The sequence below is a fragment of the Phaseolus vulgaris genome, chromosome 4, assembly GCF_051622355.1.
Source record: "Phaseolus vulgaris cultivar YP4 chromosome 4, ASM5162235v1, whole genome shotgun sequence".
NCBI classification, from domain to species: domain Eukaryota; kingdom Viridiplantae; phylum Streptophyta; class Magnoliopsida; order Fabales; family Fabaceae; genus Phaseolus; species Phaseolus vulgaris.
This window is the reverse complement of record NC_143501.1, coordinates 48621604-48765782: the sequence shown is the minus strand read 5'-3', so window position 1 is coordinate 48765782 and position 144179 is coordinate 48621604. Positions and strand designations below refer to the sequence as shown.

Below are 144179 nucleotides of genomic sequence, written 5' to 3'. Positions count from 1 at the left end.
TTTTTGTTTGTGTCATAACCCGTGACAAGTGAGAGATTCTTTGTTTTTACAATTGTGGTACAATATTTTGCATCATTGTCATTACATTTTATGTTGGATGAATAAGGAGCACACATGATTGTCTTTTATTCAACTTTTGTCTTATACCATCACCAATGAATGATTATTAAAATAATAACTAGTTTGATTGATAATTTATTAATAAATACTATTTTCAGTTTAAGATTCTCACGTTCAACTCTCTTGATTTCATTCATGCACTAATTCTGTTTGCACTCAAATAGAGAGAGAAAAAAAGAAAGAGCAAAACTATATAAAAAATTAAAAATATTCTCTCGTTTAATATAATAGTCAAAATCAATAAATTTAAAAGCTCTTGTGTAACTTTGAACATTCATATAATCATTATAAAAGGAATAAATATTATGCTCGTCAAAATGAAACTCATTTTTTATAATAGAAAAATAAGTAATCATTCCAATCACACATGATTGATATATTTAGCTGAATAACACATTTTACTGTTCCTGGTGAGAAATGGGTTAAGAAACCTACACTAGTGGAGAAAATGTCACTTACGTTTGACCTCCCTAACCATAACATTAAAAAAGCTCGATGACAATTTTGAAAATAGATCAAAGTATTTTATGGCCGATCACATAGGGTCCAACTTTCATCATCCACAATATTGACCCTCTCTATCTAATCTCACAATTTTCACCTCTCTGTCTAAATGTCTTCCTAGTTTATTTATATAAATTTCTAAGGCATGGAATGCTTGAAATTTCTCATGTAGTAAATAGACATACCCATATCATGAAAAATTATTATTAAAGGTGATAAAATACATTTCTTTATTAAAAGAATTTCAAGAAGTTGAATGCTTCATGTGGCAACTTTCTTTGTGTGTTTTGTTGGTTTTCCTTTAGTACAATCTACACCTATATTCAAATAAGTAAAATCCAAATTCAAAATGATTTCATTCTTTACTAATCTTTGCATAATTTCTTTGGAAATATATTTCAAACACTTATGCCACAATTAAGCAGAACATTCATTTCACTAAACTACTTTTAGTGATAACATTATGACGTGAGGTCATAAGAGTTTTAACATATAAATCATCATAAAGTGTACTAGATCCTATCATACAAGTACACTTATACAAACTTAAACAACCCTTCCCAAACCTATAAGAGTATCCAACAACATCAATTTTAGACAAAGAAACTAAGTTCCAAGAAATGCTAGGTACATAAAAAGTATAAAACAAATCTATATAAAATACAATGTTAAGGATTAAACGATAAGTCCTGATAGCTTCAACTAGAACTTTCACTCTATTTCCCATGAAGACAAACTTCTCATTTGGGTTTATGGTTCGGATTCAAAGTAATTCATGCATCATATTAGAAAGATGAGCTATACATATCCATAATCAATCCACCAAATATTATAGCAAACTTTAGTTAACTTTGATTCAAAATATACATAAACATTATGCTCACCTTTATTTTTGAATCAAACTTTACATTTGGGGCAAACCATTTGGAAATGTCTAGACTCCCCACAAAAATGAAATTTGTCATTCCTTAATTGGAATTCAAAAGCAATAAGATGCTCCAACTAAAGGAGGTCACAAAATTCAAAGCAACATCAGATCGGTCGGGATTTGACTTCTTTCCTTGGAATGAGTAAAAGCACAAAATTGCAAGGTGAGATTTGGGTGTTAGCATTTCAATTTAATTAAAGCATTAAAAAATGCAAAATAAATGTAGAAAAGTCCTCGAGTCCTTTCTGCAAAAATGCAGGCACTGTAAAGGGCCACTTTGAATTGGAATTTGTCTTATATCTTTAGAGGGTTGAAAGACTGATACATGTGTAAAACCAATGCAATTCCTACCAAAAAAACGTTTATGCAGAAATGTAGGCCCTGTAAAGGGTCACTTTGAATTGAAATTTGTTTTATATTTTTAGATGACCGAGAGGCTATACATGTGTAGAGCCAATGCAATTCTTACCAAAGAAATTAGTTGATTACTCACACAGATTCACATGATCATTCAACTAACAGAATGAGACTTGTGCACTCGTGCTCCTTGAGGTGCCATAAAATTTATGGTAATTTAATTATAAAAAATTCTTCTTTTCACAAATTCATATTTTTTTTAAAAATTATGGTAAAAAAACATTATCCATGGATAATCATAAATTTGGACATCCTGATTCCCACACTACATGTAGATTCTGATGTATATTATAAGAATCTTAGAGTCTATGATTATCACATACATTATAATAATGATAAACATTTATCTTGATTAATCCATAAGAGACTTACTATGAGTAATTTCTTTAATCATATTTTCTTAATCTGTCTTTTTGTAATTTATTTTCTCATCACACTCTTTCTTGATGATCAATGGTAAACAACCTTTGTTACATAAGGAAAAACTCTTTTTTTTTTCTTTCTCAACTCCCATCAAATTGTTATCATCTACTTTTCAAAATGAAAAAAAAAATGTTAGTAATAGTGATATTAGACTTTTGTCTTTTAAATACACAAAAACTACATCAATAGAAATATGAAAGTATTTGTCAACACTATAAACTTTGTTTTCTGATTATTTTTTTTAGGCTACCAATTTGCTTTTATATTTGGTTATCTAAGTACTTGGGTTAGTTAAACTCAAATAATATTAGGTATGATATTAATGCACTCTTTTAGTTGTAAAAAGGTTTTGGCACGCATTTCCATCTTTTATAATATAATATCATAAGTAAAGAAAAATCGTCTATGACTTTGATTTTAAGTCATATATATTAAAAAACTATTTAAAATTAAAATAGTTTCGTATCATGTATTAAAAGATATATTGTCTGCATAGATCCATGTGCCTCTAATCTAGAAGACAAGGTCTTCGTCGTTATTGGCTTATTATTTTATTGAAGATCACAATACGAATAAACTCTACCCCATGTCTATATATTATTGATTTTGGTCGAGTTTATCATTGAATTACCATAAATAAATAAAGACTAAAATAGAATAAATTCATATATATTAAAAAATATTTTTAAAAATGATTTGATATAAAAATTTAATTTTTAAAAATAAAAATTAGAATTAAACTAAGATATAATGAACAGTCTAAATAACAAGACAAAAAAAGAGGTAGCAAACAAGGAGGTACCAACCATGACAGTGTGTAAGGGAAAAAGCACTGCGACCAAAACATTTTTAAATGCTCTCTTTAACTTATTTCTATTATAAATTGGCTCTCTTCCAGTATGCTCTCTTTTTATATATATATATATGTTGGTACGAAGCCAGGACCAATTGGGTTGGGCTGACAAGACACATGTTTAGTGAGTGAGCTTAATTGTTATGTCCCTTTATTATCTCTATTTATCTCTATTTAAAGAGATTATTGTACTTGTAATTGGTGTGTAACAGGATATAATGTAAACCTAATAGTTGTTCGGGTGGATGTAGGTTGCAGTTGGCGACCGAACCACGTTAAATCTTGTGTCGTTTATTTTTCTGCAGTTGATTTCGTGATTATGTGTTTTGTTTCCGCGCGCGTTTTTCCCATCAATATCTACCTATATATCTATATACACACAGTATACTATATATTAAGGTCTATAAATAACCTAAACTCACCTCTTAATTCTCACAAAGCAAATAAACAATTTAGAAATGTTGTTTCAAGCACTAGCTATCCCTATAACACTTCTCTTAATATCATTCATTGTTTTTTTGTTCCAAAAGAAACATGATTGGAAAACTGCACCAGGTCCCAAACCCTTGCCAATTATTGGAAACCTTCACATGTTAGGAAAACTCCCACATCGAACCCTTCAATCCCTTGCCACAAAATATGGTCCCATAATGTCCTTAAATCTGGGGCAGGTCCCAGCCATAGTGGTCTCTTCCCCAGAAACTGCAGAACTGTTCCTCAAAACCCATGACACTGTTTTTGCCAGCAGACCCAAAATCCAAGTCTCTGAAACCCTTTCACATGGCAGCAAGGGTTTGGTTTTTTCTGAGTACAGTGCATACTGGCGCAACGTGAGAAAAGTGTGCACTGTGCAGCTTCTGAGTGCCTCAAAGGTTGAGATGTTTGGTCCTCTGAGGAGAGAGGAGTTGGGAGTGTTGGTGGAGTCTCTGAAAAATTCTGCTGCGTTAGGTGAGGTTGTGGATCTGAGTGAGTTGGTGGCAGAGGTGGTGGAGAAGATGGTGTTTAGAATGGTGTTGGGGCGTGTGAAAGATGATAAATTGGAGCTGAAAAGGCTTATTCAAGAAGCGTTGAACTTGGTTGGAGCTTTTAATCTTGCAGATTACATGCCCTGGCTAGGGCTGTTTGATTTTCAGGTATTGTATATGTTGCCACTAAAACTTGTTAGCATATGCACTTAAAAATGACTAAGAAACAATATTTTAGAAAAATATATATATAAAAAATAATGATAGAAGGAAAGTAGAAGTCTTGATTCACATAATTTTTTTTATCAAAAATAAAATGAAACTAAATTCAGAGGAATACAAAAAGTTATCTCAACCCTTTAATACTTGTTCACATGATTTATCTAAATTTTTTTTAACATTTATCTATTTTTTATCAATAATAAATAATATATATATCTGAACCATTTTTAGATGATTCAACTCATAAAAAAAGAATAGTGATAATTTGACACCTAGTGCTCCAAATTACACCCACCTTATGTTTATTATTTTACAAAAATACCCCTATCACATAAGTAATTCAAATGTGTAATTTGGAGCAAAAGAAAAATGGGGTGTCAAAAAATCATTTTTCTAAAAAAAAAAAAAAGTGTAACAACACTAAACTTTCCCGACAAACTACTAAAAACAAACCCTACCAATTTCCATATATTGCAAAAAAATCCAGATAACTTGTGAACCATTTAAAAAAAAAAAAAAAAAAACACAAAACATGCCAAGAGGTACATTTTACACACCAAAGTATAAAAGATATTAAAAGCATGCCTATTGTAATGGCACGATTTTATTGAAAATAAAAATGTGCCATTAAACACAATTTTAACAAAAAAAGTTAAACAATTAAAATAAACGTACCAGCATGAATTTATTAAAATATGTTATAAAGTGCGACTGTAGAAATATATAAAAAAATTATTTTAAAATAAAAATCGTACTCTTAAACATGATTTTTATATTTTTAAAATCGTGCATCCAAATATAATATATTGGTACTTATATTTTTTTTTTTAAATCTATGTATTTGCATGAATAGAGTTTTTTAGTATATTTTATTTTATTTTTAATGTCATTTTTACGTATTCTAAACGATTTAGATTTCTTTTGTTTCTTTATACTTTTATTTAATTTTCAAGTTTTAATAATACCTTTATGTGTATTTGTTATTTTTTGACTTTGATTGGATATGATTTTTCAATTTTAATTATTTAAATTTCTTATAAAAATTATTGAATATAATATTGTAAATTTAGAAAATTTAATTAGTTAATGAAATGCAGTACATTTAATGGAATGCAATTTGAAAAAAAATAAATAAAGCACCAATAGTCAAATATAAAATAAATTCAATTAATTATGGCAAAATATTTTAATAAATTGTACAATTTTTAGTAAATTGGTCACTTATTAATGCTAGTGTTTATCAATGTTGTTATATACATATGAAAGAATATGATGGAATTATATGTGATGTTATTTTTTAATACATGAAGAATTTATGCATGCAACCATTGTAGGGAATAACAAAAAGATTAAAGAAAACAAGCAAGTCAATTGACGAAAGGTTAGAGCAGATAATCCAAGACCACGAAAATAATTCATATGACAAAGAGAAAAAATACAACATAGATTTTGTGGAGATTTTGCTCTCACTCATGCATCAACCAGATGATGTTCACAACCACCAAAATGTCATTGATAGGACAAACATCAAAGCTATCATATTAGACATGATCGCTGGAGCATTAGAAACGTCTTCCACAACGTTAGAATGGGCCATGTCAGAACTCTTGAGGCACCCAAGTGTGATGAAAAGACTTCAACACGAGCTAGAACATGTGGTTGGAATGAACAAACACGTGGAGGAAAATGACTTACAAAAGTTATCTTATTTGAACATGGTGGTGAAGGAAACACTAAGGTTGCACCCAGTTGGACCTTTACTAGTACCTCGCGAGTGTAGAGAAGATGTTATCATTGATGGTTATTTAATAAAGAAAAAATCAAGAATTATAGTAAATGCATGGGCTATAGGGCGAGATCCTAATGTTTGGGACAATGCCGAGATTTTTGATCCTACAAGGTTTGAGAATGACAATGTAGACATTCGTGGAAAGGACTTTCGAATTTTACCATTTGGTTCGGGTCGAAGAGGGTGCCCCGGGATTCATTTGGGTCTAACCACAGTTAGTCTTGTTTTGGCTCAATTGGTGCATTGTTTTGATTGGATGCTTCCATTGGGCATGTCTTGTGATGAGTTAGACATGCAAGAGATATTTGGACTTAGCATACCTAGAAAGAATCATTTGTTAACTAGACCAGTTTACCGACTAGCTAGTTAGGTTAAGAGAGAGGATAATAATATAAAGCAAGGTCGATCTAGATATGTTTGTGGTTGATTTCAATTCCAGTTTGAGAAATGTGTCACATTTACACATGTGATCAAATAATTTGAATAAGTGATCAAGTGTTTTTATCAATTCAATGTTTAAGTATAACTATTTTTTTTTATCATAACCTGTGCCAAGTGAGAGAGTCTTTGTTTTTCAATTGTGGTACCATATTTTGCTTCGTTGTCATTACATTTTATGTTGGGTGAGTGAAAAGCACTCATGATTGTTTGTTATTCAACTTTTGTCTTATACCATCACTAATGAATAGTTCTTAAAATAATAACTAGTTTTATTGATAATTTATTAATAAAGACTATTTTCGATTTAAGATTCTCACGTTCAACTATATTATTTGATTTCAGTCAGATTTGTTTGCACACAAATAGAGGGAAAAAAAGAAATAGCAAAACAATATGTTAGAGATCCCACATCGACTAGAGATGAGAATATTTCATTGTATATAAGTGGGTGCAAACCTCACCCCATGAGCCGGTTTTATGAGGTTGAGTTAGGCTTAAAATCCACTTCTTAATACTATAAAAAAAAACATTCCCTCGTTTAGTGTAATAGTCAAAATCAATAAATTTAAAAGCTCTTATGTAAATCAAAAAATTCATATAATCGTTATAAAAGGAATAAATATCATGCTTGTCAAAATTTTTATAATAGAAAAGTAAGTAATTATTCCAATAACACGTGATTGATTTATTTAGCCGAGTAACACATTTTACTATTTCTGGTGAGAAATGAGTTGAGAAACCTACACTAGTGGAGAAAATGTCACTGACGCCTGGGTTCCCTAACCACAACAATAAAAAAACTTAGTGACAATTTTGAAAATAAAACAAAGTATTTTATGGACAGTTTTCATCATATTTTCCACAATATTCATCATTTCTATCTAACCTGACAGTTTTCACCTCTATATCTAATTGTCTTTCTAGTTCATTTATATAATTTCTAAGACATGAATGCTTGATATTTCTCATGTAGTAAATAGGCATACCCATATTGTGAGAAATCATTAAAAATGTGATAGAGCACATTTTTTATTGAAAGAATTTCAAGAAGTTGAATGTTTCATGTGGCTTCTTTCTTTGTGTGTTTTGTTGGTTTTCCTTTTGTATGATCTACACATACATTTAAATCACTAAAATCTAAATTCAGAAAGATTTCATTATTTACCAATATTTGCATAATTTCTTTGGAAATATATCCCAAACACTTATGCCACAATTAAGCTAAACATTCATTAACTAAACTATTTTTAGTGTCAACATTATGATGTGAGGTCATAAGAGTTTTAACATATAAATCATCATAAAGTGCACTAGATCCTATACAAGTATGCTTATACAAACTGAAACAACCCTTCCCAAACCTATAAGAGTATCAACAACATCAATTTTAGACAAAGAAACTAAATTCAAAAAATGCTAGGTACAAAGTATAAAACAATTCTAAATAAAATACAGTGTTAAAGATTAAACGATAAGTCCTGATAGCTTCAACTAAAACATTCACTCTATTTCCCATGAAGACAAACTTCTCATTTGGGTTTGTGGTTCGAGTTCAAAGGAATTCATGCATCATATTAGAAAGATGAGCTATACATCCATAATCAATCCACCAATACATAAACATTATGCTCACCTTTATTTAGGTCAATTTTTCTCAGGAAATGTCAAGACTTCCTGCAAAAATGAATTTTTTCATTTCTTAATTATAATTCAAAATCAATAAGATGCTCCCACTGAAGGAGGGGGACACACGATTCAAAGCAACATCAAATTGGTCGTGAATTGGCTTAAAAGCACAAAATTGCATGGTGGGATTTGGGTGTTAGCATTTCAATTCAAAGCATTCAAAAATGCAGAATAAATGTAGGAAAGTCCCCGAGCCCTTTCTGCAGAAATACGGGTCCTGTAAAGGGTCACTATGAATTGGAATTTATCTTACATTTTTAGAGGACCGTGAGGTTGTTACACGTGTAGAGCCAATGCAATTCTTAACAAAGAAACATTTCTACATAAATGCAGGCCCAATAAAGGGTCACTTTGAATTGGAATGTCTTATATCTTTAGAGGACCGAAAGGCTATACATATGTAGAGCCAATGCAATTCCTACCAAAGAATTTGGCTAATAACTCACAATTATTCACATGGTCATTCAACTGACAGAACAAGACTTACACTCTCGTGCTCTTATGGTGCGATAAAATTTTATGGTAATTTAATTATCACAAATTCATATTTTTTTTTTAAAAATTAAGGTGAAAAATATTTGTCCATGGATAATCATAAATTTTGAACATCCTGACTCTCACACTACATGTAGATTCAGATACATTTTATAAAAATCTTACAATCTATGATTCTCATAGGCATTATAATAGTGAGAAACACTTATCTTGATCCATAAGAGACTTACTGTGAATAATTTCTTCAATCTCACTTTCTTAATCTGTATTTTTGTAGTTTCTTTCTTATCACACTCTTTATTGATGATCAATAGTGAATCACTTTTCTTAATGATCAATAGTTACTAAAAAAATCATTAAATAAAAACTAATTTTAAAAATCAAAATAATTAGTTACTATTTGATGAAATTAGAGATCATTTTATAAACTAAAAAACTATAGTATCTAAAGTAGTTTTTATTATTAAATAATTTTTAAATTTGTATCTGACCATTAGCTACCAAGATTTTAGCTACGTACTACTTTATATTATAAATTAGTCTCTATTATTTTAAATTAGTCTTTTAAAGACTAATTTATAATCTAAAATATTAATCGCTAAAGTTAGATAACTAATTTAGATACAAATTTAAAAATTATTTTATAAATTTTTATTAATAATAAAAATAATTTTAAATATAAATAATTATTTAATTTTTAAATTAGTATCCAATTTAACTAACTAATTTAATTTAAGTAACGTGTTTAAATACATAATCAAAACTCCTATTAAAAAATTGTCATGACTTTGATTTTAAGTTATATATATTAAAAAACTATTTAAAATGAAAATATTTTCTTATGTATTAAAATATATATTGTCTGCCATGTGCCTCTGATCTCAGTCAAGGCACAGTGCTAGAAGACATTTTCGTCATTATTTTATTGAAGATTACAACTAAGAATAAATTCTAACCCATGTCTATATTATTGATTTTGGTAGGGTTTATCATTGAATTATATAAATAAATAAAAAGTAAAATAGATAATAACAATCAGTTTTAGATAGGAGACTAAAATTTTATAGGTATCTCAAGCAATTTTGAAAATAATATTTTAATATTTATAAATTTGTAAGTATATTTTAAATTTTAAATTTAATAGTAAACCATATACTCACTTAATAAACACAAAGAAAAATATCCTCCTAAATATAACAACCCAATTATTTTAGCTAAACTTGTAAAAATGTGGGTCATCTCATAATTCAACATGAAATCATGTTTATGAGACATTTCAAATGGTAGATACAATGCATTCATATCTAATAAATCATTTCATCACTTCTTCTATTTTCTCAACACATAATTGAATAAATACCGAATTCACATTCACATGTGAAAAATCTAAGAAATTATTGAAATGAGAGAAACTAAGTATAAAAATTAAGTTATTTAAATTAAGAAAAAAAAGAGTTAAAAGTGAATAAAAATAAGAAAAAGGTTATATTAAATCGAATCTCTCGTACTTAACCTATACAACTTTATTTTTATTTTATATTAAATTGAAGTCATACTTATTATCTAATTATATAAAATTTCATGTAAATGGAAGTATGTACAACTTGTTTAATTTTAGATTTTTTATCTATTTTAAGAAATATAAAATGAAATTATATTGTTTTTGAAAAAAAAGGTTGAATTAAGTTGGAATGCTTTGGGTGTAATAATTAATTAAAGAGAATTTGCAATGTGAAATTAGTACAATTGAAATTGACTTTGAAATTCTGACACCACGTGAAGCATAGATAGAGAGAGAGAAAGATGCCTTTGATTCAAAGAGGGATAACATATTTCACTATCACACAACATTCTCTTCATTTAAAAATAATTATAATTTTTTAAATATCTTTTACATAAAAGATAAAAACATATTTCTTTATTATATAGATTTAAAACATAAATTAAGATATTGTTAATATTTAATATTTTTTTACATTTTTTCTATATGCGAAGTACATGAATAAAATAAATAACAAACTCTTTACTTATTATTGAGCTTTGGGCTTTTTCAGTTGTACTATTGTATTTTGTTTTAATAAATTTTTGTTTATTGAACATATACTGGAATGATTGAAATTAGTTTTTTTTTTATATAAATTTTTTATGTTAGCCATTATTATGTAAATAAAAATTAATTTGAAATTATTACAGTTTTCATGCTAGATTGTTACGATGCAATTAATTTGAAGAAATTGTTGTTTAATTCAAAATTTATGATTCAGTGCATAAACAGAATTCCTTTGAACCAACTGTGAACATGAGTTTTGTTGGTGCAAAAAGCAAATTTAGTTGAAATTGGAGGAATTTGGAAGATGCACATTCTTACATTTGAGAAATTTTGATAAGGGAACCAAGTTTTGAATTTGGTTTTTATTGCAAAATGGCGTAATTTTATTTCATATTTTTTGAATTGTGAAGAAAAATTATTCTAAAATTGGGTAATTGTTATATATGATTTTATCTTCATTTTATATTAAACTGACGTTTGTTATATTTATAACTTAATTATATCTATTTCCACTTAAATCTTAATATGTATGACTTGTGCAATTTTAGAATATTTTTTTTTATTTTAAGAAATAACAAATGTAATTAAATCGTTTTAAGAAATAAATAGTTAAATTCAATTTGAATGTTTTGGATGTAATTTTTTTTTATAAAAACTATCTGGATATTAATAACTATCTGGATATTAATATAAAACTTTACACCTCCAGAAACAACAATTATTTATTATTATATAAAAAATATTATTAAAAAAATATAAGAAAATAAAAAAATTAAACCAAAATATATTAAAAAAATAATATATAAATAATTTATACTTATTAATAAAAAAATTAAAAAAAAACTAAATGGAAGTTAATTTGCATTTTAAAATTAGTATAATTGAATTTGACTTTGAATTTTGACACCACGTGAAGTAGAGACAGAAACATGCCTTTGATTTTTTGGATGAAGTGGCCTCCACGTTTCCATGTTTCCATTTTAATATGACTTTGAGGAATTCAAATATGTGGCTGCAAAACTCACACAAGATTTCAAAGGATTGTCTAAGATTTTTCTCATTCACTTTGTTCTATTTTTTTTAGTTATGAGATTTAGTCTTGAATTAAATTATTAGAAAAATCTTGTTTATTGAAGATTAATTGTTAGCTTATTTAATTTGTTTTATATTTCTAGTGGTAATTCTAAATATATTATTTAGATTATCTTGTCTTTCAAAAGTGTTTTTCTCTTTGTCATATTTACATTCTTGTCACATTTTTACTTTCTTTGATTTAACCTATTCTTTTATTTTGCTTTTCTAATTTGTCTTTAAACTTTTTAAATTTTTTTAAGAATTTTATTTTCTTAACCTCTTGAATTGAGTATAAATATTTAATAAGTGGTGAGGTCCATTTTATATATATTTTTTAATTTTTTTTTTAAATTACTTGTGTGTTAACTGTTGCTTGCACCAAAACAATTGGAGTCTTGTTAAGAAGAGCATTCACTGCATATTAAACTGTCGGCAACATTCTTTTCATTCAAAACAATTATAATTTTTTAAATATCTTTTACATAAAACATAAAAATATATTTATTTATTATATAGATTTAAAAAATAAGATTAAAATATTGTTAATATTTAATATTTGTTACATTTTTTTCTATGACGTACATGAATAAAATAAATAACAAACTCTTTCATAATATATTCCTTATATTTTCAAAATATATTCCCAAACCTCAACTAGGAAAAAGGTCATGACCTAACAACTAGTTTATGGTAAAACAAATCAATGAGAAAGGTACTAATCAAATGCCATATTGAAATAATTGTGTGTTTGTACTAATATCATTCTTATTTATAATGAAGAAAATATCTAACAATAAGAAAAAATTATATTTAATAATAAATAATGTTTGATAAAATATATTTCTATCAAATCATATAATATCTTTTATTTAAGATAATATTTAAACTATATCTTTAACAAATATATATATATATATATATATTTTTTTTTTAAATACAATAAAAATGAATATTATTTTATTATAATAACTTAAATGATATCGAAATTAAATCATATCTAAATTTAAAAGTTTATATAATATATAAGAAATCATTGTTTTACAATTTTAAATACAACACAGTTAACATCACACAACCAACTGAAATATCATGAAACAATTTAGAAATCATCATTAATAGCACAACTTTTAAATGAGTATGGAGTTTGTGATCTAAAAATACTTGTCCTCATATTTGTGGACAGAATCAAAATAAACAAACATCATCCCCTCCAGAGGACACCTTTTTATTATAATTGTTGGTATAGAAGTTGGTCTCTTTGTATAAGACATTAGCATGTGTGGCTTCTAGCTATCCATTTATATAAAGTTAGATAGGTGATTAGGGTAATTTCATAGGTAATTATTGAAATAGGTAAAAATTTGAAAAAAAAATCAAAATAGATAAGTGAGTTCTAGTTTACCCAAGATAATATATGACTTATTCACAATGAAATTGTGTCAGATTAAATACACTGAAATCGTATCATTTTGATATAATTTATTCACAATGAATTCGTGTTTCGTGTCAATTTGACCAGACTTATCTATTTGAATAATTTTTTTATATTTTATTCATTTTGATAATTAATTTATAAAATTATACTATTTTAGTAAAAGAAAATCCCCATATTTATATATTTTTTTAATAAAACAAAAATATAGAAAGTAGTTAAAAATAAGGAGGCATTAAGGGAGATATGAAGTAGAAAGTGGCATTGGTGTTCCAAGGGTAAGAATGTGCAACACAAAGTCAATCTTTCCATTTATCCATATAAAGTAAATTCCAAAATCAATTCACTTTCATGCACACCAAACAACCACTTGTTTCTTTCTTTCTTTCTTTAATGTTATTCTGCTTTACTTGTTTCACCTTCTAACGTTTCTTTTCCTCAGATCTTCTTTATCTGCACTCTCTCTGCAGAAGTTTCCAACACAACTCATTTCTCTTCATTGGATCCACACCATCACAAACTAAGGTACCTCTCTCTCATTCTATTTTTATTTTCATCTTTTGAGTATTGCTGTTGTTGTCTCAAAAGTTTGTTATGTTGTCTTGTTCTATGTGTTTATGGAATTTGGGAGACTCTAAAGTCTTAATTTTACACCTGATTTCTTGAATCACTGTAACTTCAAAAACTGTGTTGTTTATTCATACTTTTATTTTTCTCTTTTGGGTAATGAGATAAAGCATACTAAACCTTTGAGTATTGTTGTTGTTGTCTCAAAAGTTTCCTATGTTGTCTTATTCAAGGTTTTATTTATGGAATTTGGGAGACTCTAAAGTCTTAATTTTACACCTGATTTCTTGAATCATGTCACTGTAACTTCAGAAACTGTGTTGTTTACTATACTGTGTTGTTTCAGAACCAGTTTTTCTTATGAACAGTTCTACCTACACCAGATAAAGAAAAAAGTAAGTTGTAGACATGTGTATCTATTCTTCAACAATAGTATAAAAGAAAATTATAGTTTATTCTGCAACTACCAAATCCCACTAAATAAGTAACTGCCCTAATCTTTTATCCCATTAATTACTAAAATAGTAAAAATTATAAAAATTGGTAAGTGGGTCAAGTGAGACAACTTATTGTAAAAAATTATACGATTTATCTATTTTGTTCATTATTTTTTATAAGATCTCTTAATATTTTTAATTATGTTAGAGATTATAGTAATAATAGTTTTAACTTAAAATTGTTAGTAATTATATCAAGAGTTTCAGAAAGCTAGTAATACTCTTACACTATTAGAATCATTAAATTAAATAGACCCAAAAAAATAATTAATTGCTATATTGACTAAATTAGATATTATTTAGATGTTAAAAAAGTTATTAGTTTTTAAATTTGTTTTTATAATTGATAAATTGTTTTAGAATTGGTATTTAATTAGTTATCAAAAATTTTGTTATCGATTAAGAAGTGGGTTTTAAGCCTAACTCAACCTCATAAAACCGTTTCAATAAAGTGAGGTTTGCACCCACTTATATACTATGGAAAACTCTAATATCTAGTCGATGTGAAATTTCCAACATTATCAAATTTTAAATTTTAAATTAGTAGTTAAAACCTTAATAACAAACTAGATATCAATTTAAAAATTATTTATTAATAATAGAAATTAATTTAAAAATTAATAATTTTTTAATTTTTAAAATAATATTTAATTTAGTTAATATAGTAACTAATTATTTTTTAATTTAAAAAGTTAATTTTTGTTTAATGATTTGTTAGTAGGTTTATTTTAGAATAAAAATGTTTGTGTAGGATCACTTTTTGGCTGCCAGCACAAGAATCTGGTTCCCAACCCAAGTGATATTGATTTTAATTTGTCATTTGTCAAGCTATTTAATTCTTTATGGAAAGAAAGGTGTTTTCATGTTTGGGTTGAGATGTTTAATCTCTTTAGCAAATTTTCTCTTTCTACATTTGATTTCTATATTTGATATAACCTTTTAAAATATGCACATTACAAAACAATAAACATTCTAAGGAACCAATAAATTTCCATATTAAAAAAAATTGAAAATAACAATGAGTTGTTTTTTAGAAGATCATTGAAATAATGTTTGTTCCAAGCATAAAAAGACAATGATATGTCCTTTTTTATCATCTAGATCACCTGCTAAGTCATAATCAAATCAATCTTTTTGTCTTTTTGTAAAATATCCCATACCGTAAGATACACTTAAAAATAACCTCCTCAAGCATGTGTGAGTAGAGTACAAATATATTTAAGTTCAAACTAATTCGTGTGATATTATATATATATGTTTATTTTTGTAATATTCAGTCTATTTAAGCTTACATTTAAATAATTATATCAAAATACATTAAATTGATACATGTTATGATTAGATTGGATTATTTGAGACCTCATAGGTGAGATGATATATTGAATTTGTAATAATAAGTAAACAAATCTATGTTTGAAAAGAAAAGAGATACATTTGTTTCACTGATAAAGTCAAATTATGTAAATTAAGACACTAAGTAGTGAGAAATTGAAGAATTTTTTTTGTATGAGACACATTTGTAAACATAGGGTGATTTATACAATAAACTTACTCTAACTTTTGAAGTTGAGACTTGCGTGTAGATAAAAAATGTTTGGTACGAATCATATGTTAGTCTTTCTAGTACATACTTAAACAAGTTTTCCTAGACTTCAGTTTGTTATTCTTTATCTTTCATCCATTTAAACTTAGGAGTACATATTGATCTAAAGTTTTGAAATGGATTGGATAGAGTTTCAAAAAATAATGATGCATTAATATATGCTTGAATTGTACATTTATCTTAATTTCAATAACAAAACGTGAATCAATTCAAGACCTGAATCATCAAATTTTCGTTTAACAAGTATGATTTATTGATTACATGAAGTATAATTTTGCTTTCTATTTTATTTTAATGTTCTAAGCCATCATTCACTCTGCAATCACCCATATCTTTTTTGTAGCAGGAAATTATGTCCATGACATGACAAAGCCTTGGTTACCTTAAGATCATATAAGGAATACTCCAAACATTCTCCATTTTTAATCAAGAAAAATCAGAAATGTTACCTCAAACATTAGCTATTCCTGCAATACTCCTTGTGATATTTATATTTATTTTATCAATTGTTGTGTTAAAACCAAAACAAGGTCAAGAAAATGGAAAACATCCACCTGGTCCCAAGACCCTACCAATTATTGGTCATCTCCACATGCTAGGGAAACTACCACACCGCACCCTTCAATCCCTTGCAGCATTTTATGGACCTATAATGTCCTTAAAGCTAGGACAAGTTCCAACCATTGTGATATCCTCACCTGAAATAGTCGAACTATTCCTCAAGACCCATGACATTACTTTTGCTTCTAGGCCTAAAAGCATCTCATCCAACTATATTTCCTATGGTGGCAAGGGCTTAGTATTTTCTGAGTATGGTCCCTACTGGCGCAACATGAGGAAACTGTGCACAGTACAACTTCTGATTGCATCAAAAGTTGAGATGTTTTCTCCTTTGAGAAGTGAGCAGTTGGCAGAGTGTGTCAGGTTTCTCCAGAAAACAGCATCATCGCGTGAGGTTATAGATCTTAGTGATACTGCAGGCAATATCATCGAGAATGTCACCTTTAAAATGATCTTTGGTTGCAGTAAGGACGATAGATTTGATGTAAAGAACCTTGTTCGTGAAGTATTGGACTTGGCAGGAACTTTCAATGTTGCAGATTATTTACCTTGGCTACGTATGTTTGATCTTCAGGTATGAAATGCTACTAGATATTGTAAACACTTGGCATATCCCGTATCATATTACTTTTGATTCTGAACATGTAGTTGTGTTGCATATTTTGTTAATGATCTTTCATAGTTTAGATTTTATTGTTATTTAGATGGTTAAATTATGTTGTCCTTAGAATTAAACAATTCAAGCTTTTTCTACCATCACAGTGTAACATAATTGACATATAACCTTGTTCTTTAATCATGAGGTAAGAAATTTTATCTTGAGGTCTATCATCTATGAATATGAAAAAACATTGGTTAAAAGAGATTAATCCCTTAAGTAGTAATGTCCTAAAGAAGATTGTTTTGAATGACAAAATATGTGTTGAATAAATATTCATACTAGGAAGTTCGTCAAAACTAACAATTTGATTTAATTTTCTGATGTAACTTTCATTTCATTATTCACTTATTTATTTATGACTTATGATTTTATCCTTAAACAATGAGATATTAATTCAATCATTGTTATATTAGGGACTAGTAAGACGATTAAAGAAAGTGAGCAAATCATTTGACGTAGTCCTGGAGCAGATTATCAGAGACCATGAACAATATTCTGATAAAGAAGAAAAAGGCCAAAAGGACTTTGTGGACATATTCCTTGCACTTATGCATCAACCCCTGGATCCTCACGATGAACATGGTCCTGTGGTTGAAAGAACGCATATCAAGGCTGTCGTGATGACTATGATTATTGCAGGAATTGACACATCTTCCACATCGGTTGAGTGGGCCATGTCTGAACTCTTAAAGCATCCAAGGGTGATGAAGAAACTTCAAGATGAGTTGGAAAGTGTAGTGGGAATGAAAAGAAAGGTGGAGGAGACTGATATGGAAAAATTGCTTTATTTGGACTTAGTGGTGAAGGAGACACTAAGATTGTACCCTGTTGTACCTTTGCTAGTACCTCGTGAGTGTAGAGAAGATGTTACTATAGATGGTTATTTCATAAAGAAAAATTCAAGGGTGATAGTGAATGCATGGGCTGTGGGGAGAGATCCTAAAGTTTGGTCAGATAATGCTGAAATGTTTTATCCTGAAAGATTTACCAACAACAATGTGGACATCAAAGGATTTGACTTTAGACTCATACCATTTGGTTCTGGTCGTAGAGGGTGTCCTGGGATTCATTTGGGTCTAACCACTGTTAAGATTGTTCTTTCTCAATTGGTTCATTGCTTCAACTGGGAACTTCCATCAGGCATGTCCCCTGATGAGTTGGACATGACTGAGAAATTTGGTCTCACAATGCCAAGAAGTAAGCATTTGCTAGCTGTGCCAACTTATCGCCTAACAGGTGAAGTTGGAATGGATTAAACCCGGAAAATGATACTTTGACGATCCTTAGAGTTATATACAACTCTTGATGTGATAGATTTAGAAAGAAATATATAAATAAAGAGTAAGTTTGGAATTAAATGATATGAAAAAGTATTAAAATAATAGTATTGAGAGTTGTAATGTGATTGTATAAAAAATATGAGTAGTCAACGTATCATTACCCATAAAACCCAATGCTCTGATTGTTGTGGTGTTAATTGTATAATACAAAAAGACAACATGAAAAGTACTTCTACTATTTTTGTACTTCTTTTACAATATTTTATAATATTCCTGCACTAGCTTGAAAGATACACAATATGGTTCAATAACAAAAACAAAAGACAAAATAGTTCCCCACGCAACTACCTTATCTTCTTAATATTACTATAAAGATAGGATTGCTTAATTATTAGCCCGAGCAAAACAAAAGCAAGATTTTGGCTATAGGTGCACGAAACATTCAATATTCTAATATTCGAAATTGGACTAGAAAATCAACATTGCAAAACAAAACATGGAAAAGAAATAACATAATGCAGAAAATGGATTCGATCGAAAATGAAGGATGAGATTCAATTGATGTTATTGAAGATTTTTTTAAAACACGTAATTCATTAATTCTTATCATCAAAGATAGTGGATGTAATTCTTAATTTAACCATGAGAGTCAACACATTCGGTCGAATCTTCTAGTTATGGGTTTGCATTCAGATTTATCTTATAAGGTAATGAACTTTCTCTTAATCTAAAACATTTTCTCCACCAAAACAATAAAGAAATTCTTAATTTTGACAACAAAAAAGCAACTGAAAACATTTTTTTCATGTTCAATGATTGTCATTTTCTAGGGATATGTTTTGATATCTTTATCCTGCAAATTTTTTAATCATACACAAAACAACGACCCGATCATTGCTAATTTTAGTTATCAATGCTTACTTTGGTGGTCAAATAGATTTGAATGAATCCTTCAGGATTTTTCTTCAATCATCACAAAATCCATTATCTGATTTCATGAGTAAAAATCTATAATCATCAACAAAAACAATTAGAGGTATCTAAAGTAGAATCGTCCCAAATCGTAAAGAGACGTTAATCTTCTTTACTATTTTTCAAGCGTTACATATACACATTCTTATCACTTAAACAATACATGTATACTTCGTCAGAGTTTGAAAGATTGATTTGAAAAATGCTAATAATGTTACTTAACGTTGTTTTATTCAAAAACTCAAACTCAAATTTCTTTAGGTGAAAATTTATTAAAAATCACATTTGTCTTTTATCACCCAACATGAATTCATTCATGCAAGAGAAAGATATAAATACAGGTTACAATCAATTCTTTTTGCCATCTCCAAAGCTTCACACACAAAGAATAAACTAAAGAAACTATGTTTCCTCTAACACAACTCATTCTCCTAGCTCCCCCTAGTCTCATTAATCTACGTCCTACACACCACCTTAATGATTTCATTAACACACTACTTTGGTTGAAAAACCAACCAATACATCCACATGTTGAAGATGCACTATAATTGATAAAACAAACATAAAGGGTATTGTGTTTGACATAGCAACGTGATTGAATGGACCATTTCAGAACTTGTGTGACATCTAAGAGTGATGGAAAGTGTTGAAGAGGAGCTAAAACATGTGGTTGGAATGAACAAGATGGTGGAGGAGCTTGATTTACCAAAACTAAGATATTTGACTATGGTCGTGAAGGAGATGAATATAAATTAGATATAATTATTGATATATGACCAAATTAATCAGTGTCAAAAATAAAAATTGAAAATTCAACATTCTAAGTTTTCACATAATTTTTCTTTACCTCAACTACACCTTAAATAGTTCTATAGAACTTCGTACTTGCATTTAGTAATTCTTAATAAGTCTGAAAAATACATTTTTACTTACTTATCCTCCTTTATATTGCTTTATAATATAAATAGAATTACACAGTTCCCTTTTCTAAAAGAAAAACGTAATCATTCAAAAAAACATAATTAAATATCTAGCAAAGAAATAATACATTGACACAATTAAGTCTTAGTCCTTAACTATACTAAGTTTTGCTTAATCATCTTCAATAAATTTAGAGAACGTTTAAAATTGATTGAGAAAATCATTTTAGTGATAAAATTTGTTTAATTTTCTTAAATACGATTCTTCCTAATGTGTACAATTTCCTTTAAGATAATGTCTTTAATATAACATAATCTAATACTTTTGTGTTTTGTTCTTTTATAATAAATGTTATTTTTAGACCTCTTTGATTATCACAAAATACATTGATATTATATAACACTCTTAAGTTACAAAACTTGTGGACATGATTTAAAATGTTGTATAGTAAACTAGTCTTAGCCACTCCATTCTAAATGAATGAGTCTTATTGCTGAGAATTTTACTCATTCACCTTATATTCTGCTACATATATGGATGACGATCAATTTCCTCAGATAAAAGGTGTTGTTATAATCTCCCTCCCACCACCAGATAACCCTTCTTTGGGCAAAACCATCACTGCTTTTACTTTCTCTGACCCTTCTTCTCCTCAACCCTCACTACTTCTTCAACAATCCCACCAACACCAAACAAACATCAATGAATACAACAACACTGATCCTCCCCTTCACTCCTACCCATCTAATGCTCAGCTTGGTTTTTCACTCAGAAGACTCTTCCATAGAACCCCAGTGAACTTTAGTTATTGTTTTCATCACAGTGTCCAAACTTTTTTTTTATTCTTCTCTGTTTAGTCTTTGGTAATGATAAAATTGTGGAATTGAGTTATTCTTAATTAAAACTTTAATCAACGCCAAGTAATGCAGATTTTTAAGCCACTGTTGTTTTTTATAATTTTAGACATTTGAGAGATTAATTTGGTAATACATTTCTAATTTCATTTTATTTTATTTTAATTTCAAATTTTATATATTGTAACAAATATCTACATTACCTATAAATATTTATACTTATAAAATGTATGTAGGTTCATATACTCACTTAATAAACACAAGAAAAATATCCTCCTAAATATAACAATCCAATTATTTTAGCTAAACTTGTAAAAATGTGGTTAATCTCATAATTCAACATGGAGTCATGTTTATGAATCATTTCAAATGGTAGGTACAATGCATTCATATCTAATAAATCATCTTCATCACTTCTTCTATCTTCTCAACACATAATTGAATAAATACTAAAATTCACTTTCACATGTAAAAGCGATGGGGTATTGTCGAGTTTGTACAACTTTTTTTTGGAGCATTAAGGCTTTGCCTACGACCCAGGTTTTGACATGGATGGTGCTGGAAAACAAGATTGCTACTAAAGTTAATTTGACACAACGCGGTGTGGTGGTTGATGGTATTGTTTTTTGTTTAGTCATTTACTTTTTGACTGTAGAATTGTTTGACTTATTTGGGTTCAATGTTTCTCATGGTTAGGAGTGTCGTCGGTTGCTCCCATTGATCCTATTGCTCATTTCATGCAGTTTTGTAATGCACCTAAGCCTTTCAACTCTGTTCTGCAAAGTGTGTGGATCTCGATGGTTAGAGAGATTTGGAGTCATAAGAACAATGTCATATTTAAAGGTGGTGTGGTGATCATTATGAATTTTCATTTTGACTCAATTGAAAGCTTGATCTTCGATAACTTCTAAAATCTCCTCTGCTTGCTTCTCTTTCTCTGATTGATGTCTTGCCCCTTTATCTTGTTTGAATTCTATATAAGTTGTCTGTTTTTATTTAGGTTGGTAGGTATCTTTATTTTGTTGGATGGTGGTTTTGTGGGATGGTGGGTTGGTTGTTGATATAGGTGGTTAAGGTTTGTTGTTTTGATGTTCCTTGATAAGTTTGGAGTATGTTTCTACTGGGTTTGTAGTGTTATATTAGTTTTGATTTTTGTCCCGTGTTAGTTGGGTGTCTGAGAAGATGTACTATATTTTATAAGTATGTATAAGGGTTGAACCATCCCTAAAGTGATTCTAGTTATTAAATTTTTATTGCTGATAAAAAAAACATTCACATGTGAAAAGATTAAAGAAATGATGAGATAAACTAAATATAAAAATTAAGTTATTTGAATTAAGAAAAAAAAGTTAAAAGTGAATGAAAATAAGAAAAAGGTTATTAAATTGAATCATATTACTTAATCTATACAACTTTATTTTTATTTTATATTAAATTGAAATCATACTTATTATCTAATTATATAAAATTTCATTTAAATGGAAGTATGTACAACTTAATTTTAGATTTTTTTTCATTTTAAAAAATATCAAATGAAATTATATCGTTTTTGATAAAAAAAAGGTTGAATTCAGTTGGAATGCTTTGGGTGTAATAATTAATTAAAGAGAATTTGCATTGTGAAATTAGTGCAATTGAAATTGACTTTGAAATTCTGACACCACGTGGTGAAGCATAGATAGAGAGAAAGATGCCTTTGATTCAAACAGGGATCTGAGTGAAAAGACTGATAACATATTTCACTATCACACAACACTCTTCATTTTAAAAAATTATAATTTTTTAAATATCTTTTACATAAAAGATAAAAATATATTTATTTATTATATAGATTTAAAAAATAAAATTAAGATATTGTTAATACTTAATATTTTTTATATTTTTCTATATGTGAAATACATGAATAAAATAAATAACAAACTCTTTAATTATTATTGAGCTTTGAGCTTTTTCAGCTGTACTTATTGTATTTTGTTTTAATAAATTTTTGTTTATTGAACTGGAATGATTGAAATTAGTTTTTCTTTTTATAAAAATATTTATGTTAGATATTATTATGCAAATAAAAATTAATTTGAAATTATTTGATTGTTTATGCAATTAATTTGAAAAAATTGTTGTTTAATTCAAAATTTAGGATTCAGTGCATAAACAGAATTCCTTTGAACCAATTGGTGAGCATGAGTTTTGTTGGTGCAAAAAGCAAATTTAGTTGAAATTGGAGGAAGGAAAATGCACATCCTTACATTTGAGAAATTTTGATAAGGGAACCAAGTTTTGAATTAGGTTTTTATTGCAAAATGGCGTAATTTTATTTCATATTTTCTTAATTGTGAAGAAAAATTATTCTAAAATTGGGTAAGTTGTTATATATGATTTTATCTTTATTTTATATTAAACTGAAGTCTTCTTATATATATAACTTGAATTATATCAATTTCCACTTAAATCTTAATTTTTAGTATGTTTGCAATTTTAAATTTTTTTTTATTTTAAGAAATAACAAATGTAATTACACCGTTTTAAGAAATAAATAGTTGAATTCAATTGCAATGCTAATTTTTTTTATAAAAACTCTGATCTTGGGTATTACCGGTATTTCTATGAACATGACTACTATCACATAAAAAAATATTATTAAAAAATTAAACTAAAATATATTAAAATATATATATATATAAATAATTTATATTATTAATAAAAAATTCAAAAAAATTAAAATGGATGTTAATTTGCATTTTAAAATTCGTACAATTGAAATAGACTTTGAATTCTGACACCACGTGAAGTAGAGACAGAAACATGCCTTTGATTTTTGGAATTCAAATATGTGGCTGCAAAACTCACACAAGATTTCAGAGGATCGTGTAAGATTTCTCTCATTCACTTTGTTCTATTTTTTATTTTAGTTATGAGATTTAGTCTTGAATTAAATTATCAGAAAATTATTGTTTATTGAAGATTAATTGTTAGCTTATTTACTTTGTTTTATATTTCTAGTGGTAATTCTAAATATATTATTTAGATTATCTTGTCTTTCAAAAGTGTTTTTCTCTTTGTCATATTTACATTCTTGTCACATTTTTACTTTCTTTGATTTAACCTATTCTTTTATTTTGCTTTTCTAATTTGTCTTTAAACTTTTTAAATTTTTTTAAGAATTTTATTTTCTTAACCTCTTGAGTTGAGTTTAGATTGGTTACAAGTGAATGTAAAATTCTTAATGAATTCATTGAGAGTTTTTTTAACAATCAAAGAGGAATCGGAGTGAAAGTACTTAATCTTTCAAGAATAGATAGTGAATTGAGTATAAATATTTAATAAGTGGCGAGGTCCATTTTATATATATTTTTAAAATTTTTTTATTTTTAAAATTTTGTGTGTGTTAATATTGCTTGCACCAAAACAATTGGAGTCTTGTTAAGAAGAGCATTCACTGCATATTAAACTGTCGGCAACATTCTTTTCATTCTTATTTATAATGAAGAAAATATCTAACAATAAGAAAAGAATTATATTTAATAATAAATAATGTTTGATAAAATATATTTCTATCAAATCATATAATATCTTTTATTTAAGATAATATTTAAACTATATCTCTAAATAAATAAATAAATAAATATATATAATACAAAAATGAATGAATATTATTTGATTATAACTAAAATGATACCGAAATTAAATCATATCTAAATTTAAAATTTTATATAATATATAAGAAATCGTTGTTTTACAAATTTAAATACAACACAGTTAACATCACACAACCAACTGAAATATCATGAAACAATTTAGAAATCATCATTAATAGCACAACTTTTAAATGAGTATGGAGTTTGTGATCTAAAGATACTTGTCCTCATATTTGTAGACAGAATCCAAATACACAAATATCCAAAGTATAATTGTTGGCATAGAAGTTGGTCTCTTTGTATAAGACATTAGAAAGATAAAGAAGCATTAAGGGAGATATGAAGTACAAAGTCAATCTTTCCATTTATCCATAAAAACTAAATTCCAAAATCACTTCACTTTCATGCACACCAAACAAGTACTTCTTTCTTTCTTTCATTCAACCACACATTAATGTACTTCTGCTTTACTTGTTTCATCTTCTAACTTTTCTTTTCCTCAGATCTTCTTTATCTGCATTCTCTCTGCAGAAGTTTCCAACACAACTCATTTCTCTTCATTGGATCCACACCATCACAAACTAAGGTACCTCTCTCTCATTCTATTTTTATTTTTCATCTTTTGAGTATTGCTGTTGTTGTCTCAAAAGTTTGTTATGTTGTCTTGTTCAATGTGTTTATGGAATATGGGAGACTCTAAAGTCTTAATTTTACACCTGATTTCTTGAATCACTGTAACTTCAAAAACTGTGTTGTTTATTCATACTCTATTTCAGAACCAGTTTTTCTTATGAACAGTTCTACCTACACCAGATAAAGAAAAAGCAAGTTGCAGACATGTGAATTTATAAATCTATCAAAAAAATATGACCAGAATATTCATTTTGTATCTATTCTTCAACAATAGTATAAAAGAAAATTATAGTTTATTCTGCAGCTACCAAATCCCACTAAGTAAGTAACTGCCCTAATCTTTTATCGCATTTTCTACAGATTTTTTAGGTGTACACATTAATTACTAAGATAGTTAAAATTATAAGATCTCTTAATCTTTTTAATTCTGTTAGAGATTATAGTAATAATAGTTTTAACTTAAAATTGTTAGTAATTATATCAAGAGTTTCAGAAAGTTAGTATGTTTAAATAAAAACAAAAAAAAATAATTAGTTATTATATTTACTGTTTATTAGATATTATTTTAGAAATTAAAAAAGTTATTAATTTTTAAATTAATTTTTATTATTTATAAATTATTTTTAAATTAGTATCAAAGTTTTTTTTATTAAATTTAAAATTAATAATTAAAACTTGATAACTAATTAGATATCAATTTAAAAATTATTTATTAATAATAGAAATTAATTTAAAAAATAATAATTTTTTAATTTTAAAATTATTATCTAATTTATTTAATATAATAACTAATTATTTTTAATTTATAAAATTAATTTTTATTTAATAATTTTTTTTAGTGTTATTTTAAAATAAAAATGTTTGTGTAGGATCACTTTTTGGCTGGCAGCACAAGAATCTGGCCCCAACCCATGTGATATTGATTTTAATCTGTCATTTGTCAAGCTATTTAATTTTTTATGGAAAGAAAGGTGTTTTCATGTTTGGGTTGAGATATTTAATCTCTTTAGCAAATTTTCTCTTTCTACATTTGATTTCTATATTTGGTATAACCTTTTAAAATATGCACATTACAAAACAATAAGCATCCTTAGAAGATCATGAAATAATAATGATACGTGTTTGTTTATCATCTAGATCACCTGCAAAATTGTCGATAAATCCAATCAAATGAATATTTTTGTCTTTTTTTTTGTAAAATACCCCAAAATTACGAGTTTCTTGAAAATAGAAAAAAAAATCTTTCAACAAAGGTAACTTAATAGGGTTTTTCATGTACTTGCTAATCAGACTCAGAGAATAATGATGTCTTACAGTAAGATACAATTAAAAATAACTTGCTCAATCATGTGTGAATAGAGTAAAAAGTATATTTAAGTTCAAATTGATTTGTGTGACATTATATATATATATATATGTGTTTTTATTTTTGTAATATTTAGTCTATTTAAGCTTGCATTTAAATAATTATATGAAAATACATTAAATTGATACATGTTATGATTAGATTGGATGATTTGAGACCACATAGGTGAGATGATATATTGATTTTGTAATAATAAGTAAACAAATTTATGTTTGAAAAGAAAAGAGATACATTTGTTTCACTGATAAAGTCAAATTATGTAAATTAAGATATTAAGTAGTAAAAAATTGAAGAAAAGTTTTTGTATGAGACACATTTGTAAGCATAAGGTGATTTATACAATAAACTTACTTTAACTTTTGAAGTTGAGACTTGAGTGTAGATAAAAAAATGTTTGGTACGAGTCATATGTTAGTCTTTCTAGTACATACTTAAACAAGTTTTCCTAGACTTCAGTTTGTTATTCTTTATTTTGCATCCATTTGAACTTAGGTGTACATGTTGATCTAAAGTTTTGAAATGGATTAGATAGAGTTTCAAAAAATAATGCTGCATTAATATATGCTTGAATTGTACATTTATCATAATTTCAATAACTTATCTTTCTATATGTTTATAATGTAAAATATATATGTTTATAATTTGGTTGTATGGGTTGTTGCATAAATTCTACAAAACGTGAATCAATTCAAGACCTGAATCATCGAATTTTCGTTTAACAAGTATGATTTATTGATTGCATGAAGTATAAATTTGCTTTCTATTCTATTTTAACGTTCCAAGCCATCATTCACTCTGCAATCACCCATATCTCTTTTGTAGCAGGAAATTATGTCCATGACTTGACAAAGCCTTGATTACCTTAAGATCATATAAGGAATACTCCAAACATTCTCCATTTTTAATAAAGAAAAATTAGAAATGTTACCTCAAGCATTAACTATTCCTACAATACTCTTTGTGATATTCATATTTATCTTATCAATTGTTGTGTTAAAACCAAAACAAGGCCAAGATCATGGAAAACATCCACCAGGTCCCAACACCCTACCAATTATTGGTCATCTCCACATGCTAGGGAAACTACCACACCACACCCTTCAATCCCTTGCAGCATTTTATGGACCTATAATGTCCTTAAAGCTAGGACAAGTTCCAACCATTGTGATATCCTCACCTGAAATAGCCGAACTATTCCTCAAGACCCATGACATTACTTTTGCTTTTAGGTCTAAAAGCATCTCATCCAACTCTATTTCCTATGGTGGCAAGGGCTTAATATTCTCTGAGAATGGTCCCTACTGGCGCATCATGAGGAAACTGTGCACAGTACAACTTCTGATTGCATCAAAAGTTGAGATGTTTTCTCCTTTGAGAAATGAGCAGTTGGCAGAGTTTGTTAGGTTTCTCCAGAAAATAGCATCATCGCGTGAGGTTATAGATCTTAGTGATACTGCAGGGAATATCATCGAGAATGTCACATTTAAAATGATCTTTGGTTGCAGTAAGGACGATAGATTTGATGTAAAGAACCTTGTTCGTGAACTATTGGACTTGGTAGGAACTTTCAATGTTGCAGATTATTTACCTTGGCTACGTATGTTTGATCTTCAGGTATGAAATGCTACTAGATATTGTAAACACTTGGCATGTCCTGTATCATATTACTTTTTATTCTGAACATGTAGTCGTGTTGCATATTTTGTTAATGATCTTTCATAGTTTAGATTTTATTGTTATTTTGATGGTTAAATTATATTGTCCTTAGAATTAAACAATTCAAGCTTCTTCTACCAGCACAGTGTAACATAATTGACATATAACATTGTTCTTTAATCATGTGGTAAGAAATTTGATCTTGAGGTCTATCATCTATGAATATGAAAAAACATTGGTTAAAAGATATTAATTCCTTAAGTAGTAGTGTCCTAAACAAGATTGTCTTTGAAGGACAAAACCTATGCTGAATAAAAATTCATACTAGGAAGTTCGTCCAAACTAACAATTTGATTTAATTTTCGGATGTAACTTTCATTTCATTCACTTATTTATTTATGACTTATGATTTTACCCTTAAACCATGAGATATTAATTCAATCATTGTTATATCAGGGACTAGTAAGACGATTAAAGAAAGTGAGCAAATCATTTGACGTAGTCTTGGAGCAAATTATCAGAGACCATGAACAATATTCTGATAAAGAAGATAAAGGCCAAAAGGACTTTGTGGACATACTCCTTGCACTTATACATCAACCCATGGATCCTCACGATGAACATGGTCCTGTGGTTGAAAGAACGCATATCAAGGCTGTCGTGATGACTATGATTATTACAGGAATTAACACATCTTCCATAACGGTTGAGTGGGCGATGTCAGAACTCTTAAAGCATCCAAGGGTGATGAAGAAAGTTCAAGATGAGTTGGAAAGTGTAGTGGGAATGAAAAGAAAGGTGGAAGAGACTGATATGGAAAAATTGCCTTATTTGGACTTAGTGGTGAAGGAGACACTAAGATTGTACCCTGTTGTACCTTTGCTAGTACCTCGTGAGTGTAGAGAAGATGTTACTATAGATGGTTATTTTATAAAGAAAAATTCAAGGTTGATAGTGAATGCATGGGCTCTGGGGAGAGATCCTAAAGTTTGGTCAGATAATGCTGAAATGTTTTATCCTGAAAGATTTACCAACAACAATGTGGACATAAAAGGATTTGACTTTAGACTCATACCATTTGGTTCTGGTCGTAGAGGGTGTCCTGGGATTCATTTGGGTCTAGCCACTGTTAAGATTGTTCTTGCTCAATTGGTTCATTGCTTCAATTGGGAACTTCCATCAGGCATGTCCCCTGATGAGTTGGACATGACTGAGAAATTTGGTCTCACAATGCCAAGGAGTAAGCATTTGCTAGCTGTGCCAACTTATCGCCTAACAGGTGAAGTTGGAATGGATTAAACCCGGAAAATGATACTTTGACAATCGTTAGAGTTGTATACAACTCTTGATGTGATAGATTTAGAAATAAATATATATGTATATAATAAAGGGTAAGTTTGGAATTAAATGATATGAAAAAGTATTAAAATAATAGTATTGAGAGTTGTAATGTGATTATATAAAAAATGTGAGTTGCCAACGTATCATTACAAACTAAACCCATTGCTCTAATTGTTGTGGTGTTAATGGTACAAAAAGACAACACGTTCGTCACTGTGTCTGTTGAGTTTTGGCTGAGATTTGAGCCCCAAATTCGTCTCACAAGATTTGCAATAAATTTTTTATTCATCACTGTCAGGGCTGAAAGGAAGATTCGTTTGTCTGCGAAACTGTTTGATTTTTTTCGTTGGTGAATACTCATTCGTTTCACCTGAAATTTGTCGCCTTTTGTCAAAAATTCAGTGGAGATTCTTACGTGGAATTTTAGGAAAAAACTATTTCGGGAGGATTTTTCAGGAATTTTGTGCAAACCAAGGCTATCCTCTACCAAAATTTGTGAAATTTCGCCCTACTTTCTGCAATTTTATTCCGGGTTCCCTATGGCGCTAAAAAAATTCACACAAGTACTTCCATATGTTGTTTGCACCCAAGTAAGGAGGCACGTCCATAAACAAAACCCAAAAAGAAGATACGGGGAAGAAAAGCCAGAACGTTTTGTTTACGAAAAACCAGTTTTTTTCACTCTCAGTCTGAGACTTACTACGCCTTACTCCTTGGGTATTTTTGTCTGAAATTATTACCAGACGTTCGTCACTGTGTTTGTTGAGTTTTGGCTGAGATTTGAGCCCCAAATTCATCCCACAAGATTCGCAATAAATTTTTTATTCATCACTGCTAGGGCTGAAAGGAAGGTTTGTTTGTGTGCGAAACTGTTTGATTTTTTTCGTGGGTGAATACTCATCCGTTTGGCCTTAAATTTGTCGCGTTTTTTCCCAAATTCAGTGGAGATTCTTATGTAGAATGTTAGGAAAAAAAATTTCTGGAGGATTTTTCAGAAATTTTGTGCAAACCAAGGCTATCCTCTACCAAAACTTGTGAAATTTCGCCCTACTTTCTGCAATTTTATTCCGAGTCCGTATTGCGCTTATAATATTCACACAAGCACTTTCATATGTTACTTGCACCCAGATAAGGAGGCACGTCAATAAACAATTCACAAAAAGAACATACGGGGAAGAAAAGCCAAGACGTTTTGTTTTAGGGAAAACCAGATTTGTTCATTCTCGATCTGGGACTTACTACGCCTTAATCCTTGGGTATTTTGGTCTGAAATTTTTACCAGACGTTCGTCACTGTGTCTATTGAGTTTTGGCTGATATTTCACCACCAGATTTGTCCCACAAGATTGGCAATAAATATTTTATTCATCACTGCCAGGGCTGAAAGGAAGGTTCGTTTGTGTGCGAAACTGTTTGATTTTTTTCGTGGGTGAATACTCATCCGTTTGACCTTAAATTTGTCGCGTTTTGACCCAAATTCAGTGAATATTTTTACGTTGAATTTCAGGAGGAAACTATTTCGGGAGGATTTTTCAGAAATTTTGTGCAAACCAAGGCTCTCCTCTACCAAAACTTGTGAAATTTCGCCCTACTTTCTGCAATTTTATTCCGTGTTCGTATTGCGCTGAAAAAATTCACACAAGTACTTCCATATGTTGTTTGCACCCAAGTAAGGAGGAACGTCCATAAAAAAATCACAAAAAGAAGATACGGGAAAGAAAAACCAGGACGTTTTGTTTTCGGAAAACCAGTTTTGTTCACTCTCGGTTTGGGACTTTCTACGCGTTATTCCTTGGGTATTCCAGGTAAGTCCCAGACCGAGAGTGAACAAAACTTGTTTTCCGAAAACAAAAGTTCCTCGCTTTTTTTCTCCGTATCTTCTTTTTGTGATTTGTTTATGGATGTACATACAAACCTGGGTGCAAAAAACATATGAAAGTAGTTGTGTGAATTTTTTCAGCACAATACGGACCCGAATCAAAATTGCAGAAAGGAGGGCGAAATTTCACTACTTTTGGTAGAGGATAGCCTTGGTTTGAACAAAATTTATGAAAAATCCTCCAGAAATAGTTTTTTTTTTCTGAAATTCCACGTAAGAATCTCCACTGAATTTGGGACTAAACGCGAAAATTTTTAGATCTAACAGATGAGTATTCACCCATAAAAAAAATTAAACAGTTTTGCAAACAAACGAACCTTCCTTTCAGCCTTGACAGTGATGAATAAAATATGTATTGACAATCTTGTGGGACGAATATGGGGCTCAAATCACAGCCAAAACTCAACAGTCAGAGTGACGAACGTCTGGAAAAAATTTCAGACCAAAATACCCAAGGAGTAAAGCGTAGTAAGTCCCAGACCGAGACTGAACAAAACTGGTTTTCCGAAAACAAAACATTTTGGCTTTTCTACCACGTATCTTCATTTTGTGATTTGTTGATGGACATGCCTCCTCACCTGGGTGCAAACAACATATAAAAGTAGTTGTGTGAATTTTTTCAGCGCAATACGTACCCGGAATAAAATTGCAGAAAGTAGGGCAAAATTTCACAAGTTTTTGTACAGGATAGCCTTGGGTTGCACAAAATTTCTGAAAAATCCTCCCGAAATAGTTTTTCCTGAAATTCCACGTAAGAATCTGAACTGAATTTGGGAGAAAACGCGACAAATTTCAGGTCAAACGGATGAGTATTCAGTGACGAAAAAAATCAACCACTTTCACACAAAAACTAACCTTCCTTTCAGCACTGACAGTGATGAATAAAAAATTTATTCCTAATCTTGTGGGACGAATCTGGGGCTCAAATCTCAGCCCCAACTCAACGGAAACAGTGACGAACGTCTGGTACAAATTTCAGACCAAAATACCCAAGGAGTAAGGCGTAGTAAGTCGTGAACAAAACTTGTTTTCCGAAAACAAAACTCCTGGCGTTTTTCCCCCGTACCTTCTTTTTGTGATTTTTTAATGGACGTGCCTCCTTACCTGGGCGCAAACAACATATGAAAGTACTTGTGTGAATTTTTTTCAGCGCAATACGGACCCAGAATAAAATTTCAGAAAGTAGGGTGAAATTTGACAAATTTCAGGTCAAACGGATGAGTATTCGTCCACGAAAAAAATTAAACATTTTCACACACAAACGAACCTTCCTTTCAGTCCTGTCAGGGATGAATGAAAAATTTATTTCCAATCCTGTGGGACAAATCTAGGGCTCAAATCTCAGCCAAAATTCGGTAGAAACGGTGAAAAACGTTTGATAAAAATTTCAGACCAAAATACCCAAGGAGTAAGGCATAGTAAGTCCCAGACCGAGGGTGAACAAAACTGGTTTTCCGAAAACAAATTGTCATGGCTTTTCTCCCCCATATCTTCTTTTTGTGATTTTTTTTATGGACGTGCGTCCTTACCTGAGTGCAAACAACATATGAAAGTACTTGTGTGAAATTTTTCAGCGCAATACAGACCCTGTATAAAATTTCAGAAAGTAGGGCGAAATTTCACAAGTTTCGGTAGAGGATAGCTATGGTTTGCACAAAATTTCTGAAAAATTATCCCGAAATAGTTTTTTCCTGAAATTCCACGTAAGAATCTCCACTGAATTTGGGACAAAACGCGACAAATTTCAGGTCAAGCGGATGAGTATTCGCCCACAAAAAAATCAAACAGTTTAACACACAAACGAACCTTCCTTTCAATCCTGACAGTGTTGAATAAAAAATTTATTGCCAATCTTTTGGGACAAATCTAGCGCTCAAATCTCTTCCAAAACTCAACGGAAACAGTGACGAACGTCTGATAAAAATTTTAGACCAAAATACAAAACGAGTAAGGCGTAGTAAGTCCCAGACCGAGAGTGAACAAATTTGGTTTTCTGAAAACAAAACATTCTGGCTTTTCTTCTTTTTGTGATTTTTTTATGGACATGCCTCCTCACGTGGGTTCAAACAACATATGAAAGTACTTGTGTGATTTTTTTCAGTGCAATACGGACCCGGAATAAAACTGCAGAAAGTAGGGCGAAATTTCACAAGTTTTGGTAGAGGATAGGCATGGTTTGGACAAAATTTCTGAAAAATCGTCCCGAAATTGTTTTCTCCTGAAATTCCACGTACGAATCTGCATTGAGTTTGGGACAAAACGCGACAAATTTCAGGTCAAATGGATGAGTATTCAGCCACGAAAAAATTCAAACAGTTTCGCCCAGGAACCAATAGTTTCTCACACACAAACGAACCTTCCTTTCAGTCCTGGCAGTGATGAATAAAAAATTTGTTGCGAATCTTGTGGGACGAATCTGGGGCTCATATCCCAGCCAAAACTGAGTAGACACGGTGAAGAACGTCTGGTAAAAATTTTAGACCAAAATACCCAAGAAGTACGGCGTAGTAGGTCCGAGACCGAGGGTGAAGAAAACTGGTTTTCCGGAAACAAAACGTTCTAGCTTTTCTCCCCCGTATCTTCTTTTTGTGATTTTTTTATGGACGTGCCTCCTTACCTGGGTGAAAACAACATATGAAAGTACTTGTGGGAATTTTTTCAGCGCAATACGGACCCAGAATAAAATTTCAGAAAGTATGGCGAAATTTCACAAGTTTCGGTAGAGGATAAGCCTTGGTTTGCACAAAATTTCATAAAAATTCTCCCGAAATGGTTTTTTCCTGAAATTCCAGGTAAAATCTCCACTGAATTTAGGACAAAACGCGACAAATTTCAGGTCAAACGGATGAGTATTCGCCCACGAAAAAAATCAAACAGTTTCACACACAAGCGAACCTTCCTTTCAGTCCTGGAAGTGATGAATAAAAAATTTATTGCCAATTCTGTGGTTCGAATCTGGGGCTCAAATCTCTGCCAAAACTCAGTAGACACGGGGAAGAACGTCTGCTAAAAATTTCAGACCAAAATACCCATGGAGTAAGGCGTAGTAAGTCCCAGACCGAGGGTGAAAAAAACTGGTTTTTCGAAAACAAAACGTCCTGGCTTTTCTCCGCCGTTTCTTCTTTTTGTGATTTTTTTATGGACGTGCCTCCTTACCTGGTTGAAAACAACATATGAAAGTACTTGTGGGAATTTTTTCAGCAATACGGACCCAGAATAAAATTTCAGAAAGTATGGCGAAATTTCACAAGTTTCGGTAGAGGATAGCCTTGGTTTGCACAAAATTTCATAAAAATTCTCTCGAAATGGTTTTTTCCTGAAATTCAAGGTAAGAATCTCCACTGAATTTGGGACAAAACGCGACAAATTTCAGGTCAAACGAATGAGTATTCTCCCATGAAAAAAATCAAACAGTTTCACACACAAGCGAACCTTCTTTTCAGTCCTGGCAGTGATGAATAAAAAATTTATTGCCAATTCTGTGGTTCGAATCTGGGGCTCAAATCCCAGCCAAAACTCAGTAGACACGGGGGAAGAACGTCTGGTAAAAATTTCAGACCAAAATACCAATGGAGTAATGCGTAGTAAGTCCCAGACCGAGGGTGAAGAAAATTGGTTTTCCGAAAACAAAACGTCCTGGCTTTTCTCCCCCGTATCTTCTTTTTTGTGATTTTTTTATGGACGTGCCTCCTTACCTGGGTGCAAACAACAAATGAAAGTACTTGTGTGAATTTTTTCAGCGCAATACGGACCAAGAATAAAATTTCAGAAAGTAGGGCGAAATTTCTCAAGTTTCGGTAGAGGATAGCTTTGGTTTGCACAAAATTTCTTAAAAATTCTCCCGAAATGGTTTTTTCCTGAAATTCCACGTAAGAATCTCCACTGAATTTGGGATAAAACGCGACAAATTTCAGGTCAAACAGATGAGTATTCGCCCACGAAAAAAATCAAACAGTTTCACTCACATACGAAACATCCTTTCAGTCCTGGCAGTGATGAATAAAAAATTTATTGTCAGTCCTTTGGGACGAATTTGGGGCTCAAATACCAGCGAAAAATCAGTACACACGGTGTAGAACGTCTGGTAAAAATTTCAGACCAAAATACCCAAGGAGTAAGGCGTAGTAAGTCCCAGACCGATGGTGAACAAAATTGATTTTCCGAAAACAAAACGTCCTGGCTTTTCTTCCACGTATCTTCTTTTTGTGATTTTTTTATGGACGTGCATCCTTACCTGGGTGCAAGCAACATATGAAAGTACCAGTGTGAATTTTTTTCAGCGCAATACGGACCCAGAATAAAATTTCAGAAAGTAGGGCGAAATTTAACAAGTTTCGGTAGAGGATAGCCTTGGTTTACACAAAGTTTCTTAAAAATTGTCCCGAAATGGTTTTTTCCTAAAATTCCACGTAAGAATCTCCACTGAATTTGGGACAAATCGTGACAAATTTCAGGTCAAACGGATGAGTATTCGCCCACGAAAAAAATCAAACAATTTCACACACATACGAACCTTCCTTTCAGTCATGGCAGTGATGAACAAAAAATTTATTGGCAATCCTGTGGGACGAATCTAGGGCTCAAATCCCAGCCAAAACTTAGTATACACGGTGAAGAACGTCTGGTAAAAATTTCAGACCAAAATACCAAAGGAGTAAGGCATAGTAAGTCCTAAACCGAGGGTGAACAAAACTAGTTTTCCGAAAACAAAATGTCCTGGCTTTTCTCCCCCGTATCTTCTTTTTGTGATTTTTTATGGACGTGCCTCCTTCTTTGGGTGCAAGCAACATATGAAAGTACTTGTTTGAATTTTTTTCAACGCAATACGGACCCAGAATAAAATTTCAGAAAGTAGGGCGAAATTTCACAAGTTTCGGTAGAGGATAGCCTGGGTTTGCACAAAATATCTTAAAAATTCTCCCGAAATGGTTTTTTCCTGAAATTCCTCGTAAGAATCTCAATTGTATTTGGGAAAAAAAGCAAAAAATTTCAGGTCAAACGGATCAGTATTCACCCTCGAAAAAATCAAACAGTTTCACACTCAAATGAACCTTCCTTTCAGTCTGGCAGTGATGAATAAAGAATTTATTGCCAATCCTGTGGGACGAATCTGGGGCTCAAATCCCAGCCAAAACTCAGTAAACACGGTGAAGAACGTCTGGTAAAAATTTCAGACCAAAATACCCAAGGAGTAAGGCGTAGTAAGTCCCAGACCGAGGGTGAACAAAACTGGTTTTCCGAAAACAAAACGTCCTAGCTTTTCTCCCCCGTAGTTTTTTTTTGTTTTTTTTTTATGACCGTGCCTCCTTACATGTGTGCAAACAACATATGAAAGTACTTGTGTGAATTTTTTCAGCGCAACACAGACCCAGAATAAAATTTCAGGAAGTAGGGCGAAATTTCACAAGTTTCGGTAGAGGATAGCCTTGGTTTGCTAAACATTTCTTAAAAATTCTCCTGAAATGGTTTTTTTCCTGAAAATCCATGAAAGAATCTCCACTGAATTTGGGACAAAACGCGATAAATTTCAGGTCAAACGGATGAGTATTCGCCCACGAAAAATATCAAACAGTTTCACACACAAACGAACCTTCCTTTCAGTCCTGGCAGTGATAAATAAAAAATTTATTGCCAATCCTGTGGGACGAATCTGGGGCTCAAATCCCAGCCAAAACTCAGTAAACACGGTGAAGAACGTCTGGTAAAAATTTCAGACCAAAATACTCAAGGAGTAAGGCGTAGTAAGTCCCAGACCGAGGGTGAACAAAACTGGTTTTCTGAAAACAAAACGTCCTGGCTTTTCTCCCCCGTATCTTCTTTTTGTGATTTTTTATGGACGTGCCTCCTTCATTGGGTGCAAGCAACATATGAAAGTACTTGTGTGAATTTTTTTAAGCGCAATACGAACCCATAATAAAATTTCAGAAAGTAGGGCGAAATCTCACAAGTTTCGGTAGAGGATAGCCTTGGTTTGCACAAAATATCTTAAAAATTCTCCCGAAATGGTTTTTTCCTGAAATTCCACGTAAGAATCTCCATTGAATTTGGGACCAAACGCAACAAATTTCAGGTCAAACGGATGAGTATTCGCCCACGAAAAAAATCAACAGTTTCACACACAAACGAACCTTCCTTTCAGTCTGGCAGTGATGAATAAAGAATTTATTGCCAATCCTGTGGGACGAATCTGGGGCTCAAATCCCAGCCAAAACTCAGTAGACACGGTGAAGAACAACTGGTAAAAATCTCATACCAAAATACCCAAGGAGTAAGGTGTAGTAAGTCCCAGACCGAGGGTGAACAAAACTGGTTTTCCGAAAACAAAACGTCCTAGCTTTTCTCCCCCGTATCTTCTTTTTGTGATTTTTTTATGGACGTGCCTCCTTACCTGGGTGCAAGCAACATATGAAAGTACTAGTGTGAATTTTTTTCAGCGCAATACGGACCCAGAATAAAATTTCAGAAAGTAGGGCGAAATTTCACAAGTTTCTGTAGAGGATAACTTGGTTTGCACAAAATTTCTTAAAAATTTTCCGGAAATGGTTTTTTCCTGAAATTCCACGTAAGAATCTCCACTGAATTTGGGACAAAACGCGACAAATTTCAGGTCAAACGGGTGAGTATTCGCCCACGAAAAAAATCAAACAATTTTACACACATACGAACCTTCCTTTCAGTCATGGCAGTGATGAACAAAAAATTTATTGGCAATCCTGTGGGACGAATCTGGGGCTCAAATCCCAGCCAAAACTCAGTAGACACGGTGAAGAACTTCTGGTAAAAATTTCAGACCAAAATACTCAAGGAGTAAGGCGTAGTAAGTCCCAGACCGAGGGTGAACAAAACTGGTTTTCCGAAAACAAAACATCCTGGCTTTTCTCCCCCGTATCTTCTTTTTGTGATTTTTTATGGACGTGCCTCCTTCTTTGGGTGCAAGCAACATATGAAAGTACTTGTGTGAATTTTTTCATCGCAATAGGGACCCGGAATAATATTGCAAAAAGTATGGCGAAATTTCACAAGTTTTGGTAGAGCGCCTTGGTTTGCACAAAATTTCTGAAAAATCCTCCCGAAATAGTTTTTTTCTTGAAATTGCACGTAAGAATCTCCTCTGAATTTGATACAAAACGCGATATTTCAGGTCAAACGGATAAGTATTCACCAACAAAAAAAATCAAAACAGTTTGCCACACAAACGAACCTTCCCTCAGCCCTAACGGTGAAGAATAAAATATTTATTGCCAATCTGCTGGGATGAATTTGGGGCTCAAATCTAAGCCAAAACTCAATAGACACAGTGACGAACGTGTGGTAAAAATTTCAGACCAAAATACCCAAGGAGTAACGCGTAGTAAATCCCAGACCGAGAGTGAACAAAACTGGTTTTCCAAAAAAAAACGTCCTAACTTTTCTTTCCCGTATCTTCTTTTTGCGATTTGTTTATGGATGTGCCTCCCTACCTGGGTGCAAACAACATATGAAAGTACTTGTGTGAATTTTTTCAGCGCAATACGGATCCAGAATAAAATTGCAGAAAGTAGGACGAAATTTCACAAGTTTTGGTAGAAGATAGCCTTGGTTTAGGAAAAATTTCTGAAAAATCCTCCCGAAATAGTTTTTTCCTGAAATTCCAAGTAAGAATCTCCACTGAATTTGGGACAAAACGCGACAAATTTCAAGTCAAACGGATGAGTATTCACCCACGAAAAAAATGAAACAGTTTCCCACACAAACGAACCTTTCTTTCAGCCCTAGCGGTGATGAATAAAAAAATTATTGCCAATCTTATTGGACAATTCTGGGACTCAAATCTCAGCCAAAACTCAATAGACACAATGATAAACGTGTGGTAAAACTTTCATACCAAAATACCCAAGGAGTAAGGCGTAGTAAGTCCCAGACCGAGAGTGAAAAAAACTGGTTTTCCGAAAACAAAACGTCCTGCCTTTTCGTCCCCGTATCTTCTTTTTGCGATTTGTTTATGGAAGTGCCTCCTTACCTGGGTGCAAACAACATATGAAAGTACTTGTGTGAATTTTTTTAATGCAATACGAGCCCGGAATAAAATTGCAGAAAGTAGGATAGCCTTGGTTTTCACAAAATTTCTGAAAAATCCTCCCGAATTAGTTTCTTCCTTAAATTCCACGTAAGAATATCCACTGAATTTATGAAAAAACGCGACAAAAATTAGATCAAACAGACGAGTATTTACCCATGAAAAAAATAAAAGAGTTTCGCACAGAAACAAACCTTCGTTTAAGCCATTTGCAGTGATGAATACAAAATTTATTGCCAATCTTGTGGGACGAATCTGGGGATCAAATCTCAGCCAAAACACAACAAACATAGTGAGGAACGTCTGGTAAAAATTTCAGACCAAAATACCCAAGGAGTAAGGCGTAGTAAGTTTCAGACCGAGAGTGAACAAAATTTGTTTTCCGAAAACAAAACGTCCTGGCTTTTCTTTCCCGTATCTTCTTTTTGTGATATGTTTATGGATGTGCCTCCTTACCTGAGTGCAAACAACATATGAAAGTACTTGTGTGAATTTTTTCATAGCAATAGGGACCCGCAATAATATTGCAAAAAGTATGGCGAAATTTCAAAAGTTTTGGTAGATGATAGCCTTGGTTTGCACAAAATTTCTGAAAAATCCTCCCGAAATTGTTTTTTTCCTGAAATTCCACGTAAGAATCTCCCCTGAATTTGATACAAAACACGACAAATTTCAGGTCAAACGGATGAGTATTCACCAACAAAAAAAAATCATACAGTTTGTCACACAAACGAACCTTCCTTTCAGCCCTGGCAGTGATGAATAAAATATTTATTGCCAATCTGGTGGGATGAATCTGGGGCTCAAATCTCATCCAAAACTCAACACACATAGTGACGAACGTGTGGTAAAAATTTCAGACCAAAATACCCAAGAGTAACGCGTAGTAAATCCCAGACCGAGAGTGAACAAAACTGGTTTTCCGAAAACAAAACGTCCTGGCTTTTCTTTCCCGTATCTTCTTTTTGCGATTTGTTTATGGAAGTGCCTCCATACCTGGGTGCAAACAACATATGAAAGTACTTGTGTGGATTTTTTTAGCGCAATACGGATCCGGAATAAAATTGCAGAAAGTAGGGCGAAATTTCACAAGTTTTGGTAGAGGATAGCCTTGGTTTGCAAAAAAATTTGAAAAATCCTCCCGAAATAGTTTTATCCTGAAATTCCAAGTAAGAATCTCCACTGAATTTGTGACGAAACGCGACAAATTTCAGGTCAAACGGATGTGTATTCACCAACGAAAAAATAAAACAGTTTCCCACACAAACGAACCTTCCTTTCAGCCCTAGCGGTGATGAATAAAAAATTTATTGCCAATCTTATAAGACGAACGTCTGGTAAAAATTTCAGACCAAAATACCCAAAGAGTAAGGCGTAGTAAGTCAGAGATCGAGAGTTAAAAAAACAGGTTTTACGAAAACAAAACGTTGTGGCTTTTCTTCCCCGTATCTTCCTTTTGTAATTTTTTTTATGGACGTGCCTCCTTACCTGTGTGCAAACAACATCTGAAAGTACTTGTGTGAATTTTTTCAGCGCAATACGAACCTGGAATAAAATTGCAGAAAGTAGGGCAAAATTTCACAAGTTTTGGTAGAGGATAGCCCTGGTTCGCACAAAATTTCTGAAAAATCCTCCTGAAATGGTTTTTTCTGAAATCTACGTAAGAATGTCCGACAAAACCCAACAAATTTCAGGTCATACGAATGAGTATTCACCCATGAAAAAAATCGAACAGTTTTGCACACAAACGAACCTTCTTTTCACCCCTGGCAATGATGAATAAAAAATTTATTGTCAATCTTGTGGGTCGAATCTAGAGCTCAAATCTCATCCAAAACTCAACAGACACAGTGACGAACGTCTAGTAAAAATTTCAGACCAAAATACACAAGGAGTACGGCGTAGTACGTCCCACACCGAGAGTGAACAAAACTGGTTTTGTGAAAACAAAACATCCTGCCTTTTCTTTGCCGTATCTTCTTTTTATGATCTGTTTTTTGAACGTTCCTCCTTACTTGGGTGCAAACAACATATGAAAGTACTTGTGTGAATTTTTACAGAGCAATACGGAACCGAAATAAAATTGCAGAATGTAGGGCAAAATTTCACAAAGTTTGGTAGAGGATAGCCTTGGTTCGCACAAAATTTCTGAAAAATCCTCCCGATATAGTTTTTTCCTGAAATTCTACCTAAGAATCTCCACTAAATTTGGGACAAAACGCGACAAATTTCAGGTCAAAGGGATGAGTATTCACCCACGAAAAAAATCAAACAACTTCGCACACAAACGAACCTTTCTTTTTGCCTTGGCAGTGATGAATAGAAATTTATTTCCAATCTTGGGGGATGAATCTCAGCCTAAACTCAACAGATACAGTGACGAACGTCTGGTAAAAATTTCATACCAAAATACCCAAGGAGTGAAGCGTAGTAAGTCCCAGATCGAGAGTGAACAAAACTGGTTTTCCGATAACAAAACGTCCTGGCTTTTCTTCCCCGTATCTTCTTTTTGTGATTTGTTTATGGACGTGCCTCCTTACCTAGGTGCAAACAACATATGAAAGTACTAGTGTAAATTTTTTCAGCGCAATACGGACCCGGAATAAAATTGCAGAAAGTAGGTCGAAATTTCACAAGTTGTAGTAGAGGATAGCCTTGTTCGTACAAAATTTCTGAAAACTCCTCCTGGAATAGTTTTTTCATGAAATTTTACATAAGAATCTCCATTGAATTTGCGACAAAACGCGACAAATTTCAGGTCAAACAGATTAGTATTCACCCACGAATAAAATCAATCAGTTTCGCACACAAACGAACCTTCCTTTCAGCTCTAAAAGTGATGAATAAAAATTGATTGTCAATCTTGTGGGACGAATCTAGGGCTCAAACCTTAGCCAAAACTCAACAGACACAGTGACGAACGTCTGGTAAAAATTTCAGACCAAAACACCCAATGAGTAAGGCTTAGTAAGTACCATACCGAGAGTGCACAAAACTGGTTTTCCGAAAACAAAACTTCCAGGCTTTTCTTCTCCGTATCTTCTTTTTTGTGATTTGTTTATAGACGTGCCTCCTTACCTGGGTGAAAACAAAATATGAAAGTACTTCTGTGAATTTTTTTAGTGCAATACGTGCCTAGAACAAAATTGTTGAATGTAGGGTGAAATTTCTCAAATTTTGATAGAGGATAGCCTTCGTTTGCACAAAATTTGTGAAAAATTTTCCCGAAACAGTATTTTCATGAAGTTCCACTTAAGAATCTCCATTGAATTTGAGACAACATGCGACAAATTTCAGGTGAAACGATGAGTATTCACCCACGAAGAAAATCAAACAGTTTCGCACACAAACGAACCTTCCTTTCAGCCCTGGCAGTGATGAATAAAAAATTTATTTCCAATCTTGTGGGACGAATCTGGAGCTCAATTCTTAGCCAAAACTCAACACACACAGTGACGAATGTCTGGTAAAAATTTCAGAACAAAATACCCATGGAGTAAGGCGTTGTAAGTCCCGGACCGAGAGTGAACGAAATTGGTTTTCCGAAAACAAAAGAACCTGGCTTTTCTTCCCCATATCTTTAATTTGTGATTTCTTATGGACGTGCCCCCTTACCTGGGTGCAAAAAACATATGAAAGTACTTGTGTGAACTTTTTTAGCGCAATACGGACCCGAAAAAAAATTGCAGAAAGTGGGCGAAATTTCACAAGTTTTGGTACAGGATAGCTTTGGTTTGTACAAAATTTGTGAAAAATACTCCCGAAATAGTTTTTCCTGAAAATCCAATAAAAAATCTCCACTTAATTTGGAAAAAACGCGACAAATTTCAGGTCAAACCGATGAGTATTCACCCACGAAAAAAATCAAACAGTTTCGCACACAAACGAACCTTCCTTTCAGCCCTGGCAATGATGAATAAAAAATTTATTTCCAATCTTGGGAGACGAATCTGGGGCTCAACTTTCAGCCAAAACTCAACAGACACAGTGACAAACGTCTGGAGAAAATTTCATTCCCAAATATCCAAGGAGTAAGACGTAGTAAGTCCCAGACCGATAGTGAACAAAACTGGTATTCCGAAAACAAAACGTCTTGGCTTTTCTTCCCTATAACTTGTTTTTGTTGTTTTTTTATAGACGTTCCTCCTTAACTGAGTGCAAACAACATATGAAAGTACTTGTTTGAATTTTTTTCAGCACAATACGGACCCGGAAAAAAAATTGCAGAAAGTAGGGCGAAATTTGACAAGTTTTGGTAGAGGATAGCCTTGGTTTGCACAAAATTTCTGAAAAATCCTCCCGAAATAGTTATTTCTTGAAATTCCACGTAAGAATCTCCACTGAATTTGGGACAAAAAGCGAAAAATTTCAGGTGAAACGATGAGTATTCACCTACGAAAAAAATCAAATAGTTTCGCACACAAACGAACCTTCCTTTCAACCCAGGCAGTGATGAATAAAAAATTTATTGCCAATCTTGCGGGACGAATCTTGGGGTCAAATTTTAGCCAAAACTCAACACACACAGTGACGAACGCATGGTAAAAATTTCAAAACAAAATACCCATGAAGTAAGGCGTTGTAAGTCCCGGACCGAGAGTGAACGAAATTGGTTTTCCGAAAACAAAAGGTCCTGGCTTTCCTTCCCCGTATCTTCTTTTTGTGATTTCTTTATGGACGTGCCTCCTTACCTAGGTGCAAACAACGTATGAAAGTACTTGCGTGTATTTTTTCAGCGCAATATGGACCCGGAACAAAATTGCAGAAAGTGGGCGAAATTTCACAAGTTTTGGTAGAGGATAACCTTGGTTTGTACAAAATTTGTGAAAAATCCTCCCGAAATAGTTTTTCTTGAAATTCTACCAAAGAATCTACACTAAATTTGGGACAAAATGCGACAAATTTAAGGTCAAATCGATGAGTATTCACCCACGAAAAAAATCAAACAGTTTCGCACACAAACGAACCTACCTTTCAGCTCTGGCAATGATGAATAAAAAAAATTCCAATCTTAGGGGACGAATCTGAGGCTCAAATTTCAGCCAAAACTCAACAGACACAGTGACAAACGTCTGGTGAAAATTTCATTCCAAAATATCCAACGAGTAACACGTAGTAAGTCCCAGACCGAGAGTGAACAAAAAATTGCAGAAAGTATGGCGAAATTTCACAAGTTTTGGTAGAGGATAGCCTTGGTTTGTACAAAATTTGTGAAAAATGCTCCCAAAATAGTTTTCCTTGAAATTCCACCAAAGAATTTCCACTGAATTTGGAACAAAATGCGACAAATTTCAGGTCAAACGGATGAGTATTCACCCACGAAAAAAATCAAATAGTTTCACACACAAACAAACCTTCCTTTCAGCCTTGTCAGTGATGAATAAAAAATTTATTTCCAATCTTGTAGGACGAATATAGGGCTCAAATCTCAGCCAAAACTCAACAGACACAGTGAACAACGTCTGGTAAAAATTTCAGACCAAAATACCCAAGGAGTAAGGCGTACTAAGTCTCAGGCCGAGAGTGAACAAAACTGGTTTTCTGAAACAAAACGTCCTGGCTTTTCTTCCCCGTATCTTCTTTTTGTGATTTTTTTACGTACGTGCCTCCTTACCTGGGTGCAAACACCATATAAAAGTACTTGTGTGAATTTTTTCAGCGCAATACGAACCCGGAATAAAATTGCAGAAAGTAGGGCGAAATTTGACAAGTTTTGGTAGAGGATAGCCTTGGTTTGCACAAAATTTCTGAAAAATCCTCCCGAAATAGTTATTTCTTGAATATCCACGTAAGAATGTCCACTGAATTTGGGAAAAAATGCGACAAATTTCAGGTGAAACGATGAGTATTCACCCACGAAAAAAATCAAATAGTTTCGCACACAAACGAACCTTCCTTTCAACCCAGACAGTGATGAATAAAAAATTTATTGTCAATCTTGTGGGACGAATCTGGGTCTCAAATTTCAGCCAAAACTCAACACACACAGTGGCGAATGTCTGGTAAAAATTTCAGAACAAAATACCCATGGAGTAAGGTGTTGTAAGTCCCGAACCGAGAGCGAACGAAATTGGTTTTCCGAAAACAAAAGCTCCTGGCTTTTCTTCCCCGTATCTTGTTTTTGTGATTTCTTTATGGATGTGCCTCCTTACCTAGGTGCAAAAAACATATGAAAGTACTTCTGTGAAGTTTTTCAACGCAATACGGACCCAGAATAAAATTTCAGAAAGTAGGGCGAAATTTCACAAGTTTTGGTAGAGGATAGCGTTGGTTTGAACATAATTTGTGAAAAATCCACCCTAAATAGTTTTTTCCTGAAATTCCACCTAAGAATCTCCACTGAATTTAAGACAAAATGCGAAAAATTTCAGATCAAACGAATGAGTATTCACCCACGAAAAAAATCAAACAGTTTCGCACACAAACGAACCTTCCTTTCAGCCCTAGCAATGATGAATAAAAAATTTATTCTCAATCTTATGGGACGAATCTAGGGCTCCAATCTCAGCCAAAACTCAACACACACAGTGACGAATGTCTGGTAAAAATCTCATACCAAAATACCCAAGGAGTAAGGCGTAGTAAGTCCCAGACCGAGAGTGAACAAAACTGGTTTTCCGACAACAAAATGTCCTGGCTCTTCTTCCCCGTATCTTCTTTTTGTGATTTATTTATGGATGTGCCTCCTTACCTGGGTGCAAACAACATATGAAAGTACTTTTTTGAATTTTTTCAGCGTAATACGGACCCGGAAAAAAATTGCAGAAAGTAGGGCAAAATTTCACAAGTTTTGGTAGAGGATAGTCTTAGTTTGCACAAAATTTCTGAGAAATCCTCCCATAATAGTTTTTTCCTGAAATTTCACGTAAGAATCTCCACTGAATTTGGGACAAAACGCGACAAATCCTAGGTGAAAAGATGAGTATTCACCCACAAAAAAAGTCAAACAGTTTCGCACACAAAGGAACCTTCATTTCAGCCCTAGCAATGTTGAATAAAAAATTTATTGTCAATCTTGTGGGATGAATCTGGGGCTCAAATCTCAGCCAAAATTCAACACACAATGACGAACGTCTGGAACAAATTTTAGACCAAAATACCCATGGAGTAAGGCGTAGTAAGTCCCAGACCGAGAGTGAACAAAACTGCTTTTCTCGAAAATGAAAGGTCCTGGCTTTTCTTTCCCGTATCTTCTTTTTGTGATTTCTTAATGGACGTGCCTCCTTGCATGGGTTCAAATAACATATGAAAGTACTTGTGTATATTTTTTCAGCGCAATACGGACCCGAAAAAAAATTGCAACAAGTATGGCGAAATTTCACAAGTTTTGGTAGAGGATAGCCTTGGTTTGTACAAAATTTGTGAAAAATGCTCCCAAAATAGTTTTCCTTGAAATTCCACCAAAGAATTTCCATTGAATTTGGAACAAAATGCGACAAATTTCAGGTCAAACGGATGAGTATTCACCCACGAAAAAAATCAAACAGTTTCGCACACAAACTAACCTTCCTTTTAGCCTTGGAAGTGATGAATAAAAAATTTAATTCCAATCTTTTGGGACAAATATAGGGCTCAAATCTCAGCCAAAACTCAACAGACACTGTGACGAACGTGTGGTAAAAATTTCAGACCAAAATACCCAAGAGTAACGCGTAGTAAATCCCAGACCGAGAGTGAACAAAACTGGTTTTCCGAAAACAAAACGTCCTGGCTTTTCTTTCCCGTATCTTCTTTTTGCGATTTGTTTATGGAAGTGTCTCCATACCTGGGTGCAACCAACATATGAAAGTACTTGTGTGGATTTTTTTAGCGCAATACGGATCCATAATAAAATTGTAGAAAGTATGGCGAAATTTCACAAGTTTTGGTAGAGGATAGCGTTGGTTTGCAAAAAATTTCTGAAAAATCCTCCCGAAATAATTTTTTCCTGAAATTTAACGTAAGAATATCCACTAAATTTGTGACAAAACGTGTCAAATTTTAGGTCAAACAGATGAGTATTCACTCATGAAAAAAATCAAAATGTTTCGAACATAAATGAACCTTCCTTTCAGCTCTGGCAGTGATGAATAAAAAATTTATTGCCAATCTCTTTGCACGAATCTGGTGTTCAAATCTCAGCCAAAACTCAACAGACACAGTGACGAACGTCTGGTAAAAATTTCAGACCAAAATACCCAAGGAGTAAGGCATAGTAAGTCCCAGACCGATAGTGAAAAAAACTAGTTTTCCGAAAACAAAACGTCCTGGCTTTTCTTCCCTGTAACTTGTTTTTGTGATTTTTTTTATAGACGTTCCTCCTTAACTGGGTGCAAACAACATATGAAAGTACTTGTTTGAATTTTTTTCAGCACAATATGGACCCGAAAAAAATTGCAGAAAGTAGGGCGAAATTTGACAAGTTTTGGTAGAGGATAACCTTGGTTTGCACAAAATTTCTGAAAAATCCTCACGAAATAGTTATTTCATGAATATCCACGTAAGAATCTCCATTGAATTTGGGACAAAAAGCGACAAATTTCAGGTGAAACGATGAGTATTCACCCACGAAAAAAATCAAACAGTTTCGCACACAAACGAACCTTCCTGTCAGCCCTGGCAGTGATGAATAAACAATTTATTGCCAATCTTGTGGGACGAATCTGGGACTCAAATCTCAGCCAAAACTCAACACACACAGTGAAGAACGTCTGGTAAAAATTTCAGACAAAAATACCCAAGGAGTAAGGCGGAGTAAGTCCCAGACCGAGAGTGAACAAAACTGGTTTTCCGAAAACAAAACGTCCTGGATGTTCTTCCCCGTATCTTCTTTTTGTGATTTCTTTATGGACGTGCCTCCTTACCTGGGTGCAAACAACGTATGAAAGTACTTGCGTGAATTTTTTCAGCGCGGACCCGGAACAAAATTGCAGAAAGTGGGCGAAATTTCACAAGTTTTGGTAGAGGATAGCCTTGGTTTGTACAAAATTTGTGAAAAATCCTCCCGAAATAGTTTTTCTTGAAATTCCACCAAAGAATCTACACTAAATTAGGGTCAAAATGCGACAAATTTCAGGTCAAACGAATGAGTATTCACCCAAGAAAAAAATCAAACAGTTTCGCACACAAACGAACCTTCCTTTCAGCCCTGGAAGTGATGAATAAAAAATTTAATTCCAATCTTGTGGGACGAATATAGAGCTCAAATCTCAGCCAAAACTCGACACACACAGTGAAGAACGTCTCGTAAAAATCTCAGACCAAAATACCCAAGGAGTAAGGCATAGTAAGTCCCGGACCGAGAATACCTGTGTGATTTTTTTCAGCGCAATACGGACGCGGAATAAAATTGCAGAAAGTAGGGAAAAATTTCACAAGTTTTGGTAGAGGATAGCCTTGGTTTGCACAAAATTCCTGAAAAATCCTCCCAAAATAGTTTTTTCCTGAAATTTCACGTAAGTAAGAAATTTGACCTGAAATTTGTCGCGTTTTGTCCCAAATTCATTGGAGATTCTTAGGTGGAATTTCAGGAAAAAACTATTTCGGGAGCATTTTTCATAAATTTTGTGCAAACCAAGGCTATCCTGTACAAAAATTTGTGAAATTTCGCCCTACTTTCTGCAATTTTGTTCCGGGTCCGTATTGCGCTGAAAAAAATCACACTGGTACTTTCATATGTTGTTTGCACCCAGGTAAGGAGGCACGTCCATAAACAAATCACAAAAAGAAGATACGAGGAAGAAAATCCAGGACGTTTTGTTTTCAGAAAACAAGTTTTTTTCACACTCGGTCTGGGACTTACTACGCCTTACTCCTTGGGTATTTTGGTCTAAAGTTTTAACCAGACGCTCGTTAAAGTGTCTGTTGAGTTTTGGCTTAGATTAGGCCCCAGATTCGTCCCACAAGATTGACAATAATTTTTTTATTCATCACTGCTAGGGCTGAAAGGAAGGTTTGTTTGTGTGCGAAACAGTTTGATTTTTTTCGTGGGTGAATACTCATCCGTTTGACTAGAAATTTGTCGGACTTTGTCCCAAATTCAATGCGGATTCTTAGGTGGAATTTTAGGAAAAATCTATTTCGGGAAGATTTTTCACAAATTTTTTAAAAACCAAGGCTATCCTCTACCAAAACTTGTCAAATTTCACCCTACTTTCTGCAATTTTGTTCCGGGTCCGTATTTCACTAAAAAAATTCACAGAAGTACTTTCATATGTTGTTTGCACCCAGGTAGGGAGGCACGTCCATAAACAAATCACAAAAAGAAGTTATGGGGAAGAAAAGCCAGGACGTATTGTTTTCAGAAAACCAGTTTTGTTCACTCTCGGTCTAGGACTTACTACGCCTTACTCTTTGGGTATTTTGGTCTGAAATTTTTACCAGACGTTCGACACTGTGTGTGTTGAGTTTTGGCTGAGATTTGAGCCCCAGATTCGTCCCACAAGATTGGCAATAAATTTTTTATTCATCACTGCCAGGGCTGAAAGGAAGGTTCGTTTGTGTGCGAAATTGTTTGATTTTTTTTGTGTGTGAATACTCATCCTTTTTACCTAAAATATGTCGCGTTTTGTCCCAAATTCAGTGGAGATTCCTATGTTGAATTTCAGGAAAAAACTATTTCGGGAACAAGTACTTTCATATGTTGTTTGCACCCAGGTAAGGAGGCATGTCCATAAACAAATCACAAAAAGAAGATACGGGGAAGAAAATCCAGGACGTTTTGTTTTCGGAAAACCAGTTTTGTTCACTCTCGGTCTGGGACTTACTCCGCCTTACTCCTTGGGTATTTTTGTCTGAAATTTTTACCAGACGTTCGTCACTGTGTGTGTTGAGTTTTGGCTGAGATTTGAGTCCCAGATTCGTCCCAAAAGATTGGTAATAAATTTTTTATTCATCACTGCCAGGGCTGAAAGGAAGATTCGTTTGTGTGCGAAACTGTTTGATTTTTTTCTTGGGTGAATACTCATCCGTTTGTCCTGAAATATGTCGCGTTTTGTCCCAAATTCAGTGGAGATTCTTATGTTGAATTTCAGGAAAAAAACTATTTCGGGAGTATTTTTCAGAAATTTTTTGCAAACCAAGGCTCCTCTACCATAACTTGTGAAATTTAGCCCTACTTTCTGCAATTTTGTTCCGGGTCCGTATTGCGCTGAAAAAATTCAAACAAGTACTTTCATATGTTGTTTGCACCCAGGTAAGGAGGCACGTCCATAAACAAATCACAAAAAGAAGATACGGGGAAGAAAAGCCAGGACGTTTTGTTTTCGGAAAACCAGTTTTGTTCACCCTCGGTCTGGGACTTACTACGCCTTACTCTTTGAATATTTTGGTCTGAAATTTTTACCAGACGTTCGACACTGTGTGTGTTGAGTTTTGGCTGAGATTTGAGCCCCAGATTCGTCCCAAAAGATTGGCAATAAATTTTTTATTCATCACTGTCAAGGCTGAAAGGAAGGTTCGTTTGTGTGCGAAATTGTTTGATTTTTTTCGTGTGTGAATACTCATCCGTTTTACCTGAAATATGTCGCGTTTTGTCCCAAATTCAGTGGAGATTCTTACGTGGAATTTCAGGAAAAAACTATTGCGGGAGGATTTTTCAGAAATTTAGTGCAAACCAAGGCTATCCTCTACCAAAACTTGTGAAATTTCGCCCTACTTTCTGCAATTTTGTTCCGGGTTCGTATTGCGCTGAAAAAATTCATACAAGTACTTCCATATGTTTTTTTGCACCCAGGTAAGGAGGCACGTCCATAAACAAATCAGAAAAAGAAGATACGGGGAAGAAAATCCAGGACGTTTTGTTTTCGAAAAACCAGTTATTTTCACTCTCGGTCTGGGACTTACTACGCCTTACTCCTTGAGTATTTTGGTCTGAAATTATTACCTGACGTTCGTCACTGTGTTTGTTGAGTTTTGGCTGAGATTTGAGCCTCAGATTCATCTCACAAGATTGGCAATAAATTTTTTATTCATCACTACCAGGGCTGAGTATTTTTTATTCAAACAAGTACTTTCATATGTTGTTTGCACCCAGGTAAGGAGGCACGTCCATAAACAAATCACAAAAAGAAGATACAGGGAAGAAAATTCAGGACGTTTTGTTTTCGGAAAACCAGTTTTGTTCACTCTCGGTCTGGGACTTACTCCGCCTTACTCCTTGGGTATTTTTGTCTGAAATTTTTACCATCAAAAGTACTTCTATTATTTTTGTACTTATTTTACATTAATTTATAATATTCTTTTACCAGCCTGAAAGATACACAACATCATTCAATAACAAAAACAAAAGACAAAATATTTCACCATGCAACTACGTTATCTTCTTAATATTACTATAAAGATAGGATTGCTTAATTATTAGCTCAAGCAAAACAATAACAAGATTTTGGTTATAGATGCACAAAACATTCAGTATTCTAATATTCGAAATTGGACTAGAAAATCAACATCGCAAAACAAATCATGGAAAAGAAATAAAAGAATATATGAAGTAGGAAGTAATTGCTTATAACAAACATTCGGAGAAATAATCTCTCGTCACAAATCTTGAATGCAGAAAATGGATTCGATTGAAAATGAAGGATGAGATTAAATTGATGTCACTAAAGATTTTTTTAAAACATGTAATTCATTAATTCTTATCATCAAAGATAATGGATGTAATTCTTAATTTATTCATGAGAGTCAACACATTTGGTCGAATCTTCTGGTTATGGGTTTGCATTCAGATTTATCTTACAAGGTAATGAACTTTCTCTTAATCTAAAACATTTTCTCCACCAAAACAATAAAGAAATTCTTAATTTTGACAACAAAAACCAACTGGAAATATTTTTTTTTCATATTCAAGGATTGTCATTTTCTAGCAATATGTTTTGATATGTTTATCCTGCAAATTTTTTAATCATACACAAAACAACGACCCGATCATTGCTAATTTTAGTTATAAATGCTTACTTTGGTTGTCAAATAGATTTGAACGAAACCTTTAGGATTTTTCTTCAATCATCACAAAATTCATTATCTGATTTCATGAGTAAAAATCTATAATCATCAACAAAAACAATTAGAGGTATCTAAAGTAGAATCGTCCCAAATTGCAAAGAGATACTAATCTTCTTTACTATTTCTTCAACTGTTACATATACACATTCTTATCACTTAAACAATACATGTATACTTCATCAAAGTTTAAAAGATTGATTTGAAAAATGCTAATAATGTTACTTAACGTTGTTTTATTCATAAACTCAAACTCAAATTTCTTTAGGTGAAAATTTACTAAAAATCTCATTTGTCTTTTATCACCCAACATGAATTCATCCATGCAAGAGAAATATATAAATACAAGTTACAATCAATTCCTTTTGTCATCTCCAAAGCTTCACACACAAAGAATAAACTAAAGAAACTATGTTTCCTCTAACACAACTCATTCTCCTAGCTCCCCCTAGTCTCATTAATCTACTTCCTATGCACCACCTTAATGTTTTCATTAACACACTACTTTAGTTGAAAAACCAACCAATACATCAACATGTTGAAGATGCACCTATAATTGATAAAACAAGCATAAAGGGTATTGTGTTTGACATAGCAACGTGATTGAATGGGCAATTTCAGAACTTGTGTGATATCTAAGAGTGATGGAAAGTGTTGAAGAGGAGCTAAAACATGTGGTTGGAATGAAGAAGCTGGTGGAGGAGATTGATTTACCAAAACTAAGTTATTTGAATATGGTCGTGAAGGAGATGAATATAAATTAGATATAATTATTGATATATGACCAAATTAATCAGTGTCAAAAATAAAAATTGAAAATTCAACATTCTAAGTTTTCACATAATTTTTCTTTACCTCAACTACACCTTAAATAGTTCTATAGAACTTTGTAATTGCATTTAGTAATTCTTAATCAAGTCTGAAAAGTACTTTTTTTACTTACTTATCCTCCTTTATATTGCTTTATAATATAAATAGAATTACACAATTCCTTTTTCTAAAAGAAAAACGCAATCATTCAAAAAAAACATAATTAAATGTCTAGCAAAGAAATAATATATTTACATAATTAAGTCTTAGTCCTTAACTATACCAAGTTTTGCTTAATCATCTTCAATAAATTTAGAGAACATTTAAAATTGATTGAGAAAATCATTTTAGTGATAAAATTTGTTTGATTTTCTTAAATACGATGCTTCCCAACATATTCAGTTAATTCCGCGTTAGAAGTGATTGCAATGGTCCAAGTTAAGGTTTGGTCCTGGATTTCCTCTAAGTCTCGTTTTAGATCGTTCTCCTATCCTAATTGGTGTTTGAACCCCTTGGTTTGCATGCAGTTGGATCGTTGATGTTCTTCGTAGTCACAATGTAGATTTTGTGTTCCTCAGTTTTTGTGGATTTGTCTATTTTTGTGTTTGTTTGCCATGGATTTCTTGGGAGGGCGGGAGAGATTAAATTGCAATTGTATAAAGGTTAGATCACCCCTGAAGTGATTCATATTTATTAATTCGTTTTGCTGATAAAAGAAAACAATTTCCTTTAATATAATGTCTTTAATATAACATAATCTAATATTGTTGTGTTTTGTTCTTTTCTAATAATTTTTATTTTTAGACCTATTTGATTATCACATAATACATTGATATTATATAACACTTGTGGACATGAATTGTATAGTAAACTAGTCTTAGCCACTACATTCTAAATGAATTCTTATTGCAGAGAATTTTACTCATTCACCTTATATGTATTTCTCATCAATAAAAATTGAAAGAATGCTAAAATGAATTCAATATTCAATTTTAATGATAAAAACTTATAGTACAAGTCAATATATTTCATATAAGTACTAGAAAAATCATCTCAAACATTTGCAATATTTCAAGTTTCTTCCAACATATTACCACTTACAAGTTCACATGGGAAGGTAAAAATGGATGAACAAATTTGTATAGAAAATATACTTAAAAGAATTTTTATTTTATGAATTATAATTTTAATTCTTCATATCTTAAAGTTTAATTGTAATCTTTTAATATATTCTACTAAGTTAATCTTTATTGAAACAATCATTATACAATATCTTAATTTATTATTTTATGAGTACTACATTAGCACATTAATTTGAAGACTCACATTTTAACCAATGTTTTATTTTATTATTAATATTTTAGAAAAAAAAATATTTTTTATTTTCAGAATTTAGGGTCTTCAATTTTATATTTAAAGAATATTTTTTATAAGATTCAAGTATTAAACTTGTGAGTATATTGATATATTTTAAAAGAAATTAAAATGGTATAATTATTATATTTAAATATTTTAGTTAATTGGATAAAAAAAATTGAAAAACTAAAAATCGAATATTTGTAAGATTTGATATTTAATTGATCCCAATTAAATAAGAAGGACTCTAACCACAACTAGACCTAGAAAAGTATTTTGAAAGTGATAACAAAAGTGGAGTAATGTGTTTGAATAAATAACTATTAAAACTTTAAGACAACAATTACAGTAACATTTTTGTAATGGAAAATGCATAGTGTCAAACTGGTTTTTTTCCTTTTTCTAAGGTGGTTATTTCTTGGTGCTTGGAAGGAACCTTCTTCTGTGCTAACTGAGTACCGAACACGTTTTCTGCAGCTAAGATAAGAGTAACTATTCATTGACCAAGTCCAGTCTGATATCATACGACAGAGTAGACTAAAGACTACTTGGTAGCTACACTCATTCTTCATTCATCTATTTCCTCTCTCTTCATCTTCTTCTGCTTCTTCTGCTTCTCTGCTACAGAGATGGATGATGATCAATTTCCTCAGATCAAAGGTGTTGTTATAATCTCCCTCCCACCACCAGATAACCCTTCTTTGGGCAAAACCATCACTGCTTTTACTTTCTCTGACCCTTCTTCTCCTCAACCCTCACTACTTCTTCAACAATCCCACCAACACCAAACAAACATCAATGAATACAACAACACTGATCCTCCCCTTCACTCCTACCCATCTAATGCTCAGCTTGGTTTTTCACGCAGAAGACTCTTCCACAGAACCCCAGTGAGGTTTTTCTCCTTCTTTGGGGTTTTTCTATTTGCTCTCTTTCTCTATGGTTCTGTTTCTTCAACCACCACTCTGGAACTGAGTGGCCCCAAGAATGATGGTGATGATGATGGCAAACCCGGATCATATTTGTTCCCTTTGTATCCTAAATTTGGTGTTTTGGGGCAGAAGAATATGAAGCTCCAACTGGGGAAGCTTGTTCATAAAGAAAAGCTTTTGACACAGAGAAAATACAGGGTTGGTTCTGAGGTTGTGGCCGTTGACTCTTCTTCGGTTTTTCCTGTCAGTGGCAATGTTTTTCCAGACGGGTATGATAAAAATCGTTGCTTTTGCTGATTTGATGGTTGGGTTTACGAAGAAAAATAAAAGTAAAATTTAATAATTTAAATGTTTCTTTTTGACTTAGTGATTTAATAATTAATATAAAAGCTCTGCTTCATTTATAATTGCAACCGCATCAGCAACATAGTTTCTATAATTACACTACTACTGCTATGAAACTCAGAAAGAAGGAAAAATGATTTTTATCCATTAATGTCTTTAATACACATTAGTATAGTAGTACATTTCCTTGTCATTTTACGTATTCATTACCAACTGTATTCAGAGCTTGATAAAGAACGGATGAAAAGAGAGGTATAGGTCAAATTGAGAGAGAAGAAATGTATTATTATGGATTATTCATGCGTTGAGTATGTGGTGAAAAGCAAAGACAATGCTGGTGTAAAAATCATTAGATACATGTTAAGTCAATGATATTTGATGGAGTCGAAGACTTAAAATGGTAGCTTATCAATTGAGTACGTAGGGCAGATTAGATGCTTTTAGGTAGAAGAGATGAAATGTAGATATATATTTTTGTGATTGTTAAAATTGGTAGGAGTCTCAGTGTTTGATGTTTATCTACCCTTTTGTCATGTGAACCGTATTATAATGGCACATCTTGTGCTATTTCTATGCATTAATAATATTCAGTTAACTTATAAAAAAAAAATAGTGCAATTGTATGATAAGCTAGGAGCTACCAATTTTTGGTAACTCCATGTGACGACTTAGCAACATGTTCTTCCTTGCAGGTTGTATTTCACTATTTTACGTGTTGGAAATCCTCCAAGAAGTTATTTTCTTGATGTGGATACAGGGAGTGACTTAACTTGGATGCAGTGTGATGCTCCTTGCATAAGTTGTGGAAAGGTATAATTTATTATTAATCAAATATCAATCCACCTCAGTTAGATTCATGTGGATTTTTTAAGGGGTGCACATGTGAAATATCTGTGTAGCATCAGGTTGCCATTTTCTTGTGTATGATCCTGTGTCAGAGTATGCTGAAAGTTAGAAAATGCCTCTCAGTAATAGGAACTGTAGAGTATAGATATAACTTAGTTACTAGATGTTTGAGAAATTTTGCCTTGGTGGAATTTTGCTTTTGGAGAACTGGATTTACTCGAAGGATAAAATTAATACAGGGAGCTCATGCCCAATACAAGCCAACAAGATCCAATGTAGTACCATCCATGGACTCTCTCTGCTTGGATGTTCAGAAAAATCAGAAAGATGGGCATCACGAAAGCTTGCAACAGTGTGACTATCAAATTGAATATGCGGATCAGAGTTCTTCCTTGGGGGTTCTCATTAGAGATGAGCTTCATCTTGTAACTACTAATGGATCCAAAACCAAGCTAAATTTTGTTTTTGGGTATGAATCCCTTTTTGAAGCTCTACCTTTTTCTTTTAGGCAATAGTGTATTGTAAGAAATTGATGATCCATTCAATGCAATACTTTTGTATTAAGGTGTGGATATGATCAAGAAGGCTTACTTTTGAACACATTGGCAAAGACAGATGGAATCCTGGGACTGAGCAGGGCAAAAGTGAGCCTACCTTACCAGTTAGCAAGTAAAGGGCTTATTAAGAATGTGGTTGGTCATTGCTTGAGCAATGATGAAGTTGGTGGTGGTTACATGTTCTTGGGTGATGATTTCTTGCCATATTGGGGCATGACTTGGGTTCCCATGGCCTATACCCTTACTACGTGAGTATGATTTCTTAATTAAGAATGTGTTTGTTCCCTATTAATTATGATGAAGTGAGTTTGATTTTCTTTTGTCAAACTGCAATGAATTTCCACTTTCAGAATGTCAAGATTTATTCCAAAGTTTTGTCTTTTTTTCATTTAAAAATCTCCATACTTTTGAAGTTTTTCTGTATCTACTTTTTCCCCTGAGGATGAGCACTATTATTCTGACAGTTTGTTCTGATTCTTCTCTAATTTAAATGTGGCACACACTCTAATCTGTAGGGATTTATACCAAACTGAGATTCTTGGAATAAATTATGGAAATCGGCAACTCAGTTTTGATGGCCAAAGCAAAGTAGGAAAGGTGGTTTTTGATAGCGGCAGTTCTTATACATATTTCCCAAAAGAAGCATACTTGGATCTTGTTGCTTCTGTGAGTTTTTACATTTATCAATCTGGAACCATTTTGACATTTTTCTTGAGTCTGTTCTTGAACACCACAAATTCATTATTTATGTGTATTGGTGCAGCTTAATGAAGTTTCTGGGTTGAGACTCATTCAAGATGATTCAGATACTACTTTACCCATTTGCTGGGAAGCAAATTTCCCAATCAAGTAAGATAAATTACTCAAGGTGCAATTGTTTTTTGCATTTATAATAACTAAAGTAATCAATTTTTTAAAGCAGTCAAGATATGAACTGAATTACATAAGGTGAAATGACACTATTTTGATTCTCTTCATCTTTAGTACCTTGTTTTGTAGAGACAGAAAATAAATACATTATTTTCTTGTATCTGTTTGACTGACCATGTTATGGAGAAATGAAATAGGTCTATTGTTTTTATTGCATGTTTCACCAATTACAATGTTATTGCATGTTGTTCTAAAATCCATGTTACATGCATGCAGATCTGTCAAAGATGTCAAGGATTACTTCAAGACCATAACTCTTCGGTTTGGAAGCAAGTGGTGGATTTTGTCCACAATGTTTCAGATAGCACCAGAGGGTTACTTGATCATTAGTGTAATCCTCTCTTTGTATTCTATTACAACTTCTTGTTCCAACTGATTTTGTTATTGTCATGTATTCTAAAATGCTACCTTTTTTGCTGCAGAACAAAGGCCATGTTTGCTTGGGTATCCTTGACGGTAGCAATGTAAACGATGGATCCTCCATTATTCTTGGAGGTACTCTCACCCTCATGAAAACCTTTAAGCTTATTCTCATGCAACTTTTCCTGCCTATATTCTTGCCAATAATTTCTATTTATGTGTTGTTTTTACCTGGTATAAGTGTCAATGATTGGATTGCAAATACGGGGCTATTTTCTTTTCATATATAGACCCTTCACATATTCTAGGTTTGGATTCATACAGTGACTGATTTTTGCTGCAATGTCAAGTCTCTCTGCAATTGTCCATTTCTGAAATTTTTGCATGGTCATTTTTTTTAATCTCCAATTTATCACCTTTATCTCACACAACTTCACTTAGCCTAAGTCTTTGTACCTTAGTGTTTAATGTGTTTGATGATGAATAACTCAACTAGCCAGCCCATTTGTGTAGCAGAAGTAGTGCCATTTATTGAGCCACCTTTGAAATCAAATGCTATTGAGATTCTATCACTATTAGAGGAATCAGAGTTATGATAAATTAGTTCATGGGCTATTTCAGTTCTGAAATTGTGATTTGATTCATCTGTTGCTAGTGCTAGTTAATAGTTGTATCCTCTTAAAAATCCTTCTTTACTACTAATAAAGAAAACATTAAAAGTGGATGCCTTTACTATTTTGCAAACATACAAGCATTTGATACTTTCCTAGGATTTAGCATTAAATTTTCATTTAATCTAGTTATACTTTTTCATATAAAATTCATGTTCTCACTCTCTTTATATTTGATATCTCCACTGCCTTAACTTGAAACATTAGCAAAAAGATGATAGCACTTGGTATGACTTGTACCAATAGCATCTAACATTTTGACTTTATGCTTCTCCTTTCTCCCTAACCCACCTTTTCTTTGTTCTTGCAATCATCATCTTTCTCCTTTTAACTGTTCTATTAGGACATCTAGAGATAAAAACATTTCATAATATATAAGTGGATGTAAACTTTACCTTCTAATTTGGATTTATAAGGTTGAGTTGACTTAAAGTTCACGTGAAATTTTCCACTTTCATGGAGCAGCATTCCTTTCCTCTCTTTTCCTGAACTTAAGTGATAATTTGGTTCTTCTTACTGATTATGACCTTTGCAGACATTTCATTCAGAGGATACTTAGTTGTGTATGATAACTCAAAGCAAAAAATTGGTTGGAAGCGAGCAGAGTGTGGCATGTCAAGCAGAAGATTGAGAAAGAAAAACAGTTTTGTCCCTGATAGCATGCTATAATTTACTCTAGGAAGAACAGTATAACTTGTATTATTTCTGCAATAAAACAGCCAATGTACAGTTACACCCAAAATATAGGAACTTAGAAGAGTAATGGATATAATAGGTTATTTTATACTCCAATAACTATTAGATCAAGAAAAATGTCACCACCAACACTTTTTCTTAACACTTTTTTAAACTTTTTCTCTTACTGATTTAAATTCAAGAGTGTTTGAAAGAAAGTATTAGAGAAAGTTTAGTGGGAGTTCCTTTTTTATTGGCTATTATTTCCTTTTTCTACGTATAAAATGCATATAACTAATTTATAAGATGGTATATTTTTCAAAATTATTCTTAAATAATTTATGTATGGAGAGAGGACATTAATAGAGTAGTTTTCATTTTTAAAATTAAACTCTAATTTTTTTATTTTCATGGAAAAGAGAAAGAGATAACTTATAGTGCTTATTGTTTATAAATTAAAATAAAGAAATATACTTTAATAGAAAAGTAATCAATACAAAGGATAATTAAAAAGGGTATTGTAAGAAGAAATTATTAGGTGGATAGGGGAAATATATAAGTAAATAAAGGTAGAAAAACAGAAATGGTAATATAAAAGAACAATAGAAGGAGTTTGGAGTGATATTTCAAATATTAGTTAAATTGTTTAAAATCTTTCAAATTTTAAAATAATAATGCAAGAATGATATAATTTATAGCACTTTGAAAGACTTTTAGGGTTTATTTGGATTTATATCGTACAAATTTAAAAGAACTTTTAAGATTTGAAAGAATTCTACCAATTTTAAAAGTATCTAAAATTACAAGATTAATAAAAATATAAAACCAAATGAAAAATTCTTAAAATTAATCATAATTGAAAAAATCTAAGCAATCAAAGTACAAAAATAAAACATAGAGAAAACTAAAATTAAAGCAAAATTATAATTTTTTTAAATATAAGAATAAAAATTTACTGAAAAAGTAAAAGTTGTATGTAATTTATTCTACAATAATATTATAAGGGTGAGAGACTAGAAGAAGAAAAATAATAAATATCCGAAACTGCCAAAAACAATTAATTTGAGAGCGAAAGATCACACTGTCCATCACTCAACCAAGAACCAACAACAATGCCGGAACCGCCACCGCCACCACCGCCGCCGCCACCACCATCACAACCCTTATCGCCGGAAAACGACGTCGCAATGTCTCCTCAAAACTCCTCCGAAGACCCAGACTCCTCCCTCCCCACCCAAATGACGCCCGAGCCCGCCGTTGCGGACTCCCCAGACTCCACCACGACCCGACACGACCCGGTCCCACCGACGCGAAAACGTCGCCGTCGCAAGAAGTTCTTCACGGAACTCAACGCTCCGTCCTCCACCCGCCGAAGCGACGTAGCCAAGGACTGCGACGTGGAAGCCCTGATCGCGATCTCGGTGGGGTTCCCCGTGGACTCGTTAACCGAGGAAGAGATCGAAGCGAACGTGGTTTCCACCGTCGGTGGCTCCGAACAATCGAACTATATCGTCGTCCGAAACCACATATTGGCGCGGTGGCGGTCCAACGTTTCGGTCTGGTTAACCCACGACCGGGCCCTCCGGTCGATCCGGTCGGAGCACAAGGGTTTAGTCGAAACCGCGTACCGGTTCCTCCTTGAGCACGGTTACATTAACTTCGGCCTCGCGCATGAGATTAAAACCCTAAAGCTGAAACCTTTCGATGGGTCTGATCGAGGAACGGTGATTGTGATCGGTGCTGGGTTCGCAGGTTTGGTTGCAGCTAGACAATTGGTGTTTATGGGGTTTAAAGTCGTGATTTTGGAGGGTAGGACCCGACCCGGTGGGAGGGTCAAGACGAAGAAGATTAGTGGTGATGGTGTTGAGGCTGCAGCCGATTTCGGTGGGAGTGTCCTCACTGGAATAAATGGGAACCCTCTTGGGGTACTTGCTAGACAATTGGGTTTGCCTTTGCATAAGGTCAGGGATATTTGTCCTCTCTATTTGCCTGATGGGAGGAGTGTTGACTCTGAGGTTGACTCTAGGGTTGAAGTTTCGTTTAACAAGTTGTTGGAGAGGGTTTGTAAGCTTAGACAGGCCATGATTGAGGAGGTGAAGTCAGTGGATGTGCCATTGGGGACGGCATTGGAGGCTTTCAGAAGGGTTTACAAGGTTGCTGAGGATAAGGAGGAGAGGATGCTGCTGAATTGGCACCTTGCAAATTTGGAGTACGCGAATGCAACTCTCATGGCGAATTTGTCCATGGCTTATTGGGATCAGGATGATCCCTATGAGATGGGGGGTGATCATTGCTTCATTCCAGGGGGCAATGAGACATTTGTTCGCGCGTTGGCAGAGGATCTGCCGATTTTCTATGGGAGGACTGTGGAGTGTGTGAAGTATGGGAGTGATGGGGTGGCGGTTTCTGCTGGTGGGATGGAGTTTAGAGGGGATATGGTGCTTTGTACTGTGCCATTGGGGGTGCTTAAGAAGGGGGATATTGAGTTTGTGCCTGAGCTTCCTCAGAGGAAGAAGGATGCTATTCGTAGGTTGGGGTTTGGGTTGTTGAACAAGGTTGCAATGTTGTTTCCATATAATTTCTGGGGTGGGGACATTGATACTTTTGGTCATTTGACTGAGGATTTGAGTATGAGGGGTGAGTTTTTTCTGTTCTATAGCTACTCCTCGGTGTCTGGGGGCCCGCTTCTGGTGGCTCTTGTTGCTGGGGAGGCTGCAATTAGGTTTGAGATGATGTCACCAGTGGAGTCTGTGAAAAGGGTGTTGGACATTCTGAAGGATATTTTCAATCCAAAGGGGATTGTTGTTCCGGATCCGGTTCAGGCCGTGTGTACTCGGTGGGGGAAGGATCACTTTGCATATGGATCGTACTCTTATGTTGCTGTTGGATCTTCAGGAGATGATTATGACATTCTTGGAGAGAATGTTGGGAATGGAAGAGTGTTCTTTGCTGGAGAGGCAACCTGCAAGCAGTATCCTGCGACTATGCATGGAGCGTTTCTCAGTGGAATGAGAGAGGCTGCAAACATTTTGAGAGTGGCAAAGAGGAGGTCTTCCATGCCTGGTTTTGACACATCAAAAAGTAACTCCCAGGAGGATGATGATTTGCACAAACTGTTTTTGAAACCTGATATGACATTTGGTAGCTTCTCTGCTTTGTATGATCCAAAGCTGAATGATCTTGATTCCAGTTCATTACTGAGGGTTAAAATTGGAGGTGCTGTATTGGACTCTGGCAATCTTTATCTCTATGCCTTGCTCTCAAAGAAGCGGGTCATTGAGTTGAGTCAGGTGGAGGGAGATGAGAACAGGATGAGAATTTTAAACCGCAATTTCGGAGTGAGTTTAGTTGGGAGGAAGGGTTTAAGTGGTGCTGCTGAATCTCTTATCCTCAGCATAAAATTGTCCAGACCCAACTTTCATGAAGTGGAAAATTGTCTTACGACTGGAAAGGAAAATTCATAGCAGCTTCATGGAGAATAGAACTTCCTTGATCCTGTTATATCAAACCTATATTTTTCTGAGATCTAGTTAGATTCTGACCAATTTTCCCACGTGTTAGCCATTTTTTCCAATGATGTTCTACAATGAACAAAATTAGTTAGCAGTACTGTATTCTCTTTATGATCTTGAATGTAAAAATGTTTAGGTTGAAGCTGATAACTCTACTGATATTCTTCAAGAAATAGTTCAAACAGTGTATTCCAGACTCAATGATAAGACATGAGTTCTAAGACATTATGTTTGATATGCCTGTCAACAAGACTCATCCAAAGTCTCCTTTTAGTGACACTACTGGTGGTGGGAATAAGTTAACCATCTCACTATTTATAAAACACTGGGATAATGCAGTAGTTAGAACATCCACAAGGCTTTACTAGTTGGGATTGAACCCAAAAGCATTTCATTATTAGTCTTCTGTTTCTTGCGCTTTCTTCTTAGACCCTTCATTTATTTTAAAATGATTACTTTCTCTTTTATATTTTATAACAATTATAGTTTTTAATCTTTTTTCTGAAAGTCTTTTGTATTGAATAATCTAAAATAATAGGATTATTATGCAATTTAAAGTATATATTTAAAGTTATGAATTAAAAATTTCATAACTATTTTTAAAATAATTAATCTAAAATATAATTTTGAATTTTGAATCTGTCAATTTCAAATTAATTGGTTTTACTTTTACAGTAACTAATAAAAAATAATTTTGTTCACTTATCATGAAAAAACTCTAAAAAAATAACACAAGAGGATTGTTCGTCCAACCTTGAGTAGACACCAAAACTCTGAAAAACAGGAATAAGGATGTTTTACAGATTGAGTGACAGTTACTGACAGGAATGAGAATGTTATATGTTGGGTGACAATGAAAACTTACAGTTCCAAATGTCAGATGGTACCGAAAAAATTTCAAAAACAGCAATTGGAATGTCACAAGTGGAAATGTCAGTGTTGCCAAAAACATCAACAATGAATATCAAACTTATATTACTATAATGTGCAGGTTTTCCCTTAATGTCTCTAATTTTAAAATATACATTTTAACAACATTCATAATTTTTAGCTTTTAGATAAACACTACTTTTCTTTTGTGCTAAAAGAATAACATTTATTTTTTTATATTTTTAATAAATTGAGATTCTTTTTCTTATTATATTTTAAAATATCATACTGACTAAAATTTATATAAAAATTATGAAAATTAAAATTTAATTTTTAAAATATAAAAAAAAAACGTTTTATAAATAAAATTATAATTATTTTTTTACAAATAAAAAAAGTGAGTATATATTATTAAAAATACAAAAAGAATTTTATTTATTAAAAAAATATGAGAAAGATGTGTCTATAAATTCAAAAAGTATAACAAAAATAAATAATTATTTTAAAAGGAGAAGATTGGATATTATTTCTTACATATTTTTTCTTAAGTAAAAGGAGAAGATTGGATATTAAAAATTTTAAACCACTCAATATAAAATCTTTATGGTAAAAATGCATATTTATAATTTGAACATTTCTCACTAATATTGAAGTACAAGAACAAGAAGAGAAAACCTACCCTATTAATAGTTTAAGTTGATACTTCTACCCACGTAAACAGATAATGAATATATTAATTGTATTGGTAAATCAAAATTTCATACAAAATATGTTGACATTGGTAAATCATATAATTAGTGGTAGTCAAAAACCATCTCACTTCCTGACAATGTTTTTTCACTACAAAGAACCTGATAATAGGGATAAAATGAAAGTAAAGCAGGATCACCACAATAATATGTGATACAAAAGATTGGACAAGTTTCCTTGTCGCCAATTAAACAAGAAAATGTAAATCTTATATAAAAAATAAAAAAACTAACGACAACATGCATACTGATCTAGCTAGACATTTTGACTTGATCACTAGATTGTAGTGCTTGAGAGGCAAAAAACCTGACATCAACATCTGGATCCTCACTCAGCTCAACCAGACAGGGACGGATGCTACTCTCAACAACCTTCATTATTCCAACCATAATTAGTTAAAGAGACATTCAAAAACATATGTTCTTCTATCAAACAGTATGGATTTCATATCACTTCTCACTGCCACAAGCTTTATTAGAAACAAACTATAGTCTATTGTGAAGTATTGTGACAGATTTTCAAGTGATAATATTACCAGTTACCAGTACCAAACAGCCAGCTTAACTTTCAACCAACTGGTTTTGTAATCCAAGCATTTTCGGCAAGTAACTAGTTTGAAATTCTTTTTTGTAGTGAAGAATTAAAAAAAAAAAAACAATTCAAAGTAATAATCTGGACCCCAATATTTCTAAATCAAATTAATATAGCTCATTTGATTAATTTTCAAGATACAAGTTTTTTAGTTTAGAAATCCATACTGTATTGTAGTCCAAGTAACTATGGGATGGAATGTTAAAGATGAAATCTTAAATGGAAGCTACTTACAGACTGATCAATAATTGGGATGAGAGACTGCAACACTTTGGCTACATTAAATTTGATATTGGGTACCCTGCAAGACATGCTATGAGTATTGGCTCAAAGGAAGACATACAAAAGGAGTAAGGACTCTACAATTTTACCTATCTTTTGATGCATTAATGACCAGAGGGAGAAGTTTTGAAGAAGTAATCTCCGAGCCCAAAACTGGAGCCAGTAGAGAAATTGCTTGAAGGATCGTCATCCGATACAGATAATGTGGATCAGTAACCATGTCCAAAACCTGCAAAGGATACAATAGTTCTTAAGGTAATAGCATTCAGGACATATTTTTTAAATCCTTAAGTACTAAGAAAAGTGTCTATTGTAATTTGTAACAAAATTTTCAGCACACTTCTACAAGTAGATAGAATAGAATCTTTCACCAGGCACCACCGAACCTAATTCCAAAGCTAGGGTTTCTTTAAATGATATAAATCTTGTTTTCCTTCTCTCGATTTCTTTAAATAATATAAGATTTTTCCTTTTCTTTTCAAAACATATGGTTAGAGGATGTTCTATGATATAAGTGGTGTAGAAATCCTTTTCTGTAGTTCAAGGTAAATATACTGCAAATGTACATCAACAAACTAAGAGCCTCTATTAAAACCTGGGGAATAATGTGTTGCATTGCCCAATCCGGTCCAAATTCTTCTGCTAAGCGTTTGATATTATTTGCGGCCGCGTCACGGATTGAGTATACCTACAAATACATGAGCATACATTAGACAAAGTCAATATGATACAATGAATCTAAATTACATATAATAAAATAAAAAGGAGAATGGCATTGAACACCTGCCCCTAGTAAAAAGGAAAGAAAGAATAACTGGCTTTTTGACCAAAAAAGTTTTGAATATATTTTATAACTGACTCGGTCAATGGAGGATTCAGTTTAAACCTTCCGTCAAACATAAGACTTAGAACCTCTATATGATACTTTGAGTGGTATTGAAAATTAAACCTAAAATAACTAATATTTAACATTTTGTTTGTTCTTTTAGCCCTCTAAAATTAAGATCTCTAAGTTACACCAATTTTTCTTCTTTTTCCTTTTCATGTAAAAAGAAAAGGCCACTTTTCCAAATACATGTCAGATATAAGCGCAATAAAAAAGCCAAGTACTGTGGTAGAGTTTGACCTGACTTGTTTATTTAAAGTTACTTTGTAAACCTAATAATGAGAGCTTTAAAATTAAAGCAATAACCGCATTATTATTATTATTTGATAACCAAAGAACTTCTTAAGAAAAACAGAAGGTACAACTACAAGATGATAGGATATCCTCCAAAGCTAATCCAAGAAAGAACCGAAAAGAAAACATAAAAATCAAGAACATGAAACATGTAACACTGCATGCCAATCTCTCTGAAGAACTAGAAAGTCCTTTAGAGCACAAAGAAGTTAAGTGCGCAACCTATCCCAAATCCTTTTGGCATTTCTTTCCAACCAAATATACCAAAAATGGAGCAATGTGCCAAATCCTTTTGGCTGTTCTAAGGTGTTAAAACCCCTAAAATTAACACAGGAACTTGTAGAGATCCTTGGGGGCAATCCCAATCTTCGCCAACAGCACCGTACAAACATCCATAAACTAAACATTTGCTTACCAAACTATATATATATATATATAAAATTTATAATAAAATTTGTAAAGCTCAAGACAAAGTTTTCCATAAAATAGACTTAAAAAATAAGACCAGAACCAATTGAAAATAATTGCACTTGCTTCACAAACCTTGTCCTTTAGCCATTGCATGCAAAGAGCACCGAGCTTATCATCAAAAAAGCCTACACCCAATTGGCTGGCCAGTAAGGGTATATATTCTATGATAGCAAGTCGAACTCTCCAGTGCCGATCCTCAGCAAGCTCAACTATAGCTGGCAACAGAGACTGAGATAACAAATCGATACCAATAACCTGCAATCCACATGTAAAATTACAAGCTTCAATAGAGGGAGTATATGAAAAATAATAATTCTGAAACGTACATAACCAATCTAAAAGAACGTTGAATTTTAACCCACAAACCTGATTCACTTGATCAAGCTTGCTGATAATATTTAGCCTTACATCAGGAAATTCGTCTTTCAAAAGAGAAAGGAAAATAGGCAGAAGTTGCTCAATTGTTGCATCCTGCAACCACCACAAAATTATTGTAAAAGCAAGAAGGCACGTAAGTTGAATTGCTTTTAGCCAAGAACAGTTCAAGATTTAAGGAATAGAATCAAATATTTCTCACATCAGAGCAGAGTATTAGAAAACAGAAACAAACGTGCTTGTATAAGGAGATGAAAAACACTAAAGTGGAGAACATAGGTAGAGGTCCAAAAATAAAATAGTGCAAGATCACTGAGATGAAAGGTTTTAATTTTCAGTTTTTCATATTTTGTACAGACAGAGTATTATTAACTAATTTTTATTCTTTAGGGGGATGGCCAAAGTTTGGAAAGCAAATAGACCAAATCCTGCCAAAGGCATAGAAACAAAAAGTATGCCTATTTCACCTCATGCGTCTTGATATGTTTATGGATAGTGATAAATTTATAACCTCACTTTTAATGCCATTGCCACTGCAAGTGATAGGAGGGGGATATAGAAAATTTAAACTGAGAGGGAAATAAACAATACATAGGCACAAAAACAATATATTAACATTTATATAAATAAAAAGTTAATGATGTTGTATAGAAATGTGATCGATCTATAAGTCAAGAAAAAAATTAGAAGAAATCAAGAAATCAAGTCCTGAATGAAGCATCTGATTTGAAAGATAATTCTTACCATTTTTTTATGAAAAGGGAATTAAGATAAAGAGAAAAGTATAAATAACAAACTATGAGCTTAAACTAATTTGTACATTTAAAAAAGAAGGATATTTTCCCCCAAAAGCAAAATTCTAACTCAAAAAACTAACTATGCAAGATAAAAAGGTATATAAAATTGAGTTATCTAAGCAATAGCTCAAGTGATTGAGGTTAGGTGGTGAATGGATCAAGGGCATAAATTTATCTCATGGTAATGACTCTAACATGTAAAATAATTTTATTTTTTCACAATCTTTATTTAACGTATTGATTAGTGAGGGCAATTTAAATATGTAGTAAACCAAGAAATCATATTCCAATAGAATTTTAAGGTAGATATGGCAATTGCCCCAAGTTATAATAGGCTAAAACATATCTGCCATGAGAAAAAAGCATAACAAAACATATTTAACTATTGATGCAAATAGGTAGGAATCTTGTAATTATATAATGTACAGTATAAATATGGAAATATTGTAATTAGGGATGATGAGCAGTATAATTGGTAGATCTTACCCATGATGCTTATGGCTTTAATTATAAATAAGAACCTCCATTGTGTAATCAAGACACATGAATTCATTCCAATTACTTCTCGTTTTTCTCCCTCATAACAATTAAATACTTAAGTCACATTTGCAAAGACTTATACTAAACCATTTATTAATTTGATAACCTAAGCCATGTGATTTTGTAGCCATTTCGAAACACCTTTTCACACACATTTGTAAATGTCCTAATTTTATGATCATATAATTTAAGAGTTTAGATAAAGACACGTACCTTCCCCAACACTGGTGCCATTCCCATTATAACGGAAGCCAATGCAGAGCGAACATGTTGAGATGAATCGCTTGATAGCTCCTGTAGTAGGTAAACTTGATCAAGTGTAATTGAACTATTGTCATAAATTCCAAAACTGTAAGAGTCCCAAAGTAACTATATACCTTCACACAGGGTAGAATATGCTGAATGGCAAGTTCAGGATTTAGTATGCGGGAGAACTTAGTTACTTTCCCAGCAGCAGCGATACGTACTTCAGCCTCATTGTCACGCAGCAGCCTAACATAGGCAGGAACCAATTCTGACCTACAAATGCATCGCATTATATAAACAGTCAACTAGAATCTAGGAAACAAACAAATTTTAACTTTTTAATAATGTCATAGATTATGAAGAAATTAACAGGAAGTCATAACTTGTATACATTAAATTATGAAGCATAATAGTTTTTTTTACTGAATGAAGAACGCTTAGTGATTAGTATCTGTTAGGAACCTTTAGACAAGATTTTACTGAGTCAATTCTCATAGTAACAAAAACAGATTTTCAGATAAAAGACACAAATGGTTACCTAGTGGGATCAGGACCAACAGCTTCACATAGCTCATATAGTTGATTTGCAACCATGTAACGAACACGCCATGACTTGTCCTGTATAAGAAGTAATTTCAACTGTGTAAATGTGACAAAAACAAGCAGAAATTCACTCCAGAAAGTTGGAAACAACACAAGCCAACAAAAAAAATATAATTTTTCATTTAATTTTCTGGCTTTTGATATTGAAAACACAAAAAGGTTCTTCAAAATGACAAAAAGGATGGGACTACGAAAAAGAAAAGCATGCAAACAACTAACTAAAGGTAAAACCACAAAAGAATCCACCTGCCTATATCAGGATTAAACTAATTCAACTATCAAATAACTCCTGATGCAATTTATTATCACTCACAAGTCAACAAACTCATCTCATGCGACTTCAAATAATTAAATATGTAGTGATGCAGTGGTGTGTGGAATGTTATCACCCAAGCAGGTCCATTTCCAACTTTAATCTTTTAATTTGAATTATCATTCTTCCACCAACAAATATCTAAGTATAGTCCATCATATTCATATCAGTCAGCAGCTCGATAAAATATTTATTTACACAAGTGTATGCTTCAAAAAGTAATAAATAAGCCACAATTACGTACAAAACAAATAGCTATGAAGGGGAAATAAGAATCCTTTAACACAATATTATTCAACAAAAACAAAATGCTTTTCCCACACCATTGTGTTCTGCCCAAAATCGAGTCTTTATAGAAGCTATTTAAGTTATTTAGATCTAAGCTTTTTAATGGTTTATCAAGTTTTATTGCTCTTGCTCTACCTTGTACTAATAGCCTATCTATCCTCCATTTAATCAACTCTATTTCTGCAGCTACTATTTGTCATCTTTCATATGACCATACTGTCTTAGGGGCAATTCTACCATTTATTCCTCTGTTAAGAGTATAGTATTAAGCATGTGTTTAGTATGCTTGAGGGATGAGGGTAAATCTACTCTTTGTACTGTCTCGTCCAACAATTTACTACTACTAGGAACTAGCCTAGTTTACTACATATAAATAATATACTACACCCATCTATGAAGCTGAGACACACCTCTTAATGGTATGTCCATATGTCTGAGACGTATTGAACACTGACACGCATATGACACTCGTACCACACGTATTGTTGAAGTGTCTAATTCAAAAAACATTTTTGGGGTCTAAGACATAATTCTGACACGGCTCCAACACAATGTTAATAAGGACAAATATAGTGATTTTCTAAAAGCTCATAAACTTATTGTGTAAGTTTCTATTTTGATTATAAAAATAAGAAAGAAATTGTATATAATTAGGAATATTTAGATTATATATATATATATATTATGGTAAATGTTTTTATTTATTCTCCTATCATATCTTCATATAATGTTGAATTTTGTGAAATTGTTAATTTCTCTTTAAATGAATCTCGGCTAAACTGTCTTTTTCAATGATGATGATTAAGAAGGGGATGAAATGTCTTAAATGATTTATATCCTCTTTTCACTTTTTGGATTTTAGATAGATGAATGAGATTCATTTTTGTATTAGGTGACAATATGTTTAGACTGTTATATTTGACTAACTTTGTTTATAGATGATTTTAAATATATATATATATATATATATATATTGATTGTCAATTTAAATAATTCATAATGATGTAATATATATCCATGTCCATGTGTCCTACATTTTTTAGATTACATGTATCGTAGTGTTTGTGTCATGTCCGGTGTTTGTATATGTGCTAATTTATTGGAACAAGTTTCTCTTATTCACAAAGTTCAATTTATTTCCTAACCTTGTCTATTCTTTTGTCCGTCCTCTGTTTTATATTATCATGTCAGCAACACTTAGCTTGTGCTCTTGTTGGCACTGTACCAGTACCACCCAACATTCAGTAGTATCAAAGCATTGTTGGTACTATGGCTGTGTAGTAAGTTGTCACTTAAGCTCTGAAACAATATTACAAAGCACCAAAAATAAATAGTTTTGCAATTAAGTGTTTGCTTTCCATCCGTACATTCTTTACATTAGAAAAAAGAAATTTAAACAGATAATATTTTCCACACGCTTTCTTCCTATGGAACAAAACAAATTTATTTGCATAGTGGAACATATGTTTGGAAAGGGACGGGCCAATAATTAAACCTGTATTCAGCCTATCGATATACTCTTACATATACAGTTAACTAAACTAAAGCAACCGAAATGTTGCAATCATCCCTCTGATAAGTGTTGGCCACAAAATGGCTATGGAAGATATATCTTTACATATATAGAAGTACTAATGGTCAGGTCAACAAACCTGAGAAAAATTGACTATGACAGGAAGAATATGTGCCACACAATCCTGAGGTTCCAACAATTTTCCTAGAGCTGCACAACCCTCAACAGCAAGCAGCCGAACAGAATCTTGATCTGCAAGAACAAGAGTCAAGAAATCATTTTAATGTATGCAATTCCATCCAGCCAAAAAACTTAAAAAACTCACTAAAATAATTACCCAACAAATGACCATAACACACTAAACCTGTATTCATTTCTCCCATTAGTCAGTCCAATAACAATAACTTCAGTATGCCAAATTTCCCAATAATATTATAAGGAAGAATGATACATTGTTCTATTCATAACTAGCAGTTACGTGAATTTCACTTGAACAGTAGGCGGGTCATCAATGAAAGTCTGCAAGTGTCTGCAGTTATTTATAAACCATTTAACTTACATATTTCTCCTTCTATACCTAGATTTTGGACTAACTAAGAGCAAACTAAGATGAGAAGAGATTAAATATGAACAGTTGAAACTATTAGACTGTTTCATAAAAAAAATTGTATTCTAGGATCTATACTTTGATGAATACCTTTCAGATTAACATCACGCACGAAATAGTTGAAACTTGTCTAAGACTCCAAAAATACCTTAATCAGATTCAATCTTCTATTTTGTTTTCAGTTTCCTTCTTGTTGATCTTCTGAACTTAAATAGATCTAATTCCCAATCTAGACAGAGTGATCAGAGACAAACATAAATCCCTAAAGGAAACAGATTTCCTGAGAATTCACAGATACCTAACTACGGGGTTCTCAACTCATCTAAGCAGCAAAATTATTGAACTATATACAATTTACAAACACTAATACTGTTGCATCTATCCTACTCTTATATAACAGATTCATGATGAGATGCTGGAATTCGTGGCATCATCTTCACATACCATCCTGTGTAAGATCCTCAAACACAGACATGACGTCTGATTTCAAGTGAGGAGCTTCAACAGTGGCAGCAAACTTTCCCAAGTTTGTGGCAGCAGATCTCCTAACCATGGGCATATCATCTTGACATAGCTGGCCATATATGGCTCTCAGTTCAGTCTTCACCACCTCCGGCGCACTAGGGTAAGCAATATGGAACAAACCGCACGATGAAACTCGTGCTGTGAACCACTCACCGGCAGCCAGCCTCTACAAGAAGCAAAATAACAAAAACAATGAATGCCACTCAAACCACAATCAGACTCATAACATGACCCTATTCAGATAAATTTCTCCGTGAGCAAGTAAAATGAGTTGAAGCTTAAGCTCAAATCAACTTATGCATTTAATTTTCATAGAAATTATTTTCATTAACTTCTCCAAAACCTAAGGGGCATAATTTGATTGTATAGCTTATGGAAAACTCACTTCAAAGTACTTACAACGAAGTTTACAAAAACAAAACATAAAATGATGATTAAAAACGCAATGCAGCTATGTATATGAACTACCTTAACTAGAGGAATGAAGTGTTCAACCAAATCATTCTCCTTCATCTGAGCTCCAATCCTACACAGCGACTCCACCGATTTGTCTCTGACGCAAGTTTCCTCAACGGTGCAGAGCGTCTCCAGCGGAGGAAGAAGCACGTTGGCGTGTTCCACGCCTCCGACGTAGGGAATGAAAACGCCCAACTCCTCGGCCATTGCGAGAAGCACTTCATCGTCATCGTCGTTGTTCTCGCTGAGAAACGGAATCAGCTCCTTCCGCGTGCGCTCCTCGCCGAGCGCGCGCGCGATCGTGGATAGCCGTCGGATCGAGTTCAGTCGCAGCTGAATGTCCTCGTTCTTCAGCTCGTCGATCAAGACGGCAATCGGATACAGAGGCTGGTCCACCATCGCCATGAGGTTTCACCGGATCCTCGAAAACTGCAAGGATCGGAGATCGACGATTCACTCGATTTCAATTAAGCAACAATTCAAAAACACAAAACGACGAAAGGAAAAAGAGAGAACAAGACACAAAATCTACGATTCAGTTGTTGATCTAAAGCAATGGAGCGTCGCAGTTGAGAAAGAAATTGGAAAAAGAAAAAATGAGAGAGGAAAAAACGAATGAATGTGTTGTTGTGGCAGAGAGAGGGAAGAAAGAGAAGTGATGGTGTGGCACCTGAAAGGGGATTTGTTGAAGGACGGAGTGGAATGGGAATGTAGCGCGGATCGGATCTGCCGTTTGGTTTGGATAGAGAGAAAATTGGTTTTATAATTTTCCCTGGAATTTCACCATTCTCGAGGGTGTAACTGCTTCTTTCCCTTGTATTGTTCATCATTGGCTGCAAATTTCTTCTTATAATTGTAAAAAAATATATTATAAAACATTGTAGTGTAAGTATGATTTCTTCTTTAAAATAATTGTACCCAACTACAAATAATATGCACTGTCAATTAATTCTTCTATTTTAAATAATAATTTTTTAAATCGTAATTTGTTTGCTTTTTAAATTATTTTTTCTAATAATGTTCCAAATTGAAAAGACAAAGTGATGCATATGTTGAAATATTATATATATATATATATATATATTTGTAGCAAATTTTTACTCTTTTTTGTAATTGTGAGTAATTGAAAAGAATGAAAATTTAGAATAATTAATAATTATAAATGGAGAGTATTTTAATCACAAGTATTTTTTATTTATTTGTATGTTACAGTGTTAAGGGATTAATATTTTGAACTGGAGTAATAATTGTTTGAGCTTAATTTTTATTTATTTTGTAAAGAATGTTTGTAATGGATGAAGAATTTTCATATTGATAATTATAGAAGTTAACAAAATTTTCATGTGGTAATTTTACATTGTTGATGCATGTGTTATTTAGAATTAGTTTGTTCAAGATTAAAAAAATATATAAAACAATTTAGTGATTCTTTTTCTAAAAAGTATAGAGTAATTAACGTTTGTTGACAATTTAAAAAAATGAAAATAAATGCTTAGTTTAATGAGAACTTATTTTAACTAACTTTTTAGTGTAGACTTGTAATTATTTCCACCAATGATATTTGAAAGTTGTAACAAACACGTATATCTTAACGGAACCATCCATACAAAGGTAGTTTGGGGCCTAGTCCAACAAACATGCATGTCTTAGCAATAAAGAACAACTACCTTTAAAAGAGGGTAAATATTAAATGTTTTCAGGTCTATAAATATACTCTTACTCTCTCAAAACATGAGGACAGCAATCAATATCCTTGACTAGAACAACCACAAAATGTATATTCAAATCATTAATCATTGGTAAACAAATTTGTAACTCTAAAACTATCATTAATAGTTTTTTAAACTTTTTTTAAAAAACTGTTAAATATGTTTGCAGATTTTTAACATGATGTTAAAATTTAGTGAGTTCAGATAAAGAATGATGGCTTTGAGAATGAGTTCAGATGACCTAAAGAATAGAAACAGTACACACTATGATTTTGGGATTTCAGCATTTAATTTAGATCAGTCCATAAAATACATGTGATTTCTCAAATTCTCAATCCTTGACCGTCAAAACATTACACAACCGGTTCCAAAAGCCACCAGTTGTTGCTGGTGCTTGCTCAAGAGGGTCCTTAAATTTTGCTCTCTCACCTAACTCTTCGAAAGAATCCACAAGGTTCTGGAGCCTTGCCACAAACTCAATCAGAAGGGATGTAAAAGTGGCTAGAGACAAAGAACTAGCACTTTCATAGGTTTTAGATTCTTCTTTTGTCACTGCATCTTCTTTGAAGGAAATATGAGCAGGCCAAGATATCTGTTTCCTGAACATGTTTTCATCACCAACACCTACATGCACTGCAGGTATCTTCTCAGGAGGAGCTGCTTGTTCTCCCCAACCTTTTGGAACTTTGACAGCTCTGAGATCAAGCACCGCTTCACTGAGAGACTTGTACTCCAAAAAGTGTCTTTCTTCATCCACGTTCAAGAGATCTTGAGGATCACCCTCCCCTCTTGGCCTGTTTCCGATTTCCCAGCTCTCTGAATTCACGAGGAGGAAGGATTTTTTGTCAATCTTCTGCTGCAATTCTTCTGCTGCCTCGTGTACTTCATAAAGAATGTCTTCCCCGCCTAGTTTCTCCATTCTTTTTACTTTGTTTCCAAGTTCCCTTAGAATTTTCGCCCCTTCAGAACCTACCTTCTGAAGCTCCCTTCTAAAGACTTGTCTCTTCTCTGGTGGTGCCTGTTTATTAAAGGGAAGGTTAAGTACATGTGTTTCGCATAATTATAAAAAACATTCGGAATAAAAATGAAAATTTGCCAACTAATTAACTTTAAATTATCTGAAAATTTGAAGTTTCCTCTGTTTCAGGAGAAAGAACTATAAAAAAAGTAATATACCAAATTCATTGAAATCATCAGCAACAATCAAAATTATAAAAATGGCATTGTAGTCCCCAAAGTTACTAAAATGACAGTCATTTTCGTCCTTAATGTTATCAAACATCAGTCATTTTAATCTTTGAAATTACAAAATTAAGAACCAAAATTACCAATGCTTGGTGTAAGGACTAAAATGAGATTTTTCTAATTTCAGGCATTAAATTAACCAGTAATTGAAATTTCAGGGAGTAACTCGGCGGATTACTCAAAAAATACATAGTCAAGGATATTTAATAGATATATGAAGTGTGTTTTTAAGATTGGAAGAGAGTAGATAAATAGAGAAGAAAAGTTTCCCGTTATTTCTTTGTAAGAGACAATTACAAGCCTAATATATGAAGACTGTACAAATAGAAAAAACAGTTAACAAAGATAGTTAACCATTCCTAACTGACTCCCAACTAACTCCAAGACCCATAAAGTCTCAACCACATCATAACACCACTTATGCATGTTATAGATAAATTATTCCACCAAAAGTGTACCTCCAAGCAGTAAATAATAGCAATTGTAGAAGTAAAAATTAGAAGAACTGGAACACGTTATACGGATATACTGTTTTGACAAGAAATAGAAAAACGAAATGATATTTTGGCCTCATAAAGACTTCAGTTTAATGCAGTGACCATATTCAACCTACGATGATGAGAAAAGACAGGACAGATTAGCATGTCAAATATGAAGAAGTGACAACTAACACCGTCATGTTTATCTGTTTTGATGTAGAAAATAACAGAAAAGGTATTTTAAGGCAGAAACAATATACTGAATCACAGTATGTACCAGGTGCCAGTGGTGTATGGGTATACATGGGTTAAGGTTAAGACTTGACAGCATCTCTAGTTCAGCCACTAAAAATACAAGATTTGGGGGCTGAAGGGGTTAATATTGGATAACAAAGTTAAGAGCAGCTGAAGCAATAGTAATAACATTCTAAACTTCCGGACCAAAGTAATTGACAGTGGATGACAAAAAATGAAGCTAAATTCCAGTATGTCTCAAATTTATTTTTTCCAAGTCTAGGGTTTCCAATCACTAAACATTTCTCTGGTTCAATTGCGGGCATGGCCTTGCTTATGAGACAGTCATTATTTGATTGGAATAGCTGCCTCTAAATCAAAGAAATCATTGGCGTTCGAATACCAGGAATTAAGCATGTTTTGAGGAAAGTGTCTAGGGTTGTCTTTTAAATTTCAAAGTTTGGCATTTTAGAGTTTTAATTGATTAATTAATTTATTTCCTATGTTTTGTTTAAACAAATTTTATCTATAAGTGTGGTGACAAGGGTTATCTAACGGGTGTGGAGGTCGAAGTGGTGGTTGCAGAGTTGACCGACCTTATTCTTATCAGGTGATATCTACGAAGACGGACTTTATCCTTATCGGCGGTATCTACAAAGACCAACCTTATCAGACAATTAAAAGTCTAACCTCGTGCGACACAAGTAAGTTTATTTTTCTTAACTTAGGCAATTGTCAAGCCCTAGCATGTAAGGTATTTTTAATATTATCTACTAAGACCGATTTATCACGCGGTTTAAAGTCTAATCCCATGCGACACAAGTAAGTTTGTTTTTCTTAACTTACGCAATTGTCAAGCCTTAGCATGTAAGGTAATTTGTATGGGTAATCGATAAAACGTTGAGAGCAAACACGGTCATAAACCGATTAAGCAACTTATGTTGTATTGGGCGATCTAATATTTTCATGCAAACCATAAACTCACTAGACACAACTTACATCACAATATTTCCAGGTTTTTCACTGGATAAACATCTTTACCTACTCAGCTTGAGGTTGGGAGCCTATGTACCATCCCAAACTTAGGGGATCCGCCATAACTGACCCATAAAAGTAAGATATGATAATTAAATCCATTTAATTGGTGAACCCCGTTCATACCGCTAGGCACTTAGATCATTTTAATATAAATAATGAGATTAAAGAGGAGTAAGTAATAAATGTAATGAATAGAGACTAAGAACAAGGTCTTATACGAGATTGGAAATGAGGAGTGAGAAATGAGCAAATGTTATATTAAAAGGAACAATTGGAAAAGGAGAAAAGGGATGGACGGCTCTCCTCTGGTTGATGATCTCCAAACTTCTACGCCAGAACAATTATTTAAAATAGTATATCAACCTTGAAAATTACATCTTCTCTAAGTATTAAACATTTAAAACACTTAATAGAACTAATATATTCCACTTAAATAACAAACATAGAGGGAAATAAATCAAGAATGATAACAAAATTTTAAAATAACCAATCATCACAAGATCTGCATATTTAAAAAAAAATCCTAAAAATCATCCACCAAAAGTAAATACAAAAGATTATAAAGACTCGGAGTATCTGGAACAGAAAAGTTTTAAGAAGTACCTGTATTTCAGAAAGTATACATCCGTGCATAGCCATGACCATAAATGCACAATGCCTTAGAGCCCCACTTACTTTCACATAATTTTGCCAAGGATATCTAAGCATTTTGTATTTACCATGAGGTGGCTCCCATACAGCAAAACCCATCTTCAATAAGAAATACGTATTAATGAGTCAAAAAGATTATCAATATTTTGTTGTGAAAGTGAAACGGACAACAAAAAGACAAGATACCAATGCATCCTCTGTGCTTGTAGATTCAACAGCTGATCTGTAGCCTTTGTAAACCACATCCTCTGCAGCTTGGTATGTAAGAATTTTTGAAGGCACTCTCTCGTATTCAACACAATTAAGATAGTTATTTAAAACACCTGAAAAAGAAACCAAACAACGTTATTCAACCCAAGAAATGAGATTACGAAGCCACACTAAAATATTACTTGTTACTTTATTACAATTCCACAAACTAAGACAACCTTCCAATGATGCAGCAACGCCCGTGAAATTTTTTGCCACAAGATTATGCAGATCCTCACCAGCCCATATTGGATATATACATACATTTATCCCGAGTGCCACAGCAGCACCAAGGGCAATGAGCAAAAATCTATTTATAGCTGTTTGAACAAACTCTCCTGTTCGATACCCTGATACAATAATGTAGCAGTAGGTGATCAAGAACACACGGAAACCATATTCATAAGCCTTCATTGTTGGATATTGTTTTGCATATGTGGCACAAAATCCTGACATTCATACACAATAACAATGTCAGAGAAAAAGGCACACTCAAAAAAAGAAAAAATCTGATGAATCTTTATCAACATGATAAGAAATAGAAGTCATTCAAGTTCCTGACCTACAGTGAAGATGCTAACAGTTATGATGAGCTCTTCCCATTTTCCAGCCAATTGTGATAAAATTCCCATTCCCAAAGCTAGACCTCCAGCTAACAAAGTTCCCAATCCTCTGTTAAGCCCTTTGCTAAGAGTTGCCCCTGCAGGAGTACATTGTCACAAATTATTGCTTGTAACTGAAATTAGAATTTACAAATAAATGTTTTACTTCAGCAAATGATTTATGATCAAAATATTGGATTTAATAAAAGATGAAGTGCGTGAATACAGTGGAATTAAATAAGTAGAGCCTTTGGAACATGCAGCAGAAAAAATTATAGTCTATGATTTCATTCATTACAAGACAGAAGAAACTAGGGAAAATTATATGATTTTTTTCTCTGATTAAAATTAGAATGGCATTTGCCTATGCTCATAAATTAAATAGGAGAATTCTACCGAGTATCCTTAAGAAATCTTTAAGGAAACAAAAGTAAAATATATTTTTAATAAAGAAAACAATATTACTTTAAAAACTCAAAATAATATTTAACAAAAAAAATTGAATTTTCCCACTGCCCTCAAGACACTGGTCAACAAGTATTTTTCCTTAGATTAGTTAGCACTAGTTTCCTGGACAAACTAACTAAATTAACAGAACCAACGTATCACTCTACCACAATCAAAGGTTTAAGGCTTTTACGCACTGATCCAGGCATATTCTTCGCCAAATTCCCTTGAGGAAGAGGAATTAAAACGCCAAAAACGAAAAAGAAAATAAAAATAGCAAAACCCTTTTTTTAATCCATAGCTTATACAAATGACAATAACTTGGTCACAGAAAACACATTAAATTAATTAGGTCCTATAATTAAAAACAAAAGAAAGAGAGAGATCAGTTTGGTTCTTAATAGCAAGTTCCAATTTTGTGTGTTACTTTAAAAGGAATAAGTTCGTGCCAATTATACCACTCACGTGCAATTCTAGACACCATAATAATAAGTGTCTGTCTGGAAAGAAAAAAAGTACAAGGAAAGAGGTGTACTTTTTACATGTTCAAAAATAACACTATGATTGTGACGAACATCATGAGTATATATAATGATAAGAATTTAATTCAGATATATAACAATACAAAAGTTTTCTACACCAACCCTCAATTAGAAAACAGACTCAGGCATCCACAGTGTATTTATGTATATAGTACTTATTATTCAACCTTCTTTTTGGTACAGATATATTCAACTTTAAATTTACTATAATTTCAATATTTGCTAATCTAATCTTAGCAAGCTGAAATCCAAAATATATTTACAGTAAAAACTCCACGATAATTTAGGTGAGGAAATGTAATTTTTATTTTTGTGTATTCTAAGGAGAAATACTCTTGGCTAAATCCCACAAGACACTATAAATAATAGTGTATTCAACACTGTAACTACATAATAAATCCAAAAAGAGACTCAATCCAAACAAACCCTAATAATTTCTATTTAAAAATCAAAATTTGAATTTGAATATAAAAAGAAAACAAATGAACCAATTTTCGTGGGGTCAGCTAGAATCTCGACTTTAAGTGAGCAGTGTGAATTAAAAACACAAGATTAATTAGTAATATCAAATTTGAATTTACATCCTAAAACGTTAACAAAAAAATCCATGTGGTGGTTTTGATTTCAAATTCAAATATTGACATAATCGGACAAAAAACTTTGTCCGATAACATTTTTCACAGATTCGAATTGGAAAGAATTCTATGCAGTGGAAAAAGGAGAGTAGATTGAAGGTTGATACCTATGCTGAATTCGAAGACCACAACGACGGTGAGAATGGCCCAAACGGAGTATCGACTAATGTCCTCAAAGGGCTTTTTAAGGAAAATCAGAAGCGTAAGGAGAATGAGAGCGAGTCCCATTTTGGCGGAGAATATGATCTTCCTGGGATCAGACATCCCCATCTCCCACGCTCTCGCCGCCACGCGCTTCGCGCTCTTCCACGTGCCGACGATCCCGTCGGAGACAGCGCGGTAGGAGCAGCATCGCCTGGGCGGCCAGTTGTCCTCCTCGTCGGACTCCGGCAGCGCGATCCCAATTTGGGAGTAACCCCCGCCCTTCATGGAGAGTAGCCTCTCCTTCTTCTCGGCGAAGCTGTGACGGAAGGAGCCCAGCTTGGGCATCCTCGCCGCCGAACTCATCATCGCCGGCGAATGAAAGGAAACGAGATTCTGAGAAGATTAAGTAAAAGCGAACGCGATTTTGGAGATGATAGAAAGGTGAAAAAGTGCTTTGGAAACGTGGCGGTGAGAGAATGCTGCGGAAGTTAACTTATGTAGTGTTGGTTCGTGCCAATGAAGAGTCATCATGGATACAACGTGACTACATGTATATATGTCTACATGAGTCTTATATTGCATTATATAATGAGATACATTATTCTCTAATAAATCAAATTTAATACAATAAATAATTTATAAAATTTAATACAATAAATAATTTTTTTATTTTTTAATAAATATGTTGGAGATCTAATATCGAGTATAAACGATGTGAATGCAAACTTCATCTTATTATATGATTTTATGGAATTGAACTAATATTAAAGTACATTTTGATATTTTTTAATTATTTTTTATAGATACAATAAATAAATATATATATATAAAGTTTAATAGTTTATTAATCTAAAGTACTTAATTTTTTTTTTATGTAAATTTGACTACATTTAATAACTTTAGTAAAGTTTAGGTTAATTTAAGTAAATATAAAAATAATATTTATTTTTTATTAATGTTAAGTATTTAATGATTAAGAACTATTTTAAATGTTTCGGTTATGATATGTTAAAACCTCCTTTTACAAATATATGTATATGTATATCATAAATATTAATGTAGCATTTAATATTATAAATTGTGTATTTTAAATATTTAAATAAGTATGTTCATTCAATATTAAAATGTTTTATTATTAAATATATGATTTTTTTATAAATATATTTCAGTAACATTTTGAGGTTTAACCTTACACTAATTTATTATCTAGTAAAAGTCAAACAGCACATTAACTAATTATCTCAAAATCATAGTATTTCAGAGTGGGTCTGCTGCACCACTTTCCAAACTAAACTTCCTACCAAACTCTATGAATAATAGTACAATTATATTTTTATATTTTTATTTTAAATTAAAATAATTATGTTTTATTTTAAAATAATAATGTTCTATGAATAAATATTATTATGTGAAATATAATTTATTTCGGTAATAATTTTTATTGTTTAGAACAAAAACAAGTTCTAATTTTACATGTAAAACTGGTAAAAATTATTTTAGGTTGTGACGATGATTAATTATAGAAAAATATGTGATTAATTGTAAAATAATATGTTATTATAAAAAAAATAAAACATATTTAAATCATTACTTCTTTTGAGATTTTTAAAATATGGAAAAAAAATGCTTTTGACTTCTGAATATGAACTTTAAAATCAAATAGTTGACTTCTTTAACATACTAATTAAAATTGCTTTAGTGTTCTAACATCAATTCCTTTTATGAAGCTGTTTTTCTTTGAAAGCATTAATTCTCATTACCTATTTTCCCCTCCATTGCAATATTATCTTCTTCTGTAATTTAAAATTTTTACAGGGTTGATATATGTTTTCTTATTACTTTTATTATAAACTTTCTATTTTTCTAATATTACTCCTTTTTTAGCAAATTCTTTAAGAAAAATCTACTGTTACGTTCCATAACCCTAATGAAATAAACTATTCTGAATACCATATAAACATTTTTTAAATCAATGAATTTATACGTCTAATAATGAACAATCACTCACATTAATATATATTAAAAACAATTAATAAATAATAATAATAACAATTATAAAAACTTCTTACAAATTATGATTATTATTATGATTATTATGATTATGTTGTAAATTATAAATAAAATTTACTTGATTATTTTTTTATTTTCATCATTTACATGCACTGAAGTACTAGGATTACGACTTGCCGACAATGAACTATAATACTTTTTTTAATTATATTTTGATATAATATATAATTTTAAAAGATATTTCTTCTAATATTTTCGTTTTCTTTCATTTAATAATTATAACAACTTATTCACCTTTTAGTTATTATATCCAACTAAAAAGGAATAAATACGAATGTAAATTCTGCATAGAGAGAGGAGACATATCCTTAATGATTTTGTCCAAGAATTTTAATTATTTTAATGGATAACTAATTTTAATCATCAAATTTATTGAAAAAAATTGAATGATGGGATAGAGACTCCCTTATTGGGTATATATGTATGGGTTTTTATATGTAAGTGTGTATATGTATAAAGTGACATACACTTTCTTATAAGGGAGTAATATGAGCTACATAATTATATAGAAATAATTACAAGCTTTAATAAGCTATAATTAATTAAAACTACACCTTTTAAAAGTTATACTTAACCGTGTGTTTTTAGTCTTAATTATTTATGATAAAATATAATCATTAATGTTTTCTTTATTGAGTAATATATATATATATATATATATATATATATATATAATAAACAATTAAAATATGTTTATCTATTATTCTACTTTTTCATATGGAACATCTACTACTTTTTGTGTAACACACTATTATCATAATCGATAAATACACACAAATAAGAATAAGTTAGAATTTTAAAAAACATTCATGTCAATACTTTTATTACACGCTAATAAATATATCTTAAACTTCCATTCTCAATAATTTATACATACTATAGAGTCAAGTGTTTTTCATAACATCTATAGTCTATGTCTGAAATACATTACAAAACATTTGACTTGTTCTCGCCGGTTGACTCGGTTGTCGTTGACTCCAAAGGCAGATGGTGGCTCCTCCTATTTTCTGGTGGTTTCAGCTCTCTTCTTGGGTGGTTGAGAGTGGCTCCGTTGAAACATAGGGGACCCTACCTGTTGATTGCACTCCGATTATCAAGTCAGTACTGGGCTAAGAAACAGTAAAGTATGTAAAGCAGTTTCATTCTTAAAAATGGTGTACCTTTTCTAGGGTTCTTACCACCCTTTATATAGGTTGTATCTAGGTCAACTCTTTGTCCCACGAGGATCTTTCCTTTAATGAAATTAGGGTTACTGGTGAGGCATCCTATGACGCGTTGCACTAGCTTAGCGCAGCCGCGACACAAGACTTGCCTCTTCTGGAGTGCAAAATCTCTAACAGGATGGGCGTCAGGGTACCAACTCATGTACCAGCGCTACAAAGTCATATGTTCTATGGATGCCCTGAGTATTCACGTGTCATGCATGCAATCTATCCTTGGAAACCCTAACCCTAACGGGTCTTAGCGCCTCCAAGGATTATTTACTTGTGCTAGACTTGTACGTGCTATACACACCACATGCATGAATCCTCTCGTGACTTAGGTCCCTCTCTCGTATAGATAATAACTCTTTATTATCTTTGGGGCCCACCTACGTGGCCCATTAATGTGACTGGACCGCCGAGATCCGAGGTCACGTCTGATGCCGATTTCTTCAGCCAATGTCTGAGGTCTGACCAGTACATGACTTTACTTCTGAAAGACATATGCGATGAATTTGACTGAGAGATATGCATCATACATAGTATCTTCACAATATTGTATCTCCAACATAACTACATTAATAGGAACCAAGTTCTTTCATATAACAAGGTAAATTCATGTGACCTGTCAAATAGGCTATTTTTTCAGACCACAAACTCATTCATGGGAACCTCTTTCAACTCTCACCACCTAATAATCTTCCTCTATTTGATTCTAATATATTAGTAGAGTGAAGATATCTCCTTAATATGAATCTTGAATTCAATATATATACTATATATATCAACATAGTATTTCATTTCCTATTAATAATTATATCTACATCATACTTCATATAATATACAAGGTATTCATGCATTTCAAATTTAATTCAAATGTCAATAACATGAAAACTTTCTCATCTTTTTTTTCTATAAAACAAATCAACCACACATTACATAATCTAATACAAGATAAAAACCCTTTTTGTTACAAAACTCCTTCATACATATACATCCAACTCAATTTAAATGCTAATAAATTGAATATCAATCATTACATTATACTAATGTTTAAATAAAATACCTTAGTCAAATATAATAACATAGTAAAAGATAAACAAATTTAACAGTAAGATATTATTAAAATCATGTTTTTTCAAAGTTCAAAAGACACTCTCTCATCTTCTGAATTACGCACGTGTTTCAATTCACTCATTCATCATTCTACTCACACACTAACTAAAGTTCTTTGATTTTAATTCCTCGAATTTCTCTCCACCAGAGTTTGACTTGTCTTTTGGAAGCTTTTATTTAAAAGACTTGTCCCACGAATTCGACTCTTCAAATATTAAAGCTTTCAAGTTTTTAATAAATTAAATGTTAGTTGAAATCATAAAAATTTGATTGATATAGTTTAATAAAAGATTTTGAGTTGAAATCATAAAAATTGTAGTTATTTTAATATTTAAAGATTAAATAATACGTTTCCAATAAAAAAAAACACATTTGATTTATGCAAGGAAAATATGTTAAAAAAAATTCTATTTATATGCTATTTTCAGATAATAAAGCATAATATTATTAATTAGTTTTATTAAATTTTTAACACGCTGTTAAGAGATTAAAATATAAATAGTTTTACTTAATTTGTGTGATTAATTGTTCGTTAACATGTATATATAATTTAGGTTTAACTTGATACATAGATATATGATTAAATTTCAAAAGCTCGCACGTTCGAGAAATAATAATCGTAGTGGAAAGAACTCATTTGATAAAAAATTAGTGTGAAATTTCAAGGAATTAATAATCGAGATTAATATTTAATCTAGTATACCAGCTGAAATTCCTAGGAAATAATATAATTAATTTTTTGTTATAAAGTTTCCCTATAGCTCATCATACATTAAATAGTAGATATTTATATTTTAGAAAAAAATTGGCATTTTGTTTTTCAGTAATTGAAGAGATGATCAAGTAATATTTATGTGAAAATAACAATGTATTTAATTTTCTCTTTCAGTTGTGTATTAAATTTAACTCCTTATAAATAAATAAAAATATTACTGAATAAGCTTTCACTCTTGAATAAATTATTCAACTCATTTATGAATAATTTAAATATAAAAATATAAGGGAGAACAAATATTTATAACTATTTATTGAAATCTTCATCATCTATTTTACTGGTGGACTTTTTATGAATTTAAAATAAGAATTTTGTTTAAAATGTTCTTATGACTTTTAGTATTTTATACATTGACATTTTAAGCATTCTATTAAAGGAATTGTGTTTTTTTTTCTTCTTCAATTTTTTATATTACTGACTTTTTTCTATAAAAAATAGTTGGACATGATATATAATATTATATCAAGTTTTTGCAATTCAAAACCATTCATTCTCTTAATTCTAATTCGTTGACCCAAAAAAATCATTTTATTTTGCTGGTTAAGTGCTTTTGTTTTATCATCGCGTAGGAAACAAGACGAACTCCAATTTTGATAAAGTGTTTTGATTAATTTATTTTATAAAAAATGTTTTATTGTTTTCTAAAATAAAATCAAAACTTGATTCTTCAAACACAAATATTGTTAAACATTTCACAATCCACGTTGAAGATCCACTGTAAATAAAATATTTCCACAATAACATATATATTTCCACATCTAATAAAAGAGTTAATACTTGTGTGGGAAAGACAAAATAAAATTAGTGTAATTTTAAAATTTAATTCTTAAGATAAATGACTATAAATATTCATACTTTTCAATTTTGATTTTTTTTAATAAATTTACAATAAAATTGAGTCATATTAAATATTTCACCGATTAAGGTAAAATTAATTGATGATATGTAAATGGATATAAACATCATTTAATTTTAAACTTGAAATTTATTTCTTTAATTTCTAAATTTCAATTAGGAGATTTTTTTATATATATACTTATAATTTTATATAATTAAAGTCGAAACTCTCTCTATTTAATTTATTATGAAATTTCATTTTTAAGATAAACTTGTATTATAAATCTAAATAGAAGAATATGGGTGATTCTAATTAGGTTTATGAAAGTTGTAATGTTCAAAATATTAATGTAGTAAGTATGGGTGGCTAGATTTTTCGAACTCCTTCACATTGATTAGGGAGGTTGTTCATACCTAAAAGTTTTACATTAATCACAACTAGAAAAATTTTTATATGCATTTTTCTTCCTAAAATCATCATTATATATTTTCATAATAAAATTGTGATAAAATGGAATCTAAATATCAAACAATAACTAAGAGAAATGATCTAACTGTATCTAACATATAGGTGTGATAATCACACCAATATATAAATGTAATTCATGAATCATTATTAAGTATTATAGGAGAAAAAAATTATAGCATAAAACGTTTTACCTATATTTTGTAATCACAAATTATTATATATAATATTACTATTAAATTTTAAAATAAATATATTAAAAATAAGTTATATGCAAATCAGTATCGAAAATTTAAAACGTTTAAATGTAGATTTTTGGTTGAAAGGTTATGGTATACAAAGTTTTATTTTTAATGTGTGTATAGACAAATTTTAAGTTAATTTCACTTTTTTATTTTTCTTTTTAAAAAGTATTTAAAAATTTAAGACATATCTAATTAATGGAGGGTTTTTTATGATAATTAATAGGATAGTGTCTTACATTTCAATAAATTAATATTTTATTTATTTTTTATTTATTTTTAAATTTAAAATTCTAAACCCTAAAATTCAAGAAAAGTTTAATCATAAATTTTCCGTGGCTAATTTTGGATTGTGGTATCTTTATCGAATTGTCACAGGTGTCACGTTCTTCATACCTTTCACTTGGGCCTTATCCATTTGGGCCTCTTCCACCGATCCACCAAGTAGAGCCCGCACGTGTCATTCCTCAAAACGACAACGCAACTTTCACTTGAAAAACACACCAACACGTGTCCATGCACGTGGCAGTTGCTTCGTGAAATCCACATGGCACGTGTCATGCTTTCAAGAGCCTTGACCAGATTTTCATGCTTGGTTTGTCGTATAAAACCCCATGCTTGCATGCTTCTCTTCATCATCAACAGCATCTTCAGACAAACACAAAACCTCTTATAAACACATAAACCTATCACAACAACAACAAGAAAAATCATGGCAAGTTATCAGAAGCAGTACGAGGATGAACAGGGTCGCAAGATCGACGAGTATGGCAACGTTGTCAAGACAACTGATGAGTTTGGCAACCCGGTTCATTCTACTAGTGTCACCTATATAGCCACCACTGGAACCGGTCGTGTTACTGATGATACTAACAAGCAACATGATACCAGTAATACCAGTAATCTTTACGGTGTAAACACCGCTAGACAGCATGGAACTACCGGTGGTTTTACTGGTGACACCGGTAGACAGCATGGAACTACCGGTGGTTTTACTGGTGACACCGGTAGACAGCATGGAACTACCGGTGGTTTTACTGGTGACACCGGGAGAGAGCATGGGACTACCGGTGGTTTCACTGGTGACACCGGGAGACAGCATGGGACTACCGGTGGTTTTACTGGTGACACCGGGAGACAGCATGGGACTACCGGTGGTTTTACTGGTGACACCGGGAGAAATCATAAGACTACCGGTGGTTTTACTGGTGACACCGGGAGACAACATGGGACTACCGGTGGTTTAACTGGTGACACCGGGAGACAGCATGGGACTACCGGTGGCTTTGCTGGTGACACTGCTGTCGGTGGTGGTCCTTACGTTGGAGACAACACCGCTGACACAGGCACTGGTCCTAGAAGTGGAACTGGTGGTGGTTATGGAAGTGGAACTGGAGCTGGGTATGGGAGGGAGCATGGAAATGAGGAGAAGAAAGGGATAATGGACAAGATTAAAGAGAAGATTCCAGGAGTACACAGTGACAACAAGTAGAGACATCGTGTGTGTGCATGCATGCAACATATATAGTAAAACATATGATCTTGTTGTGTTTTTAATAAGTTTGCTGCATATATACGTACACATACATGTCGTGTAATTGTGGTGGATGTTGTATATGGTTATTATAGAGTATGGAAGAGGAATAAAAGGTGCATGCATGCAAGGGAAAGAAGGCATAAATGTTATGCTGATGCATATGTAAAACCTACCCTGTTGTAAGGGTGCTTCAGTTGTGTGTTTTGAATTTTCAAATGAAGCAACTTTTTATTTCTTTCTTTTGATTTGCCATTAACATAAGGTTCATATGCAGTAGCAACCTAGCTAATTCAAAAGCTACCAGCTAAATAACTTCTTCCCAACAAATTATAAACACACCCAAACTATTGACTTCACAAGTTGAATACATATGTATGTATATTCTCTGGTTCTGTCAAACCAGACATGTTTCTATCTGATTCTGGGTGGTCCAATTATTGGTCATTGGTTTCTGGTCTTCCTCTTCATTGCTGTCGCTCAAGTCTTGTATGTCTAGAATCTCAACTCTGCGATTAGTTTTCTTCTTTATCTTGATTGCCACATCTTGGGGGATGAACCTGCCACATACCACTACGTTTGTCTGCTGCTTCTCAAGGAGATGACTATCCAACTCTAGCACAGTCAGAAATAAAGAGAATCTACAGTTTAAGAAGCTATTACCATGAAATTAAGAGTGATCAATGATGTCTAAAGATATACTTTTTGGATAAAAGTTAGAAAAGCATTTTTGTGAAATTTCAATACAATTTTTTCAACAAGAAAAATGTTATATATGTTACTGTCTCTACTGAAATCCAAACATGATCTAACCTGGCATATCAAGAATGGCTCTCTTGACTTTTCTGTAACATCCATTACAATCAATATTGATCCTCTTCACCATGCAGAAGTACTGCAAACCCAAAGGAAACAAAAATGATTCAGATGGTATTTTAAGCATTTATGGCTTCAGAACTATTGAGGTAACCAAAAGATGGTGATCAGTGCTTGCCTTCACTGTCATGAAACCGATCAATTGGCAATTAGGAAGAGATAGAGAGACACTTAGAACTGGAATTTGAAAAATCCAAATAGTATGAATGAGCTAGCAAAAGAAAAAGGATTCTTAAAAGGCATGCAACAACAAACTTTGAGAGTCAAAAAGTGTTTATAATGAGCTGGTTAGCATTTTCCTTGACACTGATGCTCCTTTTAATTTCTGAATCTGATTCTTTCTGTGACTAGCTAGGCAAAGGGAGGCTAATGTAGCACAGTTGTAGCTTAGTTTGTCACATTATTCCTGACTTCTTTGTTGCCGTTTTGTGCATGCCACTACATAAACAAAGGAAAACATACTTACTTCCTGTGCTTGTGCTAGTTGAACTTATCATTATTTAACATGTAAAATATGTTTTATTTTTATTGTCAAGCATTTCACATTTATATAGAGCAAATGAATATCTATCTTGCCAGGTTTTGGTCAACTCTATTTTTGTGTTTTTTAAATTATATGTTTTGTAGAGACCTGTAAACTGGTTCCTCACTTGACTTCTGTTTCAGATTTGACAGTTATGTTCTTATATTTTTCCTTTAAAAATAACAATTAAAACAATTTTATCATGGAAGTATACCATGCTAATTATGCATAGGAAGTAAATAAAAAGGAAAAAGAAAAGAAAGGAAAGGCAGGGATAGGATAAAGATTGTTGTGCACATTAGTACTGGTTTTTGGTTTATTAGTATTCAACAAAACATCTTATAATTAAAGTTGAGAAAACTTTACAGTGAGAGATTATTGACTTCTTTTAATAATTATTACGACTTTAAGTCTAAAACCGGCTCAATGGGGTGAGGTTTGCACCCACTTATATACAATGAAAGGCTCTAATCTCTAGTCGACGTGGGATCTCCAACAATAATTTTAAAAGTTACATGTACAGTTTTTAATTGATTGATAATATAAAAAGTTTTAGATTCAGGAAAATTAAACTGTTGTAACTTTGCCTTACATTTTAAGCTTTTAAACAAGTTAGTTTATCACATGAAGAAACAAGCAATACATGTTAGATGGAACTCACACATAATGTATGGAACAACTCACACAGAAAACTGATCATATACCTATTTAGACACCTTCCACCAACACTAAAATGCATAACAATATGGTTTCTCTGGATAGTTTCTATCTTGCCCTCAATCTGTATCAGATTATTCTCTTGCTGTTTATTTCCAATCTTCCCAACATACTTTCACAAGACTCTAGCCCTTCAAGCCCCACCATAGCCCAATGCACACCAAGCCTAATTTTTCTCATTCCTTGCACACCATTTGTGCAGGGTACTTCCCCTTCTCCAGTGGCACAATGCTGTGACAACCTCAAGCAGATCTACAGCCAAGAGCCACATTGTCTTTGCCTCTTGTTCAATGGCACTAACTTCAGTTCTCTCCCTATCAACAGAACACTTGCTCTGCAGTTACCAGCTCTTTGCATGCTTCAACTTAATACCAATAACTCTGCCTGTTTAGGTTGCATAAATAGTCACATTTGATCTAAAATCATATATTATCAATTTGTATAAATAATTGTATGTTATTATGCATTGAATTGATTTTTCCTTCATTTCTTTAACTCAGTGAAACAAGTGCATAGGCCTGCAACTGCTCCTCATTCTCAGGTTTCCTTAGACACAACGAACAATTCCACTGTTATTGGTAAGCAACACTTTTTTTTTATAAATCTCATATTTTCTTGTATTTTTATTTAACCATTTCTCTTCAAGTAATTAAACCGATTATTGTCATAATTTCCTTTGTTGATGTCCTGTAAATTGCTTCCTATTTGTAATGATCTTGCTCTTCTGAATTTGTAGCTTCTCCGGCATTTTCTGTTCCACCAACACCTGTCATGGGATTTGGGTTTCGAAGTAGTGAAGCCACTAACTTAAACACAATAAAACTGGATGTTACTACTCTAGCAATATTAGTTTTTATTTTAGTGACATAAATGATGTAATAATTTTAGTGGGTGAAGTATAGTAAATTATTTATATACTAAATTTATCATGTAATTCTGATTGGAAGAATTTTTAGATAGTTTATGAAAAATTATAATTAGATTATAAAACTTTTACCTTCTATCTTACCCATTAAACTAAATATTGAGTATTAATTTTTACATTTCATGAATTATAATCCAAATGTATTATAGTCTAAAGCGATATATTATTTTCATTTTAATGGTTTTGGTATGCAACATAGACTAAAGATTGTCAACAATGATACCTGAGCAATCACATGAAATCCTCCTACTACTAACCATGCATGTCCATGTATAATTAACTCACTTCATTTAATCTATCGGAGAAGTAATACATTATAAAAGGTGTACATATAAGTAGAAGCATTGCCTTACAAATTTAGCTCAGAAAAAGTTTGAATTCATTTCTCTGCATTGATATGCCAAAAATAAGGCACATATCCAGTGTCTATGAAGACTCTAATTCAAACTAGGAGCCACTTCTGTTGGATTGGAATCAAATACATCAGAGTCATATGAATCAAGGTCTTCAAAAACATCATTGGACTCTGCACTGGATTTTGCACTGGAGTCTCCACTGGACTCCACACTGGACTCCACACCAGACCTCACTCCATACTTTCTTTCAATCTCATCCATCACTTCTTTTGATGGTTGTTGATATGTAAGACAACCATATAGACTAACACATACCTGTAATGACAGTGAACATAAGCACATCCAAAGATTCAGTAAAGATATCCATTTCAAGCAAATTAATAGACATGATTATTGTCATGATGTTGTTTAATGTTACAATTTAAAACCTTGATTGAACCATCATAGACATTGAATGTTTACACTACCCATTTCTATGAAAGAATAGCATCATTCTCTAAAATTCTAAATTAAAAAACAAAACACATAGTCAAAAGCATCTGCAACTTCAGCCAGTTATGGATTGTTCCAGTTCCAACTAAATAATAAGTGGTCGAGAGTTCTTTCAGATATAGAATTCGCTAAATAATAGTATTCTACTATTAAACTGTGTTTTCCATTGAATAAAACATCTATAACTAAATGCTCCCTAATCAATTTCTTCTTATAGATAGACCCGTGACCACAACAATATCAAGGGCTAAGAGGGTATTAACTTGAGGATCAACTCTAATGCTAAATTGTAAGAAGAGATAAATCTCTTAAATCTCAATATAAGAGATAGTGTTTAACTCGAAACTTGAGTTTGTCCAAAATAACCAAAGCAAGACCCTAGTTCTTTCCTCTTGAATCAAACACACATGTCTTTAAACTAAGAAAAAGAGTTATATATTTAAGAACTTAACGAAGAACAATTCATGAGAAACACCCAGTGATGCAACAAAAGCTAGTGTAAAAAACACCATTCTTTTAAAAATTAAAAATCTAATTACTCATTTGATCTCTATACCTATATCATTTCTAGGCTTTAATCCCTGTAGCTAGCAACTACTCACCTTAACCTGTAATTTTTTAACTTTCTTTTAATCTTAAATCTCTTAGTCCAACAGATTTAAACACAAGAGACTAAGACGAGCACTATTTTATGAGTTTAAAGATAAAGGTTAAAAATTAAAATCTAAAGTAAGTTATTTATTGGAAAGAGTTTATACAAAATCAACTTATATATAGTTCATTCTAATAATTTTTTCTTTTAAAATAAACATAATTAAATTAATTTAAAATTAAGATTGAAGTCTTGTTCCAGAAGTACATAACGCATTTGCAATCTCCACAACCATGCTATCCTTTAAACTTTATACGATTATGTTAAACACTGAACTGTAATTTCAAGTAGAAGAGACATAAATTTCAGGAAAAAGATGAATAGTAAGAATTAAATTTAATTCTAATTCAACTTCGTAAAAACAAACTTGTATCCACTTATTTAAAATATTTTAATTTATAGTTTAATATAGGATTTTCAACCTACTCCTCACATTGAGACTACTAACTCATCCATAGGATAGGATGATATATTATACTCATTTGATAACAACCCAATGACTCAATAACAGATGACTTAATACATGTCTAACAAAACAATCACTAACATAAGATCAAAATAATTCAAAATGACTCGCCTCAAAATGATTAGAAATAAATTTTAAATTTAAATCAAATTTATAAAATCCATCGATGAAATTTACGGTCACTTATGAATAATACACTTTTTTAATAAAGAAGAAACTAAGGAGAATAGAGTGATTGGTTATACCGCGACACCGAAGCCAATAATCCAGGAATACTTGACGAAGAAGCCGAGCAAGTCCCACTGCGGTCCTTCCCAAAAGTCCGCTTCTTCCTCGAGAATGCCATTCACCTTACTGTAAAGGGCAGCAAACTCCTCGTCCATGGGCTCTTCGTCTCCGATCTCCGCCGTGGCTTGCGGTTCTGTTACGGCGCTGAAAGGTTGCGAATCGGAGGAGAACTTCTTCGAGCACGCCACATGGAGGTGATTTCTTGGCGTTCGATTAGACGAAGAAAGGAGACGGGTGTAGCGAGTGGTTGCGGCAGTGTTGCCGCAGGGGATTATCGCCGCGCCACTCCCAATGGGCACGGTGAACGCCATGGGTGGATAAGAATTCTCGCAACGGATATTGATTCTATCTAACTAACTTTTTTTGCAACACATATTTTTTGGTCTTCAAAAATTGAATACTCTCAATAACTAATAAGAAAATATATTTAAAATATAGTATAAACAAATTGAGACAAATACTAAATATTACATTAACTTGAGAAAAAAAAACTCAATATTTACTCCTTTAAAAATTAGAAATTGTAAAAAAATTCTTAAATTATTTTTAACTTGTTTACTCTTACATCTTATATTATATTTTTCAAATATAATTCAATCAATTTAAAATATTTTTGGATCGATATATAATATTATTATATAATTTAAAATATAATTTTAAACTGTATTATAGATGATGATACAATTTAAAAATATAATCCTACAGGAAATATCACGAATTTTAAAATCTAATATAAAAAAAATTAAGCAAAAAATCTTAACATGCGGATCTTCACATAAATACATACATTGAAAATTTTACGTGAAGTAAATATTAAAATATTTTATAATATATAAACTTTACATTATAAAAATTAAAATATTTTATAATGTATAAACTTTACGTTATAAAATTTTAAATTTTACTTTTGTATATTATCTAAACATAACACCATCATGTATATTTTTTTTTATTTTTTTTGTAAACAATCAAATGATCTAAGTAATTGCTTTTTCTACCTATCAAATAAATCTAGAAAAGAATATCTTCTCTCAAATCATAAAACTTTCACTATTCTAATACAAAAACAAAATCGTTTTCAATTTATTATTATTACGTAACTACCATTAATAAATAAATAAGCTGTAACGCTAACCATTAATGGGACTTTTTTTTTTCTTTCTAGTGAGACAGAAAGGCAAATAAATGTGGAATTAATTAATTTTTTCATCACTTCTGTTTAATTACTTTTATTTAGTTTGAGATTATGATGAAAGAACTTTACCAACCATGAAAATTTAGTTATGTAATGTTTTTGTCAATTAATAATTTAAAAAATATAGAAAAATTTAATAAAAGATATTTTATAAAATAATCAATAATTAAAAGTATTTTTACTACAGTAATTAAACGTTTTACTTCAGCTCAGAAGATATTTAGTTCCATAAATAAAACCAAAAATAAATAAAAAAATATGCAAAAAAACAAATGTAAAAACGGTGTCGTCAAGAGTCCAGTTTGTTTCAATTGAATTCAACCAAAAAACTGAAGCAACAAACAAATCTTAGCCCTACAACTTTTCACATCTACACCTACATTTCTGTGCTACTTTTTTTTTGTCTCTTCGTACCCCCAAACTTTCCTAGATTTACATTTTCCACCCCTAAGCACCGTTTCACTAACCCACCACAAAACTTCATCACCGCCGCTTACATAGCCTGTAATGACTCCGACCGCCACAAAACATCCGCCGGCGAATCCGCATAATCGAACAACCCATCCACAGTCACAAAACCCGCAGCACCATCGTCACACTCCGCCGCGAATTCAGAACCGAACCCAAATGCATCAAAGCCCGGAACATAGTCTTCAAACCCATTGAAAGCAGCAAGCTCCGCCATTTCCGGGTCAAGTTCCGGGTCAACCCGACCCGGCTCCTCAGCAGCCGCTTCTGTCGGCGGCAACCCCAGCTCGTCGTCGGAAGCCTCGAGTAAATACCCGAGCTTATTTTGCAACTCGCCGGAATCGGGTAGCTGGGTCGGGTCGAAAGCCGGAGCCTTGATTTCGTCTTCGAAGCTCTTGATGACTGAGTCGAGACCCTGCACCGTGGCACGGTCGGAGACATTGTCGGCGTCATCAAGTATGTTGAAAATGTGGTCCTGCAGGTGAACGTCGGGTTGAAGGAGTGACTCGGAGGAGTGAACTCGGGGAATCTTGAAGTGGGGCGAGTCAGTGGCTAACTCGTCACGAACTCGCTTCTTGGAATCCTCCATGGAAGGAAGAAAAGAGAAGAAAAAGTTGAAAAGAGTGAAGAGAGAGAAAAGATGAAAGGGTTGGGTGGGAAGAAAGAGAAAGGGTGAATGGTGTTATATATAAGGGTGAGAAAAAAAGTGAGATAGGGTTTCTCTACTTTAATTCCTAATGCAAGATAGTGACAGGCGCGTGCATATCGCTCACAACTCCATTCACGGACTTCTCCTTCTTTCTCTCTCTATCTTCTTTTTTCTTTCACACAAAACCATAACTTTTTTTAATATTCATACAAAAATTATCAAGAAAATTTTGTTGATACCAATGATTCTGCACTTTTTTTTCTTTTTCCCACACTAAATAGAAATAGATTCTATTATATATAATAAATACTTAGTGAAAAAAAATAAATTGTAAAAAAAAAAATAGAAACTGATGTTGTGTTGTGTGTTGTTCTGAGTTTTCCATTTTGGCGTGTGAGATCCGTTGGCCATTATTGCAGATAGCTGATTTTTCTTTTCCGACAATTAACTAAATTTAATTTGGATTTGGATTCTGGGTGGGGACCACGTAATAGGAAACATCATGTGTGTTTTTTTTTTGTTTTTTTTTTAATTTTTTGTTTTGAAAGTTTGGGATTTGGTGGAGTGGTGAGTGGGTCACACCACAGGTGGTAGATTCTTGGGGTGGATTGATTTTGTTTTGGTGTGTTTTCCTTTTGTAGAATATTATTATTTATAGAAAGATTAGATATGGGTTTGTTTTGTTGACAAATTTTCTTGCTTATTTTTTAATCAATCATCAAAGCCAAGGAAAGAAGGTTCTAGTGAGTCCATGGGGGTGTTAGATTGTCCTACAACCACCAACTAGTACATGCCACTTTTCAAATTACTACATATTAACCTCTCTAATTCGTATACGTAATTTCAACCACAGAAAATAAAATAGTAGATTCAACAAAAGAGTAAAAATAGGTATAAGGTAAATTAAAAGGTAAAAGTATTTTACTAAAAGGATTAAATTTGTAATTATATGCATAGTTAAACTCTCACGTGTTTCATATAATTATTTTTTATAAAAAAATTTCGTGTTAGACATCACTATACTACTTGATATCTCAGCTAGACTAACACCTCAAGTAACAACAATCATTTATCATCACATGAAAAAAAATATTATTAAAAAAAATATAAAAATACAAAAAATATGCGGAAACTAGACCAAAACTCATATGTTAACAAAAACGATACATAGGTAGACTATACATATTAATAAATATTTTTAAAAAGATACTAGATGAAAGCCTATTATACTAATGAACAAATTTTCTATAAATAAATCATAAATTAGTTATTGTGATTTAACTAAAAAAATACCTAAATAAAAATCATTAATAATTTCATGGATTCAAATGAGTAATTAAGATGGCATATGTATATTATCTACAAATATCCATTAAATGTACTTGTTTGATATTCTTTATTGTAATTACAAATATGTGCAACATCTGTGCATATGATTCATCTTTATATTATGATAAACTCTAATGTTAAAACAAGATAATCACAAATATAATGAAAAGGAACAATCTAACATTTATGAAAATTAATTAAATACTATAATCTAATATAAAATTAATGGAATAAATTATTGATTTATACACAATCACTGCCTACCAAACAATACCAAAGAATGTCAAAGAATTTAATAATTACAATTTCAAACCATAACTCATTTAGTTCAAATAAATCCTCACCCTTAAATAGTTGACATGAACTTTCATTCATTTTCATCACTCGATTTCTCAATATTTTATTTCATACATTACATAATTTAATACTCTCCTATCAAGTTAGACTACTTCGTAAGATAAAAAAATCTCTCCCATATTCATATTATTTATTTATATTACTATTATAGTGACTAAATTATAAATTATTTTAGAAATTAAAAAAAAAATAGTTTCTATTAATGTTAAATTGTTTTTAAATTGGTATCTAATTAACTACCAATATTTTAATTACTAATTATTTAAATTCTAAATTTGGTAGAAAAACATTGGTAGCTAATTAGATATCAATTTATAAACTATTTAACAATAATAGAAACTAATTTAAAAATCAACAAATTTTTTTGCTCTTTATAGTCTCTAATTTAATCATTATAATAACTATTTATTTTTTTTATCTAAAATTGGTTATTTGCAATATTTAAACTAACTCAAAATAATAATAATAATAAATATTTTTTAAGAAAATAATGTGATTTGAACAATAGTGTTTTATTTTGTTATCATTTGCTAAATACATAATTTAGACATTATTCTAGTCTATTATCTAAAAGTTAATCACAACTATTATCTTCTAATAAACCAAAAACATTAACTCTCATTCATCTTTACTAACATTAATTATATAATTAAATGAATTGAAGTTTAAATATAAATTTTATTCTACACACTTATATTAAAATATAAAAATAAGTTATTGCAAATATGACCTAATTATTATTATTTTTTTCACTTGTATTCTCTTTCTTCATACAGATCAAACTTTTGGTACTTTTTTTAATGATAAAAACTGTTCTCATCTACTTTGGGACGTTGGTTTTATCATTTTTTTTTAGAGAAAAAAGTGTTGTCATTTTACTTTAGCATTGATTGGGATCCATTCTCTCCACCTACCTTTCTTGTGTTAATCTTTTCCACACTTTCTCACTTGTCAGATCCATCAAGTGAAATATATTCAATTTCTAGCCTATTTTTAAATAATAAATATTTCATTATTTTATTATTAAGAAAAATTATTAAATAAAGACAGTTTTTTCCTTTGTAATTTCTATTAAACGCTAACAAATAATATATTTTAGAAAATATATTGTTGACATTTCTGTTTTCTATACACAAAATATTTATTAGCGTTATTGGTGGCAAGTTTCTATTAAAATATTATTAAACACATTTAGTAAATGTAATGGAGTTAGAAGATAATTTTATATATAATTAAAATGAAAAATATATATAAATAAAAAAATTAGTTATTTAGATTTTATTTAATATAATTATATTTTTTTACAATTTTTTCTTTTTTTTATTTTCTTTCTAATTTTTTAGTTTTACATTTACAAGATTGACTATGGGAGGACATTTTTAGACTTTTGATAATGAACAAAGTAAAATTTTTTAATTATAATTTTGATTAGATTAAGTTGTTTTTTTTTTTTAGTCTATTTTGAGTTAAATTATTTGTCATGAAAAATGAATAGTGTGAAATTGTGATTGAGACATTATTTTCAAGAAAGAAAATATTGTGTTTAGATCGCTATGATATGTATTAATTAGAGATTCGTCTAAAATAATGTATCTTAACTTTAATGGTATAGTGGAATCATATAAACGAAGATTATCTGGTGGTGAAAGTTGAATGATGCTCATATGATTGAGTCTACAATTTGAAATATAACGTGTGTGACATTTCATATGAATTAACTGTGTCATATGATATGATTTGGTACTAATATTATTATGCACATGACTCCGTGGATTCATAGCGAGATAGTAGGACAAGTACAAATATTTGAGTTTAAGTCATTACACGAGTCTTTCAAAAGTATAATTAAGTGTCTATAGATATTGATAAGTGGAGTTCTGACATGAGAAATATTAATTACAAATTATTTATAGACTTTGTTAAATTAATGCATGGAATGGAAAGTGATGAATTACATTAAGACTTCCTTCATTTAATTGTATTTTTATTTATAAATTTAAAATTTAAGAAATTATTTATAACAAATAAAGTTGAATAACATATTTTATATTTAAATTTGGTTATGGTACTTATGAAATCATATCAATCCTAGATTATACTACTTATCATAATTTAAATTGAAAATTATTACAACCAAAAACTTATTTGTTTTTAGATGTTACAATCAAAACCACCATATGAGTCCTTAATTTTGTTCGTGAATCATTTGATCTCAAAGAACAAGAAAAACTTTAATTCCTCTTATCTTATTATTCTTTTCAAGACTTGTAATCAAAATCTTAAAAAAAAAAAAATCAGATCATTATTTATTTTAATTCTGTGATTTTTTTAAATTAAATTTCTATTTATTTTTATCTGTATTATATCCCCACGTATAGTTTTTTTAATGATGAAGCTACATTAATATCATGTAAAATGTTTTCAAATTAGAATTGTAAATAGCTTAAAGCAATTGTACAAAAGCACGTTGTCTCTTTACCGAAGCAGGCACTGACAATGTTGTTGTGGTGGAATAAAAAAAGTTTGATAGATGAGAACTTTTTTTCTCTTCTACCACATCACATTCGAATAAACCCATTTCCACCCTTTTTCTTTCTTTATAATATTATCCAAATCTTTTCTTTTTTTAAAAACTCTGAAAAAGCTTCTTTACTTTTCTATCTTCACGTCTGGTAAAGAATTTTAATTTATATGGATAGTAAAAATCCACATTATCATTTATTCACATATTATCAGATGAGGATAGATTTTTTGAACTTTGAAAATAAACACTCCTATAATAGTTATTGTACCGTAAAAAAATTATAGTGTGTCATCCTATATTTTAAAATGTATATTAATGATGATTAAATAGTATAGAAATTAAATAATATAAATATTAATTATGACACATGCTTTAATTAAGATTTAATATTAGAGAGGCTCATCATGTATTATAAATAAATATTTTTATATTATTATTTTACAGATTCACACTATCAATGACTTGGTTTTCGTCATCGGATCGACACTACAAGTCTAATTATGCTTAAGTTAGGTAATACACTCCTAAATATAATCCAAATTCTCTAATTTGATCCAATAAAAAAGATAAACTAAAATAATATAAATAATACACATTTCAAGAATTAGATACGTCATTACACAATACTTAGAATATTGAGTGTCAAATACTAAATCTAACTTGTCTTCTACAAATACAATCCATGTATGAATTTCGTGAAGATCGAGGAAAGGAATGAGTAGAGGAGAGTGAGGAGTTTGCAAGGAGAGGAACAGAAGTGCAAACCAACCGACCGACAAAGGAATCAGAAGAGTAGTTTCAATCGTTCTCTAAGTCCCAATCCCGTTCGAGAACAATTGGTGTCCACCGTGGGGTCAAGAGAATTCATGTGAAGAAGAAAGTAAACGGTATCAACCCGAAGCATGACTAACGAAAGGATGCCCAAAGCGGGTCAGATGACATTGTTGATGTCTTTACACAAAGAGATGGCTAAGACGAAGAGAAGGAACGAGGAGGTCACTCGGAAGAATGGGAATGAGATCCTAGCTCTCCGAAAGGAGAATGAAAAGATGAGAAGGAAGCTCGGGGAGGGGGGATCGTCTTTGGACCGACTAATCTTATCGGCAAGTCCTTCACCACCCCACCAGCCCCAAGACTGTTGAGGAGCCGAAAGACAAAGTTCACACCCAGAAAGTCATTCGAACAAGTCGATCCCTACAATTAATACCCTAGACTCAATCTGCCGACATCCTTTTAGTGATGCCATCAACAATTTCACAACACTATGTCCAAATTTGAAATGTAATTCGCAACCAGCCGACCCCACCATCTTATCCCATCGTACTAGTTGAAATCTGCCAAAAGAAGAAAAAATCCCTAGAAAAGTTCATCAACAAATTTAAAAAGATAACTATAAACCAAACCTAAACCCAAACATAACTATGCACCACATGCTAACAACTTTTCCACCAAACACCCCGTTTGTTAACAATATACATTACAAATATTACATTACATATGAATACTGAATTTTTAATGTCGAATAACTTATGAATTTTCTTCGAATAAAAACTGAAACTCTAACGATTAAAAAAAGTTTAAAAAAAATAAAAATAAAATTCAATCCATAAATTCTTCTTATCCTCTCAAACAAGAACAATAATTTTTTTTTAATAAAATTAAAAATTAACTTTATATTTAATCGGCAAATCTAATAATAAGTGGTAGATGAGAAAATGATTTTGATAATGATTATTGTAAAAGAAAAGAGGTAGAGTTAGGTAAATTTGATGATAAGTTTTTTTTGCAAGGGAAGGGCAGAGCATGTTCCTGGTCTTGTCTTCCTCAAATGAAAAGAGGGGTCCCATTTAGATATGTTATATTGTTCTCTGACATAATGCCCCACCAAAATGTACCATTCTATAAGTACCTCTCTCTCTCAACTTGCTATATCTCTTTCTCCATCTCTTCAATTTACCAATTATTTCTTTTTTTATATTCAATGTTTTATAACTGTTTATAAAATACATTACTTTGTTATTTACATTTTGTGATTTTTAATATTTTTTATCTTTTATTTTACTTTTCATTATATTAAAATATGATTTGGTTAAAGATATTTTTATAAAGAGGAGGTTGGATGAGAAAGACGTTAGGGTACGCAAGCAACGATGGGCAAAAGTTGTACGGCACACTGCTTCGGTGCAGCTCACTGTGGCGGCTTTCACACTTCCCCATGACACCACTCACCATGCATGCTGCCACCTCAGCTCCCTCCTCTTCACACGTGCCTTCTTCTCACTCTCCACTGCCACGTGCCAACCGCTTCTCTCTATAAATATCTCTCAAAATTTAAATTAATTATTCAACCTTTTTTTATTTTTTTATGACGTGGATGCATTGCCAACACTCCTTTAATGCTATTTTTATATTTTTATTAGTAATGAAATTCATACAATTTTTTTGAATGATGTGTTGTGTCCGATATTTGTATTGGACAACTATATTTGTATGCATCGGTAGGACACTAAAAAATTATTTGTTAGATTTCTGATAATTCTAGTACGGTTTAACATAATTTTAGAAAGAAAAAATATATTAATTTTTTAAAAATTCAAATTTTATTGTATAAATTGTTATTATGATTATAAAGATAAAAAACAAATCATTGTGAACCATGAAAAACATTTTTCTATTCTAAATAATAATTTGTAAACATAAATCTTTATTGTCAATTTATATAATTCATAATTATATAATATATAGATTTGTGTCTCCGTATCCTACATTCCATATCCGTCTCTATCATATAAATGTATATGTCAATGTTTGTAATTTTATAATAAAAAAAATTAGTTTATTCACACACTACTGTTATATTCATATATATATATATATATATACATATATATTAATTATTTTTTTTATAATACGGAAAGAGATTAAGAAAAATTAAGAAAAACTTATTACTTTATATTTCACTCGCTTACTTTTTTTTTCGAAAATCAAGTAAATATTCAATATTTAATATTTAATATAATTAACATTATTTCTTCTCAAAACTTATAACTATTTACATAATAATAAATTATGAATCATATTCTTAGACCAAATTAACATACGGACCATAATTAAAAATATTATTTCAAATTTATTTATCGTTTAAATTTATTAGTCTCTTTATTTAAATATATCAATCAGATCGAACCAAGAATCGAAATTTCTAAAATTTGTTTCATTCAGATAATAATGTTAAAATCAACCATTATATTTAAAAATAATACTCAAAACTCCATCATAATTTTAGTTTTAAAAGTTATTTTAATGAATTAAAAAAAATATATTTATATATATATAAATTATCTTTTATCTTGACTAATTTTTTTTTTATCTAATATAGGCAAACACTATTATAAAATTAAATTTATTAAAATCATAAAAATATTTTTTTAAGAAAAAAAAATATTAAAAAACATAATTTTGTTAAGTTTTGCCGACAACTGGTCAGTGTTTCGTGAATGCCGTGTGATTTGTTTGGTATGTCAGCACCGCTTCCTAAAACCCAATCACAACGTTAATGAAATAAGTGAAGAAACGTGATTCTAAGCACTTCTACAAATGAAAAGCTTTTTCACATGCACCTCATTTTCACTTTTCACTATAGACAGATACCATTTCCCTACCAAGACAAAAATACAAAAAAACTCTCTCAAAATCAAATTAAATTCTCTTGCTAAATTTAATTGTTAAGATACTTTTACAAAAATAATATTTAAATTTCATGCATATAAAGTTCAGTTAATAAAGTCAAACTACCAATGTAAATATTAATATTCTCATTCATCATAAGAGTTATTATTTCATATTGATAAAATTATTCGTTAAAATAAGAAAATAATAAAATAAAAATCAATTTTTAGAGATTAAAATAATTAATTGTAATAAAACTAAAAAAAAAATTATTTTTAAATTAACATCTAATTAGCAACAAATATTTTTTCTATCAAATTTAGAAACTAAATAATTGGAAATTAAAACCTTGGTTGCTAATTACATATCAATTTTAAAATTATTTAACAATAATAAAAATTAATTTAATTTTTTTTTTTTTTAATTTTTAAGATATCTAATTTAGTTATTATTATAACTAATTATTTTGATTTCTAAAAACTGGTAGTGATAGTTTTGTTGTTAATATAAATTTGCAATTTTCAATTACTTGTTTAATTGGTTTAAGTAATACAATATATTGTTAATCTAAAGTTGTGATGTTAGGAGTGCATAAATATAGACTCACTCTAAGTAATATTTTTTTATGTACTTCTTTTTTTTGTTGTAGTGTTCTTCTTTCTTCTGTGTGAAATAGTCAAATACAAGTTGGGATTAAGAAAACAATTAAATATATTTTTATCTTTTAACTTTCTAAAAGACTTTTTGAAAAAATTATAAATTTTAAAGCAAATATTCAATTATTAAGTCTAATTACCATGAATTTTAAACCATCTTTCGTTATCTTGACACGTTACATTCTTTCTATTTTATTAGTTAACAAATCACAGTGTAAGTGGCCCTACAAATCATGATTAAGAAGTAATTAATCTGAATTGGACAAATTTAATTATTTATACAACTAAAAGTTTAAAACTATTATAAACAAATAAATAAAACACCTTATAAACACGATATATAAGAAAAACATAATCTTAAACTAGTACACATATTCAGACTAAAACTGATCTGCATCGTTGAGAGTACATGCTTTGGAGATTGAGAAGAAATAAAAAGCTTATTAGAAATTCGTTCTATAAACTTATCAGAAAACTAACAATATTATTTTAATAAATTTGCACTACGAATGTTATCGTGAAAAGTTATTATAAAATAAATTATTATTCTTTTATATCTTGAAATTCTTTTATAAAATAAACACCTTATAAAATAAAAGTTTTGGAGTAGGAAAAATAAAATATAATTTTTTATTCTTTTATATCTTGAAATTACATCAACTATAGAGATTACGAAATTTCATAATATATAAGTATGTGCAAATCTCATCTTATAAGTTGGTTTTATGAGCTTGAATTAAGTTTAAAGTCCATTTTTTAACATGATATCAGAGTCATTTTGAGCTTATCGTAACTTATCAGGGTCAAACACCCCAAACTCAATACCAACACGTATTAATTGTTGAGGGTGGAACACCTTCGCACTCAATACAAACACGATAATTTTATTCTAAACTAACAACTAGCATAATATAAATACAAATTATAATAAATACTAAATAATATAAATTTTAAAATCCAGAAACCACATAAGAACCCACTAATGCAACAATACTTTGAGTGCAACAAACCAAACAAAGTAAGATAAAGGAAAAAGATTTATATACATTGGTGAAGAAGAAAGACAGCTCGAAGATACTTACGGAGGCACGAAAACAAAATTAATGAAGCTGCAGAAGAAGAGATGAACACTAAGTGCAAATGCGAAACACAAATAGAAAAAAGAAAATAAAAAAATGTAAGTGGCGCGCTTCAAAAATTAGGGTAAAAAATGATTTAAGAATGTGACTATTTGTAATAGTCGCATTCATAAATCAAACGCTTCGATTACAAGTGTGGCTATAGGTGAAGCCGCATTCGTAAATCAAGCGCTTTGATTTACAAATGCAAACTGCTTGATTTATGAATGTGACTATTACAAATAGCCGCATTTGTAAATGAATTTAATTTAAAAAATGTCACCGCGTTTTTAAAGACTGTGTCTGTTCGTAAAGTCGTACTTAATAAACTGTAGTTGTTTCTACATTTTGCACTAGTGAGGAATGTTATCTATAAATGTGAAAAGTTATTATAAAATAAATTATTATTTTTTAGTTTTGGAGTAGGAAAAATAAGATATAAATTTTTATTCTTTTATATCTTGATTGAAAATTTAGTGTAATTGTTGGACATCGCACATCGATTAGAGATTAAAAAATTTCATAGCATATAAATGGATGTAAATCTCATCTTATAAGTCGATTTTATGAGATTGAGTTAAACTTAAAGTACACTTCTTACTAAGGTATCAAAATCATAATCATTTTAATAAGCTTATAGTAAAGATTTTTTTGTTAATAAAATGAAAGTTAATATTTATGGATTTATTTGAACATATTTACAAGTTTTTGTTAATAAATTTATTTACAGAAGTGTTAAATTTGAAAATGTGTTAAATGAGAGTTAATATTTATGGATATAATATTACTTTATTTAAAAATAAAATGAATTTATATTAAAATATGATTTGGTAAAAGATATTATAAAGAGGAACTTGGATGAGAAAGACGACGATGGGCAAAAGTTGCATGGCACACCGCTTTTGTTAGTAACATCTGCACTGTGGCGCCTTTTTCACACTCACCATGCATGCTGCCACGTCAGCTTTCACACTATGACACCACTGGCCATACACGTTGCCACCTCAGCTTTCTCCTCTTCTCACTATGACACGACTGGCCATGCATGCATGCATGCTGCCACCTCAGCTCCCGCCTCTTCACCCGTGTCTTTCTCTCATGTCGCAGTGCTGCGTGCCAACCTCTTCTCTCTATAAATAGAGAGAAGAGAATGATGGTTAATGCATGAATGCATACATGGCTTCCTCCAAGTTCTTCACTGTCCTCTTCCTTGTGCTTCTCACCCACGCAAACTCAAGCAACGATATCTACTTCAACTTCCAAAGGTTCAACGAAACCAACCTTATCCTCCAACGCGATGCCTCCGTCTCATCCTCCGGCCAGTTACGACTAACCAATCTTAATGGCAACGGAGAACCCAGGGTGGGCTCTCTGGGCCGCGCCTTCTACTCCGCCCCCATCCAAATCTGGGACAACACCACCGGCACCGTGGCCAGCTTCGCCACCTCCTTCACATTCAATATACAGGTTCCCAACAATGCAGGACCCGCCGATGGACTTGCCTTTGCTCTCGTCCCCGTGGGCTCTCAGCCCAAAGACAAAGGGGGTTTTCTAGGTCTTTTCGACGGCAGCAACAGCAATTTCCATACTGTGGCTGTGGAGTTCGACACCCTCTACAACAAGGACTGGGACCCCACAGAGCGTCATATTGGCATCGACGTGAACTCCATCAGGTCTATCAAAACGACGCGGTGGGATTTTGTGAACGGAGAAAACGCCGAGGTTCTGATCACCTATGACTCCTCCACGAATCTCTTGGTGGCTTCTCTGGTTTACCCTTCTCAGAAAACGAGCTTCATCGTCTCTGACACAGTGGACCTGAAGAGCGTTCTTCCCGAGTGGGTGAGCGTTGGGTTCTCTGCCACAACTGGGATTAATAAAGGGAACGTTGAAACGAACGACGTCCTCTCTTGGTCTTTTGCTTCCAAGCTCTCCGATGGCACCACATCTGAAGGTTTGAATCTCGCCAACTTGGTCCTCAACAAAATCCTCTAGACTCCAAACTCCACCTTCCCTGTGACACTAAAACACTGCTTTCACTCAGTGTTCTTTCCTGCTAATAATGTTTCTCTGTCACAGAAAATAAAATAAATAAAATGGGAGCTCATATATTATTATACTATTAAAAGGAGCTGTCAAATGTTTGTGTTTTACTCCAAACTTTGACTGTTAAAGAAAAGTTTTCCAAAATAGAGTTTACACGTGTTATTAGTACATAATGTAATTTTTAAAAAGTTTATAGTAATGAAAAGGATTATTCTAAGTTAAAGTATAACATAGATTAAAGTATAACATAGAAAAAAAAAGGTGTAACTACATTAAACCTTAGTAAATATTACTTAAATTTACTCTCTTCTTTTTGCAGTTATTAAATCACTAAAGAAATCAATATAAACTAACTTACTCTCTCATCTAATTTTTATTTAAATTTCTTTATTTTTATTTTTAACATTATTTAATATTTTTCTCGTATTTTTTTTTTATTTTTTAACTTTATCTATTGTCGATAAAAAAAAATTGTAACTCTATCCATTTCAAATCGATTTAAGTTTATCACCACCACTCTAAAAATAAATTTACATGGTTTTACCGCACTTGTAAATCAAAGCGCTTGAGTTACGAGTGTGGCTAATAGTCGCATTCGTAAATCATTTTTACCTTAGTTTCAGAAGCGTGTCACTTACTCTTTCTTATTTTCTTTCTTCTTTTTTTTCTTCTCTATACGTGGAAGCGTGTCACTCACTCTTTCTTATTTTCTTTCGTGGAAGCGTGTCACTCACTCTTTCTTATTTTCTTTTTTCTCTATACGTGGGTTTTTCTTTGGTTTCTGGTGTGTTCCGTCGCTGTTTCTGTGTTCACCACCGCGTCAGCTGCCTTCGCCGTGTCACTCTTGGCCAACATTGCCTTAACACACAACGTTGGTGATATTTTCTATTTTTTTTAATTTTATTTAATGTTATGATTTTTTTTATATATTATAGTTTGTATTTTTAAAATTTATATTATTTAGTGTTTATTATAATTTGTATTTATATTATGATAGTTGTTAGTTTTGAATAGAATTATCGTGTTTGTATTGAGTCCGAGGGTGTTCCACCCTCGACAATTGATACGTGTTGGTATTGAGTCCGAGAGTGTTCGACCCTTGACAAACGCGTGAGATAGAACATTGATTAAAAAACACCTGATTGACTATTTCGGAATATAATGGATCAAAATTGGATAAATTTTCTTCGCATAAGTGATGAGTACGAAAGAGGAGTAGAAGAATTTATACAATTTGCACAACATAACACGATTAATAGTGGTCATGATGGAGCAAAGATCAGATGTTTGTGCGTTAATTGTTTAAATTGAAGAATACTGGATGTTATGATAATGAGGGAGCACCTGCTATGTGATGAGTTTCTTAAATCTTATATAACTTGGACATGACATGGTGAATTGTTAAATTTATCACATGTTTCCGTAACTAAAGAATATGTGGGGTCCACCATGGATGATGAAGTACATGATGATGTAGATGACAATCGATTGAAGGACATGATTCATGATGTGGGAGCTCAGTCTTTTGCAGAAGTGCATAAATATGGAAGTATTTCAAGCGATGCAAAGACTCCATTGTATCCTGGAGCAACTAATTTCACACGATTGTCGACGATGTTAATATTGATGAATTTGAAGGCAATAAATGGATGGACTGATAAAAACTTCACAGAATTGCTTCAGTTGTTGAAGGATATGCTTCCAGAAGGAAATACTCTACCAAATCGTAATTATGATGCCAAAAAGATTCTTTGTTCAATGGGTATGGAGTATAAAAAGATACATGCATGTCCTAATGATTGTATATTATAGTGTTAAGGGTCATAAAGCATGTCCAATATGCGAAGAATACACTGCTTCTCAACAATTGAAACATGGAAGGAATACAGTATATCTTTGGCATCAGAGGTTTCTTAAAAGTCATCATCTTTACCGGAGGTTCAAAAAAGCCTTTAATGGACACCAAGAGACTAGTGGTGATGGAAGAGGCCTAAGCACAAGCCCACATGTAAGCTCACCAAAGGGTAGATTTAAGCCAACCCCTAGAGTTATGGCCAAGAGGATCCAAGAAGACGTTTTTTTACATGTTCAAATGCCATAAACTCTAGTGTAGAGTAGACTTTAATTTCTTGTCAAAATTAGATTAGAAATTTTATTTGTAATTTTTCCTTAAATGAAATTTGGCACCTAAAAACCAACCTTGGTTAAATTATGATTTCTAAAACACCCAATTTTAACCAAGGTCGGCTATGTTTAACCAAGGCACATTTTCCACATATTCCATATTTAACATGTGCTAAACGTTTTCCATCACATGTTAAATATGCTTCATGTGCTCCATATGCTAAGTGTAAAATAGGCGCCAATTTCAAATTCTTTTTCATTTGAATTTCCCTCCAATTCTCTTGTCAAATCCAGCCCTCACTTGCTATATAATGAGGTTCTTGGGTCATGTAAATTCAAGATTAATATACTTAGTGAATTGCTGCCAAATTGTGGCAATTTCACTTTTTGCCCTAAACCTCTTAGGTTAGGCTTTTAATCTTCACAAATTTCCCCTTTCCAAGTAGAGTTGGCCTGACCACTCTCAATCCCTACCTCTCATGCACCTTCAAGGTCACCACCACTCTTAGGAGGACCTTGCTTCGTCTTCAATCCATGATGCTTCCGCCATTCACCAACAAAATCTGAAAACTATGAAGGCACATCTCCATCAAGTGGTCCACCAATTGCATTAACTGGTGTTGAGGTTTATAAAAAAGGTAAATAACATAGATCACACCTTCAGTAAGTAAAAAAAAAAAAGTCATTTGTGAAAAATATTTGGAAGAAAAAATCAATCTTCTTTGATCTTCTGTATTGGTCGAGTTTAAAAATCAATGTTGAGAAGAATGTGTGATAGATTAATTGGTACACTTCTTAACATTATCTGCATAATGGCGTTGTGCCCTGTGGCAGGTTTCACGGTTTATTGACCATGATGGGGTTATTTTTTTTTTTACCAAAATGGTGCCCGTTTAAAAAAAATTATAAATTTAGGCAAGTCGTGCCTAATTGGGACGACTTCATATGCAGAAGTCGTACCAGTTAGGCACGACTTATGCCATGTTATACTAAAGTCGTGCCAACTTGGCACGACTTCTGCCCTATCATACTGAAGTCGTGCCAACTTGGCACGACTTCTGCCCCGTCATACTGAAGTCGTACCAACTTGACACGACTTTTGCCTTGTCATACAAAAGTCGTGCCAAGTTGACACGACTTCTGCCACGTCATAATTTTTATTTTTTAATTTTATTGTTTATATATTGGGTAGTAAGTTATGTAATTTTAAAAATTAATTTTATATATAATTTTTTAAGAGTGTTAGTTTTAAAGAACAAAAAATTGGATAATTGTGTATGGATTATGTTAAAGAACAAATATTTTTACAGATTCTTAAAATATTAAATATTAAATAAAATTAGACACATTTTTTTATTATCATATATAAAATTATATATAATAATGATTGATAGAAATTAAGTAATACGAAAAAATATTTTTATAGATTCTTAAAACATTAACCATATATAAAATTATATATAATAATGATGGATAGAAATTAAGTAATACGAAAAAACATCTCAGACCTTTGTATTGTAGCGTGTTGCCGCCTGAAGCTTGCACGCCGCCTCTCGAATTTTGCTCTTGTCATGAAGTTTGCTGACCAAGTCCAGGCTAACCGATAGACTCTCTTCATTCAGGGTCAGGTCAAACAACTGTCATCGGATGGTAGGCTCACCTACCTCGACCGGTATCATTGCTTCCGTGCCATACGTCAGGTTGTACGATGTTTCTTGCATGGTTGTCCGGGGGTGCAGTGGTATGCCCACAAGACTTCTAACATTTCTTCAGTCCATCGGCCTTTTAACCTGCTGAGCCGCTTCTTGAGTTCATTTACACATTATTGGTAGCCTAGGCCTGTTTGTTCCTCTGGGGTGTTCGATCGAGACTGTTATGGATTTGATTATGAGGTCATCGTAAAAAGACTGCAGCCTTCGGTCGATGAATTGCCAACCGTTATCGTTTATTATTGTGTGCGACACACAATACTTGGCGAAAATGGACGCAAGTGACTCGGCCTAGATCCAGAAGTAGTCACACCCCTTTGTTAGTACAATATGCACTGTGGCGGGTTTCACAGTCAGCATGCAGCATGCATGCTGCCACCTCAGCTCGCTCCTCTTCACACGTATCTTCCTCTCACTTTCCACTGCAGCTTTGACGCCATGACACCACTGGCCATGCATGCATGCATGCACGCTGCCACCTCAGCTTTCTCCTCTTTTCACTATGACACGACTGGCCATGCATGCATGCATGCGGCCACCTCAGCTCCCTCCTCTTCACCCGTGTTTTCCAATGCTACGTGCCAACCGCTTCTCTCTATAAATATCTCTTTAAATTTAAACTAATTATTTCATATTTTTTCAATGTATTTGATGACGTGTATGCATTGCCATCGTTGCTTAATTGTTATTTCTATATTCTTATTACTCCCTCAAATAATATTATAAAAGAAAAAAGAATCCATAAAGTAGAGAGAGAGAGTGCAGTTGTTGTTGTATAAATAGAGAAGAGAGTGATGGTTAATGCATGAATGCATACATGGCTTCCTCCAACTTACTCTCCCTAGCCCTCTTCCTTGTGCTTCTCACCCACGCAAACTCAGCCAGCCAAACCTCCTTCAGCTTCCAAAGGTTCAACGAAACCAACCTTATCCTCCAACGCGATGCCACCGTCTCATCCAAAGGCCAGTTACGACTAACCAATGTTAATGACAACGGAGAACCCACGTTGAGCTCTCTGGGCCGTGCCTTCTACTCCGCCCCCATCCAAATCTGGGACAACACCACCGGCGCCGTGGCCAGCTTCGCCACCTCCTTCACATTCAATATCGACGTTCCCAACAATTCAGGACCCGCCGATGGCCTTGCCTTTGTTCTCCTCCCCGTGGGCTCTCAGCCCAAAGACAAAGGCGGTCTTCTAGGTCTGTTCAACAACTACAAATACGACAGCAATGCCCATACTGTGGCTGTGGAGTTCGACACCCTCTACAACGTTCACTGGGACCCCAAACCGCGTCATATTGGCATCGACGTGAACTCCATCAAGTCTATCAAAACGACGACGTGGGATTTTGTCAAAGGAGAAAACGCGGAGGTTCTGATCACCTATGACTCCTCCACGAAGCTCTTGGTGGCTTCTCTGGTTTACCCTTCTCTGAAAACAAGCTTCATCGTCTCTGACACAGTGGACCTGAAGAGCGTTCTTCCCGAGTGGGTGATCGTTGGGTTCACTGCCACCACTGGGATTACTAAAGGGAACGTTGAAACGAACGACATCCTCTCTTGGTCTTTTGCTTCCAAGCTCTCCGATGGCACCACATCTGAAGCTTTGAATCTTGCCAACTTCGCCCTCAACCAAATCCTCTAGACTCAATCTCCACCTTCCCTGTGACACTAAATCACTGCTTACACTCAGTGTTCTTTCCTGCTAATAATGTTTCTCTTTGTCTGTCACAGAAAATAAAATAAAATAGGGTGATGATAGCTTACACTCAGTGTTCTTTGCTCTACTTCCTTAATTCCTTAATGAAAATATAATAAAAAATAATAATTAAAATATTAATATTTATTGGGTTAAAGGTAAATACGAGTGTTAAAAAATCATTTTTAAATAAAATAAATAAAATGGAAGTTCATATATTATTATATTATTAAAAGGAGCTGTCAAATGTTTGTTTTTTACTCCAAACTTTGGACTGTTAAAGAAAAGTTTTCCAAAATAATACCATCATGGAGTTTACTCTATTATACTCTTTTTGTATTTTTTATCATGTTGTTATCGCCATCGCCCCACATTTGTCTGGATATTTCGATGGGTTAGTATAAATCTCAATAACTTGTATATCTGAACGCGCACACTTTTTGGGTTAAGCGGCATGTTCATTCACCTAAGATATTCAAAGATTTCTTCCAAGTATCTGATGCGTTGATCACATGATTCTGATTTTACGACTATGTACTTTGCTTTAACATTTTTTTTTAGGCCAAACAATGTTCCCAAATAATTTCATAGTAACGCTACTTATAGTCACTCTTCTTTGCTGCTAATAATGTTCATCTGTCACACAAACTATAATAAATAAAATGGGAGTTCATTTAATAGGTCTTTCAGCTAATTTATGGCACCTTCGTTCTACAAAACGTGATGGCACCATGGATGTTCTACAAGTAAATGTTTACGTGATGTGAATATTGTAAGCAAATTTCGATCAGAAGTTTTGCAAACACATTTGTATATATTGAATAACACAAATGAAGTTATATCTTACATAGAAGCTCATAAACTCATTGTGAAGGCAAATAACCTAAGACAAGAAGAGAAATGGGTCTTGATGGAACATAATAGAACTTTCATGCCTTGGTTTAAAGACGAGGTGTTAAAGTATTCAACAACATCAAAGACCTTGACCTAGTTGACTGGATTGAAGCTTGATGTTATTTCTTGTAAAGCATACGAAGGAAATAATTGTATATTTTACTCGAAGTCTATGGATGAAAAGAGTATAGTTCAAAATTCTGATTTTACTCTTGAAGCCGAGTCAATGCAATTTTCGACTTCGAAAGTCGGGTGCACCAAGTTTTGAGCAATCAGGGGTTATCATCGAAAAAATTGCAAGTTATTTTTTAGCCTTTTTTCATTTATTTTAAAGCATTCACTATATTAAAAACTGCTATGATTTTTGTCTCTTGTAGGATTCCTTGGAATCCCAAGGTAATTTTGTTCCTTAAGGTCGTCTTGGTTGAAGCAATTGGACGACCTAAGCATTGTGGTCGTGTTCGTGCAACTAGACAAGGGGTTGGAATAAACTATCAGTAAAAAATTTCTCGTATACACACATGCTAGACCTTCAACCGCAATTAGAAACAAAAATGGTGTTAACGGATCTCCTTGACACAACCCCCTCAATGGAATGAACTCCTTAGATGAATAGAAGAGGAGAATAGTCGGGAGAGCAAGGAACGCCATGTTGATACAAACAATTACAACAAGAGTTTGAAGCGGAAAAAAATTCTCTATTATAACTTTATTGAAATAATATATAAATATTATTATAAATTTTACTATATATAAAAAGATTAAAAACTCTAATTTTAAATATAATAGTAAGAATAAATTATTCTTTAAATAAAAAACCAAATAAAAGTTAATATTTATGGATTTATTTGAACATATTCACAGTTTTTTTTTTAAAAAAATTATTTACAGAAGTGTTAAATTTGAGTTCTTTATTTTTTTTTAAATTTCAATTTTTTCTAAATTTTCAATTCAAAATAAATAATAATTAAATTTATTATATTTTAATATTATAAAATATAAAATTAGAAAATGATACCCATTCTATATTGTTATATATATACTATTACTTTATTTAAAACTAAAATGAATTTAAAATAATTTATTTTAAAATATGATTTGGTAAAAGATATTATAAAGAGGAACTTGGATGAGAAAGACGACGATGGACAAAAGTTGTACCATCTGCACTGTGGCGGCGGCTTCGACACTCGCCATGCACGCTGCCACCTCAGCTCCCTCTTCACACCTACCTTCCTCGCACTTTCCACTGCGGCTTTCACACTATGACACCGCTGCCCATGCATGCATGCACGCTGCCACCTCAGCTTTCTCCTCTTCCCACTAAGACACCACTGCCCATGCATGCATGCATGCAGCCACCTCAGCTCCTTGCTCTTCACATGTGTCTTCCTTTCACTTCTCAATGCTATGTGTTTCTCTCCATAAATCTCTCTCTAAATTTAAATTAATTATTTCATATTTTTTTCATTGTTTTTGATGACGTGGATGCATTGCCATCGTTGCTTAATTTTTTTTTATATTCTTATTTCTCCCTCAAATAATATAATAAAAGAAAAAAAAATGCATAAAGTAGAGAGTTTTTGCATTTGTTGTTGTATAAATAGAGAAGAGAGTGATGGTTAATGCATGAATGCATGATCATGGCTTCCTCCAAGTTACTCTCCCTAGCCCTCTTCCTTGCGCTTCTCAGCCACGCAAACTCAGCCACCGAAACCTCCTTCATCATCGATGCGTTCAACAAAACCAACCTTATCCTTCAAGGCGATGCCACCGTCTCATCCAACGGCAACTTACAACTATCCTATAATTCATACGACTCTATGAGCAGAGCCTTCTACTCCGCCCCCATCCAAATCAGGGACAGCACCACCGGCAACGTCGCCAGCTTCGACACCAACTTCACAATGAATATCCGCACTCACCGCCAAGCAAATTCCGCCGTTGGCCTTGACTTTGTTCTCGTCCCCGTCCAGCCCGAATCCAAAGGCGATACTGTGACTGTGGAGTTCGACACCTTCCTCAGCCGTATTAGCATCGACGTGAACAACAACGATATCAAAAGCGTGCCTTGGGATGTACACGACTACGACGGACAAAACGCCGAGGTTCGGATCACCTATAACTCCTCCACGAAGGTCTTCTCGGTTTCTCTGTCAAACCCTTCTACGGGAAAGAGCAACAACGTCTCTACCACAGTGGAGCTGGAGAAAGAAGTTTACGACTGGGTGAGCGTTGGGTTCTCTGCCACCTCAGGGGCTTATCAATGGAGCTATGAAACGCACGACGTCCTCTCTTGGTCTTTTTCTTCCAAGTTCATCAATCTTAAGGACCAAAAATCTGAACGTTCCAACATCGTCCTCAACAAGATCCTCTAGACTCCAAAAACCACCTTCACTGTGACAGTCTCATTCTTCTTTTTCCTGCTAATAATGTTCATCTGTCACACAAACTAAAATAAATAAAATGGAAGCTCATATATTTACACAATCTACACTGCTTATTATTCACCATGCGTCTTATTAGTGCATAATTTGAAAAATATGTAATTTTTAAAAAGTTTATAATAATGGAAAGGATTATTATAAGTTAAAGTATAACATAGAAAAAAAAAGGTAACATTGGTGTAATTACATTAAACCTTAGGAAATATAAACTAACTTACTCTCACATCTAATTTTTATTTAAATTTCTTTACACTTCTCTTCCATTTCTATTTCTATGACATTATTTAACATTTTTCATGTATTTTTTTTTCTTGCTTTCTAACTCTATTAATTTCAAATCGATATATGTTTATCACCACCACTCTAAAAAAAACTTTATAATTACTGATACAAAAAAGTTAAATCACGACGGTCATTTTAGTATTAAAATAACGGTTCTTCTATCGTTGTCTCTCTAAAAAAAACTTTATAATTACTGATACAAAAAAGTTAAATCACGACGGTCATTTTAGTATTAAAATAATGGTTCTTCTATCGTTGTCTTTCAACATGTAGTCTATTATCTTTAAGCAAAGACAACGGCTATATAACGTTGTGTTATATTCAGTCTAAAACCGCGGTTATGGTAAAAGTCGTCGTTTTAGATCTTTTTGAAAGATATAAAACGACAATTATGGTAAAAAGTCGTCATTTTATACCCTCTTGAAAGATATAAAACTACAGTTATGGTAAAAGCCGCCATTTTAAATGAGAATTTTTTTTTAGTTCATTCTGTTTAATGATAATCCCATCTAAATTGACTTGTACAATTAAAACCCAGCCAACCAAGATACATATATTTAGATGATCAAATTATATACATAGATAAAAATGTATTACTCATGAGCATATATTTATTCACACTCAATAACTTTAATTATGGATTATTGGACTATAATAATAAATAAATTCATAGTTTATAATTGGGTTTATTTGGGTCTTAACTATTATTATTGGTAATTTTGTGTTTTTAGAGTAAATTATCCGGAAGAAGCATCTACCTTTGTGAATGGGCCAAATATATAAAAGTCCAAATTTTTTATTGAACCAAAACAAGAAACAAATTCCGAGAAGAAAGAGAAAATAAAATCTACAATATCTTAGAAACAGAATTGGAAGCAAATTTTCTGCAAAATATAAGAAATCTGGAAACTTGGAAATTGTTAACAAAATATAAACTATAATATTTTCCCAAGATCCTTGGAACAGAAAAGCCTATAAAAGGACACAAGGAGAAAAGAGAGAGCTTCATAGGATTTTCTTAGTTTCTTTTTCTTCTTTGTAATTCTTTTGTTTTGCCTCCGCATGGAAGGCTAAACCTTTTTGGTTGATTCTTTTGGAATTCCCCATTGAGTTATGAGGTTTTGTTCAATAAAAGTTTCGATTTTTAATCCTCTATACCAGTTGTTTTAATAGTCTAATCTCCTGGAAAACTAATTTTTTGAGAGGTTGTACTTGAACGCATGATTGAGAATCTTCCTTATCTTAAACTTTGATTTCTTAGTTAGTTTGCATTGTTCTAATTAATTTCTTGGGCACATGATTCAAGAGAGGGGAGGTAAGCATTCCCATGAAGTATACGCATGGAACAAAGTGGGTACTAATTAAACCAGTAGATTGAGTTTTTAATTATAGATTCTTTACTAGATTGAGGTTTGTGGAGTTAGTAAGGTATTAATTGTTTTGGATTGATGAGAAGTTAGTTTTGGTAAGTAACCTCAATCATATATGAGTTTTCTTATCTTTTTGTCTTCTCTTCTTCTTTACTTGTATGAATGATTTAGAGGAAATGTTTGCTCATATAAATGATGTTTTGAGAACTTCTCTAGATTCATTAGAGTCTTAGAAAAATTTATCAAGTATTGGTTATTATGAGAGCATACTTCAATCTAGACAAGGGGAGTTACTATGTCATTTTTTTACAATATGATAGTTGTTAGTTGTATGTAATATATGGGGGTTGATAGTATGTAAAATATATGCATGTTAGAAGAGTTGTTGTGATGATACATTGTTGGATATAAGTCTTAAAATAACTCTTTGATGAACATGGGAAAGTAAGAATCCACATACAATTTGGAAATCTTTGAGAAATCCTTTGTTTGAGCCCTTTGGGGTTGCTTTACGATCACTTGACACTCAAGAGAGACCTAAGTTATGTAATCATTACACTTATTGTCTTATATCACTTAGGAAATGTGTTGGTTATCCAAGTGACATATTATATAGTTCAAGTTGTGGCTTGTTGTTCAAGTGACATAGATGTCGAGTCAATTCTCTTCTCTAAAAGTATATCACTGATGAACATATATTTATTCACACTCAATAACTTTAATCATGGATTATTGGACTATAATAATAAATAAATCAATTGTTTTAATTAATATTCATATAATTAAGTTTATTTGGGCTTTAACTATTATTTTTGTTTATTTTGTGTTTTTAGAGTAAATGGTCTGAAGGAAGAGTCTACCTTAGTGAATGGACCAAATATGCAAAAGTTCAAGTTACTTTTTCAATCAAAACAGAAAACAAATTCTAAGAAGAATAAAGAGAAAATAAAAGTTACAATATCTCATAAACAGAATTGGAAGCAAATCTTCTGCAAAAATACAAGAACTTTGGAAAGTCAAAAACTTTGAAATTGTTAACAAAATCTAAACTACAATATTTTTCCAAGATCCTTGGAGCATAAAGCCCTATAAAAGGAGACAAGCATCAAGGAGAAAGGGGGGAGTTTCATAGCATTTTCTTAGTTTCTTTTTTCTTGTAATTATTTTGTTTTGCCTCCACATGGGAGGCTAAACTTTTTTGGTTGATTCTTTTATAATTTCCCATTGAGTTTTGAGGTTTTTTTCAATAAAAGTTTCGATTTTTAATTCTTTATAGCAATTGTTTTAATATTCTAATCTCTTGGAAAACTGATTTTTATGAGAGGTTGTACTTGAACGCGTTATTGAGAGTCTTCCTTATCTTAAATTTTAGTTTCTTAGTTAGTTCACATTGTTCTAATTAATTTCTTGGACACATGATTCAAGAAAGATGAGATAAACATTCTCATAGAGTATACGCATGGAACAAAGTGAGTATTGATTAAATCAGTAGACGCATGTTTTACTGGTGAGTTTCAGTTGAATTAGACTGGCGCATGTTCAATTTGGTTTAGCTCTGTTGGAGGATTGAAAAATGATTAATCTTTAGAGAACCTATGAAGAATTCAATGGTGGAAGAACTTGAGGATCAACCGCGTTTTAATTGTTATTTTAATCTCTTTTATATTTTTTGCACAACTATCTCGACCCCTTTTTTATCTTTATATTGTTAGTGCTAAATTTTATTACTTACATATAGATTCTAAACATTTATTTACTGATTTTATTATTTGAGGTCATCTGACCACTTGTATACTATCATTTCATTTCTTTAGCGTTAAACAAGTCTACACTGGAACCATTTTAATTTGGCAACAAAATGACAACTATCAGTCACTCAAGTGTTGGAGAAGGAACTTAAGCTTTTTTGGCTTGAGGATTGTGGTGGATACTTAACCATGGCTGAGGTGGTGCATACGTGTCATGGACATATTAGTGCTTAGCACGATCGTTGGGTGCTCCAATGCTAGTTTGAGCACTCAAGCTCTTGGGTGCTCAAGCTACCAAAAGCAGTGGAAGGATTCTCTAAAACTTAATAGTGGATGTTACTCAAGTGTGACTAATGCTTGAGCGATGAGGTGGTCCCTCAAGCGAGAATAGCCCTGAGAGGGTGTTGCATTTTTGTTGCATTTCGCTCAAGTGACAGTTTACTGTGATGGTGATGATGTTATGTCATGATTGAATATTTTATATATGTTATATGTCTTTATACATGGTATGTATAATGTATAAAATGTGAGATTGATTTTATATGCTCTGGATAAATATATAATTGGTGTCGAGATGAATGATATAATGTATGTATGATGTATACCATTTTTTATTGATCCTTCGTGTTTGTTTGTTTGTTTGTGTTTGTATGTATATAAAGTGGTATATATGTATATAAAATTTGACTCTAGATATGGTGACACTTCCTAGGTTGGTGCATGACCCTTAAAGGGCGGTGTAGGGATACTCAGGGTGGTATCATACCTTGGGTGATGGTCATAAACAAGAAGTATCATGACTTTATTGTTATTCAATCACATAGACAGATTGTGAAAATTTAAATGAGATTTAAATCAAACTTCATAGTAGATATACATATATAGTTTGATAGTAGATGTTTTGTGTCACTCTAACATTAAAAACTTTAACCTTATTCTAATGTATGCCAAATATTAGTTTCTAGTAAGATTTGTTTATTATATTTTAGAGTCTTCCAAATGACTTTTCATTTAGTCATGACATAATTGTGTGACTAAATAAGTTAATTTACATTTATATACATAATCTTGTTATTTGCATGAAGATAATTTTTATTAGTATATTTGCATGTTTTTATGTGTGTTTATTGGTATGATTTAAAGTAAATGGACTTTCATTTTAGAAGTATTTATTTAATTATATACTTTGAAGACTTTAATACAGTGTAATAATATTATACAGTTTACTAATATTTATAAAGCTACAATGTTTTGCAGGACGACATCATAAAATTCATAATTTAATATTTAAATTTATATTATTTTCATAAAATGTATGCCTTTATGGATCATCATTGTTTTAGACTTTGGTTTTGTATATTTTTATAAAAAAGTTCATTGTTTAGAAGTCTAGTTGAAATTCATTTTAAATATTCTTTCTTTAATTTATCGATATGTTTTTTAAGATAAAGTTGTAATGAAATTTAAAAACTTCAAAATGAAAATGAATAATATCTTAAATTGATCATAAATTTTTTTCCTTAATCATCAACTGGGTAATTTATTTCGTTCATCTAGCAGAACAACAAAATTAGTTGTAATACAAATATGGTTATACTACCTTTCTTTTCTCAGGTTTTTTTTTAGTGAATCTTATTTTATTTTATTTAAAATGATGGAAACTTTTAAATGATTTTTCTATTTTTGAATTTAAAAGGGCGGTGATATGTTAATACCACAAATAGTAAAAAAAACATATACTTCACAAACTAATAAAATAATATTTTAATCATATTTAATTTATTTTTTAATTTTAAATATTATAATTTAGTGTTATGTTTTTACTTTATGATGTAAAATAAATCTTTTCCAATTTGGAATTGCTTTTCAAAAAGCAGTTGCTTACAACATCGAACGTTTACAATATTTCTTTTATCGATTTGAATCCTTTCTTTTACTTTAAGCATTCACTTTTGATCGTTTTACATTCATAGAGTTTTACTTGTTACGTTCAATCACACTTCTTCACTTTAAACTTTTTTTCCAATTAACTTTCTTTTGAAACTCCACTTTGATTTGTTGAATTGTGAATAAATTCTCTTTCAAATTCATCATTCAAACCAATACCTTGTATACAAACTTTTATTTTTGTTCAAAGTCATAATTAAATTCAATCATAACATAAATGAACTTTGATATTCGTTTTATCAAAGCATTGAATTGAAATTTTGATTAGTCCTAATCATATTGACTTATTTTTATGGTTCAGTTAAATTAATTCAGCTTGTCTCCTTGACTAATAAAACACAACTTTAGACTATTATTCAGATTTACACTTCATCTCTCATGATATCCCTCAAAGTGAATTTCATTCATGGCACCATTAATATAATCAACAATTTTAAAAAGATGCAAATTTATACCAGTAAATGCTTCAATGTCCCTGATAAACACACAGAAAAAAACCTTTTCATATTTTTTTCTTATTAAATAAAGAAATTCATTGTAAGAGAAATTAGGATCCTTCAATAGAAAATGTGTTATTTCCTCATCACCAGAAAAAGAAAAAGAGGACAACAGTTAACAAAACAAATTTATGTTTCATTTGAGATTAAGGAAGGTAAGGAAGAAAAAAGATTAAAAAAAATGTCCTTATCTCTTTGTTTCTTGTTTCTGATCTTTTCGGAATTAATTAAGTTTTAGTTGTAATTGTAATAATAATATAAGAGACTTAAACTTTTAATATAATAATTCTAATTAGGTTTTCTATAGTCATTAGTGTGTATCCTCACCACTAAAACAAGATTTCAAGAAAACAATTTTGTTAAACATATTATTAGAAACTTTTAACAAGGTCTTGAAGTTAGAATTAAACAAAAAATTTAGATACACGAAGAACACAATAAACTCACTAACGTCAGATTATCATAAAGATGAAATGCTTTGATAACATTAAATATAACACACAAAAATAAATCTAATTATAATAATACATGTTATACATATTTTTGTAAAAACTTAAAATTTTTAAAAATATTCCTAATACATAATTAAAACTTACAGAAATACAAATATTTAAAAAATATTAATTTTAAGAAAACATTTTAAAATTCTCAAGATCCTCTCATACCTGTGTGATCATTTACTCATGTACGTAGTATAATATAGTCATCGTAGTTTACAACAAAGTAAAAAAATAAGAATAAGACGGTGAATATAAAATTTTATAATATATATCATTAAATAAAAAAGGGAAAATGAAATTAGAATTTTTGATTCCCCACATGACATCACTGGGCCATGCATGCTGCCACCTCAGCTCCCACCTCTTCTCATTATGACACTACTGGCCATGCACACGGCCACCTCAGCACCTCCTCTCACTTCCCATTGCTACCTGCCAAACCGCTTCTCTCCATAAATATGTATTTAAATTTAAACTAATTATTTCATATACTTTTTTGATGACGTGGATGCATTGGCATCGTTGTTTAATAATTGTTAATTTGGTGTTGAATAATAAAATGAAAGAAAAAAGTTGGAAAGATTTTGAATTTGTTGTTGTATAAATAGAGAAGAGAGTGATGGTTAATGCATGAATGCATGATCATGGCTTCCTCCAAGTTACTCTCCCTAGACCTCTTCCTTGTGCTTCTCTGCCAAAGTGGAGCTGGAGAAAGATCTTCCCAATCTAGGTATACTTCTACATCTTCTTTTCCATGAAAATGGAGTAGGTCTACCCTAACCTCTCTTGGGCTATCTTGTTCTCTTCTTCTATTTCTCCTAGGAGGTGGTTGATAACTCATTAATCCTAAGGTTTCCCTCCCCAAGAGAATCATGATCTTTGGAACTAGATGCATGAGAATGTATTTTTTATTTTTATTTTTGAGAATTCTCATCCTTTGCTTTAGTCAATTAATTAATTTTGGCATCATTCTCCAATTGTCTATATGAAAGTAATTGAAAGTCCTTGGCAAGTTGTTTTAAAAGAGATTTAATGGACTTCATATCACTTTCATTAGATTTAGAGGAGTGAGAAGACATGACTAAAACTTTGTGTTTAAAAGTGTTTTACTTCAAGAAAGAAGAGGAAAGTTAGTGAAGGTAGCTTTCCAGGTAAGAGAGGTGAGTCACTAAGGACTTCTTAAGTACCAAGTCTTGCCTTAGTCAAAAACTATCCCTAAAAAACTTCACACAATTCTTTTTCTAAGTAAATTACTTAGAACATAATGAGGAATGAAAAATCAAATTTTATGCAAGGAAAAACAATGCAAAGCTATTTAACAAATAAAGCAATTAATCAAAGCTTAAACAAAAGATAAACGTAAGCAATTTTAAGCAAAGCTAAACAAGGATTAACGTAAAACAATCTAGCTAACACAATTAGAAATTGCTAATCTACAAAGCTTTAAACTAGTCGCTTCCTAAGTGAGGCTTCTTAGACACTTTGAGCATTTGAAGACACACTCACCGTCTAACCACTAATTAGCAAAAGTGAAATGTAATTACAACTTAAGAAATGAAAAGGAATTGAATTGCACAAATTTAATTTCAGCTTTCTAAGCTATGCACTCCTTTGGCTTGTTCTTGCTCTTCTTTGTTGTGCTCTTCAAAGTGTATGGTTTTTGGTATTTGTGTATGTTGTTGCTCCTTGCCTTAACCTCTTATGATTTAAGCAATTAAATTCTTCAAAACAGTACCTACTAAGTAGAGCTAGACTTACCACAAAGTCAATTTCCACTTAGCAAGCACCAATTGAAATTCTTCCACCAACAATTTTAGAGGTCAAGAAAATAAAGCAAGAAACAAATTAAATTTGAAAAGTACCACAAAAACAGGAATTAATGATATGACACAACTTAGAAGGAGTTCATAATGATATTGGACAAGCAAATAAAAAAGATAGGCACTTAACAAAGGTTGACACACAAAAGGAACCTAAAGATGGGCACTAGAATTGATTTGAAAAACCAAAACAACACTACTGGAAAATTAAGGTTCATAAAGCATGACTTAAAATATTTATGTTGAGTTGGCTATTTTGAATTTGCTTCTGAAAATTTAACCAAAAACGATTCAATCTCTTAGCAAACTTTTGGCGCTGGAATCACACCAAAAACATGCACCAATTAATTGTGATAAAATTTTCAAAATCACTGTCCAATTACAGTCAATTTTAGCGCCAGAATGAACACTTTTTTGTGTGATTTATCTTTTTTTTTTCTATTTTGTCTTTTCGACTGATTCTTTTTTTCTTCTTTTTCTAACACATCAAACCACTGAAATCTAGAATCTCAGAATTTTCTTTTAACGTATTTAATTTTCATAACACAAAATAGCCAGTATAGTATTTGTAAAAACAGAGGAATCCTATTTCTGGAATTAAAAATAGAAAGAGAAACTTCAAAAACACAATGGAGTGAAAGTTATATGAATTTGTATGGATCTATCATACAATATGAACTCAAACTAAAAGGAAAAATGCACCAAAGGAACAAATCAAGTCAGAATTCAAATTAAACACTCAAATCAAAACAAGAAACAAATGAATCAAGAAAAGTACTACTAAGGTTTGTTGACATTCTAGGAATTACATGACTAGGCAAAACATATAGATTCAGAAAATAAAATGACTCAAGAACATCATAATGCACCGAACAAAAATTCAAACAAGACTCAAGTAACCTAAAATCAAAACAGCAACACAATTCACCATAGATTCCTACACAAAAATTGAAAATAAGGTGCTCAAGAACAATTTGAACAATTTCTACCGATTGAAATGCTTAGAACAACATCTAAATCAAATTAAAAATGTAAAAACAGCAAGACAACATGAACAAGAGATGAACAACATGAAAATAAGAAGAACTCAAACAGAAAAATGAAAAGAGACACTTATCTCTTGAAGACCATAGCTCTAGATACCAAATGATGGCTTTGAGCTCTTCATCTTGCGGTTTTTGTGGTGGTTTTGGCGGAAGCATTCATGGATTGAGGTGAAATAAGGCTCTCCTAGGAGTTGTGTAAGCCTTAGAGGTGCATGAAGAGTGTGAAAGTGAGAGAGGTTCGGCCAACTCTCTTTGAGGTGCAGTTTTGGAAGATTAAGACCTAAATCCTAAGAGATTGTAGGCAAGGGAGTAAGAATAACACAATTTGGCAACATTTCATTACTCAAAATAATCTTGTGAAAACATGAACCAAGCACCTCCTTATATAGGCTTGGAGGGCTGGAATTTGAAGAGCCAAATACAAATGAAATGAGAGCCAAATTCAAAGTGTTGGCACATGTGAAAAGTGGCGCCTATTTTCAGCCCATGTGAGGTAAGATTCTAGAATGCTTCCATGTGCTAATTCATCTAGAACTTACGCTCATCTAGGGTCAAATTGGGCCGGTCCTAAGTTTAATTAGAAATGGAAATTTCTAATTAAACTTAGGTTTAGCCTTTTAAGTACCACTTTGCATGTCTCATCACATTTACAAAAAAGATTTAAACTATGCTACTTTGACTAGAAAAGTAAGAAAAACTATTACACACTTCATTCGTTGTTTTTGCATACATGGAAATGGTTTCTTTCAAGAGTCACAAATTTTTAATTCAGTGTTGTGTGTGTTCTTCTCTTATACAATTTAGGTACTACTTTTTATAACATTTAATGAAATGCTATGAAATTTTTTCAATTGTGTTATAGGAAAGAGAGATGTTTCCTTACCATAATATACAACTAGACTAGAAAAAGTGATTTTTAGTTTTAGAGTGTTATATATTATAAATCAGTATCTGTTTCCTTTTAATTTGAATCTTTTCTTTTCATTTTCTAATCATATTTAATTCTGATGATTCAAATCCCACAAATCACTTTGAATAAAAAAGTACTATATCAATCGTATATATTAATATGATTTCTTCGTATTCGAAATACTTTTAAAAAATATCATAATGTTTTATAAAAAGTAAGAATATTGCCCCCATTTTCTTAAAAATTGGTTAGATTATATATTGAATTGTAAATAGCTTAAAGTAATTGTAGAAAAGCACGTTGCCCCTTTACCCAAGCAGCAGCTGAGAAGGTTGTTCTCGTGGAATCAGAAAAGTTTGATAGATGAAAACTTCTTTTCTCTTCTACCATATCACATTCGAATAAACCCATTTCCACACTATAATTTAATGACGTATTAAAGATATATATTAGTTAAAATGTATATTAATGATACTTAAATCATATAGAAATTAAATAATATATTATGATACATGTTTTAATCAAAATTTGAAATGAAATGATTAATCATGTATTATAAATAGACATTTTTACATTATTATTATATTTAAATATTGAATTTTTATTTAAGTGTTGAATAATCCTTTGTAAATATCTTTTGATAACAACTAAAATTCAAACTAAATGTGAATTTCTGTGTTAAGGGAAAAACATGTTCCTGGTGTTGTCTTCCTCAAATGAAAAGACATCTCTCACCTAAATTCTATCAGTACCTTTGTCTCCTTGCTATATCTCTGTACTGTGGTGGTGGCTATGACACCTTTGTCTCAACGTGGATGCATTGTCATCGTTGTTTAATTGTTATTTTTTTTATTCTTATTACTCCCTCAAATAATATCATAGTTGATTAGACTCGAATTATATATATATATATATATATATATATTATAGGTGATTTTTCTTTTTTTATTCTTCTTTTAAAGTGCGAGACGAAGAAGATAATAAAGTTTTAATGAATTTGAACTCATCCAATTTTGATTTGAGTATAAGGTTTTTTTAGATCTCAAACTCCTTGTGTTTTGTTTTGTTAGCATATATTGGATTTTTCTATCGAAACTATAATCCGATCAGAAAATATGAATATCTCTTAGTTTAGGTTTATGTGTTTAATTTTTGAATTAGGTTTTCAGAAAATAAGTTAAGACATCATTTTCTTCTTAGTATTTTGCTTGAAAAGCAAAATATACGGGAAACTAATTTAATTTAATTAACTTCAGTTTATTTCGGTAAATCATATGTTAGATGTAACATCCATAATTTTTATTCATATATAATAAAATAAAAGTAAAACAAACACTATCTACTTAACATATGAATATATATAAATATCTCATAATTGTATCTAAAAAAATTATCTCTTTTCGTAGGGATTTTAATATATACATAAAAAAATTTATAAAAACAAAGAGAGCATTCAAATTAAAACTATCACATCCTCCGGCTGTTCATTTAGGAGCTCTATTACTTGCAATCTCATATGCTCCCGTGTACAACACGATCATCACAGATAAAGAAACAAACACAAACAAATAACAGGGTAAGCTAGTTATAACAAAATGGTCTATATAATTTAAATTTCAAATTGATACACAAAATTCATAAACTCTCATACAATTTCTCAAACATTTCACATAACCATCAAGTGTCTATCAAAATTCATAAATCATCTTTTCACATACACACTCTTTTCTTAATTGGTCTAAAAAGTTCTGTAAAGAAAACATCAGAATAAAAAAAGTATGTTTCTTTTATTTATAATTCATAAGTAAAAATATGAAAATATTGTATGTATTGTTTTTCTACGACTTTCAAATTAGGATCAAAAGAAAAAAAAATACAAAAATATTAATAGAATAAATTAAATCAAACACCTAGACATTACATAAGTTTAACTTAATTATTGACTCATTAACGTGTAAGTAATTATAAATTCCTTAATGTAAGACCTATAAATTACTTAGGAAACCATTTTTAAAGTATGAGTGATATAATAAAAATGATATTTTGTTTAATTGTTAGAATATTTTATCTTTTTATGAGAATGTGATTTTTTTTAAGGATTAAAGTAATCGTATTCTGTTGTATTTGTTGATTTTGGCTTAATCACAAGTTCCACATCGGTGGGTTCATATTTTGGGAAGGAGTTTTGAGGGTTATAAATTAAACTCTCCTCCTTCTGTTAGATATCCCAATTTGTAATATCTTCTCCCATAATAATAAAAGCGGGTTATTTCAGTTGTGCTCGGAGATTAGGCTAAACAGGCCGAACTCCGTTAACAATTTCTGGGTGTGTTTTTTCCTCTTTATCTCTTTTATTATTCCGCTTTATTCATTCAATATTATTTGTCGGGTAGCTCTGTTAGGGTTTTGTTTTAGTGGGAAAATTACCCGTTTTTCCCAACAAGTGGTATCAAGAGCCGAAGGTTCGTCCTTGGGTTGTTTGAAATTATTTGTAATATTGAATATTATATTTTGAGTTTGTAATGGCAAATCAAGAAGAAGAAGTGAATGGTGTATCCAGAGTGTCGGGCTCCTCGTCATCATGGTCGAGGTTCCCGGTGTCCACTTTGAAATTGGCGGTGGAAATATTTGATGGCATTGGACATTTTGGCATGTGGCAAGGAGAGGTCTTGGACTCTCTTTTTCAACAGGGAAATGATATTGTTATTGAATGAGAGAAACCAGAAGAGGTAGAGGAGAAAGACTAGAGCATCATCAACCAGTTGGCATGCAGAACTATTCGATCCTACCTGTCCAAAGAGCAGAAGTATGCTGTAAAAAACGAGACTTCTGCACACAAACTGTGGAAGGAATAAGTTTTTGAAGAAGAGTGGTCAAAACAAGCTCCTGATGAAGAAAAGGTTGTTCCAATTTGACTACCAACAAGGTACTACTATGAATGCACATCACTATGTTTAATCAATTAGTAGCAGACCTGTTGAATTTAGATGTGAAGTTTGACGATGAAGATTTGACTTTGATGTTGTTATCATATCTTCCTGATGAATTTGAACATTTTGAGACTACACTCCTTCACGGGAAGGAGAATGTGTCGTTAGATGTTGTTTGTTCTTCTTTATATAGTCATGAATTGAGAAAGCAGGATAAGATGAAAACCAAATCAACGACATCAGAAGAAGCATTGGTGGCAAGAGGTCGTCAGCAAAGCCAAACAAAGGGGAGAAGAGGGAGGTCTAAGTCTAAAGGTCGAGCCGTTGCCAAAGATGAGTGTGCTTTCTGTCATGAGAAAGGACATTGGAAGAAAGACTGTCCAAAACTGCAGAAGAAAGGGAAGGCTCCACAAGATGCAAATGTTGCAGAATGCAAAAATGGTATGGAATCAGATATCTCTTTAATTGTCTCGCTTTCAGCATCATCGTATCCAGATGAGTGGATATTGGATTCAGGTTGTACCTATCATATGTGTCCCATTCAGGAATGGTTCTTTGAATTTCAAGAACTCGATGGCGGGGTTGTTTACATGGGTAATGATAATCCATGTAAGATAGCTGGGATAGGTTCAATCTAGTTGCGGAATCATGATGGATCCACCAGAATTTTGCGGGATGTACGATACGTGCCAAAGTTGAAGAAGAATCTCATCTCATTGGGGACTTTAGAATCTAAAGGCCTAGTTGTGACGATGCGAGATGGAATTCTTAAAGCAACTTCAGGAGCACTGGTGATGTTGAAAGGCGTGAGGAAGAACAATCTATATTACTATCAAGGTAGTACAGTGGTGGGGACAGTGGCGGTAGCAACTTCTAGCACTAAGAAGGATGTCAAGGCAACGAAGTTGTGGCTTATGAGGTTGGGACATGCTGGAGAGAAATCCTTGCAAATTCTTACCAAGCAGGGACTGTTGAAAGGTACGAAGGCTTGCAAACTTGAATTTTGTGAGCACTGTGTTCTGGGAAAACAACGAAGAGTGAAGTTTGGCACTGCAATTCACAATACCAAGGGTATTCTGGATTATGTGCATTCAGATGTGTGGGGACCTGCCAAGACTCCGTCAATCGGAGGTAGGCATTATTTTGTCACTTTTGTGGATGATTTTTCCATGAGAGTTTGGGTGTTTACTATGAAGAACAAAAATGATGTGCTTGAAATTTTCCTTAAGTGGAAAGCTCAAGTTGAAAACCAGACAGGAAGGAAGATTAAGGTTCTCCGAACAGACAATGGAGGAGAATACAAGAGTGATCCGTTCTTGAAGGTATGTCAAGATTGTGGCATAGTTCGGCACTTCACTGTTAGAAAAACACCACAACATAATGGGGTGTCGGAGCGTATGAACAAGACACTTGTGGAGAAAGTTCGTTGTATGTTGTCTAATGCTGAGTTAGACAAAGAGTTTTGGGCTGAGGCTGTGACATACGCTCAACATCTCATCAATCGTTTGCCATCTTCTGCTATAGATGGCAAAACCTCGCTAGAGGTATGGTTTGGAAAACTTGCAACTAATTATGATTCTTTGCATGTTTTTGGTTCTATTGCATATTATCATGTGATTGAATCAAAGTTGGATCCACGGGCAATGAAAGCTCTTTTCATGGGCTTTAGTCCTGGAGTGAAGGGATACCGTTTGTGGTGTCTAGAGGCAAAGAAGACGATTATCAGCAGGGATGTTACCTTTGATGAATCTGCCATGTTAAAGAAAGTAAATCCAGAAGGAGCTGATAGTACTCCGCAACAGGTGGAGTTTGAGCCGACAGTGGTGATCCCAACACGAAATACCACAAGTGACTCTCCTATGGCAGAAGAAGAGTCAGATGAGGAAGAGGTTCCTACCCAAGAATCTCAACAACAATCAGAGCCAATTGCAGTTAGAAGACAGAGACGAGATATTCAGAAGCCTGCTCATTTCATGGATATGGTTGCCTATGCACTTCCAGTTGTTGATGACATTCCATCCACTTACCCAGAAGCCATTATGAGTTCAGAGAGTGGTAATTGGGCAGGTGCGATGGAAGAGGAGATGCAGTCTTTGAAGAAGAACAAGACGTGGAAGTTGGCACAATTACCAAAAGGTAAGAAGGCAATTGGGTGCAAATGGGTATTTGCAAAGAAAGAAGGATTTCCTAATAAAGAAGATGATCGCTACAAGGCAGGGTTGGTTGCTAAAGGCTTTGCTCAGAGGTATTTTCTCCAGTTGTTCGTTATAATGAGGTATTTTCTCCAGTTGTTAAACATTCCTCCATTTGAATTTTGTTGGCCTTGGTAGCACAGTTGAATTTGGAGCTAGCTCAACTTGATGTAAAGACCGCGTTCCTACACGGTGATTTGAAGGAGGAAATCTATATGACTTAACCAGAAGGATACAAGGTTGATGGTAAAGAAGATTGGGTTTGTAAACTTAGCAAATCGTTGTACGGACTGAAACAATCTCTGAGACAGTGGTACAAACGATTTGATAAGTTCATGAAGGATCAGAAGTACAAGAGAAGCAAATATGATCACTGTGTGTATTTGCGCAGACTTGAAGATGGTTCCTACATTTACTTACTCTTATATGTTGATGATATGTTGATTGTATCAAAGCCAAGTTGAGATTGACAGGTTAAAGGCTCGGTTGAGTAAAGAGTTCGAGATGAAGGATTTGGGGGAAGCCAAGAAGATTCTCGGCATGGAGATAAACAGGGACAGGGAGAGGGGAAAACTTTGGTTGTCACAGAAGCAATATTTGCAGAAGGTACTACAACGTTTTGGTATACACGAAGATACAAAACCTGTAAGTACCCCACTTGCTCCTCATCTGAAATTGAGTAGCCGTTTATCTCCAACGACTGGTGAAGAACGAGAATACATGGCGAAAGTCCCATATGCAAATGCAGTTGGAAGCTTGATGTATGCAATGGTGTGTACAAGACCAGATATTTCATAGGCTGTGAGTGTTGTTAGCAGGTACATGCATAATCTGGGCAAGGGTCATTGGCAAGCTGTGAGATGGATTCTACGGTACCTCCAAAATACCTTAGATGTTGGATTGACATTTGAGCAAGATGAATCACTTGGTCAATGCATAGTTGGATATTGTGATTCTGATTATGCAAGTGATTTGGATAAGCGACGGTCTACAACTGGCTATTTGTTCACTTTAGCAAAAGTGTCAGTTAGTTGGAAGTCTACCTTGCAGTCTACGGTAGTTTTGTCTACGACAGAGGCAGAGTATATGGCGATTACAAAGGCTGTGAAGGAAGCAATTTGGCTTCATGGGTTGCTTAAAGACTTGGGAGTTGGTAAGAAACAACTTGAGTTATATTCTGACAGTTAGAGTGTTATTCATTTAGCAAAGAATCAAGTCTTTCATGCACGGACAAAGCACATTGATGTTCGTTATCACTTTGTGCGTGATATTCTCGAAGAAGAGGAGATTGTTCTCCAGAAGATTCACACTATGGAGAATCTTGCAGATATGCTCACCAAGGTGGTTACAAGGACCAAGTTTGAACACTATTTAAACTTGGTTAATATCTTGCACATTTGAAGTTGGCGCCCGGAGGCGCAAATTTGAAACACTGCAAAGTTTGTTTTTGTTATGTTTTTTAGAAGATTTGTTTTAGGTGGGACTTGAAATTAAGCCAAGGTGGAGATTTGTTGATTTTGGCTTAATCCCAAGTCCCACATCGATGGGTTCATTGTTTGGGAAGGAGTTTTGAGGGTTATAAATTAAACTCTCCTCCTTCTGTTAGATATCTCAATTTGTAATATTTTCTCACATAATAATAAAAGCAAGTTATTTCAGCTGTGCTCGGAGATTAGGCTAACTCCGTTAACAATATTCGGGTGTCTTTTTTTCTCTTTATCTCTTTTATTATTCCGCTTTATTTATTCAATATTATTTGTCGGGTAGCTCTGTTAGGGTTTTGTTTTAGTGGGAAAATTACCCGTTTTTCCCAACAATATTCATTTCTTCATTCTTGTCTATGTCAATTTAGTTGATATGTTGCAGTATCGGTTGGATTTCCAGTTGGTTGAGTGTTAAAAAACTTTATATATATTTTTTTATAAGAATTGAAACACTCATAAAATATTTTATTTAATTTATTTATTACTGATAAAAAAAACTATCAAATTTTTTCAATTGTAATTGAAAAATGATATCCACAAAATAGTTGAAATTGATTGTGTGGATAGTTTTCATGAAGGTGGTACAGTTTGGTGCGTTGGATTGTCCTTCCTCCTGCATTGCTACTGCCAAACTGCTTCACACCAACACAACATTCTGCCCACTCATCAAACAAACCTTATCTTATCTTTTTTTCAATGGTCATCCTTCTTCCAATTCCACCTCTTTCTATCTTATTACATAATCACACACATAGGATACCATAATAATAACACCTTCTTATATCAATTTTTAAAATATTTTATTTATTTTATTTTTGACGTACTAAAAAAAAAAAAAAAAAAATGTGTATTTAAATTATTTTTTATTTCAACTTTTTAACCATATAAGATTATTGGAAGTACCAGAATAAACTCTGGCCGGTTGAAACCACTTTTTTTATCTTTAATTGTAACGGTAATATTTTGATTTTTACTAAAGTTAATCATCACGTACATTCAAGATATTATATCTTTTAGAGTTTTGTATTATATTAAGTTAAAGTATAGCATAGAAAAAAAAGAAAAAAAAAGGAAAAATTTGTGTAATTACATTAAACCTTTGGAAATATTAGTACAATTTACTCTTTCTTATTTCATATTTTTTCTACCTCCTCTTCACCCATGTCTCCTGTCACTTTCCACTGTGGCTTTCACACTATGACACGTCTCACATCCCACTACTACGTGCCAACCGCTTCTCTCCATAAATATCTCTTTAAATTTAAAGTAATTATTTCATATTATTTCAATGTTTGGATGACGTGGATGCATTGCCATCGTTGCTTAATTCTTATTTTAATATTCTTATTTCTCTCTCAAATAATATTATAAAAGAAAAAAGTTAATCATTCGAAAACACGTATTTAATAATAGAATGAAATAAAAAAGTTGGAAAGATTTTGCATTTGTTGTTGTATAAATAGAGAAGAGAGTGATGGTTAATGCATGAATGCATACATGGCTTCCTCCAACTTACTCAACCTAGCCTCTTCCTTGTGCTTCTCAGCCACGCAAACTCAGCCAGCGAAACCTCCTTCAGCTTCGATAGGTTCAACGAAACCAACCTTATCCTCCAAGGCGATGCCTCCGTCTCATCCTCCGGCCAGTTACGACTAACCAATGTTAATAGCAACGGAGAACCCACGGTGGCCTCTCTGGGCCGCGCCTTCTACTCCGCCCCCATCCAAATCTAAGACAGCGCCACCGGAAAAGTCGCCAGCTTCACCACAAACTTCAAATTCAATATCCACGCTCCCAACAAAGCAAAAGCCGCCGATGGCCTTGGCTTTGCTCTCGTTCCCAACAAAGCAAGGCGGTTTTCTAGGTCTTTTCGACAGCGACAAATACAACAGCAAAGCCCATACTGTGGCTGTGGAGTTCGACACCTTCGTCAACCAGGAGTGGGACCCCGAAGGCCGTCATATTGGCATCGACGTGAACTCCATCGAGTCTATGAAAACGACGCCGTGGGAATTGGTCAACGGAGAAAACGCGGAGGTTCAGATCACCTATGAGTCCTCCACGAAGCTCTTGGTGGCTTCTCTGGTTTACCCTTCTCAGCCAACGAACTACATCGTCTCTCAGAGAGTGGAGCTCGAGAGCCTTCTTCCGGAGTGGGTGAGCGTTGGGTTCTCTGCCACCTCAGGGTTCTCTTGGTCTTTTTCTTCCAAGATCTCTGATGATGACACCACATGTGAAGGTTTGAATCTCGCCAACATCGTCCTCAACAACCTCTAGACTCCAAACTCCACCTTCACTGTCACAGTAAAACACTTATATTCACTGTTCTTTGCTGCTAATAATGTTCATATTTTAACCATTTTTACTTTATTTTTTAATTTAAAATATTATTATATTATTAAAAGAATCTATACTAAATACATACACCTAACATTCTAATAAATTTATATTTTTATATTTTTATTTTATTTTTTATTTAAAATATTATTATATTATTAAAAAGAGCTGTTAAGTGTTTGTTTTTTGTTTCGAGTGTTAAAAGAAAAGTTTTCCAAAATAATAACATCATGCAGTTTACTCTTTTTATATTTTTTTATCATCCTAATAATCCACACGTAACAACATATAAAACAGATTCAATCTCACATGTTAACATAATATTATATAATACTTAAATTATACAATTAAATAAGGATACAATTGCAATTAGAATAATGTTTATGTGTGTGTATCTATATATTAAGATAAATATTAACAAAATATTATGACCATGCCTATTATTAGTGCATAATTTTAAAAAAGTTATGTAATTTTAAAAAAGTTTATAATAATGGAAAGGATTATTATAAGTTAAAGTATAGCATAGAAAAAAAACAAACATGGGTCTAATTACATTATTAGCAAATATTACTATAATTTACTCTTTTTTATTTGACTTTTTCAATTATTAAATCGCTAAACAAATCAATATAAACTAACTTACTCTCACATCTAATTTTTATTTAAATTTATTTACATTTCTCTTCCATTTTTATTTCTATGATATTATTTAATATTTTTATCATGTTTTTTTTTCTTACTTTCTAACTCTTTCAATTTCAAATCGATAGATGTTTATCACCATCACTCTAAAAAGAAAGTTTACCATCACTGGTCCAGAAAAGCTAAATCACGATGGTCATTTTAGAATTAAAACAACGGTTCTTGGAATGTTGTCTTTTAGCATGTAATTTATTCTCTTCAAGCAAAGATAGTGTATTCTCTTTAAGCAAAGACAACAGAAAAAGCTAAATCACAACAGTCATTTTAGCATTAAAACAACAGTTTTTGAACCGCTGTCTTTCAACGTGTAGTCTATTTTCTTCAAGCAAAAACTACGACTATATAATTGTCGTGTTATATTCAGTCTAAAATGGCAGTTATGGTAAAATTCATCATTTTAGACCCTCATAAAAGATATAAAATGGCAATTATGGTAAATATTCGTTGTTTTAAACCCTCCTGAAAGATATAAATTGTCAGTTATGGTAAAAAGGCGTTGTTTTAGACCCTCTTGAGAGATATAAAACAACGGCTATGGTAAAAGCCACCACTTTAGACCCTTTTGAAAGATATAAAACAACGGCTATGGTAAAAGTTGTCATTTTCGACAGATATAAGTGAGTTTTTAATTATAGATTCTTTACTAGATTGAGGTTTTGTGGAGTTAGTAAGGTACTAATTGTTTTGGATTGATGAGAAGTTAGTCTTGGTAAGTAACCTCAATCATATATGAGTTTTCTTATCTTTTTGTCTTCTCTTTTTTTCTTCTCTTCTTCTTTACTTGTATGAATGATTTAGAGGAAATGTTTGCTCATATAAAATGATGTTTTGAGAACTTCTCTAGATTCATTAGAGTCTTAGGAAAAATGATCAAGTATTGGTTGTTATGAGAGCATACTTCAATCTAGACAATGGGAGTTATTATGTCAATTTTTTATAATATGATAGTTGTTAGTTGTATGTAATGCATGGAGGTTGATATTATGTAAAATATATGCATGTTAGAAGAGTTGTAGAGTTGTTGTGATGATACATTGTTGGATATAAGTCTTAAAATAACTCTTTGATGGACATGGGATGGTAAGAATCCACATACAATTTGGAAATCTTTGAGAATATCCTTTGTTTGAGCCCTTTGGGGTTGCTTTACGGTCACTTGACACTCAAGAGAGACCTAAGTGATGTAATCATTACACTTATTGTCTTATATCACTTAAGAAATGTGTTGGTTGTCCAAGTGACATGTTATATAGTTCAAGTTGTGGCTTATTGTTCAAGTGACATAGATGTTGAGTCAATTCTCAAGTATATCATTGATGAGCATATATTTATTCACACTCAATAGCTTTAATCATGGATTATTGAACTATAATAATAAATAAATAAATTTTTTTAATTAATATTCATATAATTGAGTTTATTTGGGCTTTAACTATTATTTCTGTTAATTTTGTGTTTTTAGAGTAAATGGTCTGAAAGAAGTGTCTACCTTAGTGAATGGGCCAAATATGCAAAAGTCAAAGTTGCTTTTTTAATCAAAACAGAAAACAAATTTTGAGGAGAAGAAAGAGAAAATAAAAGCTACAATATCTCAGAAACAGAATTGGAAGCAAATCTTCTGCAAAATACAAGAATTCTGAAAAGTCAAAAACTTTGAAATTGTTAACAAAATCTAGACTACAATATTTTTCCAAGATCCCTGGAGCATAAAGGCCTATAAAAGGACACAAGCATCAAGGAGAAAGGGGGGAGTTTCATAGGGTTTTCTTAGTTTCTTTTTTTCTTGTAATTCTTTTGTTTTGCCTCCACATGGAAGGCTAAACCTTTTTGGTTGATTCCTTTGTAATTTCCCATTGAGTTTTGAGATTTTTTTTCAATAAAAGTTTCAATTTTTATTTTTTTATAGTAGTTGTTTTAATATTCTAATCTCATGGAAAACTGATTTTTGTGAGAGGTTGTACTTGAATGCATCATTGAGAGTCTTCCTTATCTTAAATTTTAGTTTCTTAGTTAGTTCGCATTGTTCTAATTAATTTCTTGGGCGCATGATTCAAGAGAGATGAGATAAGCATTTCCATGGAGTATACGCATGGAACAAAGTGAGTATTGATTAAACCAGTAGACTCATGTTTTACTGGTGAGTTTCAGTTGAATTAGACTGACGCAAGTTCAATTTGGTTTAGCTTTGTTGGAGGATTGAGAAATGATTAATCTTTAGAGAATCTATGAAGAATTTTAATGGTGGAAGAACTTGATGATCAACCGCATTTTAATTGCTATTTTAATTTGTTTTATATTTTTTGCACAACTATCTCAATCCTCTTTTTATCTTTATATTGTTATTGCTAAATTTTATTGCTTGCAGATAGATTCTAAACATTGATTTACTGATTTTATTATTGAATTCGTTGAGAGACAACTTGAGGTCATCTAATCACTTGTATACTATCATCTCTTTAGCGTTAGACAAGTCTACGCTGGAACCATTTTAATTTGACATCAAAATGACAACTATCAATCACTCAAGTGTTGGAGAAGGAACTTAAGCTTTTTGGCTTGAGGATTGTGGTGGATACTTAACCGTGGCTGAGGTGGTGCATACGTGTCATGGACATATTAGTGCTTAGCACGATCATTGGGTGCTCCAATGCTAGGTTGAGCACTCAAGCTCTTGGGTGCTCAAGCTACCAAAAGTAGTGGAAGGATTCTCTAAAACTTAATAGTGGATGTTACTTAAGTGACTAACGCTTGAGCGATGAGGTGGTCCCTCAAGCGAGAAGAGCCCTGAGAGGGTGTTGCATTTTTGTTGCATTTCGCTCAAGTGACAATTTACTATGATGGTGATGATGTTATGTCATGATTGAATATTTTATATATGTTATATGTCTTTATACATGGTATGTATGATGTATAAAATGTGAGATTGATTTTATATGCTTTGGATAAATATATAATTGATGTCGAGATGAATGATATAATGTTTGTATGATGTATACCCTTTTTTGTTGGTCCTTCGTGTTTGTTTGTTTGTGTTTTGTGTATGTATGTATATAAAGTGGTATATATGTATATAAAGTTTGACTCTAGATATGGTGACACTTCCTGAGTTGGTACATCTTTAAGGGCGGTGTAGGGATACTCAGGGTGGTATCATACCTTGGATGATGGTGATAAACATGAAGTATCATGACTTCATTGTTATTTAATCACATAGACAAAATTTTATGTTGTGAGAATTTAAATGAAACTTACATCAAACTTCATAGTAAATATACATATAGTTTGAGAGTAGATGTTTTGTGTCACTCTAACATTAAAAACCTTAACCTTATTTTAATGTGTGTCAAATATTAGTTTCTAGTAAGATTTGTTTATTGTATTTTATAGTCTTCCAAATGATGTTTCATTCAACTAAATAAGTTAATTTATATTTATATATCTAATCTTGTTATTTGCATTAAGATAAATTTTATTAGTATATTTGCATGTTTTTATGTGTGTTTATTGGTATGATTTAAAGTAAATAGACTTTCATTTTAGAAGTATTTATTTAATTATATACTTTGAAGACTTTAATACAGTGTAATAATATTATATAGTTTACTAATATTTTATAAAGCTACAATGTTTTGCAGGAGGACATCATAAAATTCATAACTTTAATATTTAAATTTATATTATTTTCATAAAATGTATTCCTTTATCGAATTAAATCAACGTTCTTTGAAATGATTGTAAAATTTTATAATTAACAAGTTATTGGTTTACATGGTTTTGAATTCGATTTTTTATTTTGAAAATACACTTGGTCTTATTGATCATCAATAAAATTCAAATTTAAAAATAATTGACCTGAACTTTTATTTTAAGAAAAATAGAAAACAGAAGTTATAATGGAAAGGGAAGATACTTTTCAAACCTTCTGTCATTTTTTTTCTTTTTCTACCCCCCTCCACGCGTAGACACCACTACCCATTGGATCATCATGGTTTTAGACTTTGGTTTTGTATATTTTTATAAAAAAATTAATTATTTATAAGTTATTTTAAATATTCTTTCTTTAATTTATCGATATGTTTTTTAATATAAAGTTCTAATGAAGTTTAAAAACTTCAAAATGAAAATGAATAATATCTTGAATTGATCATAAACTTTTTTTTCCCTTAATCATCATCAACTGTGGAATTTATTTCGTTCATCTAGCAGAACAACAAAATAGTTGTAATACATAATACTACCTTTCTTTTCTCAGTTTTTTTTTATTTTTTTTAGTGAATTTTATTTTATTTTATTTTATTTAAAATGATGGAAACTTTTAAATGATTTTTCTATTTTTTAATTTAAAAGGGTGGTGATTCGTTAATACTAGTAAAAAAACATACACTTCACAAACTAATAAAATAATATTTTAATCATTTTTAATTTTAAATATTATAATTTGGTGTGAAACTTTATGATGTCAAATAAATCTTTTCCAATTTGGAATTGCTTTTCAAAAAGCATATGCTTACAGCATCAAACGTTTACAATCTTTCTTTTATCGATTTGAATCCTTTCTTTTACTTTAAGCATTTACTTTTGATCGTTTTACATTCCTAGAGTTTTACTAGTTACATTCCACTACACTTCTTCACTTTAGACTTTTTTTTCCAATTATGTTTCTTTTGAAACTCCACTTTGATTTGTTGAATTGTGAATAAATTCTCTTTCAAATTCATCATTCAAACCAATACCTTGTATTACAAACTTTTATTTTTGTTCAAAGTCATAATTAAATTCAATCATAACATAAACGAACTTTGATATTCGTTTTGATCAAAGCATTGAATTGAAATTTTGATTAGTCCTAATCATATTGACTTATTTTTATGGTCATTTATATGCTAAGCAACCCACCACCAATCTTGTCAAACCCAAATTGCAAAAGTTGGCAATGTGATGCAATCAATGGCAGACAAAAACCCATCTTTTCTTACATAATTATTCTAGACAGTTAACCTTCAAAAAAATCATATTTTCATTCATATTTATGTAATCATTTTTATCGTTAAGTTATAAAATCGATTTTCATTCATATTTATATAATTATTTTTATCGTTAAAGTTATAAAGTGAGATGTTTATTATGATAGGAAAATAATTAAAAAAGTAACTTTAAATTTAATTCAACTTCATAAAATGAATTTATAACATAAAATTTTCACTCATCTATATATAAAATAACCTAATTTCGTGAAATCTCGATCTCATTAATCGATATTTTATGATGTTATTGTTATTATAGAAACTAAAAACATGCCAAATAATTTACAATATATAGATTCAGTTAAATCAATTCAGCTAGTCTCCTTGAGTAATAAATCACTAACTTTAGACTATTATTTAGATTTACATTTCATCTCTCATGATATCGAACCAAGTGAATTTCATTCATGGCACCATTAATATAATCAACAATTTTAAAAAGATGCAAATTTGTACTAGTGAATGCTTCAATGTCCCTGATAAATATACGGAAAAAAAACTTTTAATATTTTTTTCTTATTAAATAAAGAAATTCATTGTAAGAGAAATTAGGATCCTTCAATAAAAATATGTGTCATTACCTCATCACCAGAAAAAAAAAAGGACAACAGGTAACAAAACAAAAACAAATTTGTGTTTCATTTGAGATTAAGGAAGGTAAGGAAGAAAAAAGATTAAAAAAAATGTTCCAAATTATTATTACAATTACAATTAAAACCTAATTAATTC

The 144179-nt window shown here is 32.1% G+C and overlaps 15 protein-coding genes and 1 pseudogene across 20 annotated transcripts; 11 read left to right on the top strand and 5 right to left on the bottom strand.

Annotated features, from left to right (window-relative positions):
* Nucleotides 1-3685: 3685 nt before the first annotated feature.
* LOC137838041 (cytochrome P450 CYP736A12) lies at nt 3686-6729 on the top strand. The gene is made up of 2 exons (XM_068647255.2): nt 3686-4378; nt 5767-6729. The coding sequence occupies exons 1-2, from the start codon at nt 3704-3706 to the stop codon at nt 6589-6591; spliced, it is 1500 nt and encodes a 499-aa protein (XP_068503356.2). The 5' UTR covers nt 3686-3703; the 3' UTR covers nt 6592-6729.
* A 6961-nt stretch (nt 6730-13690) lies between these two features.
* LOC137838039 (cytochrome P450 CYP736A12) lies at nt 13691-18814 on the top strand. 2 transcript variants are annotated; one of them, XM_090301687.1, is made up of 3 exons: nt 13691-13924; nt 16410-17201; nt 17702-18814. In XM_090301687.1, the coding sequence occupies exons 2-3, from the start codon at nt 16509-16511 to the stop codon at nt 18542-18544; spliced, it is 1536 nt and encodes a 511-aa protein (XP_090157813.1). In that variant the 5' UTR covers nt 13691-13924; nt 16410-16508; the 3' UTR covers nt 18545-18814. The 2 variants fall into 2 exon arrangements, with proteins under 2 accessions (XP_090157813.1, XP_068503351.2); XM_068647250.2 differs by having other exon boundaries at nt 13753-13924; nt 16413-17201.
* Nucleotides 18815-25315: 6501 nt separating this feature from the next.
* Nucleotides 25316-30237, top strand: LOC137838040 (cytochrome P450 CYP736A12). Of its 3 annotated transcripts, none has more exons than XM_068647252.2 (3): nt 25316-25536; nt 27775-28563; nt 29062-30237. In XM_068647252.2, the coding sequence occupies exons 2-3, from the start codon at nt 27871-27873 to the stop codon at nt 29902-29904; spliced, it is 1536 nt and encodes a 511-aa protein (XP_068503353.1). In that variant the 5' UTR covers nt 25316-25536; nt 27775-27870; the 3' UTR covers nt 29905-30237. The 3 variants fall into 3 exon arrangements, with proteins under 3 accessions (XP_068503353.1, XP_068503352.1, XP_090157814.1); XM_068647251.2 differs by having other exon boundaries at nt 27772-28563; XM_090301688.1 differs by having other exon boundaries at nt 25326-25536; nt 28455-28563.
* Nucleotides 30238-55413: 25176 nt separating this feature from the next.
* Nucleotides 55414-60561, top strand: LOC137838024 (Eukaryotic aspartyl protease family protein). The gene is made up of 9 exons (XM_068647234.2): nt 55414-56228; nt 56997-57114; nt 57390-57619; nt 57716-57955; nt 58223-58373; nt 58471-58556; nt 58854-58968; nt 59060-59132; nt 60204-60561. The coding sequence occupies exons 1-9, from the start codon at nt 55657-55659 to the stop codon at nt 60335-60337; spliced, it is 1719 nt and encodes a 572-aa protein (XP_068503335.1). The 5' UTR covers nt 55414-55656; the 3' UTR covers nt 60338-60561.
* A 698-nt stretch (nt 60562-61259) lies between these two features.
* Nucleotides 61260-64057, top strand: LDL1 (LSD1-like 1). Its single transcript, XM_068647233.2, has one exon. It carries the CDS (start codon nt 61456-61458, stop codon nt 63805-63807), a length of 2352 nt encoding a protein of 783 aa, XP_068503334.1. The 5' UTR covers nt 61260-61455; the 3' UTR covers nt 63808-64057.
* Nucleotides 64058-65497: 1440 nt separating this feature from the next.
* LOC137838022 (uncharacterized) lies at nt 65498-75139 on the bottom strand. 2 transcript variants are annotated; one of them, XM_068647231.1, is made up of 13 exons: nt 74933-75139; nt 74275-74691; nt 73726-73972; nt 72814-72926; nt 70496-70575; nt 70089-70230; nt 69925-70005; nt 68366-68470; nt 68072-68254; nt 66944-67036; nt 66438-66577; nt 66301-66367; nt 65498-65846 (listed from the first exon to the last, which is right to left on the bottom strand). In XM_068647231.1, exons 2-13 carry the CDS (start codon nt 74665-74667, stop codon nt 65727-65729), a joined length of 1764 nt encoding a protein of 587 aa, XP_068503332.1. In that variant the 5' UTR covers nt 74668-74691; nt 74933-75139; the 3' UTR covers nt 65498-65726. The 2 variants fall into 2 exon arrangements, with proteins under 2 accessions (XP_068503332.1, XP_068503333.1); XM_068647232.1 differs by having other exon boundaries at nt 74795-75006.
* Nucleotides 75140-76241: 1102 nt separating this feature from the next.
* Nucleotides 76242-82793, bottom strand: ALMT9 (aluminum-activated malate transporter 9). The gene is made up of 6 exons (XM_068647248.1): nt 82201-82793; nt 80430-80567; nt 80047-80316; nt 79805-79941; nt 79571-79717; nt 76242-76989 (listed from the first exon to the last, which is right to left on the bottom strand). Exons 1-6 carry the CDS (start codon nt 82601-82603, stop codon nt 76303-76305), a joined length of 1782 nt encoding a protein of 593 aa, XP_068503349.1. The 5' UTR covers nt 82604-82793; the 3' UTR covers nt 76242-76302.
* A 6800-nt stretch (nt 82794-89593) lies between these two features.
* On the bottom strand, nt 89594-91793 carry LOC137838037 (heavy metal-associated isoprenylated plant protein 19). 2 transcript variants are annotated; one of them, XM_068647247.2, is made up of 3 exons: nt 91474-91793; nt 91293-91374; nt 89594-91094 (listed from the first exon to the last, which is right to left on the bottom strand). In XM_068647247.2, the coding sequence occupies exons 1-3, from the start codon at nt 91483-91485 to the stop codon at nt 90877-90879; spliced, it is 312 nt and encodes a 103-aa protein (XP_068503348.1). In that variant the 5' UTR covers nt 91486-91793; the 3' UTR covers nt 89594-90876. The 2 variants fall into 2 exon arrangements, with proteins under 2 accessions (XP_068503348.1, XP_090157880.1); XM_090301754.1 differs by having other exon boundaries at nt 91293-91557.
* LOC137838036 (uncharacterized) lies at nt 89658-90721 on the top strand. Its single transcript, XM_068647246.2, has one exon. It carries the CDS (start codon nt 89658-89660, stop codon nt 90435-90437), a length of 780 nt encoding a protein of 259 aa, XP_068503347.1. The 3' UTR covers nt 90438-90721.
* A 736-nt stretch (nt 91794-92529) lies between the features above and the next one.
* LOC137838035 (Bifunctional inhibitor/lipid-transfer protein/seed storage 2S albumin superfamily protein) lies at nt 92530-93524 on the top strand. The gene is made up of 3 exons (XM_068647245.2): nt 92530-92987; nt 93096-93173; nt 93332-93524. Exons 1-3 carry the CDS (start codon nt 92612-92614, stop codon nt 93463-93465), a joined length of 588 nt encoding a protein of 195 aa, XP_068503346.1. The 5' UTR covers nt 92530-92611; the 3' UTR covers nt 93466-93524.
* Nucleotides 93525-93789: 265 nt separating this feature from the next.
* On the bottom strand, nt 93790-96184 carry LOC137838034 (AT-rich interactive domain protein). The gene is made up of 2 exons (XM_068647244.1): nt 95732-96184; nt 93790-94191 (listed from the first exon to the last, which is right to left on the bottom strand). The coding sequence occupies exons 1-2, from the start codon at nt 96083-96085 to the stop codon at nt 93958-93960; spliced, it is 588 nt and encodes a 195-aa protein (XP_068503345.1). The 5' UTR covers nt 96086-96184; the 3' UTR covers nt 93790-93957.
* A 1073-nt stretch (nt 96185-97257) lies between these two features.
* Nucleotides 97258-98271, bottom strand: LOC137838033 (uncharacterized). Its single transcript, XM_068647243.2, has one exon. It carries the CDS (start codon nt 98024-98026, stop codon nt 97463-97465), a length of 564 nt encoding a protein of 187 aa, XP_068503344.1. The 5' UTR covers nt 98027-98271; the 3' UTR covers nt 97258-97462.
* Nucleotides 98272-108876: 10605 nt separating this feature from the next.
* LOC137838032 (leucoagglutinating phytohemagglutinin) lies at nt 108877-109867 on the top strand. The gene has a single exon (XM_068647242.2). The coding sequence runs from the start codon at nt 108904-108906 to the stop codon at nt 109732-109734; it is 831 nt and encodes a 276-aa protein (XP_068503343.1). The 5' UTR covers nt 108877-108903; the 3' UTR covers nt 109735-109867.
* Nucleotides 109868-114393: 4526 nt separating this feature from the next.
* LOC137838031 (erythroagglutinating phytohemagglutinin) lies at nt 114394-115368 on the top strand. The gene has a single exon (XM_068647241.2). The coding sequence runs from the start codon at nt 114424-114426 to the stop codon at nt 115261-115263; it is 840 nt and encodes a 279-aa protein (XP_068503342.2). The 5' UTR covers nt 114394-114423; the 3' UTR covers nt 115264-115368.
* Nucleotides 115369-117839: 2471 nt separating this feature from the next.
* Nucleotides 117840-118701, top strand: LOC137838030 (alpha-amylase inhibitor 1). The gene has a single exon (XM_068647240.2). It carries the CDS (start codon nt 117849-117851, stop codon nt 118587-118589), a length of 741 nt encoding a protein of 246 aa, XP_068503341.2. The 5' UTR covers nt 117840-117848; the 3' UTR covers nt 118590-118701.
* An 18180-nt stretch (nt 118702-136881) lies between these two features.
* Nucleotides 136882-137743, top strand: LOC137838028 (leucoagglutinating phytohemagglutinin-like; annotated as a pseudogene).
* Nucleotides 137744-144179: the final 6436 nt, after the last annotated feature.

Coding starts and splice junctions, on each gene's coding strand:
- LOC137838041 (XM_068647255.2), top strand. CDS start 3,704: ATGTTGTTTCAAGCACTAGCTATCCCTATAACACTTCTCTTAATATCA. Junction 4,379..5,766: donor TAGGGCTGTTTGATTTTCAG/GTATTGTATATG, acceptor CAACCATTGTAG/GGAATAACAAAAAGATTAAA.
- LOC137838039 (XM_090301687.1), top strand. CDS start 16,509: ATGTTACCTCAAACATTAGCTATTCCTGCAATACTCCTTGTGATATTT. Junction 17,202..17,701: donor TACGTATGTTTGATCTTCAG/GTATGAAATGCT, acceptor TTGTTATATTAG/GGACTAGTAAGACGATTAAA.
- LOC137838040 (XM_068647252.2), top strand. CDS start 27,871: ATGTTACCTCAAGCATTAACTATTCCTACAATACTCTTTGTGATATTC. Junction 28,564..29,061: donor TACGTATGTTTGATCTTCAG/GTATGAAATGCT, acceptor TTGTTATATCAG/GGACTAGTAAGACGATTAAA.
- LOC137838024 (XM_068647234.2), top strand. CDS start 55,657: ATGGATGATGATCAATTTCCTCAGATCAAAGGTGTTGTTATAATCTCC. Junction 57,115..57,389: donor CTTGCATAAGTTGTGGAAAG/GTATAATTTATT, acceptor AAATTAATACAG/GGAGCTCATGCCCAATACAA. Junction 58,557..58,853: donor GAAGCAAATTTCCCAATCAA/GTAAGATAAATT, acceptor ACATGCATGCAG/ATCTGTCAAAGATGTCAAGG.
- LDL1 (XM_068647233.2), top strand. CDS start 61,456: ATGCCGGAACCGCCACCGCCACCACCGCCGCCGCCACCACCATCACAA.
- LOC137838022 (XM_068647231.1), bottom strand. CDS start 74,667: ATGGCGATGGTGGACCAGCCTCTGTATCCGATTGCCGTCTTGATCGAC. Junction 70,231..70,495: donor GTTGGTCCTGATCCCACTAG/GTAACCATTTGT, acceptor ATGCATTTGTAG/GTCAGAATTGGTTCCTGCCT. Junction 68,471..69,924: donor TGGCACCAGTGTTGGGGAAG/GTACGTGTCTTT, acceptor TGGTGGTTGCAG/GATGCAACAATTGAGCAACT.
- ALMT9 (XM_068647248.1), bottom strand. CDS start 82,603: ATGATGAGTTCGGCGGCGAGGATGCCCAAGCTGGGCTCCTTCCGTCAC. Junction 80,317..80,429: donor TGTTAGCATCTTCACTGTAG/GTCAGGAACTTG, acceptor TATGAATGTCAG/GATTTTGTGCCACATATGCA. Junction 79,942..80,046: donor CGTTGCTGCATCATTGGAAG/GTTGTCTTAGTT, acceptor TTTCTTTTTCAG/GTGTTTTAAATAACTATCTT.
- LOC137838036 (XM_068647246.2), top strand. CDS start 89,658: ATGGCAAGTTATCAGAAGCAGTACGAGGATGAACAGGGTCGCAAGATC.
- LOC137838037 (XM_090301754.1), bottom strand. CDS start 91,422: ATGCTTAAAATACCATCTGAATCATTTTTGTTTCCTTTGGGTTTGCAG. Junction 91,095..91,292: donor AGCCATTCTTGATATGCCAG/GTTAGATCATGT, acceptor TGACTGTGCTAG/AGTTGGATAGTCATCTCCTT.
- LOC137838035 (XM_068647245.2), top strand. CDS start 92,612: ATGCATAACAATATGGTTTCTCTGGATAGTTTCTATCTTGCCCTCAAT. Junction 92,988..93,095: donor CAATAACTCTGCCTGTTTAG/GTTGCATAAATA, acceptor TCTTTAACTCAG/TGAAACAAGTGCATAGGCCT. Junction 93,174..93,331: donor GAACAATTCCACTGTTATTG/GTAAGCAACACT, acceptor CTGAATTTGTAG/CTTCTCCGGCATTTTCTGTT.
- LOC137838034 (XM_068647244.1), bottom strand. CDS start 96,085: ATGGCGTTCACCGTGCCCATTGGGAGTGGCGCGGCGATAATCCCCTGC. Junction 94,192..95,731: donor TTATTGGCTTCGGTGTCGCG/GTATAACCAATC, acceptor CTGTCATTACAG/GTATGTGTTAGTCTATATGG.
- LOC137838033 (XM_068647243.2), bottom strand. CDS start 98,026: ATGGAGGATTCCAAGAAGCGAGTTCGTGACGAGTTAGCCACTGACTCG.
- LOC137838032 (XM_068647242.2), top strand. CDS start 108,904: ATGAATGCATACATGGCTTCCTCCAAGTTCTTCACTGTCCTCTTCCTT.
- LOC137838031 (XM_068647241.2), top strand. CDS start 114,424: ATGAATGCATACATGGCTTCCTCCAACTTACTCTCCCTAGCCCTCTTC.
- LOC137838030 (XM_068647240.2), top strand. CDS start 117,849: ATGATCATGGCTTCCTCCAAGTTACTCTCCCTAGCCCTCTTCCTTGCG.